Below are 122,140 nucleotides of genomic sequence, written 5' to 3'. Positions count from 1 at the left end.
CTAAGCCCAGTTTACAATTTATCTGCAAAAAAAATTTAATATTGGGATGAGTTACACTTTAAACCCATTATTCTGCATCACTTTTCTCTTTTTGGACATTTCTGGGTTGTTTTAATGTGTTGTGGAAAAACTGACCTCTATTGGCAAGATGCTGTTACTACACAGTAAAAAAAAAAAAAATCAACATTCACTACAGGAGGCTCCGTTTTAGCCACTTTATACACTATGCTTCTGCTTTATGACATGATATGCGTTTTTCAGGCTCTTGAGGGCCGGATAAATTGCCTTGACGGGCCGGATTCGGCCCGCGGGCCTTGAGTTTGACTCATCATAAGCAGTCATTTTACCTGTAGTAGACAACTTTCTTGGCTCATTCTAGTATAAATCACGACTAGTTGGTGTCCAGGAGCCACAGCCACAAAAACATGTATGCCAAGCTAAAAAGCCAAAAGAGGTTGCTTTCAAGATAGCAAATTCTAAGCAGGAAACCCCTAAATAACACAATTAAGGAAGTATGATATATAGTTTGTTTTGTAAATTATACAAATCAACTGCTGCTCTTGTACATCCTTGCTTCCAAACTTTACACCATCGCGTATTGCTGTTTTGACCCTTTCATAAATAGTTTACTAGTCACAAACTAACATAAATGATCCATAACTGGTGTAGAATAATTTATACCAGATTTGAACAGTCTTTATATTGTATTTAGTGCTTGCCTCAATCTGAAGTGACCCTAAATGCCAAAAAAAAAAGAATAAAAAAACAGATATAATGGTTTTAAATCGTTTTTGGACACCTCTGATAGGTGTAGGGCTGTCCTGTTCAGGCTTGACTTGTGCCAATCGTTTAGATCCATGTTTTGAGATAGAAAAGATTGCTGGAGCTCGAGATGATTGTATGCAATCCAGATATAATAAAAAAAACATCTAAATAAATGCTGAACGTAAAATCTTAACTGCAACTGTAGCAAGTAGTAGTCTTGCGCTGTTCACAAACCAAAACATTCTGCCTGTTCCACATTTGATATTTGTATGTGAGATGAAAGTTGTTTGGGGCGCCCCCAGGCCATGCCACCCTGGGGTTGAGCCCTTATACCCAATATCAAACACTACTACGTAAGGCAAGAGTTGTCTGCTTCAGGTCCAAACCCACATGGACCCTCCTTCCCAATTTTCCGAGCTATTCTTTCAGAAGTTTAGGACCGGAATGCATTTCATTGCTCAACTTAAAGAAAAACGTAGCACAGCTTTAAATAGATGTGTAGCTGGGGAATTGAAGCACTGTCTCATCAGGGCACTCGTAATGCCGGTAATCCTTTGGAGTTCACCGTCCTGCTGGGCGCACATGATTAATTTGAAGGTATTTATAGCAGACAATTTACCGAGATAAGTTAGACACCTTGTTCCATTTAAATAATTTCCACTTGGCTTCCAGGAGTCTTACCGCAGAACGCCACTTTGCGAGCATTTTGCATGCTAAGGCGTAAACGTTGACAGGAAAAAAGCCCAGCCTGGGAGCCGGCGGTGCTGAAGGGCTGCAGCCTGCACGCCACTGTTTCGTTTTGTTGCAATGCATCACTGTCTTGTCGCATAAAGGGAGAACATGGAAGTTCGGGCCACTGCATCTCTGCAGAGATTTTTTTTTTTTCTTTCTTCTTCTGCCCCCTGTTAAGTCCAACTGGAGGCACCGGCGCTGCTTTCTTGTTTATTTAGTTGTTATTGAAGATGCATTTTCATCTTAAGTGCTTCTGTATCGATGGTTTCCATTGACGCCGGAGCTCCGCTGGCCTCTCCTGGGCTTCACTGATTCCCTTCCTTTCTCCTCTCATCTCGGCAGCATGTCACCGTCTGTTCTCCCGGCTATTTGAAATCTTGAAGGAATTCATTGAAGCTGGCTATTTGTGCAGGTCACAGGACACAAATCCGGCTGCGGACTCCTTAAAACTCCCTCTTAAAGCATTGGTTGAGCTTAATCCAACCCTATCCTCCATTGTTCGGTTTAACCAACGTTCAAAACCGTAACACTGACGCAGGTTTCCAAGGGATCTCTGCAGAATAAGAAGTCTCAGTTAATTTCCTACATGTGAACTTTAATTCCTAACACCATGTGACTAGCACATTGTGCAGCTGCTCTCATGGCGGAGGCTCAATAACTGGGCCTGCACCTCAAGGGAAGGACGGTGGCTCGGAATAGAAATGCGAACGGAGGATGTGGCGCTTGGCTCCTCGTGTGATGACTGATGGTTAACTAATGTTAGAGCCTCGGCGATTGCGATGCGCCGCTTCCTTTGAATGCCCCGCAGATGGCCGCGGACCTATTTGTTCTCGCGCCTGCAGTATTATAAAGGCGGTAACCGTGCGCAAACATCATTACAACCCACCATTAGGCCTAATTTTAAAGATCTACAGGCAGCCCAGCAGCATAAAACAGATTGATGCTGAGCATTTAGCAGCCCAGTTTCCTCCTTTTGTGGATGGTTTCTGAAATCCCCGCACATCTCGTAAGACGGTTTGGGATAATTGTGTAATGAGGCAACTTCTCGACATCGATAATGCCATTAACAATGCGTTCGTGGCGCCCTGCTAACCCGGTTACATCTCCTCTATTTCACACGTTATCTTATCAAGTCATTCCAACACATTCAGAGGTGCTTTTTACAAGTGGCTGTATTAATTATTAGCTGCAAGTTACGCGAAGAAAAGCCGTGAGTCAGTGTGACGGGACGTGAAGATGAAACCACTTTAACAAAGACAGAAGCTGATGAAGCCAGACTGTCTCAGCGGATGAAAGTCGCCGGGGCAGGGCCTGTTTCCCTGAGCATATACTGATCTGGTCAGAGGTTTGCACACGTTGCTCACTGGGATGAATGTCTGATTGAGTTTAACGACGACCTTCTGTTCTTTTGTTCAGCGTTCAGTGAATCTATTCAACATACAACTTCTGACATAAAAACAAAACTGGAACAGGTACCACGGGTTTGAATTTGTTGATTGTTTGGGGGGGGAGTGGTGGCCTAGTGGTTAGAGCACAGAGCTTCGGTCCCTGAGGTTCTGAGTTCAACTCCCACAAGCTGCCATTCTGGGTCCCTGAGCAAGACCCTCAACCCCCAATTGCGCCACACAGTGGCAGCCCACTGCTCCCCAAGGGGATGGGTTAAGATGCAGAAGGGAATTTCTCATTGTGAGATCAATAAAGTTAAATTATTATTTATTATTTCTCCGATCCACTTGGAGACAGGATTACGATTACACCATTGCCGATGTTTGGATGCATTTTCCTTAGCAGGTTGCAGAGAACCCACAAGCTTCTTAAAACCATAAATGACGTTTTGACATAACTCTGACTGGATATGTGGCCGCTCCTCTTATTACACGTGGTAGTTTGTTTTAAATGGATGGTTTCCTGCCCTCTAACCCTACTTTTAAACAGTCTATGAACTTTTGATAAGGGTTAAACATCGGAGCTTTTCCAGGGGCTTTATCAATGCCAAAATCAGCTTTGATGGGTGTTTGGGAACATTGTCCAGTTGGAGCTCTGTACCAACATTCAACCAGCTACCTGCTAGGTGTTTGCGGTGAAGCTGAAGACTTTAGAAGTAATTCTCGTTCTCAAATTCCTCGTCTATGGAAGCCAGTAGATCCTCAGCACAACGCTGTCACCACCATGCTTGACAGTAGGTAGAGGAACGATGTACTCCGCTGTTCCACACATGCCTCCTTGTACCTAAAGCCACATAGCTTCGTTGTGTTGTCCACAAACCTTTCTCAAGAAGACACTTGAAAGTGTCAATTTTGAAGCTGGGGCTTCGTCTTTGATTACATTTATATTTTCAGGACATACTTTCAAGTCGTCTGAGGGTGAGGGTTCATGTCAAGGTGTTCAAATCTGGGCACAATTTGGGGTTCCAGCAGGACAACAGTCTCAAAACCTACATCAGAACAGATATAAATATTTGAGTAAATATGTGAGGCCATAAGTCTAATTTTTGACCTTATCCAAAAACTTGTGTGCCTCATTCTTCTTTTTTTTTAAGAATAAATAGAAAAAACAATAGTAACAGAAGTAACGAGATTCACGGTTACTTTGTGTAGTTTTCTGGCCAGACCCGCACACATCTTCTACCCTAGCTTGGTTCGGCTGTTTTCCATACTCTCTGGACAACTACAGTAGTAAGTTGGTATCTAACGGTTTAAATATGTTTGACAGGAGAGCTGGGCAAGAGGGGGGAAAAAAAAACAACATTTGATGCTGTTTGGTTTTTAAGGAATCAGCCGTCCTCACTGGTACCTGCTCTGCACGGATGGGAGCAGTCCACAGGAGCTCAGGCAGTCCGTCAGAGGCGTTTAGCAGCATCCTGACAGGATGACTGAGCCAATCCAGCTCGCTAATCACACTCCCCACACCTCTCCTGTCAAGAGCTGCCGTATTTAGAAGGATGAGAGCTCCCGCTTCCTCAAAAAGTGGCTCAAACATGAATTATGGAGGAGCTGAGGTTTTTTTTTCCGTCAGGAATATAAAAAATGGATGAATTAGTGAAAATGTTTCTGTGAAGGGAAAGGAAGAAATTGAGACAACAGGATGATGTATGTGGACAGTGATTTTTATGGCTTGATCATGTGATGGAGACTTCTCTGAGCAATGCTGCCATCTGCTGAGCAACCGCACTACTCGCTGCTCCACTGTAACAAGAGGAAAGACGTGTTTCTGTCAACGTTTAGAGAAAGAAAGAAAGAAAATGTTACTTGTGACCTGTCCTCCATTTTCAGTCTTTGCAGATTCACTGTTATCTTGTCTAATATTTGGGAAGGTGAGCTGGAGTATTCATGTTTAAGACCACATGACAGTTTTCTTTAAAATAGACATGGAAAAGAAGCCCCATATTATATACTATTGACATTTCAGAGGAGAATTAAGTCCTTATAGGATGGAGGGATCAGTCTCTGCTTCAAGGGGAGGAGTTCACATATCTTGTTCTGGAGTGATAGCAGGATGGAGGAGGAGATGGATAGTGCTGGTCGGCAGTGATGCGGGTGCCGCCATGGCCTGCTGGAGACACCCACTCCTGTATTCTGACCATCACCCATTGACCATGGCTGAAGGAAAGGGGTCCCTGGATCGAGTGGCTAAAATGAGCAGCACAGGCTGAAATGGGGGGGCTGCAAGGAGTAGAGACACCGCTCCTCCGCTTCAGAGGGAGTTAAGCAGAGTGGTCTTGGCATTGGATCCCCTCCAGGGATTTTCTGGGGAAGTCCCTCCCACTCGAGGGATAACCTGGGCCAGACCCAGCTTTCACCCCTATGCCCTGCTCTTAGATAATACTGCATGTATGAGTACAGTTTCTCGAAGAAGAGATAAATAAATGACAACGAGGTTGATAACAGAACATCCTTTGAAACACGAACCTTAACCTGATCAGATTTTTTTTCTAACTATATATTTATTCTGAACTGAAAACAAATGTAAAGAGAGTCATAGGCCCACCCCTAGAAGCTTTCTAAAAGCCCTCTGCAGAAGTACTCCATTATTACAAACGCTGCTGGGATTAGGAAAATCCACTGATGGTACTGAAGTCCGAAGCACTCGTCGTAAAGCGTCTCCCCTGCGACCATTAAGTGATTTCAAATCATATTGCTCGTGCATTACGTCGGAGGCAGCGTGTCACATTTGCAATATAACATTCATCGTGTTGTTCACCTTCACGAAACCTAACATGGTTTCCAGAGATTTTCATTAAACGTCTGCAACGAAACGTTTATTGAAATACTGCGTGATTATATTACAGCTGCACTCTAACTGAAAGCTTTTCTTTCCGCCCTATATAGACTGATTAAGAGCGCCAGGCATCACTCAAACACTATCCTCTCTGCTGGTGCATCCCTCTCAGTGTACAAATCACGCCGCGTCGTCCTTCATCAGCTGGACAGCATTAGGAGAGAGCATATAGTTCTCAGTACACATTAACATTAAAATGTTATGACTGGTAAATGAACTGTCAAATAATTGGTTCTACTGTAGAGGCAGCCATAAGGCCTGTAGTAACTTTTCCCACAAGCGGAAACAGCAAAACTGTGGAAAAAGATTCAAGAGCAGCGTCTGAAGTTTTGAATTGTGACTAGAAAAGCTGGACCTCGCCGAGCAACCCAAGAGTTTAATGGCCAGTATGGCTTCCACACAAACAAAAGTTGGTGGAAAGTTGGTGGTATACACTGCTAGCACTGCTGTAAAACATCTATTTGTGAAAGTGCCCCTTGACCGCTAGAACAGATTAAAAAAATAAATTAAATCTCACTGATTTCCAACATGCAACCAGAACGCTGTCGTTGCTACTACTGACTCAGAGGCCTGACTTCTCAGTCAGATCAAACTCCTCATGAATATGGGCCCATCCCAGAAGAGTAGACGGTACCAAACACAGACCAGGGCGGAGGTTTTCATCTCAGCGTTACAACCATAAACAGAGATGGTTTAAATTAAACCATTGTGTATATGTGATACAACGGCCCGGGTAAAGTCCATGTTTGGATCTAATTCAGAAACACCAGTGAAAGGTAGTTCTACAATGGCTTGATTCAGGGAGGTGGGGAATAAACACAAAACAGTGAAAGTCTTGCATCTCTAACAAATAGTATTAACACTTGTGGTTGTAATGTGATAAAAGCGAATGCATTATGAATCCCACTGATTGACTTTCCATTTGGTTTAGGTTTAATGTTCTCTGAAACCTTTTTCCATCGCTCCAGAGGCCGATCTTTACGCTCCTTAGCAAATCAAAACCCTTTTTTTTCTAATTAGTCTAATTAGTCTCTCCAAGAAAAAGTAAAAAACAAAGCAACTGGACTTGTTATCCGTAGTAGAAGACATTTCACTTCCTCTCTAGGAAGCTTTCTCAATTCAAAAAGTCTGGAGTAATGTGGAGTACCAAGCTTTATACCATTGCCAAACAAAGGCCTTGTAATGGCTTAGATAACATGCAAATTCAACAGAAACAGGTCCACCCCTTAGTAATGGGCGGTCGTTAAAGCCATTAAGACAGCAGATTGAACCGAAACTGGTCCACGTCTCTGTAACGAGGAGTTGTTAGGGTTGTTATTGGCTTGGCTTAAAGAAGCGATGTTTTGATCACCCGAATAAGGGTGAGAGTTAAGGTGAAGATTGGCCGGAATTAATCCTATAGCTGTGTTGTAAGTTTTTGAGAGTTGGAACCTAAGGCCTCCTCCTCTGTTCAAGTTTGGTTTTTCTCTCTTAATGTAGTCTCTCTTAATTAGTCTCACTTACTGGGACTAAACAGCGACACAGCAGTTCAGTCCCAGTCCCTCAAGCTCCCCTTGCGTTGAACGTGTAAAAAAAAAAAAAGCCCCCTTCAGCGGTCAGCATAGCCGATGTTTGCTTTGCGATACGATTTGAGCAAACCTTTAAAGACATCGCCGATGACGATCATTCAAGATTCTCTTCCCACCAAAAGCTCTGAAGATGACGGTCCCAACCACCCTGCCAAAATTTGAATAATGCAGTTTTGCTTGATGCATGCCAATAATTTGACCCTTCCGTGTCTTTTTCTACGACCACAGGACGTGTGCTCCAACATGGTCATGACAATACTAGTTATCTATATATTATATTCATAGGACAAATCTATCAGTAAAATTCTGTTTATAATAGTATTCATCTATATTTATTCAGTACATATCCATATCCTGTACTTATGGAACCATTGTTTATCCTGCACTTGCTGCTATTGCACTTCTGGTTAGACCTAAACTGCATTTCGTTGCCTTGTACCTGTACCTGTGTAATGACAATAAAGTTTAATCTAATCTAATCTAGAAACATACCTGTCCACCAAGCTTGTTCTTCAGCATTTAAACCCAGCAGGTGAAGTATTTTTTTATATATTTTTTTTTAGACAGTTTCACCTTTTGTCTGTTTGCTAGAAAGGTGCGGCAGCATTTTACAAAGCCAATAGTTTCAGAAAAATGAAGACACACAAATGGATGCGATGTTCTGTCAAAGTCGTTTTAATAGGCGTCACATAAAGGAAACAAAAAAAAAAAAAAAGGCTCCCACTGTTAAAATCCTCAGTCCTATGTGGGTGCGTGATAAATCCCCCCTCACCCTCATCTACACCACCTTCAAATGCTGACGTGTTTGTCAGCAGAAATTCTTCACAGTGTCGAAAAAGTTGATTCACGAGTTCGGCGTCAGTTCAGGAAAGAAAGAAATAAAAAAAAAATTGCCTCATTTGTCAGTCTTGTTGAGGTGAACTCGCGAGCGTGTTGCCAGGGTTGGACGAAGGCCTCTGAGTGAAGGGGGATTGTATCAGCAATAGTCTTCCTGTGGTTTACCTGAGCTCAGAGTGATGGTCGCGTCTGCTCCTACCTGTCGGTGTTGTAAAAGGGAACCTGCAGCGACAGGCTAGCAAGCGTACAGCACGACCTGTTAGACGAGAGGATTTCACAAAAAAAAAAAAAAAAAAAAACTTTTTCCAAATACCAAACGCTTCCTTAATAAAAAATACACCTGAATTCTCTTTCTGTACAAGAAAAAAAAACAAAAAAGAGGGGGGAAAAAAAAAAACATGTTCACTTGCATATTCAAGACTCGTTTTAATATTAGACTTTCTGTATAAGAAATATCACTATTTTTATGAAATGACAAATCTTTGAACTAGAGTATTAATGTTAATTTCACCCATAAATCATTGAAGTACAATATTTACATATAATACAGAGCCAGTTTAATCTGAAACAATAATAAAATAAATGTTCAATAGATACAAAGTTGTCTTTTTTTTTTTGTTTTATCTTAACCTTGTCAGAACTCTGACACACTCCAAAAAATGTAAAGCCATTCTCCTCTAATAAACTATTAAGTGCAAAGAATTTGTTTTCTATATATATATATATATATATATATATATATATATATATATATATATATATATATATATATATATATAAACTGATTGCAGCATCTAACTTTGAGACGGAGAACAACGGTAGGCCGTTGGGTTTTTTTCTTCCCCTCCAAGTGCTTCAGAAAGTTACGCTTGCGTTCTGCCGTCACAAATTTCAAAACAGGGACATTGTTGAATGAGTTCAAAAAGGGGGGGAGGGGAGGGGGAAATATGTGCAAAATTCTCCGAGTGCGATAGCTCAGATTTGAAGATTTCTAAAGGAGAGAACTGGTTTCAGGGATATGCTGCTGCCTCGTGGAAGTGATCCTGCACCTTATTCCCTTTTAGCTGGGGACACATCAAACGAACGAGGTCGTGAACTGAACCCACACGAAAAAGGTTTGGCGGGGTTGAGGCATCGTCACTTCACTGTGTCTAGTCTTTAAACATCTATAGGCACAAGAGATTTGGGTATTAAGAGTTTGTTAGTTTCAGACTAGACAACTTGATATAACCAAAGATGCGTCAGTCAAGCACTCTTTAACTGCCAATAAAAACCTTTCAACGCCAACCAGCGTCAGCTAGCATAAAGACAGCTCTGGGGTAACAGCAGTGATGAGAGGGACACAGACACAGGAGGTCAGGTGCTGCGTGACGGCGCGTGGGCTTGGACTTTCCACACCCCCCGTCTCAGCGGTTGGATCAGCCGTCGGCGGCACCGGCGCCGCGTCTATACTACGGTTCCGCTGGGGGAGTTGGCCGGGTTGTTCTGCGATAACAATCCCTGCAGAGAGACAAGACGAGGGTTACTCAGACGGAAAACAACGGTGTCCGACTCCAGGAGCCTGGTCTTGTTTGTTTTAAATGTCTGCTTGGTCCTGCGCCCTAAATGTGAATGAATGGGCCTCTGCAGAACCTGAAGAGGTTGTTCAGCCATCTGGGTCCGCCGTGTTTCTGCACGCATTGATCTGACACACAAATGGATGTGTGTGAATCTTAAACAAATGAACACATTTGTTTAAGATTGCCTTTAACTGTTCTAGTTAACTGAATCACCACTTTTTTTGTTCTTTTTTTCTATCTACATTTTATTCCTACTTGCTTTTATTCTGTTTTATTTTGCTATATTTTAATCATGTAAAGCACTTTGCATTGTCTTTGTACTGAATTGTGCTATATAAACAAATTTGCCTTGCCTTGCCTTGCCTGATACTTGCAGGTAACCCAGCTCTAGAGGACCGGAGCCGGACACCACTGAATAAAACCGTGAAATTTCCTGTCAGCCCACGGAGATAATCAGTTAGAAACAATAACTGTGCCAACTGCTAAAGTTTCAAATGTTTATCCTGTAATCGTTTTTGCCTTTTCTTCACGACTTTCACAAATCGTTTTTGCCTTTTCTTCACGACTTTCACAAATCACTGAGACACCTTGCCGTCGTCTTCATGTGCTTTTTATGACAGGATCAAGGCAGGGTGAGGGTGAAAGTCCACCTGACTCACCCGCTATGAGCTGAAAGTAGAGCTGGTCGATAAATTGATTTAATCGATTCGTTTGAATTTACAATTTATTAATATTCTTTTTTTTTTTTTTGGAAAATCCAGATTTAAGTTGCCAATGGACTCACTGAGCGTCCATGAAGAGAATAGCATGTAATGCTGAATATGCAGGTGCTGGTCAAAAAGTTGCTTTATTTCAGTAATTCCATTCAAAAAATGACACTTGTATATTATATTGATTCATTACACACATACTGACATATTTCAAGTGTTTATTTCTTTTAACTTTGATGATTATAACTGACAACTAATGAAAACCCCAAATTTAGCATCTGAAAATTAGAATATTGTGAAAAGGTCCAACGTTGAAGACACCTGGTGCTGCATTAATCAGCTAATTAACTTAAAACACCTACAAAGGCCTTTAAATGGTCTCAGTCTAGTTCTGTAGGCGACACAATCATGAGGAAGACTGCTGACCTGACTGTTGTCCAAAAGACCACTGACACCTTCACAAGGAGGGAAAGACACAGAAGGTCGTTGCTGCTCACAGCTCTGTGTCCAAGCACATTAACAGAGGCGAAGCAAAGGAAAGATGAGGTAGAAAAAAAGTTTATAAGCAACAGGGATGACCACAGCATGGAGAGGATTATGAAACAAGAACCGTTCAGAAATGTGGGGGAGATTCACAGAGTGGACTGCAGCGTCAAGAACCTCCATGCAGACGTATGACGAGCTTCCAGCTGTCGGTTTAGGCTTCCATGTCCTCTGCTGTGTTTTCTGAGGTCTAAGGTCAACGCAGCCGTCTACCAGGAAGCTTTAGAGCACTTCCTGCTGCTGACCAACTTTATGGAGAGGCAGATTTCATTTTCCAGCAGGACTTGGCACCTTCACACAGAGCCGGAGCTACCAGTACCTGGTTTAACCACCGTGTTCCTGATTGGTCAGCAAACTCACCTGAACTTAACCTCAGAGAAAATCTGTGAAGAGGAAGATGTGATACACCAGACCTTTCCATTTCTGGAAATCCTGTTTTGTAATTGTCTCAATTTTCTGAGATACTGAATTTGGAGTTTTCATTAATCGTTGGTCATAATCATCAAAATTAAAATAAATAAACTGTTGTGTAAAGTTACACATATGAAGTGAAGCCCGTTCTTTGCCCATTATGTAAAACCACTAGCTGCAAACATTTTGTTATATTTTCATAGTCTCCAACAGCTGCAAACATCTTGTTTTACAAGCATGTTTTAGACGAAATGCTAGAAATAAAAGCATGTTTTAAAAAAAAAAAAAAAAAAAAGATTGTGACATGAAAAGGAGGGCGGAAAAACTGATTAATCGGATTTGGGATAATAAAATTGCATTTTTAAGCCGTATTGCCCAGCCCTAGCTTAAATTAAAAGCAAAAAGGTGGATAAATAGATCTACTCTTTTAGACATTTTCCAATCCTCATTTTCTGTTGTTCTCTCTATATCTACCCTGCTGAGCACCTCTCCTCCTAAATTAAACTATCAATGACAGCCCCTTGGAAGATGGCTATTTGCTGCTGATTATAGCTAAAGAAAGGCCAGAAGTGGCTAAAATCATTAATAAATTTAATGAACTAAAGATCTGAAATGTGCACTGATCGCATTTATAGCCATACAAAATCTGCTGACTCAGTTAAAAATAAATAAACGTATATACCTAACTCGGACAGCAAGTTATTTAATAAAGCAACATGATGGTAGGTTTGTCAAGAGAAAATAGCCTCTAACGCCTGTAAACTCACCACTTTGCCCGGCCGCGCCCATGTGCAAATGAAACCCTCCTGACAGGCTGTGACCAGACAGTCCTCCAGGAAGATCAGCACGGTGAGCCGCTCGTGGGCGATCTTCTTGCACACCAGCGGCTCCAGGAGGGGCACCTCCTCCATGCGCGGGCACAGCGTGGTGCCCAGGGTCTTGGCCGCCTCGCCCTTGGCCGTGCGCGACGAGCTGAGCTGGTTGAGCTTGTCGCTGCTCTTGCTGCTGATGTGCCCCATGCTGTGGTTGCGCTTGTGGTCCTTCTCGTGGCGCTCCTTGCGCGAGTCGTGCAGCGACAGCGTGGCGAACTTGGTGGCCATGAAGGCGCTGTCGATGATGCTGTTGCCCTTGCTGCTGCTGCTGCTGCTGCAGCTGCTCCCCGTGTGGCTGTTGGGGGTACTGCCGCCGGCGGCCGGGTTGGCCGCCTGGGGCAGGCTGTTGGAGCGGGGCAGGCCGTCGGGCAGGGAGTTGGCCGGGTTGCCGCCGGCGCTGCTGTTGCTCACGTTGTCCTTGCCGTTGGGGCCGGCGGGGTTGGCGGCGGCGGTGATGGACACGGTGGTGACCGTCTGGCCGCCGGCCGTGGGGCTGGTGGCGCTCATCACGTTGGTGTGAGTTCTTGTGCGAGACAGAGGGAGGTGGGGGAACAGGATGTCCTCCGTCAGGTCCCACAGACACAGCTGAGTGTCCTGCCCCACCGAGCCGAACCTGTAGGTGACGCTGACGGGCCGGCTCTCCGTCGAGTTCCTCTTGGAGAGCCGGGAGTGGGAGCTGTTGGCCCGCTCTCGGCCCGCCTCGAAGTGGATCTGCTCGTGGAAGTCCTCGTCGCTCCCGCTGAACTCGGCCGGCTGCTCGCCGTCCTCCACGCTGGTGGTGCAGTGGTCGAACGCCACCACGCTCACCCACGACTTGTGGCCGTGGCCCCGCGCGATCACCCTGCAGTCCAGGAACGACCACACCGTCACCAGGTCGTCCTCGCCGCCCGCCACGATGTACCGCCCGTCGGGGCTCCAGCACACGCACAGCAAGCCGCCGAAGTAGCTCTTCATGGTGCCGTGGAGCTCCGCCGCGTCGAAGCCGAACACCCGCAGGAAGCCGTCCTGGCTGGCGCACGCCAGGAACTTGCCGTCCGGGGAGAAGGCGAACTCGTTCAGCGCCCCCTCGCCCACCGTCCAGCGCAGCAGCGGGTTGCGGGCCGACTTGCTCTTGCACGTGTGCACGGCGTAGTTGTCGCCCTGCTTGAGGAGCTGGTAGTGGGGGGCGGTGGTGCCGCAGGTGTTCTCCACGTTGTACAGGTACATGCTGCCGCTGGAGTGAGCCACCAGGAAGAGGCTCTCTGAGCCCGGAACCCACCGCACGCACGTCACTCTCGACTTGTCGATGAGTCTCTGGAAGCAGAGGGAGAAATAGAAGAACAGGTAGCCTCCTTCGTTCGTGCGTAGCGTCTCACAGGAGTGAGGGCACCCCTCACATTTCGGTAAATAGTTCATTACATCTCTCCTTTTCACCTGACAATACTGAAGATACGACTCAATGTAAGGTAGTCAGTGAACAACTTGCATAAGTGGAAATGGGGTCGCCAGACACTATGTGGGGGTCGCAAAATGATCCAAAGTTTCTGACTTTACATTATCAGAGATATATTTGTTTTAATATAGCAAATGTATGTCTTTAATCATAGAAGAAGATTTATGACTTTATGACATCAGAAAACAAACTTTTTTTTCTCACAAATATGTGAAATTAATCCCAATATTCCTGCACTGCAAAAAGAGAACTAAAAATAAGTGAAAATTTTCTTTAAATTAATGTATTTCTCCTTGATTTGAGCAGGTAAATAAGATTATTTGCCAATGGAATGAGTAATTCTACACCTAAAATAAGATATACTGCACTTGAAATGAGATGATGGAGATGAATTGTTTCTATTTTAAGTGTAAAAAAATCAAAGTCCATTGGCAAATAATCTTATTTACCTGCTCAAATCAAAAAAAAATACTCTCATTTCAAGAAATATTTTGTTATTTTTAGTTCTATTTTTGCAGTGTGAGTTTGTTTTTATGGAAATTTATTTCTCTGTGGCCAGTTATTTATTTTCTTTTAAAATCTACAATGACCATAATTAATTTTTTTTTTGATTTTTTTTAAATTACAAGAGTAAAGTCATAATATTAGTTGTACAAAAAGAAAGAACATTATTAGACTAACGTCACATATGAGAATAAAGTTACACTTTTGTTTGCATAATCATTTCAAAGTCCTGAATAAATTGATGCTGATTGGCTATCCTCAATTAAGAAACAAACACCAAATCAGAACTTTACGATTATTTATTTATTACTATATTCCTGTTCATTTCCAAAAAGAATCCCCCACGCCAGACGGCGGTCGCCGGTCTCTGGCGCTGTTATTTTGGGGGTCACAAACTGAGAAGTGTGGGAACCCCTGTTCTAGGCTATGAGAAGATTTCTAAAACCCCTGATAGTGAGCTGCAGCACGACAGCAAAGATAATACGGTGCTTTAACGGGACAGGACCCACTCAGAGGGAGCCTCAGCACGGTCCATCAAAGAACTTGAGTGCCCGTGCTCAGAGTGGCATCCAGAGGTTGTCTTCTGAAAATAGACGTGAGCGCTACCAGCAGAGGTTGAAGGGGTGGGTGGGGTCAGGCTGTCGCCGCCCAGACCAGATGCCGCAAGGAAGTCTCTTCTGAGGATGACGCACAAGAAAGGCTGCGACCAGTTTGCCGAGGATGGACAGACTGAGGACACGGATCACTGGAACCATGTTCTGATAAACGTATTTGGTTTCCGGTGGCGTCCAGTGGGTGTGGCGGCAACCAGGCGAGGAGTTTTGGTTTAGAAGTTGTCGCTTCTCTGTCATGCAGCACGACTGAATGGCGCTACAAAGGTGTCTTCATGTTTTAGAACTGAACAACATAAAAAGCATTTTGCATCTTTGTCCTTCAAGCGGAGCAAAAATAGTCCCACACAGGACTCCGTTTGGACCGCTTCTCGTTGCCGCCCTCTTCTGGATGGCGGTCATACCACAACACTGGAAGAAAGTCCGTAAACGGACGCCATCAGTTAAATTTTAATCTAATAAACCAATAATGGACGATTAATTGGAAGTCAGTTATTTGTTTGTGTATCCCAAATGCCCCCAAAACGCCGAAAATTTGGACACGCTCACTTAGGGGGGAGTACTTACTTTTTCTTGCCAGACATTAATGGCTTTGCGATGAGTTATTTTGAAATGATTATAGCTATGAAAAGATATAATCAAATATTTACAACAGTGTGAGAGGTGCGCTCACTTTTGGGGGGATACTATAGATGCTTAAACATCTCGGCGGTATTCAGGAGGGGAAAACCAGAACGCTGAATCAGAAAAAGGCCGTAACCCTACCTCCTCATTGAAGAGTTTGCTGGTCTCCTTCTTGATCGGGTCGATGAGCTGAACCTGGCCGGCTGAGAAGCCCACCAGCAGCGAGACGCTCTCGGCCGTCGCCGTCAGGGGGTTGAAGTCGTGACATGTCGGCTGCGTGCCTTTGTAGATCCTCTTGTCGATGGGTTTACTGAGATCAGCGGCCTGAGACCAGAACAAACGCACTCCGGTTACATAAACGTAATTTATTCAAGAACGAGCTCCGCGCAGAACGCTGCTTCCGCACGACGCTGCTTCCGCACGACGCTGGATGTGTCCCCACTTGTTATTTCAAAAGGCTCGGATCCCCACGTTGTGCAACACGCTGGCAGTGCGACTGTCTGTTTGGTCTGGATCCCCGCTCTGCGTTTTCACTCACACCGGTGCCAGAGCGGTTTTAGAAACTTGAAGGACGCATGAAGGAAGGAAACGCAATGTAAACGCTCTGTATATCTGAACTTGAAACTATTCTGCTGTCAAGAAGCCATCTCATAGGTTAGTCCACTGATTAATCACCTTAAACAGCCCTGTGGACGTATAAAACCTGACCTCAAACCTTCTACACTGCTCAATGAAGTTGCAATAAATTTGGGAAGATGATTGCTGTGAGATTTAGGGGTGAGTCTGAGGGTACAGGAAGTGCTAAAGGAAGATTTTCCTCTGTCCAAACATCCCCCACCTGACAGCCACGAAACGCAGCGGGGGAAGTAAACAACTATGGCGACCAAAACACACAAACACCTGAAACGATTCCAGTTTCAATGCATCTTTTACGAACTGTCACATTTCCAAACATTTCCAAGAACAAAACTAACTTTTAGAGCTATTTTGTAAAGCATTAACAATAAAGAGGCAAAGATCTGGTCATCTACTATAAAAAAAGTTAAAGAGGAGCGCATGAAAGGTTTTATTTGATATTCCTAGTTTTGTCAGAGGGTGAAAACATGAATAAAAATGTATAACTTCTACAATAACAACAATAATTCTGATTATTATTCTAAAACTTTCCCACCTGCTGGGGCCATATTGATAAGACCATATCTGACTAATAGAGTGGCCACATATGTGAAAGGTGCACCTCAAGGCGCTACACTGGGTCCTCTATTCTTTAATTTGAATACTGACGATTTCCCTGACAAAATCAATATAGAACGTTATATCAACGGGCTTTAAGATTCTAGATAGAAAGTCAAAGCAATATTCCATGGTAAAGTTTAAACTAAACCACTTGAATTTTGGGAAATGGCATAAAACAATTCATTATTTTACAAGTGCAGTGGCTGCACAGTGGCGCAGTGGGTAGCGCTGTTGCCTTGCAGCAAGAAGGTCCTGGGTTCGAGTACATCTTTGTACTGGATCTTTCTGCATGGAGTTTGCATGTTCTCCCTGTGCATGCGTGGGTTCTCTCTGGGTACTCCGGCTTCCTTCCACAGTCCAAAAACATGACTGTTAGGTTAATTGGCTTCTCCAAATTGTCCTTAGGTGTGAGTGTGTGCGTGAATGGTTGTTTGTCCTGTTTGTCTCTGTGTTGTCCTGCGACAGACTGGCGACCTGTCCAGGTGTACCCCGCCTCTTGCCCATTGAACGCTGGAGATAGGCACCAGAAACCCACGCGACCCCATGAGGGATAAAGCGGTTTGGAAAATGGATGGATGGATGGATATTTTACAAGTCTTTAACATTGCGAGTAGGCTGGGACCTTCACTGAATAATTAAATTAAACAAAACAAGACAAGTAAGCAGACCAGATCCAACGTAGGAAAGGAGCCTCTGTCAGCTTTCTCTTATCGGGCAAAGAACATTATACAGTTTAAGCAAATCTCTTAAAGTAATAAGCAATGAGTTAGATATTTACTGTAAAACCAGCCTAAATCATTCTCATTTGTCACCCAGGATAGAAGTAACGTTCCCTATAAACAGTTGTTTTTTTTCTCCTTTGAAACCTAGAAGTACGGTCTGGAACGACTTTGGTTCAGAGTGTAGCCCGTGTTTACTTCCTGGTTCCTGAGCCAATCATATGAGAGTTCTCAGGGTCCCAAAAGAGATTGCTACATTTGGTATTTTAATTTGGCAGAAGAGCAGCAGCCTGCAAACATGGAAGCCAGTAAGAGAACCGGACCAGAAATAGAACAGAATACATCATTATATACCTATTCTGTGGAAGTAAAAAAAAATCAGTGAAGTTTTACAGCCGCAGGACTGGCGGGTCTCCGTTAAAGGCATTGGGTATGTGTTGATCAGATTTTAACCACTAGGTGTCATCATTACTTATAGCTCCTTTAATCTACAAAACAGTAGTAATAACTAATGTGGTTAAGAGATTCCATACCGGGATTGGATATCGGCTCTCATACTGACAAATTAGCAGGATCGTATTTCGGATGAATGACACCGATCCAGTCATTACTTTTTATTATTAATATCATGCACAGCGATACAGTTACAGCGATCTGGTCACTTCAGTTTTACCTTTGCAACGTGGGTGACGTAATCACGCACATCAGCTAGTGATGAGCAACACGGCGCGAGCGGCAGACTGAGCCGAGTCTGCTATTTGGAAACATTTCAAACTTGATACGCCAACAAGTCCGACTGCAACGTGCCGTATCTGCAACGTGAAGATTGCGTCCTCACAACCTTAAGCACCTCCAAAAGTACCATGCTAAACCTCCCCCCCACCCCAACAGTTTTCATATCAAGCCTGATGCCTTCACTCACATGACAAGGTATACGGTTCATTCATTCAACAGTAGTATCGGATCAGTATCGGCCGATACGCTCAGCCCAGATATCGGTATGCAATCGGCTCGGAAAAAAAACGGATCGGTGCGTCTCTACTCTGTGATCACATTATATAAAAGTTAGTGAATGCTGTATATGGACCATGGCTTTTTTTAATTTCTTCTTGTGTAACGCGTCTATCCACTGCATAGCAAATAGCGATTTAAGGCGTTAACATGCCTCCATGGCTAAATCTGACACATTTAGATGACAGGTTGTGCGGATGTACAGTGACCCTACTTACACAGATACAGCCAAAACTAAAAAAATAAATAAAAAAGACAAACATGGCGGACCACTTGTACTTTCCATGTGTACAAAAGAGGCACCACAACAAAGCTCTTGCGGCCAGGACGCTGCATCAGAGACGAAACACATCATAGTCGCAGATACCCTCCCTGTTTAACGAGGCCAAGCACGACTGACTGCCTGCAACCAGCGGATCACTGTGCGTTGCGTTCAAAGCCCTGACAGCTAACCGTGTGAAACCATCGTTACAGCGAGAGCAACACACACTCTCCCCCCTTTCAGTCCCACGGCCTGGATCGGGATCACTTAACCGGTTCCCTCGCGGGATGGTAAACTTTTGCCTCCCATCGTGGGCACAGCTTGCCCCTCGTTTCTGTGTTTACCACGTAAAACACCGGACAGGCAAAGCGTCGCGTGACACCGCGAGCCGTTAACCCCCCGTGTAACTGAAACCTCGCGCGCGCCGCAGCTTGTCGCGGCGACATTAAGCAGCTGATGGATTCTTATCGAGGCATCAACAACTGTGACGACGTGAGCTTAGAATGCTAATTAGTCCCTAACCCTAGCCGGCTCGGCTACACGGCCTTGTTGTGGAGGATAACCTGCGCACGTCGCTGACAGCAGCCCGCAGAGCCGGACACCTGTTACAGGCGCCCCGGGCCGCCGGGGCTCCACGGGCACGGCGGCCGGGCGGCTCCGTCACCGCTGTTTACCTTTCTCACGCCTTTGTAGATGTAAAAGTAGAGTTCCCGGCCCACATTGAAACAGATCCTGTCGCCGTTGCCGGACTGGTCGTTCACGTTGACGAAGGAGACCTTGACGGGGTTGGAGCCCTGCGAGTTGAAGGGCACCCTGTTCGGGCGGCTGTATTCGGAGTGAGTGAGGAGCTTGTAGACGCCTTCCCGTGTGGTGAACTGTGTTTTAATTTCGTTCGTCTCCTTCCCTCCTCCCTCCGCCGCCATCTTGGAAATTGGCGTTCATCCTTGTCCCGGCCCCGGATGTTACACACGCACGCAGAGGGCCGTCCGTCAGTCATGCGTGCCGCCGGGAGAGACGAGACGGGGCTAGACAGAGAGCATAAAAACAAACAGCTGCCAAACTGGAAGGGCTATTTATTCAAAAATAAAATTAAAACGTTTTTAGTATAGAACAATTAATCGCTATAGTTCAGAATAAACGTATATGAATTACATATTTTATTAATGCCTAAAGTATCATAAATTTCCGACCTATATGCAATAAAAAATTAAAGTTAAAGCAATTCAATCTAAATATTTCAACCTACCTCTCCGTTGGCAAAATACACATTCAGCTTTATACAACACCTAATAAATACATTCTTACTTCTTAAGCTTTCAATTTGACAGTTACAAACACAAACAACGTAGCCTTTTGTTTTACGTGACAGACCAATACAAAGTATTGCTTCACTGTGAAGTGGAAGCAAAAGGTCGTTTTTAATTTCTTAAAATAAATAAATAAAAAATAAAACCTGAGAAGTGTAGCATTTGTATCCACCCCCTTTTTTTTTTTTTTTTTACCACTAAATAAAATCCAGTGCTACTAACTGTCTTCAGAAGTCACCTAACAGATTCTACCTGGGTGTATTCTAATTTTGATCAGTATTTAATATATACAGCTGCTCTCGGAAGGCCTCTGAGGTATGATAGGTATCATGAAGACCAAGGGGGAAAAAGCAGACACTTCTGGGCAAAAAAAAAAAAAAATGTGGAGAAGTTTAAACCAGGATAAGGGTAAAAAGTATCTCATGTCTTCAACATGCAGAGCACTGCTCTAAAGTGAGGGTCCAACTGCAAAACATTACCTGGCTGTTAGTGACCACTAAGAGTCTGATTTGCAGTAGTTCAGAAGGGCAAATTTGTTTTTATTTGACATGTGCTCCACAAAACAGGCCTTAATCAAAGAGTGACAAAAAGAAAGGCATAAGAAACCATATTTAATGTTCACCACATGCCATGAGCAAAATATGTTAAGTAAAACACTCTGTTTAGATGACACCAACATAAAACGTTGTCGCATGCATGCACAAATTTTACATGAAGAAAAAAACTAACTGTACACATACACAACTTCCTGAACAGACCAGCTCATAATTAACATACAACACCATCATGACATGGGAATGCTTGTCTTCAGCAGGGGTGAACCTGATCAGAGTTGGTGGGAAGCTGGTTGGAACTGCATAAAGGGCAACACTGGGAGACAGTCCGTTGCACAAATTTTGAGACTGGATCTGAAAACTGAAATGTTTTCATTCCACTTTAAAACTAGGTTGCATTTTGTTTTGGTCTGAATTGAAGTTTGACTAAATGTAAGCTTGTTCAAGAGACATGAAATGTCACTTTTCAAAACCCCTGTATTGGGAGTATGGCCTATAATTTCTTTAATCGTTGATAATATCCCCAGCTGCACGCAAATTTGACAAATCTACCAAGAGACGGCACCATAAGGATCGCTTAAATGACACAGCAACAGTATAGGACCATCTCCAGAATAAATACTCTTCATATTCCACAAACATGCATTACAGTTTTTTTGTCCCAAAACAGTTTATAATCTTCCAATACGATGCAATCTATAAAATTATTTCAGCATAGATCATTTATCTGTGATTGCAACATCAGAGGTACAAAGTCAGCTTCTAGTAGCGTCTAGGCTCAGCTGGAAGCATTTCGATTACATAACAAAGCTGACGCATGTGTGACACACTGCCACCTCCTGGCCAAGTCAAGATATTGCTGATTGAAGTGAACTAGACTATTCTGCGTTACACAATATTAACATTTTCACATAATAGAGCATTCCAATATTCACAAATGGTGACCGAGTATGCCTTCCACCCCCAACCCCGACGCTGACCCCCCCACACTAATGAATTCATATCATTATTCCATACATTATTCTATACATTATCTTATCTTACATACCATGATGTGTAAATGCATGATGTGTAAATGCAGACCCATATCAGATATTTTTTCAAGTCTGTTCAAAACGTAAAACATTGTAGGTAAAGAAATGTTCTAGGAAATTCTTTAGCAATCAATAAGATGAGTCTTAGCCTGCAGAAATAAGCAAAAGTGGCCCTTTTAAATGGGGTTTTCTGTCACTGTGTCAAAGTGATTCCATCTATAGTAATGAAATCTTTTCAGCTTTATAGTCAAACAGCCAGGTACAAAAATACATTTATAAACTATAGTTTTTTTTCAGTCTAAATCGATGCTGGTTTAATCTTAGCTGTGGTTCAAGGCCAAAAATGGTGCCCTGCCTAGCATGGAGGTCCACACATATTGTGCTTATTTCTGTCCAATCGGATTCATAGACAAATAGTAGGAAAACAATAACTGTAGTCTGTCTGTGTGTCTATAAAATTGTAATAAATGATAAAATTGCATTAGATCTTGCATGTATGACCAATAATCTGGGGTGCCATCTCTCAAACTATGTATCAACCTGTCTGAGAAACACACTAAGGACAAGTGTCCGTCCGTCCACAAAAACACCAAATTGTGCACACAAAAAGCGCATATAGGCACTTTGAAGTTCCTATGTTGGCAAATCCACGGAGATACCCAGGAGCAGGTGACAGAAAGAGCAATGCACAGCTGTGACAGGTTCAGGGGGGAGTATGGGGCCTACCGGCTCGACAAGCTATCAGGGAGGCACTCACTATGAGTGACAGGCACTCCTTGTGACTCTGCTGCCCTATAAGGGCACAGTAACTTTAGGGCTCTCACTCTCCTCGACTCCCCCTTCCTTCCCGGCCTTTCCTCAACACCTCTCCGCAACAGTTGTGAACGTGTTTTCCAGAAGCTTCCATCGGGGAGCTTCGAGAAACCACCCCGTAAAGTATAAAAAGACGTGAGCGTGGCCTGGTGGCCTGCATAGAGTCAAAGGACACTCACGCGAACGCACGACAGGACAGACTTGACTGCACAGAAGCGGCAGCGAAGCGCAGCCTTGAACCTCTTCGAGAAGAACACACGAGAAAAGAAAGGAAGCCTTTCCGACGATCCTACTAGAAAAGAATTCGAGATTTTAATCGAGGTAAGGCGCGAATAAATGTTTACAAAATTCGCGATTTTTGTGATACAAATTAAACTACTTTGAACTGGAAAGGGGTTGATAATATGCACATTTTTAGTATCATTTCCCTTTTAAATGGCAGAAGTAGTCTCTTTACCATCAGTATCTTTATGGAACTGCAGCACGTGGCTTACAGGGTGACCCTGACCCAGAGAGCAGCTGCTAGTCTGTGGGAAAGCTATTCACAAGAACCTGCATGCCTGGCACAAATAGTAAATGGGTTCATATTATTGCATAGCAGCATGATTTTCATTCAGTTGTTACTTTCTTCATCAAAATTATTTTAAATTATAAGATAAACCCACAGGAGGTTAGAAAAGCATTAGAACTCCACCCACATGCTAAACCTCTGAGTGACAGCTGGAGCATGTGTTCATCGACCGTCAGCCACTTTGTGCGAGCCATGTGGCCGTCCTGAGAAAAAAAAAAGAGTCAAATATTAAAATGGAGTTGTTTAAAAACAAGATATCTGCCCCAATTTAGATGCCTGAGAACGCTGGACACGTTATGGAGGAGGAAGTGGAGACCTTTGCCTTCCAGGCTGAGATCGCTCAGCTAATGTCTCTGATCATTAACACCTTCTACTCAAACAAAGAAATCTTCCTTCGTGAGCTCATCTCCAACTCTTCAGACGTAAGAAAAATGAAAGCTCTCATGCCATCTCTTTCCCACACTCCTTTTATATTTGTGAACCCCATAGTGATTTGAACATGATTTCCTCTTCTGGACAGGCCTTGGACAAAATCAGATATGAGAGCTTGACAGACCCCAGCAGACTCGAGTCTTGCAAAGAACTGAAGATTGAAATCCGGCCCGACCTGCACGCTCGCACCCTGACCATTATTGACACGGGCATCGGCATGACCAAGGCCGACCTGATCAACAACCTGGGCACCATCGCCAAGTCCGGCACCAAGGCTTTCATGGAGGCGCTGCAGGCGGGAGCCGACATCTCCATGATCGGTCAGTTCGGTGTGGGTTTCTACTCTGCGTACCTGGTAGCTGAGAGGGTCACCGTCATCACCAAGCACAACGATGATGAGCAGTACGTGTGGGAGTCTGCCGCTGGTGGCTCATTCACAGTCAAGCCTGACAATGGTATGATTCAATATCCTTCTAATTTTACTTTAGCTATTAATTAGCATAAACAAATACAGGCTAAGTCCTTACCGGTTGTTTAACATCAATTTGATTGGTGTTTTTAGGAGAGCCCCTGGGCAGAGGCACAAAAGTCATCCTTCACCTAAAAGAAGATCAGACAGAATACTGCGAGGAAAAGCGCGTCAAGGAAGTAGTCAAGAAGCACTCACAGTTCATTGGCTACCCTATTACGCTATTTGTAAGTTATAATTTCAGACTAGAAGCTGTTGAGAGCCATATGTGAACAATGAAAATGTTGAAATAAATGCAAGGCACATAAGTTATAAAACCTCTGATCTGCTAAAAGGTGGAGAAGACAAGAGAGAAGGAAGTGGACCTTGAAGAGGGGGAGAAGGAAGAGGAGGTTGAAAAAGATGCTGCAGAGAACAAGGACAAACCAAAGATTGAGGATGTGGGATCAGATGAAGATGAAGACACCAAGGATGGCAAGAACAAGAGGAAGAAGAAGGTCAAGGAGAAGTACATTGATGCTCAGGAGCTGAACAAGACCAAGCCCATCTGGACCCGCAACCCAGACGACATCACCAACGAAGAGTACGGAGAGTTTTACAAGAGCCTCACCAACGACTGGGAGGATCACTTGGCTGTTAAGGTAAGTTAATGACAATGGACAAAAATCATTCATTATTCATGATTACTAGTCTTTGGAGCTAAGGGAAATTTATATTCTACTTTAAAACTACAGCATTTCTCAGTGGAAGGTCAGCTGGAGTTCCGTGCTTTGCTCTTTGTACCGAGGAGAGCTGCCTTTGACCTCTTTGAAAACAAGAGAAAGAGAAACAACATCAAGCTTTATGTGCGGAGGGTCTTTATCATGGACAACTGTGAGGAGCTGATTCCAGAGTATCTCAGTAAGTTAACATGTACTGACACATCAACTACCAGTCTTATCTCTGTCTTTGAGGATGAAATTTAGTCCGCTTTTGGATGGCTGACTGAACGCTGTTTACCTTCTCCCCTTAGACTTTATCAAGGGTGTTGTGGACTCTGAAGATCTGCCCCTGAACATCTCCAGAGAGATGCTGCAGCAGAGCAAGATCCTGAAGGTGATCCGCAAGAACCTGGTCAAGAAGTGCCTAGAACTGTTCACGGAGCTGTCTGAAGACAAGGACAACTACAAGAAGTTCTACGAGCAGTTCTCCAAGAACATTAAGGTAAGTTCATTCTTCAGAGCTCTGAACCATCTCATATTAAAATGCTAGGCGTGATAGACATTGATGGATCATTGCATTTTTCAGCTTGGAATCCACGAGGACTCCCAGAATAGAAAGAAGCTGTCAGATCTGCTGCGCTTCTACACCTCAGCCTCTGGCGATGAGATGGTTTCCCTCAAAGACTATGTTTCTCGTATGAAGGACAACCAGAAGCACATCTACTACATCACTGGTGAGCTCTTCGTCATAGCGTTAATTTGGCTAACTAACTTGTTGAATAGTATATTGATTAAATGGATTCGTAACAACTTAAACAGGTGAGACCAAGGATCAGGTGGCCAACTCTGCCTTTGTGGAGCGCCTTCGCAAAGCTGGCCTGGAGGTCATCTACATGATCGAGCCCATCGACGAGTACTGCGTCCAGCAGCTGAAGGAGTATGATGGAAAGAATCTGGTCTCTGTGACCAAGGAAGGCCTGGAACTTCCAGAAGACGAAGAAGAGAAGAAGAAGCACGAGGACCTCAAGAATAAGTTTGAGAATCTATGCAAGATCATGAAAGATATCCTCGACAAAAAGATTGAAAAGGTAAAATTTTCTTGAAATGATGGAACTATTTTTTTTACTTATTTTTTGACCCCATAGCAACAATAAAGAAGCAGCTATAACTGACAATTGTAAATAATACTGTATTTCCTTATCCACAGGTTGTGGTTTCCAACCGCCTCGTTTCCTCGCCCTGCTGCATTGTCACCAGCACCTACGGCTGGACGGCCAACATGGAGAGGATCATGAAGTCTCAGGCACTGAGGGACAACTCCACCATGGGTTACATGACCGCCAAGAAACACCTTGAGGTTAACCCATTACATCCAATCATTGAGACACTGAGGGAGAAGGCAGAGGCAGACAAGAACGATAAGGCCGTGAAGGACCTGGTCATCCTCCTGTTCGAGACCGCCCTGCTGTCCTCAGGCTTCACACTGGAAGATCCCCAAACCCACGCCAACCGCATCTACAGAATGATCAAGCTTGGTCTTGGTATGTTTTATTTTTGACTGTTTGAACAAATACGATCAGATTATTCTTGAATTATATATCTACAAATTACATGGTTTCTTAACGACTGCGTTTTCATCCGTAGGAATCGATGATGACGATTCCGCAGTTGAGGACCTCATTCAGCCGGCCGACGAAGACATGCCAGTCCTGGAAGGAGATGATGACACATCAAGAATGGAGGAAGTTGATTAAAATACTTGCTAGACTTTTCTAAGGCTTAGGTTTCTATTTTTTTAAGTTCAGTTACTTTCTAAAAGGAATTTTTATTTGCCACTTTTAATTTTGAGAAATGTCAACTTGTCAAGTTTTTTTTATTTTAATTTTATTTATGCACACCATTACTGTTTTAGTTCTCAGTTTAAGTATATATTTATTTGGACGTTTTGAGAACACAGGAGTTATGTAAAGTCATTGGTATTTGACTTCTTCCTCGTTTTGTAACTGTTACATTTTGTATGTTAAGCTTTTAAATTTTTAATAAAAACACATGCAAACAAAACCTGAAGTTTTTCTTATATGGGGCTTGCATGCCAGATTTACTATTTTACCTGCTTTATTCAAACACAAAACTGGCTACAACGGGACATTGAGTGAAACGGGTGCCATTAAAAAATAAAGCAGGTTTGATTTTCCCCATCGACGTGCCTTTTTTCATTGAATGTTCTGGAATTTTCAGCGAACCCGGCGTGGTAAATTCTCGCTCCCGCTCCCACGTGGCTTCTTCCCTGGTCAGACCACTGTTGCGCTTCCACACCGCCTCCTTCTGCCAGAAAAGGAAAAAGGGGCGCGTGCCGCACGTTGACTGGCACTCCCACCGACCAATCAGCTTTAAGCATCTCGGAGGATTCCAGACGCTTCTGGAAGCTCTCGGTGAGGATTTTCTCGAATGCTCTGAAAGAGTACAAAAGCCGCTCAGACGCGCAGTGGCTTCAGATTCGTTTCACAGCTGAGGTGACAGCGAAAGCGAGAGACCAGAGCGCAACAGACCCCGGAGCTTTCCGCAACACATATTTGGGACCAAGGTAAATGGATAAAACGTTTATTCATCCTTTCGCCCATATACCTGTTACGTTATTTGTCAATGAACTGCACAGACGTTAGGGATTAACGGTTTCTTACGTTAATCTAATTGGAGCGTGATCATTTTTTTTGTATACGGCATAGAATATGGTATATTAGAAATTATGTCAACGAGTGAAGGTATCAGAGCTGAAAGATGAAATAAACGTCAAGCTTTAGACCCGCGACGTTTTTTTTCTATTAATTGAGATTTGTAACGGAGTAAAAGCTACTAAAAATAAAAGATCAAGTCTTGTATTTTAAGCTCTGCAGCCTCCTTGCACGGTGCAATCGCTGTACACTTTATTATTAAAGCCATCTTTTCTTTATTTGAAATATTTTCATTGACAGTGTTCATTTCTTATTTCACGCTGGAGACTTAACAGTCCAGCTTTGAGTTATCAACCTCTGAGTCTCCGCAGCGGTGAGGAGGGGCTTTTTTTTTTTTTTTTTTTTTTTGATTGTGGAAGCTGCGAGACTCCGCTTCTTGCATCTTTAGTAGCTTCTAGAAGGTTGCGTTTGCGCTATGAATCCTGCAGGGGGCGACGCCTCCACGTGCTGCTGACACAAGTCGTTCCCCCTTCACCACGGACAGGATGAAATACTACAGAAATCAAACCATTAAAGTGACCATTTAAAATAAATAAATAAATAAATATTCGCACACTCATGTTTCCCTTTTGTTAAATATGGTGATTTACATGAAATGGGAATACAGCAGGTAGAGTTAGGTAGTTACAGAGATTAACTGGATCATTTTAATCTATCAGACCAGCTGTCCCCACAAGTGTTACTGTTGTTCCTACCTAGATAATTAAATCAAAGTGGCTTTTTTTTTTTTTTTTTTTTTTTTTTTGCTTTGCCTTTCTTTTGCCTTTTTTAAATAAATCATTTTGAAAGTGTTACATAAAAAGAGTGCAGAATTTAAATTGTATCTTGCATGTTTTTTTTTTTTGTAAAACTCACCGTCTGTCACTTTTACCTAGATGCCTGAGCTACATGACCAACCAATGGAGGAGGAGACAGAGACCTTTGCATTCCAGGCTGAGATTGCTCAGCTGATGTCCCTGATTATCAACACCTTCTATTCCAACAAGGAGATCTTCCTTCGAGAGCTCATCTCCAACTCCTCGGATGTAAGTTTTCCACATACGAACAGAACGACGCGTTATCAGCCACTATTAAAGACATTATCCTACTAACCTCTCCTCCGTCCCTCAATAGGCCCTGGACAAAATCCGCTATGAAAGCCTCACCGACCCCTCCAAGCTTGAGTCCGGCAAAGAGCTCAAAATCGAAATCAGGCCCAACAAAGAGGAGCGCACCTTGACCCTGACCGACACGGGCATCGGCATGACCAAGGCCGACCTGATCAACAACCTGGGCACCATCGCCAAGTCCGGCACCAAGGCTTTCATGGAGGCGCTGCAAGCGGGCGCCGACATCTCCATGATCGGTCAGTTCGGCGTGGGTTTCTACTCTGCGTACCTGGTGGCTGAGAAGGTCACCGTCATCACCAAGCACAACGACGACGAGCAGTACGCCTGGGAGTCCTCTGCCGGCGGCTCCTTCACGGTTAGGCTGGACAACTGTAAGTAACTTCCAACACCGAGCGCAGGTGGTTATTTTTCGCGGCATTGTGGGCCACGCGACCTGACTTGTGTTTCTGCTGCGCAGCTGAACCACTGGGCCGTGGAACCAAGGTGATCCTACACCTGAAGGAGGACCAGACAGAATATCTAGAGGAGAGACGAGTCAAAGAGATCGTGAAGAAGCACTCGCAGTTCATCGGCTACCCTATCACACTCTTTGTAAGTGTCGGCGGTATTTGACCGTTTCTCGCTCATATGCATACATGTGTAGCAAGAACTCAGATGGAGTGTATTCTGCACCCGTCCAGGTGGAGAAGGAGCGGGACAAGGAGGTGAGTGACGATGAGGCGGAGGAGGAGGAGAAAGAGAAAGAGAAGGACAAGGAGAAGGAGGAAGAGAAGGAGAAGGACGAGGACAAGCCTGAGATTGAAGACGTGGGCTCAGACGAGGACGACGACCACGACAAATCTTCAGACAAGAAGAAGAAGAAGAAAAAGATCAAGGAGAAGTACATCGACGAGGAGGAGCTGAACAAGACGAAACCCCTCTGGACCCGCAACCCAGACGACATCACCAACGAGGAGTACGGCGAGTTCTACAAGAGCCTCACCAACGACTGGGAGGACCACCTGGCAGTCAAGGTTGGCCTCACATTCATTGTCTAAAATCGAGCAGGTCTGCGTCCATTCAATGATCTAAATGATTAAATGACGTTTCATCCCCCCCTGCACAGCATTTCTCAGTGGAGGGCCAGCTGGAGTTCCGCGCTCTGCTGTTCGTGCCTCGCCGGGCGCCCTTCGACCTGTTCGAAAACAAAAAGAAGAAGAACAACATCAAGCTCTACGTGCGCAGGGTGTTCATCATGGACAACTGCGACGAGCTCATCCCCGAGTATCTCAGTAGGTGTTGCCCCTTTACGGCGCAGGCTGCTTTGAGGTGCTGGAATAATGCAGACGTAAGAACACAAGTTGTCTTTCTCCTCAGATTTCATCAGAGGCGTGGTGGACTCTGAAGATCTGCCCCTGAACATCTCCAGAGAGATGCTGCAGCAGAGCAAGATCCTGAAGGTGATCCGCAAGAACCTGGTCAAGAAGTGCCTAGAGCTGTTCACAGAGCTGTCTGAAGACAAGGACAACTACAAGAAGTTCTACGAGCAGTTCTCCAAGAACATTAAGGTACATGTCCACGCGCCTGAGCTAAGTTTCGCCCCAGAGCCTTTAGCTACTCTCGCAGGAAGGATCTTGGCAAACATCATTTACTGGGACGTGTCAAAGTGCCTGAAGCTGACAGTTGGGCTGTCTTCCTGCAGCTTGGTATCCATGAAGACTCCCAGAACAGAAAGAAGCTCTCGGAGCTGCTGCGATATTACACCTCAGCCTCTGGAGACGAGATGGTTTCCCTCAAAGACTACGTCACGCGTATGAAGGACAACCAGAAGCACATCTACTACATCACAGGTGAGCATCTCCTCCTTATCTTGGTGCTTTCATAGATAAGAATTAAAGTCGTTTAGTTCAGAACGTTCTTACGAACACGGCTGTTTGTCTCGCAGGTGAGACCAAGGATCAGGTGGCCAACTCTGCCTTTGTGGAGCGCCTTCGCAAAGCTGGCCTGGAGGTCATCTACATGATCGAGCCCATCGACGAGTACTGTGTCCAGCAGCTGAAGGAGTTTGAGGGAAAGAACTTGGTTTCCGTAACAAAGGAGGGTCTGGAGCTGCCTGAGGATGAGGAGGAGAAGAAGAAGCAGGAGGAGAAGAAGGCTCAGTTTGAGAACCTGTGCAAGATCATGAAGGATATCTTGGAGAAGAAGGTGGAGAAGGTGAGAGCCTTAAGATGCCAAAAAAACAGAATTATCATGGTTCTGTTCGTCTCATGCTCTCAACTGAATGCTTAACAATATTTTTTGCATCACCGCCCAGGTCACGGTCTCCAACCGCCTCGTCTCCTCACCCTGCTGCATTGTCACCAGCACCTACGGCTGGACGGCCAACATGGAGAGGATCATGAAAGCTCAGGCCCTGAGGGACAACTCCACCATGGGTTACATGGCTGCCAAGAAACACCTGGAGATCAATCCGGACCATCCCATCATGGAGACCCTGCGGCAGAAGGCCGAGGCTGACAAGAACGACAAGTCGGTGAAGGACCTGGTCATCCTCCTGTTCGAGACCGCCCTGCTGTCCTCAGGGTTCACACTGGAAGACCCCCAGACACACGCCAACCGCATCTACAGAATGATCAAGCTTGGTCTTGGTAGGTGTCATTAAACGCCTCACCTACCTGCTCTGGATTAGATTAAATAATTTCCCAACATAAAAGTCTGTAGAGGTTTGGGTAACTTCACCGGCTAGCTTGACAAATGTCTGCCATTTCTTCCTCCTTCAGGCATCGACGAGGACGACGCGACATCAGACGAGGTCACCTCTGCTCCCGCTGAAGAGATGCCTCCTCTGGAAGGAGACGATGATGCATCCAGGATGGAAGAAGTGGACTAAGCTGTCCTGTTAACCCCACTAGTGTTTTGAAAAAGGTTTATTGTACAGTTCAGAGCTAAATGTTGTAAATGAGCTTGGGAATGTCTTCGGTTATCCTTCGTTTCTTGTTCATACTTGACCACTTTAAGTTCATATCATTCCTATTTTAGGAGTTCAGTTTCCTGTTAAAGTGTCAGGTTTTGTACCTCAAGTCGTTAAACTGCATTTGTGTTTTTTGTATTTATTGACATTCCAAAGTTTTGTTTTTTTTCTTACCTGTAAATATCTCCAAGTTGATACTGTTATTTCAACAGTTGGGCACATAAATAAAAGTTGAACATGCTAACAAGTTTGGCTCATTTAGCACACTTAAGCTATCTCACCCCTCTCAAATCCTGCAGCTTTTAATTCAATTCCACTTCATTTATATAGCGCCAATTCAAAACACATGACTTCTAAAGCCACTTTACAAAGTCAAATTTAATCAAATCATACAGATTAGTCAAAAAGTTTCCTATCTAAGGAGACCCAGTAGATTGCATCAAGTCTTGACAAGCAGCATTCACACCTGAAAGAGCATAGAGCCACAGGAACATTCATCTGCATTGTTGATGGCTTTGCAGCAAGCATGAAGCGACAGTGGAGAGGAAAACTCCCTTTTAACGGTAAGGAAAAACCTCCAGCAGAACCAGGCTCAGTGTGAACGGTCATCTGCCTTTAGATGACCAACTGGGGGTTAGAGAAGACAGAGCAGAGACACAAAAATACCTTTCTATGTTATATGATGTCACAATTAAGAGAACTTCAGCCCAGGTTTACCTACTATGAACATAAAGGCTGAAATAACAAGCAATGCCAATTGGAGAACAGAAGAAAAATAGGCCCTGATGTCCTCCAGCAGCCTAAACCTATAGCAGCATAACTATAGAGATAGCTCAGGGTATGAGCCACTCTAACTATAAGCTTTGTCAAAAAGGAAAGTTTTAAGCCTAGTCTTAAAAGTAGACGGGGTGTCTGCCTCACGGACCAAAACTGGGAGTTGGTTCCACAGGAGAGGAGCCTGATAGCTCTAAAAGTAGAATGGGAGGATCTGCCTCCCATTCTACTTTTAGAGACTCTAGGAACCACCAGCAGACCTGCAGTCTGAGAGCGAAGTGCTCTGTTAGGAACATTCGGGGTAATCAGAGCTCTGATATATGATGGAGCTTGATTATTAAGGGCTTTGTACGTTAGAAGAATTTTAAATTCTATTCTTGATTTTAACAGGAAGCCAATGAAGGGAAGCTAAAATTGGAGAAATATGATCCCTCTTGTTGATTTTCATCAGAACTCTTGCTGCAACATTTTGTGGAATTCCTGATAGTAAAGAATTACAGTAGTTCAGCCTTGAAGTAACAAATGCATGGACTAGTTTTTCAGCATAACCCCTGGACAAAATATTTGTAATTTTGGCGATATTCTAGAGGTGATAAAAGGAAATATAACTATATAATATATAATATTATATAATTGTATATTATATAATTATATTATATATAATATAATATATATAATTATATTATATAATTATATAAAATATAATTAAATATAATTCACGTTACTTTGTAATGTGAATTATATTAAATGCATCTGTTCCTTTTTTTCATTCTGCAATTGATCTTTCTGGAAACTATGGCAGGTACCTCGGTGTCTCAGGACCTTACAGGAACTACATTATTTATGTTTTTATATTGAAAACCTAAAAACTGAATGTTCGAATTTAACCTTAAACTTGACCTTTTTTTTCTTTTTTACATTTTAAATCTGGAACATGTGAAGAGGATTTCAAATGAATGAATGGAATTAAGTGCAAACATATAGATTGTTCATAGTTAAGAGTTACGTAAATAAAACATAAAAATGTGCTGGGAGAAATATGTTAAAGGTGTTTTGTTGTGTCATAAATTTGTTTTCTGAATCTTTTATTTCAAAGGACAATGTAAATGCAGAAATAAGGTAATCAGTCTGAAAAGGCTTTTGTTGTTTTCTGCTCAATTTGTTAACTTTTAACCCGCATTCATTAAAGCTTAGAATCTGAATTATTATAAATTCATACGCATGTTTAATAGATACAAATAGGACATTCAAAAGTAGAGAGAAATCTGGAGAGGAACCACTGCCGCACAATAAACCAATAACTGACTTTTTTTATGAAGCATGTTAAATACCACCATGAACAAACATGTACTTGTAGAGGAACTGGATGGTAATTATTTCTTCTTTCATTTTCCCATGTAGCAAACTGGGAGAGGAAAAACGTGACGTTATTAACCGTAAGCATAAATTTTTATTTCAGCTTTTTTTCTCCCTCTGGTGAGTCCAAAATGTGAGTCCCTCCTGTGTCATGTCCTGTAATAGCTTCACTTTGACCGGCAGGGGGCTCCCGCGAACTGTGTGCGCGACATGGGTGGAGTCAGCTGACAGTCAGCAGCCAATCACGGCGTGAGTACGGGCTGAACCGCCTTGCAGTGTGCTGCCTGCCCGGAGAGTTGTCAGGCTTTTGGTTGTGGAGTATCCGAGCGGGCAGCAAGGGCGGCTACGTCTGTACAATGCCGAATAAACCCAAAAAAGACAAGGTGAGTCTAGAAGCTAGTTATAGGCTGTGTCGTTAGGAAATAAAGCGCATATAAACCCATTATTAGTGTATGTAGTCATACGCTGGTCGCCATTTGGACGTTTAGTTTATCAGTGCAACGTCCCATCATCTTAGCCAAGCTCCAGTCATTACTAGCTAGCCGCTATCTTGCCAACATACTAGCACTGAGTGTGTCGCCTCGCTTTGTTCTAATAAAGTGTGTGTTTTTTTTTGTTGTTGCTGCGCTTTTAAACCGCTACGTTTCGTTTAAGCCATTTCTGTGCAGACTGCGGATTATTTCACGTCTCTCTCCCAGCCTGAGCGACGATAACTGTGAAGTAAGGCTAGCCAGCTAACTGGGGAGTAGGGGGGGGGGGGACGCAACAACAAAACAGTGCCCGGCTGGATGGTCATGTCTAGCTGTCTCTGCTCTCTCTGTGTGCTCCGCACGGTTCGCCAAAAACGGGGTTGAACTCAGCCTGATCTTTCTCCCGCAGGAGTCCGCTAAGTCCGGCAAAGTGGGGAAGGGCGGAGGACAGGAGAACATCGAGCATGAGGTAAATCAGAGCACACTCCCTTCTCTTTAAAGTCCTTCTGGAAAGAGATCATCACGTATTACATGTGTATCTACTGGGATTTCAAAGTGATATCCACCTGATAAAATTACAATTGTTTCGATCAGCTGAAAAAAAAAATAGTTTAAAGTCTCTGGAGGCAGGATCAGGCTCAGGGTTTTATGTGACCTTTTATTTATGATGTCAGGGTTTCTCCACATAGTTACACCGCGATCGGGTGTAAAGGTTTAATCTTATCAAAAGGTGTTGAAGCTTTCATGCAGCGACAACAGGAGGACTGGCATGAAGCTGGCAGTAAGATGACCCCGAGCAAAAAAAAACAACACAGCAGTTTCACAACATTGCAAGTAAAGCTTTGGCAGCTCTGAAATGTGTTATTTTGAAACGACAGGATAAGAAATCTGTGTTTCCTCTTTTGAACAGCTGGGTTGCTTTTCTTTTCTTTTTTTTTCTTTTTGGGAGGAAGGAGACTTCAGAGAGTGTCAATGTTATCTACCTTCGTAGGGTAGGTAACGTCAGCAGATGTTTATATCAAATTAAAACGTAGAATATTAACTTGTGAGAGTATTTTATGGTCAGTTGTAAAGTTAGGACAATGTATCATTAAATGATCTGGTGGACTTTCTCTCATTGGATGTTTTCGTTTAATATTCTCAACCAAATGCACCATTTTCGACATCACTTTCAGTAAATAATAACTTCAGAGTAGTAACAACGTGCATAGTTTTCATTTAGCTTACAGTAAGCGATCGAGGTTAGTTTTTATCATTTGATGGGGGATTGTTCCTAATTTCTTTTCCTAATCTTTGTGCTAATTAAACTCTATACCCACAAAACTTTATTTGTGATTTAACTGCACTTTTAGTTTGACTTTTTAATGCATCTTAAATATTTTAAGTAGATTTTATTTTATTGCTGTGGTCCGGTTTAAATGACATATCAAATTAAGTTTAATTGACAAAGTTTGATTAACAAAGTTATTTCTGACACCAGTTGTTGTGATGGTTATATTTTTAAATCGATGCTCCCTCGGATTTTTAAATCAAATTCAACGAGCTGTTAATGTTTAGCTAGCTGTTGCGAGGGGTGGCCATTGACATAAGCTTGGCTGCACCTGGATCTCATTGCTCTTTGAAGGCGCCGTTGTGCCGTTGTTAAAGGCATTACCCAATTAGACGCATCCACCAGTGATTCGCCTCTGCTCGGACTGTGACCTCGTCACTGACTGTAAAAGTACATGTCTAGAAATTAAAATATCAAGAGAGAAAGTTGTTTTGTTACTCAGTTCAGAAACTCAAATAGTCATTTTATAAAGTGAAGTCTTTCAAGTCATTGTTTCTTGAATATTTGATGGCTATGGCTCACAGATGATAAAAAAACCCGTCAAACTTGAGTTTCTCAGAAAATTGCAATGTTGTATAACAATAAAAAAATGTTTAATGTGTAAAAGTTATCTAATGCTGACATCGTCACATGACATCGTCACAAGACGGTCATTGGCACCGTCCTCCAGGAGGGTCAGCAATAAAAGGTCGTTGCTAAAGATGCCAAACATTCATAGAAAGTTGAGAGGAAGGACGAACTGTGGTAGGAAAAGTGGAACCACCAACAGGGATAACTTACTAAAAGCTGCTTGAGTGGCCATGGTGTTACTGTCAGAAAAGTGGGCTGACCTGAACCCCATAGAGAACCTGTAGTTTTGTCACGAGGAAGACGAGAGCTGCTGGTGTGTTTGGCTTCTTCTCTGGATGCATTCGCTCAGCGGAGCGTTGTGCAGGGCAGCTGGAAGGCAGTGTAATGGGTCGGTACGCTGAATGTTGTCAAAATTAGACCGACAGCGTAACGGCACGGATGTTTGACAACAGCATAGAACGCTCAATAAAGCTCTTGAACGTGACGGCTAACATCTCCACAGACCCCCCACATCCTGCGCACAAACTGTGATTTTACCTTCTGATCGACGCTATTCGCTGAAACCAGCCGCCTCAGGCTGAAGACTTAAAAGTCAGAGTATCCAGGTCGATAACATGCATGTTTGCACCAATCCAACCACGCCTTTCTGTTGTAAAAACGCTGTTAATATACATTTATTATACACAGAACAAATATTTCCCTTTTTATGTATTTGGATGTAAAATGTCTTCATTGAGAGGAAAGTGGAGCTGAAGTCAAATTCCTTGTTTTCATTCACAAACTTGGTGATTGAAGCTGATTCTGAGAAAGATACTTGCAAACTCATGAAAGTTAAAGGTTTACCTTCAGCATAAATGATACAAAACGTCGTCAGCATTACCGATCTGTCAGGATCTGCAGCCTGGACACACAGGGGCCCCCGGCATTTAGAGTTTAGTGTTTTTATGAGCAGAGAAGTGAGCGTTTTTTTTTTTTACCATTTGACTGCCCGGCCAGAAATAAACCCAATTTGTCAGATATATCAGGCCTGTAGCCTGATATATCTGACAAACCAGACCATTGTGAAGAGCCCTGACATCCAGCCAGATGCTGAATTACTTTACAGCGAGTCGCTGCCGGTAGAGAGGACAGTTCTTGTCCTTTCTTTTCCCTTGTTGTGAGGACAAAACATCTTTTTGAAAGCCTTCCTAGCCCAGTTATAAGGTCCTAAGTAGAGCTGCACTCAATACTTAATTGCTCAGTGGAGGCTAAAATATATCGCTGTATTTTGCCTGCAGTGACGCCTTTCAAAAAATGTCTGTGTTTATAAATACCAAGATAGCCGAATATGGCTTTATTAGTCATTTTAGCTGTATTAATAACATACCATCACTATGCTATTAATCACTATGTCATTAATCTCTCCAAAAATGCTGTCTTACAATAAATAATTCAGTTGTTGGATAACTAATTATTAAGCTGTTAACTAAAGATGCATTAAATAAGCCAGAAATATTGTAATATTGTAAATGCCAATTAAGCATGCAAATGATTTTAACCTTTTAATGAATACGATTTCTTTTCAGTAAACTGAAACATTTAAAGATGTTTCATTTATGTTTTTATTTATTTGGTACTGACATTTTTAAAGGCATGGCCTTTAAATTAAACGGTTTCAAGTTTCTTCAGGAAGCGCAGACACAGTTTGGTTTACAGCTGTATTATTCTTTTAGTGAAACATTTTCTGTTGACATAAAAATGGAAATAGCGAGCGAATAAGTACTGCGTTTTATTACCCTCCCAAAACGCTCATCTAATCATCCCAGAACAAAAACGTGGGCGCCCAGCCTCAGCTCCTGTTCTTGCACAGCCGATTTTTAGCCGGGTCTTAAGGAACGCCATGGATCTCCTTGTGATCAGGCGACAGACGGGTCCACAGCTGCATCAGCTGGATCCAGCGGCTCCTTCAGGAGCGCGTTGTTGGGACGGATCCCAGCAGGCAGACAGGAGCCGCGGGGACAAACGCTTCAGATTCAGGTGATCCCACATTAGGATCAGACCCGGCCCTACATGCAGTGTGTCTGTGTTGATACACTGAGCTCCTCCCCCCTCTGTGGGATTTGTTGAGCTACAACGCTCCGTTGGCGTCTATACGTTGGGCAAACGGTGGTCCGTCAGCTCCTGAGCTACTCCCCGTTGGGCGCGAGGCGACCTGATGGAGACCTGGCTACGTGCGAGAAACGTTCTAAGACTGCTGGTGAAGCTCTTGTCTCCCGCTCGGTTTGGCACGGCCCAGCGTCGTCCCGTGTGAATAATGTCGGGGCTTTGTCTTGTCTCTGCAGAGCTCCAACAGGAAGACCAGTAACAGTGTCCCTCCCACCACTCAGCTGCTGAAGGGGAAGCAGCCGGGTTCCCAGACGCCTGTCAAAAAGGACAAGAGGCAAAGCTCCTCCCGCTTCAGCCTGACCAACAGCAGGGAGCTGCAGAAACTCCCCGCTTTCAAAGGTATTTACCTCCGCTTCCCGCCCAGGTGTTCACACCATTCAGCTGCTTTAATCTTTCTTCCTTTGCCCGTGTGGTTTAGAGGAGTCCTAAATGAACGTATATGTGCTTATTTTCCTACAATTCCTGCAAAGGCCTCACCAACACGCAGACCTTGAGCTTCATGTTCATTTACTCGCTCTGTCCACGGACATCCCTCGATGCTCCCTCATCCGCATTTTGATACTAAGCTGGACACGGCGTTATGCAATACGTGGAAACAGAGGGCATACACGGCATGGATTTTGTGTTGGATTTAACCCAAGTGTCTATATTTAGTAGTAATCCCGAGATAACGCTTTAATTCCATGTTAGCGGTGATTCAGCGTCGCGGATGATATAGGGGATGAGACGCTTCCCAACAGCGCCACTCTTCCTTGTGTCTTACTCCTCTGAGGGGTTTAAACATTGAGATGTTTATTCCGATGTTAAAGGTCCTGGTGAGCTTCTGGTCGGCTGGGACGGTAAGAAGCCGACTCCGCCAACAGGCCCCTGGGCATGTTTCTGCTCATGAACGCATGAACACACACACACCAGTTCTGTCCCTGGACTTCAGCGCCGCTTTAGAAATAATCGAAAACATACAGATGGATAAAGCTGCCCTTCTGCAGATGCGCACTTAGCAGAGGATTAGTGTATTTGTTGCATTTAATGCAGCCCTAAAAGTCACGAGAAAAAGCGTTTTGAAATTCCTCACAGCATTTGGGGCTGTAAATGAATCACTGTACATGATCGGGACCTCCACCCATCCATCCATCCATCCATTGTAAATATGGAATATCCAGAGTTTGATTCTTATCCAGATCCAGGTTAAATTGTTGTAGACTTAGAAATTTAATAGAAACAATTTGCTCTCTAATAGTTTCCTGGTTTGTTGCGTTTTATAAATATGTCTCAGTTTAATAATATCTGAGAAAATCACAGCTTTTTGGTTTATTGTCAGTATTTAATACAGGTGGTATGATATACCAGCGTATGCATTAGTCGGCGATAAGATCAATCAATTTAAGATTAACTCATTGATAACTTACATCAGCAGGAACTCACACGTATTTCAGCCAATAGACTGAAGAATAGGGCTGTGCATAAAAATCGATATAAAGATTGATTTCGATATTTTTAAAAACGATTTAATATCGATATTCTGGCTTTCAATATCGATATACCTCCCAACCTCTAGGGGGCGTTATTACAGCGCAACCATTACATTTCACAGCGAAGGAGAGCAAATGAGACGAATTTGTGGAACGGCCGACAGGATTTTAGAAGCTCCTTTGTCCCTAAAATCAGATGTTTGGGCACATTTTTGGTTTCTGTGACACGTTAAATGCATTGAAGCAAATGCACTTTATTTTCCTGTTAATATGTCTGTGATCAATAAATAGAACATAAACATAATATTTGGCTGATTTTGGTGATTGAATCACTGAGCATTAATTCAAAGTAATAAATATCGATATTGGAATCAAAGCAAGCTGAGCCATGTATCGAGAATCGTATCGAATCGGCTCATCCTAGATGATACCCAGCCCTACTGAAGAACCTAGAAGTGTGTACTTTGGTGCCTTTTTATTTATTAAAGAGTATAACCCCTAAATTCCTCTTTCTTCAGTTCGGTTCACTGGTGTTGCCTCTTTCAAAGCATCTGCAGTAAATATTTTTCTCTCTTAGGGCAAAATCAGACTGGGCAGTTTAGACCTCGGGCGCCCCAGAAAAAGAAAAACAGACATCGGTATCAGCTAGGAAAATCCTGACTGGTGCATACATTGTGATTTTTTTTTTTTCTTTAATAGATGGATGAAACAAAGTTGGAACCTGAAAGAGAGGATTTATAAAACTGAGTGCGAATGATTGGGGCGAATTGTGCGTTTTCTCTCAAAGACGCATATTCTCTACATTTTTCGGGCGTTCTCGCCTGTAAAAGCTGATTGGTGTGTCTGAGGGACAGGATTTTTTTTGTTGTGCAGAGCCTGTCTTTACAGAGCTTGGAGCCTTTATTTTGTGTCCAATAAAACAGGACGGTGCAGCATGTTCAGTGGCACCAATTAAGTTCCTCTAGCTTCTGTTTTAACAAGGCAGAGCTTTCCATATGAGGTTTTGCAGGCAACCTGGTGCCCACCGAATTACATGTGCGGTCTTTTTAAATTTGATTTAATTCCTCTTCGTTCTAAGTCCGCTTTAAGAAAGCCTAGATTTCTTTAAAAAGTGTTTTTTGTGCGTGTTGCTCAATCGCCCCCAGAGATAAAAATTGTTACCCCAGTTCCAGAAGAACTTCAACACTTAGTTCTGCACAATTTAGTCTCCTTTCAGTCCCGTGGAAAGATCTGAATCTAACAGATAAACAGGCCATTAGAGCCCGTCGGTAGGGTTGAGCTCTTACATATGTGTTGTGCCAAGAAACCGACGAGTATAACTTAATTTGTGATCAACCTGCAAACTTCCCACAGCCCCAAAGTTAGCTCCGATAACGTTCTGCAAAAACATTATCCTGCTGTGGCCCAGTAGATGTTATCACTCGGTCCTGTCTAAACAGGCTCCTCGCTTGGCCTGTTTTCATTTCAGGCATGTTCACAACCTTGGGATGGAAACGCATGTCTGCAGGCCTGTCCTGTCTGCAGGGCCGCTCCGCTGCCGCCTGGCCAAAAGCGAGCAATTCCTGTGCGTTCATCCAAAAGCTGTGCGTGCTTTTTGTGATTATAGCATGCACAACCCCAGCTCTTTTATTATTATTATTATTATTTAAAAAAAAAAATAACATTTCAGTGTTTTGTTAGGTTGTAAGAACTGGAAATAAATCATTTCCATGTGTCACTTTCTTGCCTGTTGTGGAATCTATCTAAACAGTGTAGGAGAAAACTGTGTTTTCTGATGGGGTTTCACAGCCTGTCTGAGAGAGTTTGGTGCCCCCTGCTGGCCTAGAAGGTTACATGTTTGAATCATCACAGGATTTTTACTTTAATATATTAGTGTTGGATATATCTTTCTTTTTAAACAGTTGAAAGCCATCCATCAAATTTAGATACGTATGTGTTTTAAAAATAAGGGTTTTTAGATGAGACATGGAATAAAAGCACAAAAATAAAGATCTGTTAAGGTGTTGTACTCTGAGTCAAAAGCCAACGAGTTGAATAGAGCTCCAGCATTTATGTGGCGGGGACAGATCTGAGGCAGCAGCTGGAAGAATCCTGAACAGTTCTTTGAATCTTTACCTTAGAGAAACTTTCTGAATGTCAGCAGAGCTCTTAAAGTGTTTTGATTGGAAGATCGGTTAAATATTTTTTGGGGACAAGATTTAACAAAAAAATGAATGCATAAATAAAAATCGGTGTAGAAATACAGTCCAATGGAGAGAAGTTGTACCTGTTACAATTAGGAGGCTATGATTTTTATAAACTGCATCTGTCAAACTTTTAAAGTAAATGCAAAAACCTGTTAATGGACAAATGAAAGTGTAAAAAAAAAAAAAAAGCTAAAATATATATAATGTAAAATATGTGCATTCAATACATTGCTCATTTTATTAAGTTGATTGATCTGTATCTTTGTCTCTAGTTTGAACAATCCCTTTTATTTAGATTTTCATGGTATTGGGAATGCAAAACATTTTGTATAAACATATTAATTTAGATGATATTCATGACGATCAGCCCTCATATTCCATCTTTTTTCTCTGGTTTCCTTCATAACGAAGTAGCCAGCACGGTTAGCTGGATTTAGCTCCTCAGCTGTTAAATGTAAACATCGAGCATGGACATCAAGGGCAGTGAAAGGCCATCCAGGTATGTTTTCAGGCAGAATTTGCAGGCATATAATAATCTCCTAAACGTTATAACCAAGAAATCCTTAACTTATTGGAAATTGTACACTTTGATTTTTTTTTTTTCTTTATATTTTTGAGGATTTATTCTTTGGCGCCTGTAAGCTTGACATTGCAGTGCAGGCAAACTGAGTTTGTCAATGAATATAGGCCAGGAAAGGGATGAGTAGATGGATGAGAAACTTACTATGGGGTTATGGCGTCATCAGATTTAGCATTTACAACATTTCGATACATCCAACAAAAAAAGGGGGGAAAAATCCAACTCTATTATTGCTGCAGATAACCTGATTTGAACATAACCTTTTAATTTGAATCCACAGCTGTTGAGTTATGAGATAATTGCAGATAAATCTGGGATCCAGCCGGAGCTTTATTTGGGTCAGCGCCGAGCTGCTTCAGGGGGACAGGAAGTTCAGCGACTGTTTAAAAGAACCCGTGTTCGCAGCTCTGTTGATTGGTCTGTTTCTCGAAATAGATCGGAGCCTTAAGAACGTCGAGAGGACCGTGACATTGAAGATCAGCAGACCTGTAAAAGAGCCACTCATGATATTTTAGGATCCTCTGGATGTTATAAACGAGGAGTTATATCCTCTGTTATAACACGCCGTTGGTCCCATGGCGACCAGACTCATGATTTCTTCTAAATTCGCTCTGCTTGAGCTGCTAGAAATAGAGCAGGCCAGCGAATGCATGTGCCAGACACGCGTCTGGATGGATTAATATGTGGGCGTGTTCAGTATTGACTTCAGTTGTCGTGTTGCGCCATGACCAGGGAGCAGAACGGCGTGACTTGGCCTCTCTGTTATTAAATCTATTGTGTGTCGCCTTTAGATCCTGCTGCACCGAGTTTTGGACTTCTTAGCAACTACTTTATGCTATGATGCAGATGTTTACCACCCTAGGCAATTTTAATTGAGGGTAAAACCTTCAAATCTCTTCTTTTTTTTTTCTTTTTTACAAACCTGGATGTCAGGTTTAAACAACTGAGGATGAAACTGATACCCAGTACGTATCAGAATTTGTCACCAGGTTTAATATCTCCTATTTACCCAACCCAGTCACCTCCAGCCCCTCTAAAGCAGAAGGACAAACCCTCATAAGAGCTGCAACATGCTGTTAGTCATGTTTTTGTTGCTTCAAATGTTTACATAAAATTGAGAAATTCTGAAGCTGTTCTGAAGTTGTATTTGCTTTGATTAGGAGACACTAAGATTAATAACAGATTATTTCTGCACATACAAAGGTTGAGGATCATGAAATTGTTTTCATACTCCATAAAGTACAGCTGTGCTTGCTACGCTTTATTACTAACTGCATAGTTAGGATTTAGCTGTTGTTTGTGGCTTCATGGAGATTTGGTTTAAAACGAGCACCTAAAATGTTTATGGAAAGCCAGGGGTACTGTTTATTTAATTTGGTTTACTGAATGGGCCTTTCACCTTATAAACAGTTTCTTAATAGGTCCTTGTTGCATATTAAAAATAGAAGATTAGCAATAAGATTAGCTGTTCCTCATCTGACTGTTGAGAACCCACAATGGGAGTTTGATTAGCAGACTTGCTGACAACAAGCTGCACATTGCAGGCATGTGGAAGCGAGGCACCAGCGTTGCATCAAAACTGTTGTTGACCTTTTGCCACGTGTCATTTAATAGATTACATCTCAGGAGTTCTTGGAGGGGGCTTTATTTTGAAGAAAAAAAAAAAGAGTGCTGACTAGCCAGACGTGCTGAAGGTGGAACCGGTCCTGTCAAACTGCTGTCTGGTCTTGGCCACCGTGCAGCAGCTCAGTTTCAGAGTGTTGGTAATCTTCTTATAACCTAGGCCGTCCCTATTTGGAGCAACAGTTCTCTCTTTCAGATCCTCAGTGAGTCATTTGTAATGAGGTGCCACGTTGAACTTCCAGTAACCCGTATGAGCATAATAACACTAGATTTAACACGCCCGCTCCCCATGCACTCCATAACTTCACTTTAGGTGCTGAACTAATCGGAGGAAGGGCAAGCATGCACAATCGATCTGCACCTTCCTTCTGATTGACCAGTAGTAGCCGAGCTGACCCAACAAAGGACGGCCCTCCTTATTTGTATTGTAAGGCAGAAGTATATAAATAAAATGGGAAAAATGTAAAATGAATACGCGGAAATAAAAAAGGCTTGTAGGGGTAAGACATAACGCACCTATAAGTAAAAGAAAAACATGAAAAAAACACGATAAAATTAAAATAAAATGTTTAAATAATTTAAGGCTGGCTCACGCTGCAGGATTTTTAGCCCAATTTTCACCCTGATTTTAGGCGTGTCTCTTAAGATAAGAGGTTATCCTGCCATGTGTGGTGTGTTAAGGACGGTCTGATTCACTCCATAGAACCCCAAATCATATTCAACGTGTTGGATGGTTCTGCCCCAATACCCTAGCATGTGTGGTGTCTCTCGATGATAAACGAGCATGCAGATTGTTGCATTTGTTTCAAACCCTCTCCGGTTTTGAAAATAGGCCGACTATTTTAAAATCCTGCTGTGTGAACCAGCCTTAATGTGTCAGAAATGAAGAAAAAAATGTAAGGGTTCATTAAATTATACAATGTAAAGTAAATAACGGATATTTTACACAAAAACGTGAATAAATTAAGTTATTTCTCTCTTTTTTTAATTAATTATTGGTATTTAAGTGTATTGTTTATTTATTGGGCTAGTCAAATATTTCTGCGTTTGTTTTTGAAACTGTCTGGTTCTCCATAGCGGTCCGCACTTTGGTACATAACCCCTGCCTTTTGTGTATATCTCCTTACCCTTTCAACAATGTGAAAAAAAAACAACCACACCCCTGACATTGCTTCTGTGCTTCAGTGAAGCATCCCACAACCCTGCGCTGCATCATCATCATCATCATCATCATCATCATCATCATCATCACTGTCACTTCCCAAACAAATGCCGCTTGGCCAACCCCCTCCCCTCCAGAAATGCACAAACCACAACAACATGGAAATAAACGTTGAGTATTAATACCAGGCCAGTTTACCTATCAGACCGATAACAATATGATATTAATGTTGATATATCGTCGATCCTTACCTTGCTTACAAGAAAGCTAAATTGATCCATTTGGAAATATGCTTGGTTGTGAAAAACCACAGATATTCATGGTGTGGAAACATGAGGAGCATCACTCGTCGCTCTTGCTAAGCAAACTGCTTTGGAGCTACTGGCAGCACACGTCAAGCATCATGTCTGCTAAACAGCTGATTGCAGCCTCAACATGAGCAGATATGACCTCGGTTTGCTTCTGTTACTCTATTAGAAAGGAAGATTGGTGTAACTTAGAGTATTTTGTGCCACGGTTACCTAAAAACTACAGCTAAATTTAGTGGGTGTAAGTTCTGTATTAGAAAAGCACGACATGGAATAACATTAATATCACTGCAATCAATTTTTTTGAAGCAGTAGGAACTATTTATGCTCTAAACATATTTTCTAAAGGTGATTGTATATAATTATGTCCACATCAAGCATCCATACCAGTAAAGTTAAATTCTTAGTTTTAAACCCAGCATAATACGGTTTAATGTTTTTTTTTTTCTCAAATTGAAAGTAAAACTTGAAAAAAATAAAAAAAAATACGTTCCTCATAATATGAAGTCCCACTTATTAAATGCGTTTTACTTCTCTTCATTTAGTCAGTGCACTGCACTTTTCCTTGTTTTGTTTGTAGCACATGTTATATTTTGCATCATACTCTCATGCTGTGGAATAAAGATTCTCTTTTGGCGTCACGCATGGATATGTGTTTACGTGGTGTCCGTTTCAGTCGCTGTCTGCCTGTGGGAACTCTTTTGTCAGTCTGAGCCGTCCGCCTTCTCATCAGACCTGCCCTTTTCCTGCACAGCCTCGCAGCGCATGGGGTTTTGTCCTCGCCGCCGCCGCTGAGACAGAATGCGGGCTAAGTGTTGGTGCACATCCTGTGCTGCTTGAAACGAGACTTCCTGCCTTCCTGTTTCTCGGTCACATACACCTCGGCCTAGGCTGCGTTCCTGATGAGCTTCAATCACACAGGGGCAGAAAGACGCGTACAGGGGGCACTGCTTGAACAAAGAATGGCACAAACAGGGGAGGGATGCTGGCAAACGGCACGGCAGGTTCCAGATTTCAGCTAAACGGCATGCTCTGAAATTTGCTTCTTGTTTGTACTCAGTGAAGAAAAACCTCACATTTAAGGTTTTAAACTTCAAAATTAATCTTTTGAAGTTTAAGCACTCAAAACTTTTTTTTTAATCTTCATTTTTCTGCTCAAACCACTAAACAAGTTAAAATACTTTTTGTCCTTTTTTTAAAACTCCTGACAGTCGTAGCCGCTCCCACCACCATCACAATAACAGGCCTTCCCCCTTCGGCCCACCAGCCAATCCCTTCCCTTGTGTTTGTTTATGCCGACGGCCCGCCCACGTGACCGCAGCCAGCCAACCGGGGTGGCCGCTGCGGGAGCTGACGTCACTACCTAGCTGCTTTCCTCCCAGCAGCAGGGGAGCTTCATTTTCTGCTCAACGTTCGTGCTAAAATGGAGGCCGGCTGCTCGCCTTAGCCTTGGCCGCCCCGCTCTCCCCCCCTGCCTGCCTGCCTGCCGCCTCCGCTCGCTGATGTTGGCATGTACTAGCTCTGCCACCGGCATGGTTGTGGACACGCCGAGCTCCAATGGGCCTTTCCAGCCCACGGCCCTGATGCATTTTAGAGGTGAGGAAATGTGCGCTTTACGTGTTTTTTTTTTTTTTTTTGGGACTTCGAGAGGAGAGTTGCAAACATGCGGGCATACTATAACAAACTCCGCGTCAGTCATATGACTCTGCTTAAGGGGCTCTCGGCGTTCGCGGTCTGGGGGAGTTTGAGCTTTTTGTTGGCAGGAGAAGCCCCGCAGGAAGGAAGCCAGGTGACCGGGACGGAGGGGTTCGGCCGCGGCGTTAAATGTCTCGGTTCAGTCAGCGGGCGAAAAAGAGTGACAGTCCTGCGTCGTCGTCCTCCCCTCCCCCACCTTTTACTGTTGATGTCAGATGTAGGAAGTGAGGTGAAGGCTTGTTTTTTTTTTTTTTTTGACTGGGTCTGCGTTTGGTACACCTGTGGAAATCGCAGGTGTTTTTAGTGACGTTTGTCAGCAGAAGTTGTCTCTAACACAGAGACCCTTTACCTGCTGCAGCCCAGGTGTGTGTTTCATGACATTTATCCTCCCTTCTGCGTTAGATGGGTCAGCAACGGGGCTGGGTGGGACGCACAGCACAGCAGCTTTGTTAGCAGTTTAGTTTGATCCAACTTTCAGATGGCGACTCTTTCCTGCCTGCAAGCTGGAGTCTTCAGAAGAGGAAAGGTTATGTTCCTGTCCATGCAGCGATGCCTGCCTGTGAAGTCTGAAGTTGCACAGCGTGTCTCTTAATATTTTAGGACTGCTCAGAAACCCTAGTGCTTGTTGTGTAACAGGAGCTGATGGGACGAGGAGCCGATTAACCATTTATACACGCAAACATGAAGCTTTCGGACGCATCAGACCACGGATCATGGTCTGATGCGTTCCTCTTGCTTGAGTTAAACTCCTTTAATAAAAGTGTGAGCTGTATATTTACTGTTTTATTTACATAATTGATTGTTTATGCATCGAAGCGTGTATCCTTAACCTTATTGGATTTGCATTAATCAGAAAAAAGGGGGATAAAGTGACTTTGATGTATGTGTCTGAAACTTTGATACATTCTATGAAAAGGGGACATTTTTGATTAGCTGTTTCAGTCTGATCGTTGATCATGGACTTCATGCACGTGTGGGGAAAATACTACGGTTTTACTGTGTGTATATACATTGAGTATCCAGTATTATTGTTTTAAACTCCCCCTGAGGGTTTTCCGTTCCAGCAACCTGGGTGTGATGTTACAGCATACGTGATGTTTACCTTCAGTTTACAGGCTTAGAAATGTACGTCTCAGCGTGATTGGTCAGGGACAGGCCAGCTGAGAAGCAGCTGCTTGATATGTGTAATTCTTCTGTCTCTAATGTGACAAAGTTTGTCTTCAGGAGCCCGGTTCAAAACCCCAGCGGTTCTCTGCGAGTGTGGTTGCTCAAGCTGAGAAGTGATGCGCCCTCGAGCCTTTTTTCCTACGCTGCGGTTAGATGGATCCTGTTTGTTGCTTGTGACTGCGAGGCCGACCTGTTTCTAGATTTTTCTCTCCAGCGACTCGTTTATAATAACGGTGTTAGGATCTTGTCAGCTCCTTTTACCTTGTAATAAAAACATCTCACTTAAATTGACTGAAAGCCTTACTTGGCTGTAGCAAGTAAGCTAGTACTTGCAAATATTTGTAGGACAATTCTTAATATTCAAAATATTATTATATAATTGTTTGAACTCTTCGAATTGGGAGACTCAAGAAAGCTAAAGACGGTGCATCTTTTCTGTTTATGTTCCAGTATTAATTTTCGGTTAATTGTTGTCACTAGTTATAGGGGAAAAGGGTAAGCTGTGTCATCGTATGCTGCAATTTTAGCCATAGATAATTAAATTATGTTTATGTGCATTCATCTAGTGCCATATACCCAAATTAAATGGCTAATGTTGGTTTATGTTAGTCTTGTTTGCTACTTCTGGAAAACCACGCTGCATTTATTCGCTATATAGTAATTCATGAAGGGAAATTGTAAACTTTCGAGTCTGAACCTGTTAAAACTGACTTATCTGATCATTACCAGGTATTGTTTGTTTGTTTTGTGTGTGACTGGATTCACCTCGTAGCTCTGCTGTCCTCCATCTCTGCCGTTTGGATTTATTGATTTATTGAAATTTTAATCTTGCAAACATTGTTTTGAATCTACCCGACATTTTTCTTACCTCCTCGCATCTATTGACTGCACCTGACTCCGTCAGCGAGTCGGTGGCGTTGTGATCGTGGCGTAAGATAACCGTAGGTCTCTGATTGCACGTGGTCACCTATTGGGCGGCGGCGTCGGCTGTCTGCGGCCACCAAGGTGACGAATGACGCTCAGCCAGCTGTTTGAGGAGGAACTGAGTCACGGACGACGGGCTGTGATGACGTGATTATTGCTGCTTCATAGGCAGGTTTCATGCAGGGATCTTATCGCCATGTCGTAGGTGAACAGCGTGTCGTCTGGTTTGGTCCAGATCACTTTGTGACGGCACAGTCGTGTGTATCCTCCTGACTACTGGTGTAAAAAAGAAAGCAAAAAAACAAAAAAAACAGTGACTTTCCTGTTGAAGGTAATGTGCAACCATCACGGCTGTCTTGTGCCGATCGTCCGTTCCCTCCTGCGAGTTATTCCAGTTACTGCACAGGACTGTGAGTACAGCTGGAGGGGAGACGGTGCATTAGAGCTGCTTTGAGCACGGCTGAATGGCTGGACGCTGCCGCTGGCTCCATTTACCACCATTGAAACCCGGGGCTGGCTTTTTCCTCTTTTACGAGATGGCCGGGAAAGCCGTGTGAGACGGCCGGGAACAGAACAGACTGTCCCAGAACCTGTGTACGGACTGGAGCTCCGCTCTGTTCGAGCTTTTCTAAAAAAAAAAGTTTAGTTTTTGTTTTAAACTGGCAATTAATTAGGGCCGCCGTAATACATGGACAGGTGTAGTCCCATGAGTTAGATCCTCTGCATGAATGATGTAGCGGTGGCACAGGCTTTGAAATGCTAAATGTCTGATTTAGCATTTCCCATTTGATTTTTGGCGATAATTGCAGAGTGAGCATGCAAGTCATTTCCTCCTCAGCTGCAGCAGAGATCAAAAAACGTCTTCCCCAGCAAGACCGTTCCTCTGATAGGCTGTAAAGATCTTTACCGTTGCTCTTCTCTGCCTTCAAATATTCAGTGTTGTTCTGCAACTTTGTCACAAAATTAAAACCCGCGTACGGCTCGTTTCAGCTTCTCGTCTTTTTTTTTTTTTTCCTCCCATGTTTCCCAGACGTCCCCCCAGCAGAGCAGGAGAAGCTGTTCATCCAGAAGCTGCGTCAGTGCTGCGTGCTCTTTGATTTCGTCTCGGACCCCCTGAGCGACCTGAAATGGAAGGAGGTGAAACGAGCCGCTCTGAGCGAGATGGTGGAGTACATCACCCACAACAGGAACGTCATCACAGAGCCCATCTACCCAGAGGTGGTTCACATGGTCAGTGTCAAAGCAGTCGGCCGGCCATTCACATCTGTTGAATAATGTGGAGGATTTCCTGCGTTATAGACGAGCTCCACTGAAACAAGCTCACTCAGTCATTCAGTCCATGTAAAGAAAATACTTTGTTTTTTAACGCATGAACGTTTTTACTGTGAAGCAGCAAGTTATCGCTTTCACACCCGTTACATATGGATTCGTTTTCAGTTAAGTTTGGCCTTTAATTTGTCTCAAAACTGTAGATCTGAGCCCCTTATGTATATTTTTTTTTAAAGAACCTAACCTAGATTTGTTTTTATCACGATATAGAAACGTTTTTGCTGCATCATAATGGATGTTTCTCATCAGTCAATCCTCTGAGAGGTCTGACAATCACCAAACTTTTGCCCCGTCAAGTTCTCCGGTATATTCCCACATGTTTTTTTTTTTTTCTGATTAATTGCCTGCTAGCTCTGCTCTCGTTAATATATTTTTTGCTTTAGTGCCTAGCCCAGCTAGCCTTTTTTTTGGGGGGGGGAGTTGTTGGTGGTTCTTCCAACTAAAAGGAGTGGGACGGGAAAACAAAACCACTTGTTGCTCCACACATGAACATGCTGATAAAAGCAGGTTTTCTACTGTGAAGCAATCTCTCTATGGTCTGATGAGCTCAGATCTGTGGCTTCAGGTTTAAAGTGGTAAAAGTTTAAAACGTTGGATAGGATCCTTTTTTTTTTTTTTCGCAGAATGGCATAAAGTTATCGTCTAACACCCGTTTATCTGTGTTTCTGGCTGTGTTCAGTCCTAAGGCACAATAGTTGCTTGGCCCTTTCGCAGCTCAGCCAAATTCAAATGTTAAAACCCTTGTGATCAAAGATAGGTTGGTAATTAAGTATTTTCACATTTGCAATTATTCCTCTGTAGGCCTGATTCTGAGCATTTGTCCGGGTTCAGCCGTCAACACCCTCCTGATGACCCACAGCGTCTTCCTCCCAGCTTGTAGTCAGGACTCATCCTCATCGCCACATTTGTTTTCCCAAGCCAAATTAAAAACCCTTTGATGTTAATCAAAGCCCTGCCTCAGTGCCACATTATAAACCGCGCCTGATCAAGGTGCAAATATCCCCCCCCACCCCCCTCCCTTTGCTTGTTGAAGCTCTATTTGATCAGTGCAGCTGAAAATGCAACCGCAATGCTAAATCAGCATAGAAATGTTCTCTTATTCCGGCCTGGCTCCTTTTCCTGACCCCCCCTTAAAGACGAGGGCCTTTTGGAACCGTCTAATGGCTTTTATCATCAAAGTGGGGACAGACACGACCGACTCCTTCATGGTAATAAAGTGCGTATTCTTATGCTAACGCCGTACAAGTGGTTTTCACACAAGCTCTTGATTGTTGTTCAGGGACGTGTTTGAAACCGCGATGCTGGAAACGCAAAATGATCAGATTTGAAGGACTTACCCGTTTCAGCATTTAGGTTACTCCTTTCTCCCGCTTGCTTAAAAAGTTAATGTGCTGTTTGGAGAGGCCTGAAAACTATACGAGTGCTGCCGATCACATTCTTTATTTAGAAAGGTTAGATGGCAGAATGTGTATTAAGCAGCTGAGCGCAAGCTAACCTAAAAGCCTGTCTAATTACCTGGCTAACCTCTTGCAGTGTCTTTCTATATAGAGCTTGGACTTGCAGTTTGCACCCTTGAAACTTTCAGCTCCATAGTCTTAAAAGACTTCCCCCACAGTGTGCATCTGTTAAAAATACTAAATAAAAATGTTTTAAAGATAAAAAAAAAAACTTTTATTGATCTCACAATGGAGAAATTCACGTCACATCAGCTCTTATAATCAACAGAAGGTGCACAAAGGAGGAAAGGGTGCATGGAGTATATACACTGCAATCCAGATATAAAATGACCTGCTTTAGCTGAAATACATGTTAGATTTGTTATCTTGAACTTTTTCATATTATTTGGAGTTGCAATCACAAACACAACCATAATTGTATGTTTGTGGGGTATCAATTGGGAACATATTTATGTTTTAACATGGTGGTGGTAGCATCATTATGTGGGAATGCTTGTCTCTAACAGGGAGATGTTTAGAGCTAAATACACGGTGGTTGTGGGAGAAAACCAGTTAGATGGTTTTGATCGGCTTAAGATGTTAAAAGTTCGCCTTTCAGCGTGACAGTAACCCTAAACTTAGGCCCAGCGCTACTTTGGATTGGTTTATAGCAAAGAATGTGCAATGTTGGAATGGCCCAGTCAAAGCCCAGACCTCAGTCCAATTGAGAATCTGGGGTAAAGTTTGAACAGGAGAGCTCCTTCCAGTCTAATTGAGCTTGAGCTAGTTAGCAAATAGCTAAAATTTCCTTCCACTTCACTTATGTGTTTTCTTAATTGTATAAAATCCAACCAAAAGACACGGAAACGTCTTGTTTTTTATGTGAAATGTTTGAAGTGGTATTGATGCCTTTTTAAAGGGGGGGCGTGTGTAATCCGTCTGACACTAGGAAGCAAAGCCAACCCAGTTCTGTTCATCTCTTATGCAGTTAACAAATGCAACATTTAAGACGCATTTTCATTGATGCATCTGTCGAACATGGTTTTTGATCATCAAAGTCAAGATTTAAATCTCTTCACAACTCGCTGATCTGTAGAGGCGGCGTTGTGGAAGGAGAGTTTTGTAAATAGCTGCTGATATTTTAGCTGTTGTATTTTTATTTTTTTATTCTGTGCTGATTGCTTCACCTCTCAGATGGCGTTTAATGCTAACATTTAGCTACTGCTCGCAGAAAGAGCCGACGTTCTCCAGACACCGGTGTAGCGCGCATGTAGGGAATGTTGCTGTGGGTTAACGTGTGAGTGCGGTATTGGTTTCTCTTAAGGTCACTTTCTGCTGGGGTAACGGATCTAATAGGTCAGGTTTAGCCTTAGGTCTGATGACGCTTTTAGGAGACAGGAAAAAGGAGAAAAAGATGCTGAGCAGACGCTTTTCTCTTCGTTTCCCCAGTTCGCGGTGAACATGTTTAGGACGTTGCCGCCTTCATCCAACCCCACCGGCGCCGAGTTTGACCCGGAAGAGGATGAGCCCACGCTAGAGGCAGCATGGCCGCATCTACAGGTAAGAGGAGAACACAAAACACGACGACGCACAGGCAGAATAAGCATCCTAAGCCACTGTAATCTGCTTTTTTTCCGCAGCTTGTCTACGAATTTTTCCTACGCTTTCTGGAGTCACCAGACTTCCAACCCAACATTGCCAAAAAGTATATTGACCAGAAGTTTGTAATGCAGGTGAGCACCTAAGTTTCTCAATGTTTAAGCATCAAATAGAGGGTTTAAACATTTATATTACGGTGTAATAATTTTAATTATGCTCGTGAGGTTTCTCCCGTGACTTTAGTTATTTATTTAATTTTTTGTTTTCAGCTCTTAGAACTATTTGACAGTGAGGATCCCAGAGAACGAGATTTTTTAAAGACCACTCTGCATCGTATCTATGGCAAGTTCCTGGGTCTGCGAGCGTACATTAGGAAACAGATAAATAACATATTTTATACGTGAGTATGTTTCAGCTATCAAGCTTGATGGGAGGTGATGCGATCGATGGAGGTTTGATGGAAACATCTTTTCTTCTCTAGGTTCATTTATGAGACCGAGCGCCATAATGGAATAGCAGAACTACTGGAAATACTCGGGAGGTAAGTTGTTGCGCTAGACACTTTAATTACAGAACTTTAGGAAAAGTCAGAAAGTTTGAGTTTTATAATTATGCATTTTATAGGGGTCAAAGATTCAGTTTTGGAAAATTTGAGTTTCGAGGCTCTGCTGAGCAAAGAGATAAAAAGATCCATTGCTGATCCATTGCATATTGATGTATTTTTAACTGTCCTTTATCTCAGATTTTTTTTTTTGTATCAACATGTTACAGCTCATGTATCGTTTTGGTTTTTAAATTACAAAACATTCAAATAAATTAAGATTTTTAAAGTCAAAACAACCTTTTTTACTCCCTTCTTAGCATGTAAACCCATTTAGATCAAAGTTTTTAAGGAGTCCTGTAGCTCATTAGCTGGGTCCGGTCTGATTACCAAGCACATCACTGACAGTCCCCAGCATATATCAGTGATCACAAACCGGGCTTTCATCTATATTTAGTGTAGGATAATCCAGTCCACATTTGAGAAGGCTAAAGCGTCACACGTTTTTAAATCGAGCTGATCTAAGCTGGTCAGGATGCCAGAAAAGGTGTGCGGTAGCTCTTTATCACTTGGCTGAATCTAAAGCTAGCATCAGTATTGTACCGTTTCAGGAATTAGCTGTAAGTAGTTGAAAATGCTTTCAGTTTCTCTGCTCTCTCCAGTCTGGTCTAAAACCATCAGAACGGGTTTCACTGAAAGCGTTCTGCTCTATCTTCAGAAGCCCACAGCGGAAATCCTTTGAACAGTATTTTAAATACTAAATAGTTTCAGTTTTACGTTCCCACTGTGACAATAATTCCTGCGTTTTATTCCCCAGACTGCTCACAGTTTATACATTTTATGGGTTGTTTTGTTTTTATTGTTCTCCATGATGTGTGCTGCTGCCTTCCTTTTAAGTAACAAAACTTTTTTTTAACCTATCAGGAAAATAACTGCATTATGATAGGATTTTTTCTCCCCCTGTTTAGAACCAGAATTAGGTTTGAGCTGTTGTTTGTTTGGCCTGTCAATATAATCCTAGAGAGCAGCATCTAAATGTCCCCGCTTCCTTCTTGCAGCATCATCAACGGATTTGCTTTGCCTCTGAAAGAAGAGCACAAAATCTTTCTACTCAAAGTCCTTCTGCCTTTACACAAAGTCAAGTCTCTGAGTGTATATCACCCGCAGGTGAGTACTCCCAGTGTCGCCTGCTGACTGCAGCGCTTTAGCAGACGAGGAAACTAAACGGTGTCGTTTGTTTCACAGCTGGCCTACTGTGTGGTTCAGTTCTTGGAGAAGGATAGCACCCTGACGGAGCCGGTAAGGTTGAGCTCGTTAACGCTGTCTGCTCGTTGATGTTGCTGATTGAATTAGCCCTCGCCATCCTGTTTGCTCCGGATCATTAGGAAACCTCACAGCAGTCCGTAGACTGCAATGTTTCACGTTCATTAGCAAAGCTGGTTTGTCTTTAGTCCCCTTTCATTTCATTTTTTTTTTTACCATCTTTCAATACTTGTATGTTTTAACAGTTGTAAATATTTAAGAATTTTAATTATTTTTCCATATTTTTTTTTACCAGGAAAAAGGAAATCAAATTATTTATATATAAATACATAAAAAGCCTCATCAGAATGTGCTTTGTAAATACCGAGCTCCTAAAGACAACCTGAAAAGTAAATGTGTGGACAAAAAAAAACTTTTCTGAACAGAAACGTTTTTCACTTTCTGTCCATTAATATTACTATGAAACATTAAATGCTGGAAGTATTGAAATGGGCCGTTATGCTGATGAGATGCTGGTTTGTCTTCATGTATTTTATTAGCTTGTATTGCACCTTATCTTATTAATGTCTCATGCCTTCTGTCTGCTTTTAATCTCTCATTTTCTGTCTGTTAAATGCTAAATGAGACCTCAAAAATGTATTTGATTTGATAGGTGAATAATAATTGCTACAATTCTCAGGTAAAGTGCATTCTTGTTGTATAAAAAGCGAGTTTATGAAGCCAGAGGAAAAAATATAATATAAACCTGATGCAGCGATGGACAGAATGGGCCGTACCATTGACGGCATGATCTCTCTGCTTTGGTAGATTGTCATTATTTTCTAATCCTTCATTTTCTAATATCTATACATCAGCCACCCTTAACGATATGGCAAAAAGCTTCATTTATTACTTCATTGGATGGGGGGGGGGGTGTTAACATCTCAGTTCTCCTTGAGCATGATGGGAGTGTAAATCTGCTGCTACCTGCAGAAGCAGCTTTGTGCCGCGTGGATAGATCAGATGCAAGCATGAAGGTTTGTCACGGAGATTTTTTGCAAGAGTCTAAGACAACCGTCTAGCAAAATGATTACAGAGGAGAACATGTTCCTGTTTCTTTTTGTTTACTCTTAGAACGCGTGGTTAGCTGTTTGTTTCCTCCCCACGTGCTCTCTTCTTCTGGCCGGACTCTGCAGGGCTGTTTCCTTTAAACATTGACACAACACTGTTTTCTTATAAGGAACGGTCTGCTTGGACATTTTATGGGATTCAGGGGCTGGTGAAGGCCTGTGATTGTGTAGCCCAACCACTTTTCTCTTCTGAAAGGAGTATCAGGAGGCTCCTGGTGTTTCTTTTATTGCAATACGTGATTGCAGCTGAAAGGCCCGTGTAGCAATAGAGTCACGTTGTCGTCCTGCACACCCTGACCAGCAGGATCTGCAGGACGACACTCGGTAGGTAAGGGATTTTCCCTTTATCACATGAATTACATCTGCTGTTCAACTTAAGATAATGTGCTTTTCATTCAGTGCGTTGCTGCATTTTCCATCATGCCAATAGAGATTGGCAGTTGCTCTGAATGATGCTGTGCGTGCAACGTTACATTAATGCATAAATATGGCGTTATGACCCTTTTTCTCATCTGAAAGTAGAGGCGAGCGTTAATATTGTAGATGGTGAAGGATTAGAACATGTTGACTATCCTACACAGCAAAGAGAGCTTCATATTGTCTGTTTCATGATGTTTAGCCTAAACTTCTGGTTTTCCTCTTCTCAGTTAACGTTATAAAATAACACACAGCAAGAAGAGTGCTCTTTATTTGGTGGTGCTGCCGTTGTTTAGCTTTTGAAGTAAAAAGCCAGCTTGGAATTGGGCAAAGCTGTGTATCTAATGTAGGTTTAAGTCTTAAATATGTTCATTTATTTACTAAACTGTGTTAGACACAAGTTGACAAAACTTCCCAAATTGATTTAAGTTAAATTTCTGTTGTTCTCTGGACCAAATACCTCCAAATAAATGTGTTTTTACGGAGCAAAACTGTGATAAAATCATGGTTGTAGATGTTTGTCTTCTGATGGACCTGCCTGTGTGTGTGTGTGTGTGTGTGTGTGTGTGTGTGTGTGTGTGTGCAGACTGTTATGGCGTTGTTAAAATATTGGCCAAAGACCCACAGTCCAAAGGAGGTGATGTTCCTGAATGAGCTGGAGGAGATACTGGATGTAATCGAGCCCTCTGAGTTCGTCAAAGTCATGGAGCCACTTTTCAGACAGCTCGCCAAGTGTGTGTCCAGTCCACACTTCCAGGTCTGCGTCTCCATCTCGGCCAACTTGTTTTTCTTTTGGGCAGCTCCGGGTTAGTTTGTGGTTCTCCCTTTTTGTTTGTGCGCGTAACGTGACTGTGGGCCAAACTGCGTTGTTAGGTGGCCGAGCGCGCTCTGTACTACTGGAACAACGAGTACATCATGAGCCTGATCAGCGACAACGCCACCAAGATCCTGCCCATCATGTTTCCAGCCCTTTACCGCAACTCCAAGACCCACTGGAACAAGTGAGCCTGGGGGACAGTCTTCCTCCGTGGTGGAGCTGGGTGTGTTGTAGCCGCCTAATTGTTGTTGGTAGAACAAGCGAGCCACAGGAATCTTTTTGTGCCCACAGGACAATCCACGGTTTGATCTATAACGCTCTGAAACTCTTCATGGAGATGAATCAGAAGCTGTTTGACGACTGCACCCAGCAGTTCAAAGCGGAGAAGAGCAAGTAAGTCTGCATCGCGTCGATGGTTCCAGGGCGCTACATTCATTCTGGCTCTCATCACTCGGTTCCATAAATCACTGGGAATATAATTTAAACTTTAATCAGAGCTGGAAAATTACGAGCAGCCTGGATGTGTGCGCTGAAACGTCGCTTTGTCTGCTTTGTCGTAGAGAGAAAAGCAAATGGAAGGAGAGAGAAGATGCTTGGCTGAAGATAGAGAATCTTGCAAAGTCCAGCCCACAGGTGAGAGGAAACGCACTGCAGCAGATTAATGGCGCTCCGATTGAAGCGAGCCGCAGAGATCCTTCAGTTCCGACATCTAGAAAACGATCCTGAGAGGCTGATGTAGTCTCCTTTTTAGTCTTTAAAAGAAGGATCAGGTGTAGTTTAAGTCACGCCGTAGACCGTACCATAAAGATCTCTAGCATGCAGGTTTCAGCTGAGTTTCCACAGTGACGCTTTTTTATTTATTTATTTTTAATTGGTGTTTTGTGCCTGTGCAGTTTTTGGTGTACATTGACCCTCCAGGATCAGGCGGTCCGATGGAGATGGAGACAGATGTGCCTGTGATAGAAGATGTCAGTGTGTTAAAGAAAGCAGTAGAGGAGGGAGCCACACAGGTCAGTGTGGCGTTTAGCATTAAAGATGCTCATCTGATTTCAAACATACTGAGGGAAACTGATTCACACCTAAAATATTTGTCAATTGTTCTCCCTAAAGAAGACCTGGGTTCTCCGGTTAGCATTTAGCTTTTCCTGACTGTGTCGGGGACGACCAGTTAGTGCAGATTTCTGTCCGCTTCACTTCAAATTCTAATCGTTTCTTCTGCTGCCAAGTTGAGTGTTGGTAGATAATTCAGGGATCATTGCAGCCTCTCCCAGCCATTTTTCTTTTTCATAGCCTATAAATTGCTCCAGACTTTTAATTTTACTCATTCCACATGTCCAGGTGGAAATCAACATATTACCTGAGCTGCTTTCCAAACACCAAAGACGAGATAAATCAGTCTAGATGGCCTTGCGAAACCATTTACCTGTTCTGTCAAAACCATTAACTTTAATGAGTTTCATTGGGATTTTGTGTGATGTGTCGCCACCAAGCCGTGTGTGATTATAAAGTGAGAGGTTTCTTTTTCCATAAATGAAAATCTAAAATTGTGCTGTGCATTTGTATTCAGGCCCCTTTTTATTAGGACACTAACTGCCTTCTGAAATCACCCAAGTGGTAAACGGAGTCCATCTGGTTGGAACCAAATCTCAGCAATAATTCAGCTTTTATCCTGCAAGCCTCAAAAGCTTGTTGGGGAACATTGACGCTGAACACAGTAGATTTCAGGGATAAAACTGTGCAGGAGGTTAAAGCGAAGTTAAGTTGTGACTGTCTAGAGCAGCGCTGTCAAACTCATTTCTATATTGGGCTGCTTTGGCAACATATAGTCATTAAAAGGGCCGTTTGCACGTGTAAAGATGATACTTTTCACTTCATGATTTCAGTTCACATAGAAGTATAAAAAATGCACAGTAACATAAAAGTAGCACCCTTAGGCCCAGTTTATGCAATTTATCTGCAAAGAAAGTTGACATTGGGGTGAGTTACACTTTAAACGCATTATTCTGCATAATTTTTACTCTTTATGGACATTTCTGGGTTGTTTTAATGTGTTGTGGGAAAACTGACATCTAGTGGCAGGATGCCGTTACTACACAGTTAAAACATTTGCTACAGGAGGCACAGTTTTAGCCACTTTATACACTTTAAAAAGATGTACGTCTATACTTTATGACACGATATGCCTTTTTTGGCGCTTGAGGGCCAAATAAACTGCCTTGATGGCCCAGATTCGGCCCGCGGGCCTTAAGTTTGACACTTGTGGTCTAGAGGATGTGTTTTTAAAAAGGAAAGCGTATGGCGAGCACAGCATCATGCTGTGGGGGTGCTGTTCTTCAGCCGGGTCAGAGTTAGTGAGCGTATAGATGGAGATGAATACATTAAGGAAGAATCAATGGGGGGAAAATGCAGTTATTGTTTTAGGCCTACCCCGAAGACTGAAATGGCAACTAAAGATGGTGATGCCAAGTATTGACTCCTTATTCTTCTACTTCACTGCTTCTAAATTAACCTTTCATACAAAATCCCAATAAAATTCACACACAGCAAAAAGCTAAAGCAGTGAGAGTGCTTTGGTAATTCACTGTTAAATCAGGTTTCCTACACAAAATGTTTGCTTTCCTCTTTGATTTTAAGCCTGTTTCTCATTCTGTTGGTGCTCATTCTGTTGTGAAACGTGATCTGCTGTGCTGCGCGTCCTTTGTGCAGCTGCTGGTTGAGCTGCGTCATACAGGAAAGAAGAAGCGCCACGCGTTGGCAGAGACCGAAACATTCCAGTGATGGATGTCAGACTGTTGGACAACCTTCTGTGCAGCAGAGCTGCGCGTCTCTTTGGTTTCTGCGTCAGTGCTGGTGTTACTGACGCTCCTCTTTTTATGCGCAGGTCCTAAAAGAGCAGCGCAGAGAACGGCCTTTAGTGAGGAGGAAATCGGAGCTTCCAAAAGACATCTCCACCGTCACAGCGCTGGAGTTACACCGAAGAGCCGAGGAAATGTTGACGACGCACGACGCCCCCTAAGAGACCATCCTTTAAAACGAGAATTTTGTCTAAGAAAAACGAACAAACAAAAAAAACCGCACCACAGCAGCATCCACAGAGGAACCACAGGCCCACGGAGGGCCAGCACAACAACAGAACTCTGGTATCTCAGTGCACAGCGCAGAACAGAACAGAACAGGCCAGGGAAAAAACGTCTAAAGTCAAAGCTACACGTTTAAGGAAGCTTTTTAAGGACAAGTGGTGCTCGTCCTCCCTCACTTCCCAAACTCCTCCGTCTCCTGGTATCAGAGACGGCTGCAGTGCTGGACGCATGGCCACCAAGTCCTGATATTTACCTACTTTTCCCCCAGAAACGAAACAAACAAAAGAGCGTAAGGTGTCCTCCTCCCTAGTTTTTCTGTCCCACCAGCTTGTTTTTTCGGGGTACTGTGCTGCCCTCTTCTGGTCATTCTTCTCAGGTGTTCCATTCAGCGTGTGACCTGTCTGATCTTCTTGCCTCTTATCTATAGATGTCAGGTGCTTGTTAAAACAATACGAGCTTTTAGCTGTGTTAGGTCAAAAAAAAAAAGGAGGGGGAAAAAAAACAATTTGGTGAAGCAAGTCAGCTGTTTCTACATATATATTTAATATTAGCTATTTTTCTCATGACATTTAAACAAAGCAGCTGTTTATATTTCTCCTTACATAGTATGAGGAGCTTGTCTCTAATGAAAAAAAAAAAAGGAAACACTTCTTTAAAGCGCGGCCATTTTGTCGGTTGCCATGGTGTTTTTCATGCTATCAATCGTTTTTTCACGACAAAGACCCCCAGACCGACCTGGGCTCAGTCATTACGCCACAGTTGAATTTGTCCAGATTAAATTTTTTAATTTTTCCTATTTCACATGCGAATGAAGAAGTCCATTTCGGTGCCAACTTCTTCCATTCCCCACTTCTCCTGAAGGTGAAGTTAGCACGGGGCGAGGCTCAGACAGCCCAGCCCGGTCTGCTGCACCCGTTACTGGAGAGGAGGGTTTCATTTTAGGTCGTCCATTTGCACCCATTCCGAACAAGTCTTCGTCATCGTGGCGAGGCTTTTATGAGAGGCCGAGGAGATGGCGCGTTTATGCGGCATCGACGCATCGAATCAAGCGGAAACTTTGCAGATCGGCTGGATTTCTGCTACAAAACTCTCGCCAGAAGCTGGCAGAGGTATGATTTGGTTCCAAGCCTTTCTTTTCACAGTGCCTTTTGTCATCGAATGGGATGTTCGCTGCAGACGGAGCGTCGACGCGTAGCTGACATGCTAGCTCACTGGAGAATTTGCACCATTAGGTTTCTAAAAGAGGATCCGACGTGTTCCAGCGGAGCACCTTCACGCTGCTTGGCCCCCCAGCACCTGCCCTGCTGAAGCCCCGTAGCCGAGAACGCAGGTGGTGCGCTCTTCCCTCCCCCTCCCCTCCCCAAACAAGCCACTTCAGCGAATTAAGCACTTCCTGATAAAACTTGAAAGAAAATGGAAACATAAAAAAAAAAAAGTAGTGCAGAGCCGAAATCCGTAATGCTGTCCGTCTTGGCGTGAAGGGGGCCCCGGGCCCCGCGGTGCCTGTCACGAAGAGCTCGCCTCCCATCACAACTCTTCCTTTACCGTCCCATTCCACCTCGGATCTGTTAGTATCATTTCCGCTCAGACCTGCGCTCCCCTTCCTCAGCAAGGAAACAAACAAACAAAAAAAAAAAAAAGAAAAGAGAGAAACGAACAGGAGGATGTGCTTCTGGATGCTCGCCGGTTCATTTTGTTGTGGTTTTACTCCTCCTTTGCCTGCGGAACCGTGTCAGTGTTTCAACTGAATGTGCAAACTGTAAATTATACTGAAAGTCACACTGTTCTGTTTCTTTCCACGTTTGTCCTGAACAGCAGTCGCCACAGGGCGCGCGCCGACGCCTCTCCAGCACCGTCCGCTCCGACTCTAGCGCTGGGTTCACGGAGCGCAGGGCGATCGGTCTGGTTGTGCTGCCGCAGCGCAGCGTCGCCGCCCTGCTGGTGACTTGTGGTCTTAAAATGGCTTTAATACCGGCTTCTTTGGAGCTCTTTTCATTTTACCATAAGCTTTGTTTTTTTTCTCTCTCTCTCTCTCTTTAAAAAGATTTTTTTATTGCAAGTGTCCTTTAGTATTTGTTATACTAAATGGCTTCATTGTACATATAATGTACTTTTATGTTATATCTATTATTAGATGGTAGATTTCATATTTTGTACAAACTACCCTGTGTACAGAATTCAGAGGTTCTTAGCAACTGCAGACGGTTGGTATGTGGCACAAAGTTCAACACGTTTAACTACTTTCAGCTAGAAAGCAACTAGAGTTGGAAAAGTTTTATCTTTGTAACTCAACATCTTTTCCGTTTTGATTTATATACCGGTATATTTTTTTTTCTTTCCACATCCAGACATGTTTTGCTCTTTGCATAAATTAGTTTTTTTTTTTTTGTGCTTACTTTTCTGCAAAAACTGCAGTGGTGTATGTCTATCTATATACAGCAAATAAAGAGAACGTGAGTTTTATATTTTCATCCTAGACGTGGTCCTGCGGCTCAATCTTTTTGTGCTTAGCCTTTGATAATTTATTCCTGAATCCTGCTCCGATTATGGATGGTTTAACTCTTTATTCTTCAGTTTAAATCAGTTATATCAAGATAGATGAGCTAGATAATTACTTTATTGATCTCCGGTAGGGGAAATTCTTCTGCCCGATAGCATAGATAAAAACATGTGAAATAGGAAAAAACAAAACGTAGAAATTGGGTTAAAAAAAGTAAATACACAAATGAAATAAAAACACAGTCCTTCTAGAGGCTTTAAACTGTCTAATTGCGACCGGGACAAAAGATCTTCTGTACCTTTCTGTCAAGAGTATCAAAGTACTCTTTTTGTTCCTATGCAATCAGGAATAGTTTGAGGTCTGGATGAAAAGGTTGCTTTTCATCCAGACTTTTTTCCCCCATATCCTGCTGTAGAAAAGTTGTTCTATCAGTTTATCTGTCCTTCTGTTTGATAGAAATGCCCATCTATCACTCTTCTGTTAGTCTATCCTATCCATCCATTCAACCATCTCTGTTCATTTATCCATCCATTTTTCCACCCATTTCATTGTCCACCTATTAAGCTCTCTATCCATCTAAGCATCCCATCCATTTCTTGGTTGTCCAGTCATCCCTCTCCATCCTGCTATCCAGCCTTTGGTCCTTCCTTCATTATTCCACCCATCATTCATCCATCAATAACCTTTCTGTCCAATCATCCCTCCATTTGTTCATCATCCATCTAACCACTGTCCTCCATCCTTATGCAGCTGGCATCTGATCTTGCCAGTTTTATCAATCCATTTCCAATGATCCGTTTTTAAAGATTCCTGTAAATAAGCAAAGATAATTGGCTGAAGTATCTGTAAACTAGGTAATATCTTGAATTTTGACAATAAAAAGAAAAAAATGTTTAGGTATAGTATTATTTAATATGAAGTATGCTACAAAAAAAGCTAATTAAAGTTGACTCAAAAAGCTCGTACTAAACTAGAAGTGTTGTTTTAAAATGAGCCAATATTATAACAAATACATTTTTTATGTATTTATTGCAACTTTCTTGATTACAAATGAAAAAAGTGACAGAATAGTTGAAGAGATTAAAAGCTTGTACCAAGACGGTTTGTAGACCTAACAGTCCTCACCAGAGACATTTAGCAAAAGGTGGTATTTGCTGCCACCTGCTGGACATGAAGCGCGAAGAATTGCAATCTGAGTTGGCTTCCAGCAAGAGGGTTTTTGCATTCCCATAGATTTCTCTAAACTTTGGTTCTTTTCCTCCATCCATCTATCAATCTTTTCCACTTCTGGTCATCTCACCATTACTTGATTCTTTACAACACCCCAGAAAAGTTAATACCCCATTTAGTTTTTCAATTTATTTTATTGGAATTATGTGACAGAGCAACACAAAGTACTGAGAAAGTGTAAAGTATAGTAAAAAGATACGTGATTTTCAAAATTGTGGACTAAAATCTAAAAAGTGTACTGTGCATTTGTTAAAACTTTCTCGATCTAGCTTTATTTGTAGTTGCTTGGCATATGTCTCTCCATGCTTTGCACATCTGGAGACATGAGAAGTTAATGGAGATACATTTTTGTCTCTTCACAGTTTCTTAATTGGGCTTGCTGCCGGCCTTTGACTAGGCCATTCTAAATCTTGAATAAGGTTGATGAAAAACATTTGACTGTTGCTCTAAATGCGTGTTTAGAGTCGTCCTACTGAAAGGTGAACTTCAAGCAGTAGCTGGTGTTTTGCATGCGGCCTAAAACCAGCACCTTCTTCTACATGTCTGCTGTTAAAGTCTGTGGCAAACTGCAAATTTAAGTACTTGACTTTCTGTAAAAAGTTTTTCTTTCTTTTTCTTGACACTTCCATAAAGGCCAGATTTTTGGATTACACAGCTAAAGTTTGCCCCGTGGAAAGATTCTTCCAGCAGAGCTGCAGCTTACTGCAGCTCCTCCAGAGTTACTCAAAACTGTCCCGTTTATTAAGGGCAACCAGATCAAAGAGGGCTGATCATAATTGTGCACCTCACATTTTACACTTATTAGTAAGAAAGTAAAATAAAACGTAAAAGAAAAGAAAACCTTATACTATTTTCCGTTAACTTCCCAGCTGTGCGCTACCATGAGGTGGGTTTCTCATCTAAGCCCTGTGTGAAGCGCCTAAATCAATGTTTGTGGTTTTAATCTGAATAAATGGAGGGGAAAAAAGGTTCAAGGGTGATGGATAGTTTTGCTAAACGAGATATTTAGCTTCTCCCTCAGAGGTATCTGGGTTGTGTCTGTTTCTCTCACTAAATGATAAAACTAACTCCTGGTGTTGACGCTTACTGAATTATTGCTCTAACGCGACACGATATCCTGATTTTCGCCTTAGCACATACATTTTCTGTGAAGTGCTATCTGTTGGACACTTTTTATTTATTTTTATTTCCAGAAGACGTGTCCTGGTGCCACCATACGCCTTTAACATTTGCACACTCTCCAAACCGTCTCCGCCGAGGTCATCCGAGTTCCTCTTTTTATCTGAAAGCAGCTGTGAGATTAGCGCCCTCCCACCTTTTTTAGCGTCTAGCACCCCTGCTGGCATCTGCGCTGAACCTAAGTGAACCTGTAGAGTGATTTAGGAAACAAACAGGCTTCAATCCCCCACCCTTGTTTTTTTTTTGTTTTTTTTGCCTAGTGATAGAGATATGATGATGCATTGGGAAGGGGGGGGGGGGGGGGGGGGGCACTGCGTCAGCAACTGATTTAATCTTTGATCATGCAAATTTCTGCCTGCCTCATGTTTCTGTCGCCACATTTGTGCTTATTGTTGTGTTGAGAACCTGTTTCTATATTTACTGGCGAGAGGACCGGACCGTGTGGCATAATAGCCCCCTGCTCCTAAAGGCCCTCTCTAATGAGGATGCACCGCTGCCCCCCCCCCCTCCCTCATCACAGATAAAACCGAGTTGCCTCATTATCGACACATTGTACTCCAATTATCTAAGAGGAAATATTCCTCCAGGCCGGGTGAATCGCTGGAGATCAAAACTACGTCAGTGGTGGTTAAAAGGCTCGGCGTATCCCTCCCTCTCTGCTCGGACGAGGTCACATGGGTTCACTGGATTCGCCTGCAGTCAGAAGAGCTGAACGCTGCCTCGCCAACTCAGATGTGATGGTTCTGCGTTTTTATATTTTTATTTTTTTTCCTTCCTTGTTTGATCTAGATGTTCTGATGGCCTTCCTTGACTTTTCAGTGTGCTGCAACCTCCCCTCCCCTCCACCCCTTTCTGCTGGTCCTTTTGCAAGCAAAAAAAAAAAAAAAAAAGAAACCTCACAACGACAGGAGATGTCAGAACCCATTGCCATGGAAACAGCACTCAAAAGTTTGGAGCATCGACCCCCATTGTATCTACATCCAATCAGGTTTTTAGGAAAGCTTTTTGAGTGCTGCGTGACTTTGGTCTGAAGTCTGCTGAGTGTGAGTACATCTGTGTGTGTGTGTGTGTGTGTGTGTGTGTGTGTGTGTGTGTGTGTGTGTGTGTGGTAGATCATGAGGAAAACGGTAGCCAGGAAGTGACTCATCACTCCTTGGGGTGGGGTGGGGGGGGTGTCTGGGATCCAGCTCTGGTATCTGCTTCTTTATCCTTTCTCATGCTCAAACACTCTAGCACCTTAAGTCATGGCCAGTGAAGCGACGAGTCACACCTTCCTTCTTAAAACCCGTCTCCCCCCCTTTGGGGAGGTGGACCACGGTGCAGGGCTGTCCTGCTTGATGCCAGACACTCTGCATCAAATCCTCTGCATCAAAGCAGAAGACTTGGAATCAGCAGCAGCACAGCGTCCAGTCTCTCTCGCTCTTTTATTTATATATATATATATATATATATATATATATATATATATATATATATATATATATATATATATATATTTATATATATATTTATATATATACTCACAGCTTACGATTTACCCAGTTTTGAGGCCCAACTTTCTTACAGGGCATGAAACACAGGACTAAGGTGGTGAAATGTATCTCAGGAGAGAAGCCTGCGCAGTTCCTGAACGTCCGACCATCTCTATGTATTGATCTGATTCTAAAATGCTCAAACAATCATGTTTTTTTTTTTTTCCCCCTTGCCAAACTGAAACTGCTTCTCTCATTTGTTTACATTTTGTCAAGTTACAGCCACAGAGTCCACCTGTGATTCGTTCCCGACATTCTCTGGTCAGATGTCGGCAATATTAAACTTGTTGAGCTGTATGCAGGGGGGAAAAAAGCTGGAAATCACCCTGAGGCATGGTAAGCATGGCAATGGCAGAATAATGCTGTGGGGAGGGTTTTCTGTAGAAGGGACAAGGAAGCTGCTCAGAGTTTTTGGGAAGATAGATGAAACAATGTAGTGTGGAATCTGGGAAGAAAACCCAGGCAGCACAAGACTTTTTTTTTTTTTTTTGAGTGATGTATCCTGAATGCAAATGTTCTTGAAGCTATTTAAATATTATGCAAGCAAAACTAATTGTCTAAGAGTGCTTTGACTCCCTTAAATATCCAATCACAGAGTGCCTCACGTCCAAGATCAGACATCTGATTCTGGGCTGCATGGTGGAGCAGTGCGTAGGTTTGAATCCTGGACTGCATGGTCTCCCTGTGCATGTCTGGGTTCTTTCCAGATATTCTGTAAAACGATGTAAGGGTTAATTGGTTCCACTAAATTGCCTTAGAGGTATGTCTGTGCAAGCAAGGCTGGACATCCTTTTTTCTCTGTCTCTGCGTTAGACTGTCCTGTCCATAGTGTCATCCCCCCTGCAAGGATCAGGCAGGATGAGGTGCTGTTTTCCTTCAAATCTGTCTTTCTGGGTCAGTTCACGATGAAAAAAATGAAACCTTTTATTTCTATAAAACACATTATATACATTTTTTTAACCTGATCAGAGAACTTGTACCCAATTCCAACGCTGAAAGACCAGTTGACTCTAACACTGACAATGACAACCTGTAGCATAAGTTTAGAATAAATGCAATTATGCAAATAAAATTTCAACTTTTCTTTTGGCAGTTTCAGCACAAAAAAGACATTAGAAATGCGAACGGCGTTCTGTTCAAATGGAGATATCACGGAGGGCCTATAACTCAGCAGTTTCTGTAAGGCAGCAGAGCGCTGACTACCCAAATGAGTTTCCGAATCAAAATCCGACAGTGGGCACGGGTTAAAAACTCAGAAAACTAAATGACGCAGAGTGGTAGCATGACCGTGTCAGCAGTTTGAGCTGAACTTTAGTTGGAACAGCTTGTGAGGCTTTAGAAAATTGAGCATGTTGGCTTTCTAATTTAGATAATTTACTGGTTCTTGCTGATGGCTTATTGATAAAAAAGGACTCCTGGTACATTTTAAGCATGTCAGGGGGAAGGAAACAACTAGTTCTGCATTTGTGTTTTGGGTTGTTGATGAAGCTGAAAGGCGCACACCACCCCTTTTCCACATTTTGTCACGTTTAAAACCACAAACCACAACATGTTTCACTGAGATTTATGTGACAGAGTGGGACAAAAAAAAAAAAAAAAAACAGTGAATGGAAAATAATTGTTTTAAAATCTTATTTTAACGCTGCCTGGATTATGTCTGTCAACTTAGCTCATCTAGAGACTGACCTTTTTGGAAAAAATCTCTGAAACCCAGTCAGATGTGATGGCTGAGCATCTGTGGACATTAATTGTTGAAGCCTATTGTGGCAGATCCTCAGCTGGATGCAGGTCTGACCTTGCACATGGGGGACATTCCTAAACAGGTACACTTCTGTGAACATCATTTCTGAAGCTCCATCACAACACAAGCCTTCATCACTGACTGAGCAACCCTCTCTGACACCGTAAAGCCAATTAATATCAGCTAATGAATATCCAGAGGGCGCTCAGTCGCTACTGAAACCTTGACGCTGATATGAACAGCCTGGGTCTTTAAAGGCATTAACCCAGCCCAACTCCCCCTCCTTAATCAGAAAGGCTGGGAGCTGGGAAGTGTCGACATAATTGGTTTGTTCCCCGACAAAGCGATTTCTGTGTTTGTGTTAGCGGTGGGCGGGGAGGGGAGGGGATGGAGAAGGAGAAGGAAAAAGTCATGGCAGGACGGTTTTCCTCTGTGACTGTCTGGAACATGTGCGCTGCGAAGCGTTATTATCTCGCGGTTTGTGGGGCATCTGGGGACAACCTCGCCGTCTGCAGACAGCAAACACACACAGCGATGGAGGGAGGGGGGGGGGGCTTGCTTCGCACTTAAGACGCAGGTAATTGTCTGAGTGTATGCGGGGAAGATGAACCTGAGCAGCACGGCCGTCTGGAGGCTCTGCGCTCTCGGGGTGAGGTCATGCAGGAGGGACGGGAGGCGCAGGAGACGCTGAGAGCAGAGCGAGAAGGATGGAGGAGCGCGGAATGGAGAGATGCAAACAAGCAAGGCAACACACACACACACACACACACACACACACACACACACACACACACACACACACACACACACACACACACACACACTGCTTGGTGGCAGGTGTGTGCGCAGGAAGGGATGGAGGCAAGTGGAGCAGATTTATTTTAATAACTCGATGTTTTTTCTCCTCATATACCTCCAAGCTGCTGGTTTTTACTCATGTTGCATAGTTAAAGTAAAGGACGCATGTCTGCTATTTAGTATGGCGCAGGGGGTGTACTGGCATGTCTATTGACCCCCCCCCCCCCAGTGTTGGACCCATTGACCATTACATTTACACTGATTACATTAATAGCTGTATCAGCCAGAAATATAGAGATGGTGGCATCCTGCATACGTAAAGCACAATTTTCTCCCGTTTTTACAATAAGTGATTAAAGTGCAAAAGCTAGTTAAGTTTATTTACTCCCAAAAATGATTGCAGAAGGCTTTCAGTCATGCCTACAACATGCATGACATAATTTGCTTGCCAATTTTTATGGATCTTCCAAAGTTCAGCATCGAACATTTAAAGAGCTTAAATTAAGGTGCTTTTAATGGATCGATTTATCACGGATATACCGCAGTTTTTTTAATATATAGTTGAGCCCAGTTGAGCCCAACGTCATTCATGCCTCTGGCTGATTCAGGTTTAAAAAAACAAAGTGTTTTGACAGGGAAGAGAGATGTATCGCTCAAAAACTAAAGCAATGGTACTAAAGGAGTATAATTAAAAAAAGTTATTTCAGTTTAGATTTTTATTTAAAATGGCATTTTAAATATAGCTTTTTTTTTTTTTTTTTTTTTTTTTTTTTTTTTTTTTTTTTTTTTACCCTTCTCAATAATCAGTGACATCTTAATTGGTATACCGGCGATCATACCGTTCCCGTAATTGCTAAGCGTTTTCTATTCATGATTTAATGGGTATTTTGAAGATTTATCTTCAATAATGAGCTCCAAGTCCTTGAGGTCAGAAGGCCTCCTTGCCAGCACCCTAATCTTTAGCTGCCCACAGATTCTCTATTAGATCCAGTCAGAAGAATCTGTAATTCTAGACCCTAAATGCTGTGCCCTGTTGAAAGTTATATTTAAAAGTACTCAATAAATACATGAAGCACAAATTTATTCAACAACATTTTCAATTCCAAGATTTATGTTTGATAATTTTCAAGTTAGCTATTGTGTTTTTTTCTGTTTTTATCTAAATTTTTTTTTGCAGGTGGTTGTTTTTTTCCTTCACTGTGCACATTTCCCTAGCAGCTCTATGTATTAGATGGATTTATATGTACAAGTTTTTTTTATTATAACTAATTAAATGAAATGTTAATGCATCAGTTCTTTTAACCAAATGGCAGACAAATGTTTAGGGGTAGTTTTCCACCTAAAGTCTGCATTTATTTATTTTAAAATATGTGCCAGTGTTCATTTAAACTTTCAGTGACGCGCTCCCCAAGTTTTTTTTTTAAGTTCGAACTTGTTGCTCATACTGTTCCTCTTACTCTGAAGAAAGGAAGCTGAAATGTCCTGACTGAAATGGATGCCATCATTGAGCTAAGCTGGAGGGATTTCAACACAATCCACCAAGGTGAGTTGGCTGGCTTGCCATAAATCTGGATTTAAACGCAGGAAACTAGTGAGTATCTTTTTTTTTCTGGTTGTTTTGTGCAGGTACCTGGGGAAAATGTGAAAGAAAAGTATTCCAGACGATTTTTATTCCTCTTATTAACAAGAGCAACAACAGTTAGGTCGAAGTTGACCATGGATGAGAAAGTAACCATGAGTTGCTACATTGTGCAACCTGAGCGTTAACAGATGAGAGATTGGAGAATGTGAGGCTAAAACCTGAGAGTCCTTTCTGCTCACTGTCTGCAGGCCCTTTGGAAATGAGTGACGCTCCTTCACAAAACTGGATGAATTCATCCAGCGCTGAATTCAAGGGACCAGGGGGCCTGTGGTCCTTTTTGCATGGAGCGTACGCTCGCCTGAAGGTTGTGGTCGTGCCGTTGACACATTTTAGGTCAGTTGTAGCCCTGTTGAGACGAAACAGCGACTTTTGGACCAGAAGTCTAATTTGGCGACGAAAGAACTGTTATGCAACTTCTGTAATGAAAATGATTTGCTTGTTTTGGTCCACGCACACAATGCCTGATTATTACCAAAATGGACTTCTTCATATTTTATCACATTTCAAGTTTCAGTGTGTTTTATTAGCGTTATACGAAATGGATCAAGACCAAATAGCACAAAACTGTGGAGAGAAAGGTAAAAACGTAAATTTTTCGCAGGTGGGGAAAAATCTGAAAAGTGTGGCATGCCTTTACTTTGCTCAACAATAATTTCCTGCCATTACAGGTGTTTTGGGGTTTGCCTCAGCCAGTCTGCCAGATCCATCTGCTCTCATCATTTGCCCTGTCTTTGTATAGAAAGATGCACAATGTGGCCAGTTTCCCTCTCCCTGCTGATGAAAAGCATCCCCACAGCATGATTCTGCCACCTCCATGCTTCACCATAAGAATGGTATGCTTGTTGTCTGCCACAAAGGTAAAAAGTTCACTCTGGGTCTGATCAGAGCACCTTCTTGCATGCTTGGTGTGCCCCCTACAGGTTAGCAAAGGCACTGTATGTGCTTCAGGAGTCCACTGACATTTTTTGAATGGAGATACTGAATCAAACTGTACCACATAATAAAAACTTTGTGTTCAGTAAGATATGAGTTGTAGAGAGCAAACGCATGATTTTATGTTTTCTTTTAAAATAGATAATTATCAGATGTTTTTAAAGTCAGTGTTCTACCACAACTTACGTCTCAGTCTTTAGCTTTGGTTTTGAAACACACAGTTTGTGCTATGAGCTAGAAGAGCCTTAACTAAAAAAAATAATACATTATACTCAATTAAACATGCTAGCATTCCTGATATTTTCAAATGATAGCTTGCATGCAGGCACTGTACTTTAACAAACTCCTACAAATAAAATCTTTGACTTTCTAAAACATCTTCGGACAAAGGCAACCTTTTTTGAGTTTTTAGCCACAGATGAAGACAATCTCTTGATTCGGCTGTCAAAAGAACAGCCATTAAAAGTGCCTGTAATCAGTTATTGCATCCTAAAATGCGTTTGGTAGGTCTGGCTTTGGAAACATTTAGGATGTTTCAAAAGGACAGTTTTTAAACAATGACGAAAAACATCTTTCTGTTAGAGAGTTGAAAAAGATAGATTCACTAAGCCAGTGGTGTCCAAACTTTTTGTCATATGGGCCAAGAGCTATCATTTCAAAAAAATAATGTGAATTAGTTTTATTTTCTCAACAATAAACTATGTAAACAAGAAAAGGGTAGTGCAGTAACACACAAATTTGCATCGCTCCAAATGGGTCGCAAATTACCTCCAGGCCGCACTTTGGAGATCCCAGGTCTAAGCTGACCTCAACACGAAGTAACTAAAATTGGAAAAAATTCTCCAAAGGACTCAGATTCATAGTTTGGCAGTGAGGCAAAATACAAGCCTTTAAAGCCTCAGCTATAATTGCTTTGGGTGCATCATGCTGAATCACTTTCCCTCCCCTCCGACTCTGGTGATGCATTCAGAAAGCATCTGAACCCTGAGACACTTCTCACATGCCACTCAGGGATTTTAACAGCAGAAAATAAGCAGGTGGATGATCTTCCTTCTGATCAAATCCGCACGTGAAAGCTGCAGACACACGTTTCCTTGTGTGTGTGTGTGTGTGTGTGTGTGTGTGTGTGTGTGTGTGTGTGCAGCGGGGCTTTGTGCTCTGACGTAAAACACAGTAAGAGATCAGTTGGGCTGAGGCAAAGTTGCCGTCTTCTAGTATTTATCTGATTTCAGAATACTTATTAGTGTGCAGCTAAGTCATTGTATTTATTGAGAAACGAGAAAAGAGAACCGCCTTGCAGTAATTGTGTGTTTACTTTGTCGTTGGAACCTGAACGGCCCTCTAAAATCCTCTCTTACCCGGGTGGAGACTGTGAAAAGACTTCACTGTTTGAAATTTGACTAGGGTTATATTATGGAGAGCAGCACCCAGTGACATCTGCAACCAACAGATCTCCAGATAAATTGATCTCATAGCAACCACATCCCCATGACAACCAGGATGCAGATGCCACGCTGAGGTGATGTGCAGAGCAACTGGCTGCCCGACTGATATAAGAAAGAAACTTAACTGCATGATTCATCGAGTTTCCATCCCGAAAAATTAGTGTTTGCATCATTGGCCTCCTACGCCATCCTGCCTGTTCTTCTCGCTCTAATTGCTTTCTCCCCTTTTCTCCAAGGCAGCCTCTTTTCACTGTGATTGTGATCACAATTTTTAGATGTCAGGCCTTCATAAAAATGTATTTTGGTGCACGTATTACGGAAGGCAACACTTTTCCAAGGATGGCTGTAGGGATAAACTTATTTCAATCTCCAAACACGGAGAGCTTCCCTCTTTGCCAGAAACTTTTGCCACAATGGCTTTAACTGCTCATATTAAAGTGAAATTTCATCAATTGTTGATGCCTGACTAATATCAATAAACAGTTCATAAACAGTCCCATGACTTTGGATGCAAAGACCCAATGGACTCTGAACTCCTACTTTTCCAACTTCCTGTAGACGCTAGCTGTGCTGTATGGTTAATGCTAGCTTTTACATAAACAAGAGCAAGTGTGAAATCATTTTCGGCCGTTCAGTTTTTAGTTCTGTCCACCAACTTTAAAGTGCTGCTATTTAAAGCAGGTTTTGGCATCGCAACCATGAACAAATACTGTCTGTTATTCTGCTGTTTGTGTTGCCATTATTTTAGCCCACAATGTCAATGTTAAAGCAACATCTTCAACCGAATGGCATGACAAACTCACTGCCGTATTCATCTAAATTCCCGCTACTTTTCTAACTTCCCATGGCAGTGAGCTATGCTGCATTGCTAATGCTCACTTTTACGAAAGCAGGGAGAATTGAGGTTTCAGTTTATTTTTCTCTCCTTGTTACTTAGAAGGCTTTTTTCTGTTTTTGCACGAGTACATTTTTTTTTCTATGTGTAATGTTTATTATTAGAGAACTTGCAGTGACCTTTATGAACCAAGAGCGGGAGCAGCAGCCCCCACATACAGTGTTAAGAAAGCAAAAATGAAAAACATTGTTTCAGCATAAAGGGTCCAATGCATTTAGAGATGATAAATAATGACATCCTCTGGTTCTTTAAATCCAATTTGTGCTTTTGTGTACTAGTACGTGCTTACAACATGGACGACACTCGTATACACATTTTTCTGTTGTTTGATCAGAAAACTTTTAGTGGCTTATGTCCTTGCTGGTCTGCTCCAATTAAATCGCAGCACAGACTGGAAATAAAATACAACTGAGCATCTGATGTTCTTCATCCAGAGTCAGATCAGCAAAATTGCATATTTCCTGTCTTTTCTATCTACAAATCTGCTCTATTCTGCTATCATAGTTTATGTGTGTGTGTGTGTGTATTTTCCTCTGGTTTAATAGTGAAAGAGCATCCAGACAAGTCTGAACTTCCCAGGCTTTGCTGAATATCAAGCACCTCAGGGTCTTGTTGCTGCAGTCTAAACATAGAACAGGAGGATTATAAATACAGTTAACGCTGCTTCCGTCTCGCTTCCTTTTTACAAAAATGATTGTTGCCAAACAAATACAAAGTTAAGCTGGTGGCAAATGCCATCAGTTCTGGATTTTATACTAAACAAAGAAGAACATGTTTTAATTTATTTGACCTTAGTAGAGCTTACTGAATATAAATGGCATCATCTCTTCTTTTTTCTGTTACGTCACTTTACACAAATATCTTTTTACATTTTACAAAAATCTTTTGAAATTTTATCAATGAAAAACAAAATCATTGGATCAATGAAAACGTGATCTAGCAATCAAAGAATGAACACCGATCACATGGTTGTGATGTTACTCTTTGCATTTCAATAAAACTCTGTTACACTTACATAAATATTACATAAATATTCAAACCCCTTGAACTTTTCCACATTTTGTCACATTACAACCAAACACTCCAACGTATTATATTGGGATTTTATGTAATAGACCAAAACAAATCGCATAAAATAATGAAATGGTGAATTTTTGTTATTTCTCAGAAATGATTTGAAGAGCGTGGCATGGACTGGTTTGTTGCGCTCGTCAGATGAGACCAGATCTGAACCCAGCATGCTTCTGTGGCAAAAGAATAAAAAATGAACATGGCACATCACCCTGAACACAACATTTTGAGTTGTGCAGTAGCGGTGGCATCATGCTGTGGGGGTGCTTTTGTTCAGTGAGGAACGCTGGCTGAAGTGTATGAGATATTCTGCTTGTACCACAATGAACTAGAATCACACCTATTGCTGTTAAATATTTAATTGTGAACATGTTTCTTTGTTTGTATGTCTGCAAACACCAAGTAAAAATCTTTTTGCTATTGGCTTGTATTGTTAAAAGTAGCTAGCACCAGGATAAATCGGTGTCTAAAACACAGCTACAGTGTATTGAGCTCTCTCAACTTGGGTGTGACGTCAGCCCGGCTTACAGCTACGACTTCCAAGAAAAATTTAATGCGGCATACAACCGGAACGATTCTGGAAAAACGAATGTTAGAGGCTTTAAAAGACTGAGACTCCCCACCCACAGAGTCAGTGCCTCGTAAAACCTCCTTTAATTGCAAGTATAACTTCAAGCTTTTTGTTTGGGTTCTGTACTTTGCTCGTCTAGAAACAACCCGTTTTTACCCGTTCTTCGTAAAGTAGTCCAAGCTCTGTCAGATTTAGTGGAAAGTGTCTTTAAACTTCAGCTTCCAACTCTTATCAGAATCTCTTAATTGGATGTTTGTCTGAACTTTGAATAGGCCATTCTGAGGTGAAGGATGAATTGCCCCGTAGATCTACTCCAGCAACACAGACCAAGTTTCCTGTCTCTGTCAAAGTAAAGCATCCCCACAGCATGATGCTGCCACTGCAATGTTTCATGCGGCTGGTGTGTTCAGGGTAAAAGTCACACTGGTCTGAACACTTTGGAGAGGTATGCAACCTGTATTCACCTACTCTTAACATTATTGCAAATATTCTTTACTCTTGGTATTCTTGTTAAACTTGTTAAGAAATGTTGCCTGTCAACAGCAGCGTGACACGTGAAGTCCCTGCTTCAGACGCCACAGGTTCCATTTGCTTTATCAAAAATCGACCTTATTAATCGAGCAGGTGTGCTTTAGGACCAGTGCAAACATCTGCCTATTGAACACCAGCTTATCTGCTCAGAGTCAGATCCTATTTACCCAGAAGTTGCCTAAGGTCAGGTCCAAATTGCAAAAATAAAGTTTCATGGAGTATCTTTCCCTGGGCTACACTGTCCCATGGTTACAAACCTTGTTTTCCACATCATATGACTTGAAGCGCTTGCAGCTAACTGGAAAGTCATGGGATTGGCCAGATAAAGAGATGCAATTTCCACAGGGCACTTTATGTTCTGCCAAGTGGTACCTTGTCTTAAATAGTATCAGGATCTTTGTATCGGTCAAAGATCCTGATACATGATGAGCTATTGTCTTGTCTAAACAACAATAAAGGCAGGGATTGAGTAACATCAATGACTGTATTTTATTATCTCATTCCTATTCTACAGCTTATATTTAAACGTTTACTTTCTGTGATTAATAGGGCTTAGCAGTAATTACATAAAGTGTTGACCATATTTCAATGCTATGTTGCTGTCAGTTACTTATAAGGGTTGCAGTAACTAACAATTTTTTTTTTCAGTTTTATAGTTGGTATCATTCCTTGATTCATTTTTTTAATTTAAAAGATGGATCAGCGCAGCTCTTTAACTCACCCTGAAGCAGGCACATGCTGTATGTTGTTATCAAAGATATATCAAGAACTGCAGCTGGGGTTTCAATTCAAGTCTGGATTAAAAGATGTTATCACAGCCCTCGCATCTTGTCATAATTGATCATTTCAGGTTGGCTGTTTATTGGAACTTCCGAGAACGCTGAAATAAAACATTTGCTGTGACAAAAACTGTTTCACGTGCTGTTTAATGACTGATAACTTGACCCAACAAGAAAGAAGCCTCGCTGAAATCAAACATCTTCCGTGTGCAGGTCAGAGCGGCAGAAACGTTGATTGGTTTAAATCATATTAGGTTTTAATAAAATATTCAATGTCTAAATCAGGACATTCTTCTGAATTCTGTTTGGTGCCTGCTTGTCTGGGAGTGAAGCAATAAATTTCTGAAATAGACTTAGAGCAGAAGAAAATCCCATCTGTGAGAGAAATACTGCAAGAGAAGTTTTCATTTAGAAAGATCATAGTTAATCTGCAAGTGGGTGTCGCAGTAGCTGTCCATATGTGTTCCAGCGGCGCTGATCCGTGAGGCTGACCAAACTGTTGTGACGGGGTCTTTCAACGTGCAGCTGTGACGTTGGCAAACAAGGATGCAATCTGGAACCAGAAGCCAGCTCTCTAGACCTGGTTCTGGAAAAACAAACAACAAAAAAAACCCAAAAAAAAAAAAAAACGTATGCTGCATTTGTTTTGGTGAAAAACATTGAAAATGTCAGAAAGATGTTGAAGTCAGAGGAAAACAAGTTAATTCTGCAAGACAGTTGTTGTGCAATTATACACTGTCTAAAGTTATTTAATGTTAAATAAATAACTCTCTGTCTGTTAGGTATTGTCCTAATATCAGCCCAGGAGCTGATATTAGGACAATAGTTGAAAGGGATGATTCGAGCACTGGTGATTTATTTATTTTTTTTTAACTGCAAACTCTGCACACATGTAGAATAGGGAGTGACAAGTTCTCTTCAAGTTCAAGAAATTAACAGAAATAAAATGAACATCTAGAGAACATCACTATATAATGCTGTTTATCTGAATTAACACTATATTTCAATTAACAAACCCTCTCTACCAGGCAAGTGAAACTTCTAAACTAAAACTACTAAGCAAAATGAAGATAAAAGAAGCTAAGCTAAGGAACTATGTACATGCAAAAGAAACAAAAGACAAAATAAAAGCGGTGACCATCATCAGAATAATTCAGTGAATCCTGGTTCACTGCAGATCTGGGTTAAAGAACCAAAGTTAAGGAACATGAAATTATCTTAAATTAGCTTAACTAATTCAGAACATTTGGTATGTGTTTCAAGCCATTCACAATGCAAATCCCGAGTTACACAAAACATTATTTTAGGAAATAACATTTTAAAGAATGATTTGCTCAGTAAAATCATTAACTTTAGGTACGTTCGATTTTATTAGTGCAATTATTCCTCCGGGAGGCTAGGGGTCGATGTTTGCGATCGGTTGCTAAAATCAGCGATTCCTAAAGCTAAACAGACTCCTTTAAATCGACATTAATATTACATATTAATGCGGCAATAACACTCATATAGCACTATCGAACGATGGTGGAGCGAAATGAAACAAACCTTATGTTTGAAATGATCTGTAGTTGTATCCGGAAAGACGGATGTTACCGGAAGCTAATAGCATTTAGGCTAGCTGGCCTTTGGCGCTAACTTTAAGAAGCTTCAGCTTTATTTAGTCGTAATGAGTACACTGGATAACACAAACATCAATATTCCATCAGTTTATAAAACTCTGGTGGAGATATCGTTTGTTATAACCATAAAAAACACACTAATTACATCAGGAATGACATGACTCGAAAAATGCTAGCGGGAGCTACGTCGGTTAGCTCCTTGTGTTTAAAAACACAATGTAACCGCATCACACAGACCTTCCACACAACCATTTAACTTTCCCTGTTTGTTCCTCTGCCAAACCTGTTGGTGCCACGTGTGAGTTCGGTTCACTTTGACCATCCAAGGAAGAGCAATGGAAAGCAGGGGATACATTGGTTCTTTCCTGCAACAGCTGACAAAAGTAAACAAAGCTGTTCCGGCATTCTTTACTTCAGCGGCTGGTTGCGCAGAAGTGAGACTGCAAACTTAGCTTCCTTCGATCTAAGTTTTCCGAACTCAGTCGGGTCCTCCTCTCTGCAGAGAGCGAGAATTTCACCCTTTGTCGCTCCATTGAAGCGAGGGGAAATGAGTTTCACAGAAGGCACATTTACTCAGCTTGTGGGCCTCTGAGTCCCATGAGGCCCCCATGCATGGCTGGCTGGTCCAGGGGAACTCTCTCCTTCAGAGTACCAGGAAGAAGTACGCAAAGAAAGAGGTGTAGTCTGCTTTTACAGCAGGGCACCCTGCTGAGAGAGGCTGTCTCTGCTTGGGTGTGAAATTTCTCTGCTCACAACCCCCTTTTGATTTGTCCTCTGGTTACATGTTGCCAATTCAATCTGATATTATTTTTCTCACCATGGCTTTAATGGCACAACACAGTTGTTCAGGCATCTGGATGGAAAGGTGAAAACACTTTTACTTCAGGGCGCCGCTCGTATTTTTAAACAGGTATTTTTTTCACTTTTTTTTTAAAACCTAATTAACAAATTTTGAATTTTACATGATCCCCAGAGTGAAAGAGTGATGACAGGATCATGCCTGAGGTTTGCTTTGGTTCAGCACAGGCAGAGTAAATCATGTAACATTTTTCTTTCCACTTTGCAATGTTGTGCCACTTTGTATTGATCTATTACATACAAGTGAAATGTAATATACGGCCATTTCTGATTGTATGGAAAAGTTTGAAAAGTATATAAATACTTTATTTATATAAAAAGGCAAAACAAGTGGACAGGATTCAGGGACTGTGATGAAACAAACAAGTCTAAAAAAAACCAAGTTATTTAAAATGATGTGTATTACACAGAGGGGCCCATTGTGAAAAAGGAGACACATCACTCTGCCTTGACCGGACAGCAAAATAAGTTGTTACACAAAGCCACAGCTTCCAAAATGGCAACCCATCCATCTTTCTTTGCTACATCCCTGCTACGTCCACCTATACAGGTACAGTACATCTAAAAAAAAAAAATCAATATTGGGTAAAAGTGCTAATTGTTTTTGCCAGACGATTCAGAAAGTCAAGCGGCTATTTTATTGACTCTGTATAATATGTAATTTTCACTCCTTGTGAAGACTGGCAAAAATATTGCACTGTTTCACAGTATTAATTTTTTTTTAGATGTACCTGTACATTCTTTCAGGCCCCACCTTATTAATTCAAATTTGCCTGGTTACATCATGCTTTAAGGGGGGAAAAGAAAAAAAGGATTAAATTTCAGGTTAATTATGTAAACATTATTCATTATCTGTCAATAATGAAATTTGAAGTATGCATGTGCGTATGTATATATACACACAATTTGTAAATCATCTCATGCTTATCTTAATAAATCACAATTTCTGCATGTGGTCAACCAATCAAACTCCTGCTCTTCCCAGCTCACATCCAATAAATGAATTGGATTTGTGGTGGGCTCTCACTTGACCTGCAAGATGGCTGCCACAGAGGATACAAACAATCAATACAGCGACAACAGGATGTTCTGCACTCATCTTACAACATTTAAAGACCATTCTAAAGAAGCTGGGGGAGAACCCGGTGATTTCCAAACAAGTCACCAACGCTTTGAGAGAAAAAGACCCGACAATCATCTCGAGATGAGCAGTCGCCGACTGAGGATTACTGGATGAAAGTACGACAGCGATGACTCAGTGTTAACCAGGCAAGGAGATGACACAGGAACCGGTCTGATTAAAGAAAGCGAGCACAAATCCACAGCCAGTGTTAACGAGGGGTCGTGCGTCATGTAAAGGAGCAGCAGAGATGGCGGCCATCGCCTCTATGGCAAGTGCTCCAGTAGATAGGCATGTGGGCACTTTGTAAATTATCTTTAATTGAAATTTGGCTTGGTTATGATACACTTTTGATATGATGATACATCTTCAGATTAAGGTTTATTTCAGATGTATTCCATTTATTTTATTTTTGGAAGAAATAAGTGTTTTCAGAAATTTAAAGGATGTTCACATAGTATCTCATAATTTTGGCCAAACAATAGTTATAATAAATAAAAAAAAAACAGTTGGGGGGTGGAAAATATGTTAGAAAAAACATGTTATTTCAAAAATATAAAAACTGTTGGAAAAAGAGAGCATTGGAGACATTCTTTGAATTTAGGAATGCACTGTGAACATTTAACAGGAACTTCAACGTGATGAATAGAAAGTTTTTTAAGTGAGTTATGATACCATTAGGCTAAAACTGTGTGATTGAGTGAGATTTAAAATCAGTGAGAGTCAAAGCCTTGGACATTTCTGCCACACTCAGATCAGGAGATGCTTGACAAATGAGATGTGGTAATATCTTGCATTGTCTGGTGGATTATTGCGAAAATAGAAAGAAAAAAGGTAGATGTCTGTTTGATGAGCCTGAAACTGCAAGCGTTATAGACTCCTCTAACAAAGTAACTGTTATTAAATATTGTTATTAAAACTGTCTTTTTTTAACTTTAATATTTTAAAAAAAGATAGAAATATGATTTAAAAAAAATGTACGTTTGGATTTTTTTTTGACAGTTTAGACGGATTCATGCTAGATCATAAGGATAGCTTTAATGATAACTGACTTTGTATTAAAACGAGTTAAATTGTTTGGGTTAATCAAAAGTATAATGACTTAGTTAAATTGTATTAAATTGAAAAAATCTAGGGTTGCAAATACATGTACTGCTTTGCTCTGGAACTGGAATTATCGTAAAATAGGCATGTAGTAATTGCAGGATGCATATTATACTGGATTTTGTCAAACTAATGCATTAAAATTGTTTGCCCTTAAAAAAAAGAGACCTATATAAAATGTCATGAAAAGGTTTTTGGCCTGGTACAGATTTTGTTGTTTTGTCACATTTCATTTTAGCTCACTAAAATCATTTTAATACTGGACAGATATAATACCATCTAAATTGAGTAAGTATAAAAAAATTGCATGTTTTTAAATGATTTAATCTATTAAGGGATATAAAGTGTCCAAGGCAGTCTGCCCTATCTGTGGAGAAGTAGCCCCAAAATCCAAATAACTGGTTTGTGATAAGTGGCAACTCTTTATTTTGTTGCATACATGACCATGGATCAATTTTGGCTCACATTGTTTTTAAACATGGCTCATCAAAAATGGCTCTTCAAAATCCTGCTACAGCATCTAAATCGGATCTACGTCCAGACTTTTAGAATGCAGATCCAAAGCTTTCCCTCTTTTCACATTTTATTTAGTCATTCAGAGGTGCACTAACTGGTGTGCTTTGGATCATTTGTCTTGTCGGTCCACAGAGTATTTCCCACCACATTTTGTTTTTGATGGCAAATGTGAGACAGACATTTGTGTTTTGCCTTTGGACCTCTCCATTACAGGCCGTTTTTGCCGAGTTTCTTTCTTATTGTTGAATCATGAACGCTGACCTTAACTAAGGCAAGTGAGGCCTGCAGGGCTTTGGTTGTTCTGGGTTTTTTGTGACAACCCCCCCGGATGAGTCACTCGTGCTCTTGGAGTAATTTTGGTAGATTTGTCACTCCTGGGAAAGTTTAGTTCAGCTCAATATTTTCTCCATTTGTGGATGATGTCTCTCGCTGGAGTTGCAAAGTCTAAGAAATGACTTTTTAATCCTTTCCAGATGGATGTCAACGCCTTTGTTTCTCATCTGTTCTTGGACTCCTTTAGATTCGGGCATCATGGGTTGCTTTTCTTTTTTTTTAGATCCCTTTGCCCACTTAATGCTGTCATACAGGTTCTGCTCTGTCTTCTCTAACCCTCAGTAGGTTGAGGCAGATAACCATTCATACTTAGCCTGGTTCTGCTGGAGGGTTTTCCTTCCCGTTAAAGGGGAGTTTTTCTTTCCACTGTCGCTTCATGCTTGCTCAGTATGAGGGATTGCAGCAAAGCCATGTACAATGCAGATAACTCTCCCTGTAACTCTACACTTCTCCAGGATTTAATGCTGCTTGTCAAAACTTTGATGCAATCAACTGGTTCCCTTATATAGGATGTTTTTGACCAATCTGTATAATCTGACCAAATCTGTATAATATGATTGAACTTGACTTTGTAAAGTGCCTTGAAATGACATGTTTCATGAATTGGCGCTATATAAATAAAATTGAATAAAATTATATTGAATTCTTTTCAAAAGAGAATCCTGCAGAGGATAGTGAGGGGAGTGGAAAAAGTCACCAGAACGTCTCCGTCCACTGTCTAGGATCTGGTTTATATTGCTGTGCTTATTGTTTTGGTTTATCTAGTTGGTGTTTTATCTATATGAAAACAGGTCTTTGCACAAATCTCTTTAAAGTCTCCAGAAAAACTTTTTTTTTTCCCCTGTATCATTTGATTTAGAATGAAATTAGAATACATTAATTGATATGTTAAGTTTTTTTTTTTGCCAAGGGTTGAATTTATTTCTCAAAATCTCCAATAAAAAAAGAAAAAAAAGGGAGAATAAATAAGCAGTTGTCTGTTTGTATTGCTAAAGGCAGAATGATATTTCAGAGATGCAGGGTGCCTCAGACCAAATTAGCAGACAGCGCCGGTCACTTTTAGTGACTCACACGTTGTTGCTGAAGCACAATCAGGGAAACAATGCTTTCATAACCGAGTTCAGAACGATAAACACCATCAAGCTTCTCTGGCACACGGATCGTTTCAAGATTCCTCTTTCTTCAGACATACGACGCTAACATTGTCACCATCTGTCATCTGGTCAAGAGCAGACAGTCTGAATGCCAATATGAACATCCTCTGCACCATCTCCACCGTCAGAGATGAACTTGGACCAACAACCTCCCCCCCCCCCCTCCTCCCTTTTCAATATTTTAGCTGCCTGGATGCAAATGTTCACCGAACACATTAATTTGAAGCGTTATGTTTTCAACGTGAAAAGAGAGTCACGTTTAGAGCCCAGGTTTGTTCAGCGCATAGTTATGAATAAGTACCTCTGGGAGGTTATAAAGCGATCATAAAAATAATGATAAGAACTACCAGTAGGTTATAAAGCTGTTAATCTATAGGTGCCACTTATTTTCCATGTCTCCACGAACCTGTCTTTGTTTATCACAGCTGATACTTTATTGCTATCATGAGAATTTGAGTTATTGTTCTGGAGAACCAATTATTCAGCTCCTTAATACGGTGGAAAGCAAAGAAGTTCTGAGGCAGCTGAACTTTAACTAGTTATTTTATAAAATCTTCCAACTTGCCTAAAATGGAATGCGCTAAACAATACTTTAAGTACAATCTTTTTGGCATTTTGTTTTTCCTGTCCTGTTTGGGCATTTCTTTTTATGTTCATTCAACGACTCTAACACCGGCACATGTAAAGTGGTTTAAACTGCTTTGACCTTCAGCCTCAGCGCTGACCTATTTTTACTTTAGGTAATTTGGAGCCTTGCAAACATATTCACATTCCTGGAGGCTTTTAACACTGTGTTCTTTTGCAGCCACGCACGTCGCTGCAGTTGAGTTGGCTTTTATGTGACAGAAAAACACCAATGTTGTATGATTGGAAAGTCGAAGGAAAATGGTCATCGCATTTTTTTTTCTTCCAAATATAAATCTAAAAATTCAAGTAAAAAAAAAAATCTTCAGATTGTCTGTCAGAACTTTCAAGTCTTGCCACAAATTCTCGATTTGATTCAACTCTGGACATTGACTTGGCCGTTCTAAATGCGGATTCTGCTTTCATTGAAACCGTTCATTTTAAAGCGTCACTGTCCTGCTGGATAGCAAAACCCAGTCTCAAGTCTTCTGCATCCTCTAACAGGCTTTCCTCCAATATTGTCATGCATTTAGCTTCATCCAGCTCCCCATTAACCCTACCTAGATTACCAGTTCTTGCTGAAACGAAGCATTTCTGTTTTATTTACGCGACGTTTATTTAGCCAGGCGACACTATTGAGGACTAGCTTTCGTTTACAACGCTGACCTGGGATGATGGGATCCCCAAAGCATGATGGGATGGTATGTTGAAAAATAAAATGTAAATGCCACGCATCATTTTCCTTTCCCCATTCACAAAGATGGGCTACTTCTGTTGATCTGTCAAACACGACCCCAACAGAAAAGAATTGAAATGTCTAAACTCTCTTGACCCTGGATTGTATGCTGTGGTATCTGCTCGTGTGTTTCAGCAGTGTTGCCCAAATACCTCTTCCAGTGCTGGCCTCTGATGTTTGTCACTCAGCGGCAGAACAGAACAGCAGTGTTTGTCCACGCGCCGCTTGGCCAGATAAAGCAAATCTAATCTCCTTAGGGACACAAAGTTCTCCAGAATCATGTGGCATTTTCTCTTATTCTTGTTCATTTTATTAAAGGCTGCATCTGTGATGATATATTTACGGCAGGTAAACAAGATTTGTAATCCTTAATCCTCCGACCTCCTTGGATGACCTATCAGCACAAGGAGGTGCTGGAAGGCTGAGACTGACAGTCTGTCTGCTTCCTCCGAGGCGTCAGTCGGCCTCATGTCATCTTTGGTCAGAGATTGTTGATTGACTGACCTTCTTTAATCACTTTATCACTTTCAAAGAGCTGTAACCTGGCTAAAAGACACACACTCCGAGGGTAGCCAAAAAAAAAAGCAGCCCTTCCGAGAGTGCATGTCAGCTCCACATGCTCTCAGCTCAGCCCCACGCACTGCAGGCCGCGCTGATCCTCCGGGGCCCACACGCAAACGAAAACTGGCCAAATTATAACCACACAGTAGCAAGTCGGGCCACATGGGCTCAACGGCATTCACATTGCTCCCTAATCCAAATTGCATTTGTCAGTGTGTGTTTGTAAGCAGCTGAAAGCGAGCTTGCAGGGATAAAAAGAAAAAGGGGAGAAGACGGACTGATGAAAGAGGTTTCAAGACGTCACCCATACAGCTCTAGCTTTTTTTTTTTTGTGGTCGTCCGAGACAATGCAAGCTTTGCAAAGTTAATATAAATACGCAAGTTTTATTAAACGCCATAGAGCTACGAAACGTGTCAACCGTATATCAGTTTTCAGCACAGCAGGAGTTGAAAATATTAGTTTGATAGATGCGTTGGACTTTTTTCTGCATTGGCATAATTTTAGTCATCACCTCACACTTCTGATTGTTAGTCACCCTCATAGTTTCCTTCCCCACGTGCAAAAAATGTCTTTAATTCAGAAAAGGCAAGTTTAAGCATAGTGAAACTGATATGAGTAATAAAAACTGCAAAGATCCACGGCTAAGGTGGGAAAATGTGTCAGCTAGTAGTACCTAAGAGTCAAAAGAAGGCTGTTGCTGAAAGAATTGGAACACAATTTGCAGTTTGCCACAAGCTGTGTAGGGTAGACAGGTACAAAACAATCATGTGGATGAAGGTGCTCTGGTCAGAGGTGAAACAATAGGTGTGGGAGAAAATGTACACTGGATATCCCCCTGAACGCATCATTACCTCAGTGAAACATAGCAATGGCAGCCTTATGCTGTGGGGATGCTTTAGTAATAGCATGGACAGGAAAGTGTGTCATACATTGAGTTAAACACTAAAAGGGGGAATAAACAGTTAAAGACTGTCGTCTTTCCTTTTGTCTGCTAAAAGCAAAGCATCCCCACAGCATCATTCTGCTTCCACCACATCTTACCCTTAGTGTTTAGGTTGGTATTTGGGATTAGTTTTTGGCCAAACATTGTATTTTTCTATGTATCCCTGTAAAATTAATGTTTCTTTTGTTTTCTTCATCTAACTACCCAGCATTAGAATGATACTAAACATGTTCACACTACACCACGCATGTTTAATGCAGTTGTAGGCCACACAAATGCAAATTTGTTTTTATTAAAAACTGGTATTATGTATTTTCATTTAGGCCTGATATGTTCTGTAATTCATTATAGTTTCAACCACATAGAAAGGGTCTCTCCTACATTGTGTTATTAAGTCAAAGGCATGTATGTAGTGGTGTACATTTTTTATGTAGATTTTTTTTTCCTTGCTTTAGAAGAGTTGAGCCCTTCTACAGCAACAAGAAAGAACCGCTGGTCTTGCTGTATTTTGCATTTATTTATTTTTAGTTTATTGAATGGGTGCATCAAAGTTTGCTTTGGAATTATTTTTTTGTATATGTGTGGTCCTAGTTACTGTTAAATTAAAAAGAAAGCAAAAAAATGTAATAAAAAGTGGTAAATAAGATGAATTCTTTGTGATGCTACTGAACATTTTCCATTTAATATTTAAATTTGTCTATAGAGCTTTTCCGAAAGGCCTCCAATTAATGAAAATCTTGCTCTATAGATAATTAAAAATATATAATATAAATTGCGGGCTGCACAAATGCCCCATTGGTCGCACCACTATTTTAAGGCAAAGCACTTATAAAATGATCAAAACAAATAACTTTAAGGTGTTTTTCTCTCTCCCTTCAGCTGATCTGAATTTTATTAAAAAAACAAACAAACAAACAAACAACACATTTGTTCAGTTACATCGTTTTCAACATCACATCGTTTGGCAGTGGACCACAGAAGGAGAGAGCATCCAGCTAATATGGCCCTGCTTCTAGTGTCAGAAACATCAGTACCGGTTTTCTGGATGTGCCTTTTAAAAACCGAACTTCACACAGACGCCAGAGTGAGATATATTAGGCTGAACGCGCGCTCCCTCGCGTGCACGCGCGCGCACATACACACGCTTACATACACACAAACACGCAGTAGAAAAATAGAGTGATCACCAACTGAACTCGACTTCAATTGATTCAAATACTTTTTCCTTGCAAAAAAAAAATAAAGAAAATCGCTATGAGGAATTAATTTAAAGTCATGACAACACAGTTTAACAGCCTACAATCTATAGGCTAAAGGCGTCAACTTAAAACTGAACCTCTATCTGTCAGTCCTTAACATTTGAATGCAAGAGAAACAACAAATATAATATAATATATATATATATAATGTGCCATGTGTGAACGTTTGATAGCAGCATCTGGATATTTTGCACTGTGGATTGGACACTAAAGCGGAGGGCAGAGCAGCAGGACGGTTCGGCTACACACACAGCACCGCTGTCTGGGGGTCCACCACCTCCTTCCTGTATTGCTCCAGCCAGTTTTTCAGTTCGGAGATCCGGTAGCCCTCCGGACCCCTTCCCCCCTGGTACACCACCCTCTCATCCATCACGATGTAAAGTCTCTCAAAGTAGGCTCCGTACGCGGCGTTGGACGAGTTGTCCATGTTGTCCACCACCACCTTGCTCTCTGGCACCTCGGTGAGCATCAGCTGCGCGGCTCTCAGCCGGTCCTCCAGGCAGCGGTGCTTGGGAATCTGGTAAGGCGCGTCGGAGCTCACCCAGCCGTCCGACGGGTGCGCCTCCTCGATGTACACAACCAAGAAGTCTGCGATGTCCGTGTACTGGCGGACGACGCGCTGAAACGCCGCCAGGCGCGTCATGAACGGCGGTCAGGAGCAGCTGCCAAAGTTGAGGACGAGCGGTCTCTTCCCTTTCGTGCAGTCCAGGATCCGGACCTGCCGCCGCTCCTGGACCAGCACCACCTCGGTGTTGGGCGCAGCCTCGCCGAGGTGCGCCGATTTGAGAAAGTCCAGCTTCTGGCCGTGCCACACGGCTCTGAGGGACTCCCAGGTGAACATCTTGTTGGAGTCGGAGACGCACACCGGCGGGTCGTCCGGGCTGTCCTGGCGCTCGCCCATTTTCAGCAGCACTTTTCTCCTGATGCACAAGAAATCCAGGAGCCACAGCATGACGGCGGCCAGGAGGAACCGGGGCAGCAGCATCAGGCACAGGGCTGCGTGCTTCAGCGCCCTCGCCATTTGGACACCGCCGGAGTCGTCCATCATCTCTTCCCCTAGGACGACACTGAGAACTAATATTTAGTCACCTTTAGCCATTGGAGAAAACTATCTGACGCAGGCAAAGGCCTCTTTTTATAGGTACAGCAGCATTTGAATAATAGAAGGAGAAAAAAAAAAAAAAAAAAAAAAAAAACACGCCTCCGGTACCCGCACCGCCCACTCACATGGAGGGGATTACCTCCCGTCAACTCTGGGCTTCAGAGACACAGAGGTAGGGAGGAGGGGAGGCGGGGGGGGGTGCCCAGCGCAGCCTGGATGGCTGTCAGTCCAGATGTCTGTAAAACATGACGCTGCTTGTGAGCGTCTTCAACTGAGTGGGTTGTCTTGCACAATGTTCACTATTTCCTCGGAATGGGACAAACTCGCGCGTTCGCTTCCCGTACGCGCGCCGCAGGTCCTGAAAGTCGGGAAACGATTTTGCCTCCTCTTCATTCTGCCTGGAAAAACTAAAATCACTTTGTCACGATGCAGCCCAGCGGCCGCCAGACGGCGCTGCAGTGACACAGACAGAGGCCCGTGGTGTAGAGAGCACCCCTGAGAGCCTGGTGAGGGCCAGAAAGATGGCACACTGGGCTCCATAGAAATGTTTTTTTTATTTTTTATTTTTTATGAGGATTTCCAGCCAGCTGAAGTATTGGTTCTACGTGACCCGTTTTGAAAAAATAAAAAAATATAAATAAAAACTGTTCTGGTCATATGACAGTTAAATTTTTGGCCATGGCGGTGACGTCATCATGCTGAGGTCCAAACATGACCCAAATTAACAATCGGTGGCAAAACCTCAAAACTGCTATTGATGGACACTCCGTCGTGATTTCGAGATTTTTTTTTTCTATAAAGAAAATTAACTGGATGTGCAAACTTGGTGGATCTACAAAGTATGGCCTTAAAGGTGCTGAAAGTTTGTTTGTTAGAATGCCTTAAGAGATCCCAAATGAAGGTTAGGAAAGGAGGCAAAAGACATGATGAGCTTTTAAATCATTTTAAATGCTAGAACAGGGATCACCAACCTTTTTGAAACTCAGAGCTACTTCCTCAGTACTGTCATACGAAGGGCTACCTTTACTGACCTTTGAGCTATGAGTCCAAGCCCACCTGAACTTTATGTAATATACATTTTTAGTGCTTTTGTCATTTTTAAATCTATGTTAACACAAGCATGATTAAAAATGAAGAGCAACTGAATAAAATAACATTTTGAATGCATCTCCCTGGAGGGTTGGGTTATTGTTTTTTTAACAGGCTTGAAGGCCCCACATATGGTTTTTGGGGGCTACCCGGTGCCCGCGGACTCCATGTTGGTGACCCCTTCAAAATACTTCCACCAAGGCAGCCATAATAAAGATCCAGCCAGGACTACAATGGCCTAGTCAAAGTCAAAAGTTGAAACCAATTGAGAATCTGAGGCAAGACTTAGTGGTTCTACAAAGTAATAGCTCAGGGGTGGTTTTTTTTAATTTTTTTTATTAAATTGGTGTGTTAGAAAATAGGACAAAAAGGCATCATAACCATTTAGATTAGCCTAGATTTCTTTTGGATAAAAAGAAATCTTTAGAATTTTCTAGCTAATTGCGAATGAAAGTCACAGCATCGTGCTCATTATTATGAAGTGACACCAAATAAGTCTTTCCCAGCACATTCACAGTTAGGTTTTAATTATGTTTTAATTCAATTAGTCAAAGCATTGTGTTTTTCCAAGCTATTTTATCTGGTCAGCTAAATTTCTCTTGTTCTGTTGTCCACATTTTTCCCCTCAGCGGCGCTTGTTTGGTAAACAGAACTTTAATTAAGTCTAACATGGAATTATTGAATCCATTCTGTTAGGTCCATCTATAAAACAATACCGGTCCGATCTTCGCTTCAACCCCTAGATCCTGTTACCTCACCCTGAAACTTTTTCCACCACCTCACAGGTGTTAATGAGATGGAAACCATGTGATTGCTGGGCTCTGTTTCTCCGACTTAACAATACCAGCATGTGTCCAATCATCTCTCCCATCCCATGCTCTGTCCTCCTCCTCCTCCTTTTCTCTTCTGTTCCCTTCCCCGCTTATTTGCCTCTCTTTTTCCGGCTGTGTTGGAGGACCTCGACTGTTCTGGGTTTTAGAAACTTCCTGAATAAGCAGAAATACACAGTTTTTAGTTTCTAATAAAGAAATTGCAAATTGCAGAAATAAGAATTAACACGTGAAAAGGGAATTAATACAAATATTAATTCCCAGTGTTATTACCGCATCATATTAAGTGTCTTTGACAGTTCTCAAAAGATGATTTCCTTTACTAAGTGGAAACAAGCAATTCAATCCACCCTGGTCTGATATTGACATGTAACCGCCCCCTTCTTCTTCTTCTTCTTCTTCTTTTGGCTTTTCTCTTTCAGGGGGCGCCAAAACAACTTCTTCTCCATTTAATCCTATATTTTGCATCTTCTCTCTCTTCATGCCCTTTTTCTCTCCATCCATAAATCTCCTCTTTGGTCTTCCTCTAGGCCTCCTGCCTGGTAGTTCCAACTTCAGCGTCCTTCTACTGATGTACTCACCATCCCTCAGTACATGTTTAATAAAGACATAATTTGCCCATTCCTATTTCTTTTTGTATTTTTATTCTTATTTTTCTCTTTTTCTTTGATCCACTGTATATAACTGATGTACCTTTCCTACTTTTGCACCTTCTCTCGTGAGCCGATATGGCATGTGAATTTCTCCAATGTAACATCAATAAAGCCTATCTTATCTTATCTTATCTTATCTTATCTTATCTTATCTTATACATCTCATTCTGATCTCTCCTAAACATGCAAGCATGAGCCGTCCCTCTGCTGTACTCATTCCTGATTCCACTTCCACCTTGAACTTCTCAGTCACACCTACAGCACACCTCACCACTGTCTTACAGTTCTCACTTGTCCTACACCACTCTAGCATACTTATCTGCTCCTCTAGGCTCCCTCATTCAATACCACCACTTCTCTCTCTCAGCATCTTGTCATATCCTCTCTCCAAGTCTACAAAAAAAAAAAAAAAAACAGAACACAGCTCCCTCTGAACCTTCTCTGTACTTCTCCATCGACATCCTCAAAGCAAATACTGCATCTGTAGTACTTTTTGTACAACATTGCCGCTCACAGGTGGTCCCTTCTGACCCCAGTCTAACTTCCACTACTTGTTCCCTTACTTTCGTTGTATGATTCATCAACTCTATTCCTCTGTAGTTGCCACAACTGCGCACATCTTCCTTGTTCCTAAAAATTTAGTACCAGGGCTACTTCTCCTTCATTATTCTGGCATCTTCTCGCTTTCTTAGATCTCATTGAACATCCTAGTCAAAACTCTACTGGCTTCTCTTAGACACTTCATTTCCTCCACAGACATATCATCAGTAGCAACCGCCATTCCACTCTTCATCCTTTTGAATGCCTTCCGTACTTCAACTGTACAAATTTTTGCTACTTCCTGATCTACAACTCCTTCTGTTTCTGTATCTTCCCATCACACTCGTTGCACCTGTTCGAACATTTCCATAACCTGCTGAACATCCTTTCCATCTTTGTCCCTCTGCCTCGTCAACCTCTATAAGTCCTTCTCTCCCTCCTTACTGTCCAACCTATCAAACAAGTCACTGTATGCCCGTTCTTTGACCTTAGCTACCGCTAGCTTCACTTTAAGCTACATCACCCCCGACGACTCCTCTGTCCTCACTGTGTCCCTCTTCTTCTTAGCTGATCTCTTTCTCTAAACACACTCATGTACTTCCTCATTCCACCATCAAGTCTCCTTAATCAACTTTTCCTTCCAGAAGAAATACCTAGAACTCTCCTACCTGTGTCCCTGATAGCATTAGCTGTCAAGAAACACCTCAGGTATAACTATCTCTGTTCAGGACATTCCCCTCTCTACAGCAGTCACCAATCCTGGTGTAAGACTCGATCCAAAAACCACCTTTGAAGCCCACATCAAAAACCTCTGCAAGATCTCCATCATCTCAGAAATATTGCAAAACTCCGTTCTACACTCACTTTAGCTTACAGAAGAAATACCTAGAACTCTCCTTTCTATCTGTCTGTCTGTCTGTCTGTCTGTCTGTCTGTCTGTCTGTCTGTCTGTCTGTCTGTCTGTCTGTCTGTCTGTCTGTCTGTCTGTCTGTCTGTCTGTCTGTCTGTCTGTCTGTCTATCTATCTATCTATCTATCTATCTATCTATCTATCTATCTATCTATCTATCTATCTATCTATTCCCATCATCTCTGCAAAGTCTGCCACCATCTGTCCTTCTGCATTCCAGCTCCAACTGCTCTCCTCACCTCTGGGGATATTCTACATCACTTTATCTAACTCACTCCAGGCTTTCGTCTTCTTCTCAAAGTTACACCCTACCTGTGGGGCATAACAATTAACAATGTTGAACATTACACCTTCAACTCATCACCCTGGACACTCTTTTCTCCTCCAGAACATTCCTGAAAAGCTTCTCCTTCCCCTTCCATGCCATGGCGGAACAGCTTCAATCGTGCTACTAAGCTTCTAGCTTTGTTACCTTTCCAGTTGCACACACAGCATGCCCCGCTTCCTTCTCTGCATCACGTCAGCCAAGTTAAGCTTTTCCAGTCAACCCAACATTCAAAGTCTCCACTCTCAGTCTTAGAACTCTTGTCTTTCCTCTTCTCTCTCCGCCTACGGACATGTCTTCCTCTTCTTATTCCTCGTCTTCTTTGCTGATCAATAGTAGCCCAATTTTGTTGTTAACCAGGGCCTCGACTGATCCGGTATGGAGATTATGTTCTTAACTTGCATGGTACATTTGGCAAAAGTGTCCTTCCAGTTCATTATTTTACATCAAGAAGGAGAGCTAAACTGGCATCTGCAGAAGAGCTCCAATGACAAAACCCGTGTTACTTAGAAACAACAACAAAGCCCCCCACACATTTCCCAAAGAGCATCTTGATGGTCTCCAAAATGTTTGTTAGAAAGAAAAGTGACCTTGTTTCTGCACTGGTGTGTACCTAGTTTCTGAAGGGCCTAAAGTTAGATCTTACTGAGATGCTTTGGTGTAATCTCAAGCACACGGTTTGTGCTCAGAAACACGTCAACATGGCTGAAATTAACTGTACCGACATCAACAAAAGCAAATGAGACATACAGAACTTTAGATGCTGTTCTGTGTTCATTAGTGATTCCTGGATGAGTTGTAGGTGTGCTCTCACAGTGTATTTGTAGGCTGGACACTCTTGGAAAAATGTTCCACTGCTCCATTTTTTCCCCCTCCGTTTTAGGATAGTGACTCTCACCCTGGTTCACTGGAGTCCCAATGACTTAGAAAAGGTTTTGTAGCCTGACAGACCTATTGATGTTGTTGAATTTCTTCAGATTAGGATGTTGTGTGTTGCTTTTTGGGATCTTTTTGCCCAATCCATGTAAGCAGGCTCTATTTTCAGAAGTTCTTAAATCTACAGGTCAGGCAGTAATCAAGCGGGGATGTGGTTCATTAAAATGTAACAATAAATATGGTTAATTGTTACATGATTGCAATCTTTTCCTGCAGAGTCACTATAAACATTCTTTTCCTTTATAAATAAAATCCTAATTTGAAAAATGCATATTTGAAATACTCGGGTTATCTCTATCTTACATGAATACATTTTTCATAATCTGAAACATTTAAGTGTGACAAGAAAACAGAAACAAAGCAAAATAGAAAGGATTTGTAGGAGAAGAATTATATTTTTTTCGCAGGTCTAATAAAGGTTTGTAGCGCAAACATACACACTGACTGGCCCTCACTTTACATTTTTACTAAGTGTGTTGAAAAATCAAAAGTAGAAGACGTACATTTAGTTGGGCTGTGCTACTGTGACTAAAAACGGCAATCGGATGGCATTTCCAGAGCAATAAGTAAGGAAATCCACATAATTCCAGAGGGATAACAACTTTATCTTATACCAATGTGTTATGCGTTTAAAGTTCATTTTTACGCATTCTAAAAGGCTTATCTGGAGACAGTTTCTAGCTACTGCTTGTGAACACAGCTGCAAGTGCTCTGCTCCCTGGATGAATTTACTGCTCAGACGTCTGCTTCTGATGCTGCGCTACAGTATTTGGTGCTGTGGGTGAGTCCAGCTGCCGCTGCTTTAACTTTAAACAGAGCGACGATGACAGCTGGGCCAACCCTGTCTGTCTCCGCAGCTACTGAGTAATCTCCTCCAGTTTTCCTGCTAAATCAGGCTATTCAGACCAATGTCTTGGCGACTGAGGGCGCGATGACCCGCTCTGCTCACAACCGGCAGCGGTCTTCAACATAAAGCACGATACTGTGTTCTGATCCAGCCTGACCCTGTCTTATTGATCAAAGAGAAAAAAAATCGTCTTTATATCTCATTAATGCAGAAATGGTTCACAAGGTATTTTCTGCTTTGAGATCGGTGTCCCGTGGGATCTGACACAGATCTTGCGGAAGAGAGAGGTTTTTTTTAACAGTGTTGTGCCCAAAAGCGGTCAGAGAATAAACAGAAACACTACAGCTAAAGGCCTTAGCTAGCTTTAACCACAGTGATGGGTGAACGAATAAAGACGACAGCCAGCACAAAGCAGAATTTGTAAGCGCAAATACAAAGGAAGATGAGAACAATTATCGCTGCAGCAATTATTTTTCACATGGTTTCTTTGACACACAATAAATATCCCACTATCCCAGCAAAACTATAGTTTTTACATTTTTTTCTTCTTCTGAATAACAAAATACATTATTGCTTTTGTTTTTGAGCTCTCTGTGTGGGTAAGATGCAATAATCAATGAGTCTAATCTTCCAGCCAGGTCGATTTTTTTTCACTTTTGTTGTTGTTCGGACTAATTAATGCTCAGGCTTTTTCCTGAGCTGTCAGCTGAAACAAAATAATGGATGCATCTGATTTATCCAGATTGCTGAGCGAAGCAAAAGTGATAACATGGTCACTATAAAGGTATTGGTAGTTTCGGTAGTTCGGGCAGACGCCTGCTAGAAAAGAAAGTCAGCTTCTCCATAAAACTTGTCAGCAGAGGGAGGCATTAAGTGCTCTAAAGTTTCATGGCAGATGGCTGCACTGACTGGCATGCCTCGATAAAACCTATGGTGCACCAACACCAGAAGATGACATGGCTTTCCAATTCATTCCTGGCTGTGGAAACTTCAAACTAAATTTCATGGAATTTAGAAAATGTGCCTTTACGCCTTATTAATCTCCCCCAAACTCTCAAACTAGCTTTGCCTCACAATCCTCCCACGTCTGCAGTTATCCTTGTTGTGCAACTTTTTCCATCAGACTTTTTCCTTCCACTCAACTTTCCGTTCATGTGCTTTGATGCAACACTCTGCAAACGTACAGCATCTTTAAGAAGGAGCTTTACTGACTCGCCCTTTTTCTGAAGCGTCTCAAATAGACCATGACAAAACCAATTCTGCATTTAAAATACGTTTTTTTAATTATTGTGATGTAATTTTAAGTTTTCTTAGTGACATCCTTCACCATTTTCTTCCAGTTGATGTTGATCAATATAGCTTACAACTAAAAAACAAACAAACAATTTAGTCAGTCTAATTATCCAAGTTAATATGATTTTTTTTATTGAACTACTGAAATGAACACATCTTTAATGGCATTTCAATTTATTGAGCTGCACATTTATGTGCAGTCTCTCAGAAGACCCCCTGTTTTTTTGGACCAGAACAATCTTGTGAGCTCAGTTGTTTTTCCAATACAAATACTATAACTCATGATGCTAATGAAGACAAGATAATGAAGGTGTTTCATCTCGGGACAACAGCATATTTTCTTGTTTTGTTCACAAGACTCCATGAAAAAAAAATAATGACTGCATTTGCTGGTCTGCTCTTCTGTACAAATGCGTTAAATGAGTCTAACATCTGATCTGCTCTGATAATTTAAGGAGAGACTGATGCAGACACAAGATCACAGGAACTATGGAGCAGTGTTCGACTATGTGGAAGTGGGGAGTAATGGTCAGAAATCAAGAAGAACAAGGTTGGTTTGATCCGGACTAAAACAAGAAAACAGCTGCTTTCATAATGCACTTTATCCCTATGGCAAGAAAAACGTTTGCACAAAACCTTACGAGCAGCTATCTCACTTCATAAGGTTTTATATACAAATCCAAATATCTAAGAACACAACTGAGGTGAAGTTAGCAGCTTTATTTTAGGCCTGCCAATTATGTTCCTGCTCAAAGCTATAAAAAAGAATCGTGATGAACAAATCAAATTTCTTTCGATAAATTCTTATGGGTTGTTGGCAGCTCAAATACTGATATATTAAATCTTTTTGTGTTCATGAAATGCAAGGAAACTGAACACACCCATGTTTTATTTGGTCTGTAAACACGCCAGCAGGTTCTTTGAGACCATTTTGGTTTGGAGTTCAGTAAAAATCAGGTAAAGGACTGGGAAGCTGATCATAATCTGTTGGATTCAGAACCAACAACGTCCGTACGTCCACTGCAGGACATGTACTTCCACGTTCTGGAGCTGCTCCAGGATTTTGGATCAGTCACAACGGTTCTAAATAAAAGGTGCTGACTGAACCACCTCTAAGTTTTAAAAAAAACAAAACAAGAAAAAAAAAACTTAATGTCTACATGCATGCACCCCTAAAACATGTATTACTTCTCGGCATAGAGCAAAGCTTAAATCCAGGGATTTTTTTTTTATTTAAATTTTGGATAAGGCCCTTGTAAGAATGCTGTTTAGCTTAGCAGTGTTTAGTATTTGACATTTTATTGATGTTATTGTCGTTTTTTTATTTTTTTTATTTTTTTTAGTTCATGTTATTGTCAACGGGTCTTTTTCTACAAGCTGGGGAGCATGCTTTATTTTTGTGGGGAACGTTTGGAGGATAGCAGGTTTTCAGCCCTATTACGGTGACAGTTTGTGCTGCCATTCTGTGCGTGGCTCATATAAAGTTATGAGAACAAGCTGAAGAGTCTACATGTTCTCTCTCTGGCACTATTTAACACTCCCAAGATGCTAATATACTTGAAGCGACCCGTTGGATCCACAATGTTCCACATAATGATGTATCAATTTGAGCAAATTGAGGACACACAAATCTGCCTTGTAGATGAGCTCATAGTTCACTGAGCCACTATGTGGTGGATCACAAAAAAAACCCAAACACCCCCCCAAAACAGAAAATGTGTGTCATAGGCAAGTTGGTTCTGATGTTGCTTCTTTCCAAGTGCTCTTTCATCTGCTAACGCTGAAATAATTTAACTTGATACCCTCTAGACAAGAGAAATACAGATTCAATCCTTTGTACAAGTGCTTTGAATTAGATAATATTGCCTTCATGCCATACCAAACTGATATAGTAATGCAGGCAAAAACAACCCCCAAGCATATACTATACATTATATATACACACTTTTCCGTAATTCACCGATTCCAGTTTACAATCCCCTAAAGGTTGTTGTTATCTCTGTTTTGCCCATATTTCTATCACACTTTTTCCTTCCACTCAACTTTCCACTCATTCAAATATTTGCGCTTAAAACTTTATTAACAGCTGGTTTCTAAGCATAACATTTTATGGCTTACTCTTCTGGTGGATGGTGTCAATGACTGTCTGCTGGACAACTGTCACCTGAACAGTTTTATCCCATGAGTTTCACTTTTTCAGCTAAATATGCTAAAAAATAAAACAGCATTTTAATCACATTCCCATTTATTGAGATGCACCGGTGGTATTTTGAAGGTCTTAGAGAGTATTCTCCTTAATCAGAACTGCTAAAACACAGCGATGGACCAAAGAAAGCCCTTGAAGTCTGTAATGGTGTTTTGTAAAAAGAAGAGCAAAAAAAGAAGAGCAAACAACCTGCCGAGAGGTGGCCATAACAAACCAGATGTACATCTGTGACGTTTGTTTCTGTTAAAACATCTACAGAAAACGAGGTCAACTCCCTCTGTAAACACTGGGGAAGAAATTATTACCAGTTTCCATACACAATCAAGAGTTGTGCAATAGTATAACGACCTATAGTTGCTTCCACAACCTCTACAAAGACTATTACTGAATGCCTAGTTACATATTGTCTCAGTAAAATTTTTGTTATATATGAAATAAACCATAACATAAGCAGATTTAACAGCCTACTGGATTTTGTTTTTTTCCGCGAATGGTTCAAAAAGCAATAATCCCATTTCTGTGACCAAATAAGAAAATACATCACATCTGCTGATTTGATTGCTTTGTGTGAGACACTTTGTGAAAATATGGAAAATCAACACATTTTTCTTAAACTTGCACAATAAAGCGCCAGTTCTGTGGATCGTTTTCTGAAAAACGTTACTGAGCAGTAAACACTTACTGAAATCCAAGTAAACCCAGACATGAGTCAGACATTTATCTCTATGCATCCTCTTTCAGTTTCAGAGTGATAATAATAAAAAAAGGGCGCTCATGGCTTCCCGAGAACTGGCTCCCATCAGATGGTGTAAGTAACACCGCTGCTCTTTTACGCCTTGCAGCTTTTAGGCATCTAACTGTATGAGGGGGTTTACCATGAAGAGAAGCATCCTCGCTCAACTTCAACTTCAAGGAATGTCTGATCTTTGACTGCCAAACAGAAAGCGTCGCCCGGTTATAGCTCTGTAATCAGGGATTCCTGTGTAGTTGGTTTTGGTTTAACCGACGCTGTGATCTGGATTAGGCCGTTTGCCACCTTTTGGTTGTTTGCATGCAAGCTGAAGGAAGAAAGGAGAGCATCTGCGTTGGCTTGCGATGAACTCCCTGCTTGTGTTTCTTATTCGGGGTGAATCTGATTTTCCTGGAATGATAAGAGCTTCAGAGATCAGCCCGAGTTTAGCCCCGTGTAACCCGGCAGCTTGAGGGGCCGTCGCAGAAACACGGAGTCGCCTAAGCTTATTAACTCTGTAAAGATCGTCAACATACGAACCCTCGCGCTTTTATCACAGAGGTTGTCCTTCGCGCGCACAGACACACAGCCTCTGCTAAGGTGCCTAATAACATGATTGGATGAGCAGGGCTTCGACTTACCTTCACTTTCACTTCCTAGATTGCACTCACCGCACTCACGGTGGGTGTTTGTCCCTCCGACACTAATCTAATCACTTTCACCCTTGGGGGATCTTTCGTTGGGTCACGCCAGTATATTAGGGATCTTTAATCGTGGAGTTCTTGGTAGGCCGGGCTATAAATAATCATTTTTCCTGGGTGTCCATAAATTGCTCGGGAATGTCGCAGCAGGCTAAACGTCGCCGGCCCAAGACGGAGGAGAAAATCTTTAATTCTTCAGCTACACCAACTGGAAAACAGGAGATAACCCTCTTACTGTGTGGCTAAACTGCAAAGTACGTCACCCCCCCATGGCGCCCTGATACAAAATAATTGCACTTATCACGCTATATCAAGCCAGAATAGGCAAATGAAATGATTAAATGCAACGTTTAAGACGAAGATGACTTTTTTTTTTTTCCCTACCTTGTTATTTTTCTGCTTGCCAGGCCTTGGGTATTTTTGTATAAAATCGTAACATTTCAGAAAATTATTCGGTTCAAAAGAATTTATTGCATCTTCTCCGTTCAGCGTTAAAAGAATTCTCCTTATATCTGCAAAGATCAAGGCCTGAGCCTGCTGGAAGCCTGCATTCATTAGACACAGTCTGGTTCTTGGCATCAGAGCTCGGGTCATGCAAGGACATCCCAGAATAGGAAAAACAGCCCTGACAGCGCCTGCAGCAAAGCACCGAGAGTGGCAGGCATCCAGCTTAAACCACTATTCGTACTAGGGCTACTGGGAAGTCAATGAACGCACACAACCTAGGAATGATGCGCATGTTTAGTGTGTATACCTGTTATTAAAACACGAAGCTCAAGTGTTTTAAAGGGGATTTAACTCATACATTTCTTGTCAAATGTATTGATTCAAAGCCCGGGTGGGGTTACAAATAAATATATTTTGAATATCAATGGGGGAAATAGAGACGTGTCCCTTTTATGTTCCTTAAAGGTTGGAGCCGGAGTTACTAAGCAACCATCACATAGTCTCTCTAAAGCTAATCTGACTGGGCCAAAGTGGCTGCTGATATGACCTCAGATCACCAGCATCTTGCACCCAAAAGCATCCTTTGATAAACCTGCTGCCCTTCCTTTATAGTTACTCGCTCTTTTTAAGTTTTTGCATGTGGGTCGTTTGGCTCAGAAATCTCTGCAGGGGTTACAAAGAGCTCGAAAGATCTCTTCCAGGGCGCGCCTCGCCGCAAGTTTATCAGCCTGCTCCGAAATGGGTCGTGCTGCTCCTTTTGACTTTTCATGCACCATCACCAAAAGTTAGCAGATAAAAGTGGAGCGAAGTGCGTCAGCTGAGGTTCAAAGACTGCTTTTAAAATTTCAGAGAACAGATTTATCTCAAAGAGATTTCCAACACGGCTACTTGTTTGATTTTTGCCTTGTTGGACAGGAACTTCGCTCTTGTTTTGTGTGTTTCCACCTCATTCTCTGAGACTGTCTCTGGAGCAGATTAAAGATTGCTTGTCATTTGGAAATTGTAACAAGGCCTTTCTTGGGCTAAGTCTTTCTGGAAATAATGTGTTATTTGACCTACTTGGAAATGAATAGAAGTATTTATAAAAACTAAAATCTGTCAGATTTTCTTTTGGACATCAGGTTTCAATGAACAGGATTTTAACATGGTCTTAAAAACAGTTAAATATAAATATTTTCATTTGTGGTCTTAAAAAGTTTTGAATATGCGTAGTGATCTCATAAGCATTCATGCTTGCTTCTTAGTTCCTTCCTCAATCAGCTTCCTTTTTCATTTTTTTCAGGATGTGCTGGTGGTATTAATTCACTCTGTCAGAAGGCATTAAGTACCAGACATTCACTCTTCTGCTCCTAAAACGGAGTTATTCTAGCTTCTTTAGGGAACTAAAATGAAAACATCCCGTCTTTACTTATACTGTACTGCCAGCTCTATTACTATAGAAATGTGTTGTCTGTGAAAAAGTAATTGCCCCTTGAAAGTTTTCGTTCTTTTTCTTATCATCTTATCTTACATGCAATTTTTAAATGGTGATTTCACCATTTTAAAAACAGCAACAACGGTTATTAAATGTTAGAATAACTGGTGGTGACTGTTTAACATTGCTGTGGAGGAATTCTGGCAGAATTTATTTTAATTGATACAATAGAAACAAGTCACATTAGCCACGTTTCCATCAGTGTTTTATTTATGCACATTTTGAAGTATTGCATCAGAAAAAGGTTGGTGGAAACAGCAACATTCGAAGAAAAAAAAAAAAAAAAAAGTTCACATGCAAAATTTCCTGACGTAGCAAACATTTACCCCACATGACTGATCAAGCTTTTTCCACTGTTGCTGTCTTCCCGGACATTCCCATAGAGAACATAGAATTGCATTTCTTTCTCTACGTCTCCAGACAGCATGTAACATCCCCAATGCTAGCTGACATGACAGAACAACTACAACTTGCCCGAAAGCAACACGTTGCTGAAAACTTCTCTATTTTTCTCAGATGTTTGGTCCATGCTAGATTGCAACCTCTGCTTCCTGTTTATTAAAGCCACGCCCAACATCAAATTCTGATGAAATTATGCTTTGCAAAGCCTAGTTCATTCACTTCAAACCAGTGAAGGGGAAACATGCCTACTTTCTATTTTCTTTTTCACAACATTTTAAAAGTTCACTCAAAGTTTGCATGACAATTGGACGAAAACTGAGCCAGTGAAGGGTTTTTGAGCATAAACTCATTGTTTAAGGCCACACCAAAATCTTTACTTTGTTTTTGAGACATACATATGTGGACTTGCTTCAGAACCCTCTTCTGCTACAATGACTCAAACGCACTTGAGCTTGAAGTCAAGAACAGATAGCTGTCCCTTGTCCTTCATAATGTTCGTGTAGAGAGCAGAATTTATGATTCCATCAGTATGGCAGCTTATCTAAGCTTGTCTCTCATTTCCCTCTGTCCCTCAAGTTCCAGTGGTTTCGCCTTATCTATCGGTTGTTCGCCAAGCCAATCATTCTGACGCACTCACCACGTTCACGCGAATAAGCGTTAGCTTAGCGGCTAGGTTAGTGGTTAGCTTCGGTGTTAGCCATTGATTGTTGTTCCATTGCTGTCACTGTATACTTTGAACATGGCTGAGAGTAGCAAGTAGCAAACTACGTTCATGTTTATGAGAAGAAGAGGAAGGCCTCAGTTTAAAGAAATAAGACCAGAGTTTTGATTTGGGAGATTTTTGTTACACGATCCCCCTGAGGGGCGAAAGAGCAAGGTAAGACGGTCTTGCGCATGCACAGGTATTCAAAAAGGGACTTGGGGAAACTTCCGGAAAAACCGCTGACCCTAGCTTTAATGTTTGTGTTTTCTGATCCACTCACTGGAGCAAAATATAGCTTAAAAGTCTTTTTAAGTGAGTGCAGAATTACCACTAGCATCAGCTAGTTAGCCTCCCTTAATAACTCAATACTGTACGATTTCTTTTTGCCCTTTTTGGGCCGAGTCGTGCGAGAATTATTTTGGATTGGGCCGATTTTCAGCTGCATCATGAGTCGTTTAGTAAACAGGGAGTAACGAGGGGCAATTAGCCTCTCACGACCACCTCCCAAACAGGAACGTACAGTCGGATGAAAACCAAACATGTTTGAAATGTGAACGGCCCTCATGAGGTGATCGTTAGCGCGTCCTGTTGTTGAAGCAGAGCTACGAGTGTCTACAAGCCGATTTCCCCCTATTTTGTGCATGTGCAAACAAGGGAATTCTTCTTCTTCTCAGACGAAAACATTGGAGTGGAGAGAGAAGCATGGCAGCGGTACGTGTGACATGGAGTCAAACTACGGAGGAGCAACTCGTAGAACTGCCAAGGCAGCGCGTTTCGTTCTAGTGAGCCTCATATTTAACAGTGAGCATTGACACTTCCGCCTTTTTCTTCTTCTACTGTTAACATTTGGCTTCCCGGTAGATGAGTCCGAGTAGCACCATCTCTCTACAGGGCTGAGTATGAACAAATCTAGGTTTTGGACGTACAATGTGAGCAGTCAGATCATATCCGAGCATCGGGCTGTACAGCGTAAGAACAGATATTGTGAGCTGTGAACTATTAAACCCTGCAGTTTCATCGTACAGTTTGAGCTGTATATGAGTACAACGATTGAAAATATTGTACAGTGTATGCCTGCCTTAAGTTACCAATTTGAGTCTTAATTATTTCCAGGAGAAGTAATTACATTAATAAATTCAAGTGTTCTAAAGGTCATTTATTTTTATTTAGCAAGCCATTCTTTAAAAAGTTACTTCCTCAAATAATGTTTTATCTAACTTGGATTGCATTGTAAACGTATTGAACACATACCAAACGTTCTAAATTATTTAAGATAATTTAACCCCATTCCATATGCTTAGAGAACCTTGGTACTCTAACTTGAACCCAAGATTCACTGAATCATTCTGATGATGATGGTTTTCAACGATCTTTATTCTTCCTTTTGATCTTTTGTGTGTACACAGCACCTTAGTTTCTTTAATCTTAATTGTGCTTAGCAGTTTAGTCAAGTTTCACTAGCTAGTGAACTGAACAGTAAAGCATGAACTAATATTTCAAGACCTAAATGAACATAAGTAAACAGCAAGTTATTACTGAAAACAAAAACACCTGGAACGACAGCCGGAGGCTAAAAACCAATGGCGCCACCAGGGGGTGGCCAGGGGTGGCCACGGACCCTGTGCCATGTCCTACCCCACTCGCCAGTGTAAATTGTAGTAGCATCAGTTTAGCATTTCATCAGGCACAGCCAGCAAGGCAGCCGCTCTTCTTGACCTTCTATTACACTTTTATTTGTATCTGTGAGTATCTACTTTCCCCTAGTAATTGTTTTGTTTTTCAATAAATGCACCTTAAGGAATTGTTGTTCAACTAAAAATGTTAACTGTACTGTTATTGGTCTATGCACATTAGATCATTAGTAACATTAAAAATCAAACAATAAACCAAAAGATATCAGTAGGCATTTACTTAAGTCTTTAAGATTTCTACATGCAACTTTACTACAACAGTGGAATAAAATATTGAAATTATAGCTTTTAGTTTCAGTGTGCCACCCTAAGAGTTTAAGTGGCCCCATCTGACCCCCCCCCCCCCCCCCTCCCCCCCCTCCATTAAACATTTCTGGAGGCGCCACTGCAAAAAACACAACTTTAAGTCCAACAAGGTATATTTTAAACATACCTTGTTGGACTCAAGGTTGTGAAGTTATTATCTAGTTAAGTTATTAATTCAACCCAAGTTTCATGTAGGTCCTAAACATGATTCATAATGGTCTTAAAAAGCTTAAACTAAAACTTAGCTAGCAGAGACCGCTAAAATCAAATCCAAGGCTCTTATTTTTGGTGTCATTGTGGAGAAATATGAAGCAGCCATGTTACACCATTTAATACGGACAGTGTGATCTCTAGTGTTGGAAGCAGACACACAACACAAATGACAAGTATATTGTTTCTATGCCAAACTAAAGACATAGAAGCACATCAGTGTTTAAAGCATGATCAAACACAGTGGTAAATATAACTACGCGCCCTGTAATCCTGCTGACAAGATTGTGGCTCTGAAATACCACAACAGTAGACGAAGCAGAACAAAATCTCAGCTACTGATTTAATGAAATTACACAACCCCATTTAGCAGAAAAAGAAACTGTTGTTCAGAAAACACAATACCATGGAAAACAAGTCATTTGAGGCAACATAATTCCAAAAAATAGAGTTGCACAATAAGGGAAAAACATGTTCTAAGACACACCACAGAAAACACATTTCACAGAACACAAGTTTGTAGAAAACAACATTTCACACAATTACAGGTCTTAGACATTTACATAACTGTAACATTTGCTGTAACACACCAGTAAAAAAACATGGGTTCACAGAAAAGATAAAACACTTTACCGTATCATAAAAATAACTATGGTTTGGTATAATGTGGTTGCAATTTGCACTATTGCAACACCATATTTGTGGTGGAAATCAACTTTAGTAAAAATCAAGCTTTAGCCAGAACTGGGCGATCTTTAAACATCCCACCGTTCTTCCAAAGTTAACATCACTATTAACAATTCCTCCATGATTCAGTTGCATAATGATGAGGAAAGAACAGACACGGAAAACACATTTCACAAAGGATGGCTGTTTAAAAAAAAGGCATTTTTTAGCAGTGATTGGTCAGAGGATTCATCCTGCCCACGCCCCCTCCATCCCTTGAGTTGAGGAGGGATGAACTTATCTACGGGTAGTCCCACATGCCAATCATTGGGACATTCTCATGTCACGCCAATGTGTGTGCACCAAGGGTGTAACCATCCTCTCAGAAGTGAAGGGGGCATTTTTTTCAGAATCCTATTGAGTGATTTATCATCCTCAAGGAACCACATAATCAACAACAGCAACAGTGCAGCACCGGGTGACCAACTTTAGTTCGTTAACTTAACAAAATCTAAAGTTTTAGCTCCCAACCTCAGGTTGATTTGACAGAATGACCATCTGACATCTACGTACACGACAAGTAGCCAGATCATAAAGGTGCCTAATGAAAACACTGAACATGAGATGTTTGGTAAACATTCCTGTAACCAAATTATTACTTATCACATGATATGGAATGGAAGTGACAAGGTAACAGGGTTGTAAGCCTGATAATTTAATTTATTGGCATGGAAATGGAAAGTCACCCAACATTAAACAAATCTGCATTTTAGTCAAATGTAACAGATGTGCAAAATTAATAAAGATCAAGAAAAATGGCATGACATGTCCCTGCTTCTTTTATGAATGCAAATAATGCAGAAGTCAAATAATATCTGAAAATAAACATTTAACCAATAAATCAAACCAGGAATCCATCCCCTGCTCTGTCACTGTCTGCAGGCTCTACCTTTGAGCGCTACAACCTGGTCTCTGCCCTGGCCCATGACCTTCTCTCTGGGCTACCTTTCACAATACAAATTCAAGTATTTTAGAGTATGAATGAGAGTTACTCTGAAATATCCGTAAAAACCCTCTCCTGATAATTGCTTGGTTTCTCCTTGCTGACAGATATATTTTACTCAGCAAGTTGAAGCCTCTCCTTACCTGTGAAGACCCAGCAATGTTGTCCACTGCTGCTGGCTTCTGCTTTCCCTGCTTCTGCTCTTCTAATAAAGATTTATTTTAAATATGTGGAAAGCCACCATGAGCACAAGTTCTACACAGAAATTTAAGAGGTTTGTGTTTATTCTCGCCATGAACTAACTAGCAAGGGATGTAACATAGAGGTAACAAGCAAGCAAGTATTCTTGCTAAGTAGTTTAACATGATATACTGACATGAATTAAGGAGTCATCATTTAGCTAACATTATCTGCAATAGCATTACTCAATTTACATGGTTTATTTGAAAAAAAAAAATGTTCAAACGTTTTTTTTTTTCTGCCTTTTTCAGCGCGTGCCTCACACACCACGAAGAACTGCTGCAGCACGCCTTCCGTCTGTGATCCACGGAGCACGTTTATGGTGCATTTAAAGATTGGAAAACACGTTATCACATGTAAATAATGGATTAAACAGACGTGGAGGCTGAAAAAAGTGTGTGTGTTGTGTGTGTGTGTGTGTGTGTGTGTGTGTGTGTGTGTGTGTGTGTGTGTGTGGGGCGGGGTGACAGAGGGCACCAATTAGAAAGGTGAGGTGTCTGCTTTAATAGTAAAATTTTATCCATCTATGCATTCTTCTACACTCCCAATTAACCCAAAGATCAAATGTCTGTGTGTCTCCAAATTAAATTTTCATTTTGATAACTACTATTTTAGCGAAACAAAATCTAGTTCCATATTTTTTTCTCAGTTAGCAACAACATTTGTACTTTGACTATTTTAAACTCATATCTGTTAATTCTTTTTTCCCCTTAACGTTAAGCTCATAAATTTAAAACATAAGCATAACATATGAAGAATTGTTAGATAAGTTCTTGATTTTTGTTTTGTTTTTGACAATATCATGAACTTTGCTACCTAAATGGCTAAGCAAACATTTGTATATACGTTACCCCATTTGCACTGTTTTCTTTGAAGTAATCAAGTCAAATAGTAACCTAAAACATAAACCTGATGCTCCCTGAAACCTTTGCACCGAACTGATTGATAAGAATTTTAAGAAGTTGTGCAAAGTATTGTTGACATCATTTAGAGGTCGCTATCTCGTGAGCTGCTTTCACCTGACATGACTTGGAAACTGGTTCAATAAGGTGAAGGTCTTTAAACTCCCATAGCACTGACGGTAAGTCACAGGGCAAATCTATCGAGCAAACCAAAAGCCTCAGTTATCAATAAAATGCTCACAGACACTTAATCAAAATCCCATTTGTCTTCAGTCATTTAAATCTCGGCCTCCTTCAACTGTAAAGTATAAATCATTCTTCTTTTTTTTGGGAGGGATTTTTTGCAGCTCTAGTGGCTTGCTTTTTCTGAAAGTAGGCTGACAGGAATGGGGGTGGAAGAGGGGAAGGCACATGCGGCAAAGGACTGCAGGTCAGATTCGAACCCGGGTTGACCACTTCAAGGACTAAGGCCTCTGTATATGGGTTGCGCTACCTGCTGCGCCACAAGCTAGCCCATAAATCATTCTTAAAGTATAGTTTGTGTTAGTTTGCATTTAATATCTGGTTGCAGAATTATTGAAAATAAAGTGGATTTGTATTGTTTTAAAACCACTAACAAAAAGTGTTATTTATAGGGATATTTAAACTTTTTTTTTTTTTTTTAGAAACCTTTAATCTTACTCAATGTTGGTAAGATTGAGTTTTTTGGCAGCAAATGCTCCAGATACGTTTGGTGTGAAAATAAAGATGAATATGAGGAAATGGTCTGACGTCCACTGTTTAGGCATGGTGCAGGATCTGTGGAGCTGCGGGCCTGTTTTGTGAATAGAAATCTGGTGGTCTCTTTGAGGAAACTGAAAATGAATCATAACTTGGTCTAAAAATGATCCAAAACACTTGGCCAAATGTCCTTCCTTAAGCCTTTGCTTTAAAATCATCATTAAGGTGCAATGCAGCCTCATCTAGGTACTACTTGCTGCTAGATACCACATTTACTGATGTATATTATTAACGTGAAATTACTATGCATATATTCCTTTCTTTTTCGCTATTCAACACATTTCCTTGTTGGCTTCCTCCCCCCATGAACTCACCTCACAGAGATAATGATGTTACGTGACAAGGCCATGTTAACTGCAGAGGTATGGCTTGGTTCATTTTGGGATTTCCCCCCAGAAAATAAAGCATTAAAAACTCATTAATATCAACCAGCTAACCCCAGGTCTTTTCACCAGCTCAGACGACAAGAGTGTGCGACTATGAGCAAAATAAACAAGAGCTTGTTGAGATGTGTAATTAGGTTGTAGACGATAAACCCATGTAACTGTAATCTTAGAGACAAGCTTGACCTGCTAATGTTAGCTCATTGCTGTGTTTAAGAACAATGCCAGAGAGTGATTAGGAAGGTTTACAAAATGGGATCCTGATTCGAAAATCCCTCTTGGGGTTTGCCTTGCAATATGACAAATAGAGAGAATCTCCTCCCTTATTTTAAGACAACAAAACCGAAACAAGTGCACACAAGTGTATTGCTTTGTCCCAAGATGACGAAAGAGAAATAAGGTCAAAGGGTGTCCCTAAAGTTCATTATTCCTTTGTGCCGACATAACTTTACTGAGTAAGTGGCATCCTGCACGTAGGACTTTTTTCAGTGCTACCTGACTTTCCAGTTGTGGGATTGCAGTGGACAGGAGAGCATAATTCACACAAATCTCCCCATGGGCGATTTGTTTGAATAATGGCACAGATGGATTAGGACGGGGACTGAGAAATCTGCACTTTACTTCTTCTAAGACAATCTTTTGTTTTTCCAATAAAAGAAAAACAGAGGTTGAGCACCAGGTGACAGATGTAGTCCAAATAATGGGATATAATTAATCAAAACTGCCTTCCACACCAGTTTCAAATGATTACCCACTAATGAATCAGGCTTATGCATGTGCGAATGCTGAGTCATTGCACAGTGTGTACACCTCATTTATTTCTCATTCGTTTTTTCAGTCCTTTGGAAAGGCAAGTTTATTGCATGTGTGTAATGAAGCTTTTTTATTTTGATGATATCAACACAACAGCATCACTGCACATCTAATATGCAGATATGAGTGCTGTTTTCAAATGGGAAATCTAGCTGACTGATTCAAATAGACATCCTGTAATGGACATGCGTTTCTTTTTCAATTAGTTCACAAATTAAAAAAAAAATAAACACAAAGATAATATTCCAACAATTGGTAAAAATGCAGTTGCAATAAACGAAAACGAAACAAAAAAAAAACAAACTAATACATTTGAATCATGTAACATATTTCTTGTGATGTTATCAAGCACTCCCGTTTGTCGGGTTGCTTTGTGCTGCTTGTTTAGGTTTGCTTCCAAGAGCAAAAGCTGCTACGTAACACAGACACACACATGGCAGAGCTCTCTATTATGTTGGGTTTCGCTTCCTCTTATTGGGTCATTTTTAACTGAGCTATTCTGCTTATCTATTTTTCACCTAGATGCTCCCAGCCAGGTCTCCTGTTTGGTACTTTTAGAAAACAAGAGGGGGGTGACTGACTAGCTTACCCGCATCACCTTAGACAACACCAGACCAGAGGATGACCATAGTGTTACTAGGGCTGGGCAATATTTCGAGATAAAAAATAAAAAAATAAAAAAATCGAGATAAAAAAGAGAAATACGATAAGACTATATTGTTCATATCAAGATGGTTTATGTTGTGTTCTAATTATACTTTTATGAATTCCAGTAGGTTATTTTCAGCTGTTTCTCATGTTTATCTACAGCTGTTTGCTAAAAAAGGTGCCTGTGAGACATCTGGGAAAAAGCTTTGATTCAGAGGTGCTTTTTTTATAATTACTATATGAAAAGAAAAACATTTCCAGATAAATATCATATTTCAGCATTCAGCCTAAAAATAGTGTTACCGTCAGGACATCATTAGGCCAACCTCAAATGTGAGCTCACACAACAAAGATGTATATGGGGGTTTCTCCAGTGATGAAAAGGAAGTCATAAAAAAAATGTCTGAAAGCATTAGTTTGGAGACAGATCGACCTGGGGATTTAAAAGTACTCTGCCGTGAGCCCGTTGTGGCGGTCGTTTAACATAGTTTTAAAGGATTGTTTGTAAGAAATATTGTAAAAGAAAACCCCAAAATACTATATATTAGTGAGCCATCCGGTGTGTCAGGGTGCAGATTTTTCCTGCTGCACCCTGAACGTTTTTCAGCACCTTCCTCCTCCCATACAGCCCCATCTGCACTCTCCACTGATCACCTACACCTGTCATGCCCAATCAAACCCGGACTCATTCCACCTGCCAACACTCCTACATAAACCTCCCTCAGTCTACTCTTTTTCCCGCCGGATCGTCTGCACATGTACATCATTCTTCACCTCGTCCTTACCTTGCCTAGTGCCTGCCTGCCTGCTTGCCTGCCTGCTTGCCTGTCTGTGTTCCCTACTTCCGCCTGTGCTTCCTTCATCCTCCTGTCTGCCCTCGCCTCACACCTACCTGCCTGTGTTCCTCACGTCCGCCTGCTCCAGCTTCACCCCCTCCAGCTCCAGCCATCTACATCATCCCTCCGCTGCTGTCTGGTACAGTCTTCCGGTCTCTATCTCCACAACTCATCATCTTCAATAAAAGCTCTTAAAAGTGGCTCTGTGTGTGGCTGAATTCAGGGTCAACAACCAACTCCTGACATGGTGGTTGTGTAGTAAAAAAAACAAAAAAACTGGAAGTCTTGTTTCTTTTTTCCCACACATACTTGTTGTTATAGTCAGTGTTTTAGTTTTAATGGTTTTTGTGGAATACAATTGTTACTCCACTTTGTCTAGAGCAGGGGTTACCAACCTTTTTGAAACTGAGAGCTACTTCGTCAGTACTGTGTCACACGAAGGGCTGCCAGAACTGACATTTGAACTAGAGGAGTCATTTTTTTATATTTGAATTTTTAATCTATATAAATGCAACTGTGATTACAAAAGTAGAGCAACAGACTAACATAATATTTTAGATGTAGCTCACTGGAGGCTTGTGCTAGTTTTAGAATGGGCTTGAGGCCACCACTTGTGGTCCTTGGTGGCTACCTGGGACCACCGTGTTGGTGACCCTGGGTCTAGAGTGATAGCAGGCGGAAAACCCGTTAGGGAACTCTACTACAGTTGCAGCTGATTTATGAATTTCTTGCAGTAAGACAACATCTGCCTTTAATCTTTTAAGCTGGTTAAAAAATGTCAACATTTTCTCTCTGGTGCCAACTCCATGCAGATTCCATGTCACAAACCTTAGATTCACCATGGATGTGAGTGAGAAGCTGAAGTGCATGTCCCTATAGAAATAGATATACATAGAGCCAGGTGGCACCATATAAAGTGCTTGTGGTCGTCTGATCAACAGGAAAGAAGCAGAGGAATAAGATAAAGAAAGACAGAGAATTAAGATGGTGCCGAGAGTGTGAAAGGGTGAAAGAAAAAGGAGTATAACCAATAACACAGAAATCATAATACCCAGCCATTACTTAACCCACATACCGTGCAAACATCCTGCTGAGCTGTACATACATTTAATTTATCAGCGTGTCCAGCTCTATTCTCTTTTAACAAGTGTCACATGCTTTAAATTCACATGCAGCGCTGCTAATAAAGCCACGGAGTGACCTCCTGATCCCTAAACAGTGACCATTAACATAGAGTTTGTCTACAGCCACTGTAACCCTGGTGCCCTCTGCCATGTATTTCTTCCTGATTGGGAATAATACTCACCGTCGATCAAGGATTTCCTTTGAAAACTGGTCATTGACGCTGATAATTGTTCTTTGCAGCTCTCTGCCCCGACTCCTGACCTGCTCCTTTTGCTTGTAATGCTCAAATTCATCTACAATCAGCAGATGCCGGTTTCTATCGGGCTTCTTACCTCCGAGCCGGTGACGCGATGGAAGGTGATGTCTTTTACCTCATCACCTGGGAGCTTCTGCTTCTGCCGAAGGAACTCACGGGTTGTTTTCCTCGGCATCCTCATCTTGTTGCTCTGGGATGCCAAAAGTTATCTCTCATGCTTAGGGCTTGAATATCCAGAATGGACTCCTTCATCTTCCTATTATCACCGGACAGCTAAATCATCCCATTGGTGTGCTTCCTGACTTCCTCCTTCAGCGATTCATTCTCGGCTGTGACGGAAGCTAGCCGTTCTGGCTGTATTCCAGCGACTCCGTCAGAGCTTGAAATTCCTCGTGTAGAACTTCTACCAAGGCAACACGGGCATCCAGACTAGTTAGCTTCTTGTCTATGGTTTGCATAACGTCGCTGTAGCTCCTCTCCTGAGATGTAGAGAAAGCGGCGCTGGTTGAACTTGAATTGGAGCGTTTTGACGATGGTGAGTTTGTGGCTGTGGGATTTTTAGGCTTCCCCATTACGATGCTGTCAAAACACTTGTCTGCCTAGCTATCCTGGTAGCTTGTTCTTACCTTGGTAGATCAGATTGTTATTGTGAGTATACCACCATCTTTAGTTACGCACAGCTCTCGCGAGAGCTCAGCCGCTCATCTTTCCCTGCGGAGTGCCTGTTTTCGGCGTTTTGAGTTAATTATAAACTGTTTTACCACAGTGTGTGTGTGCGCAGAGATATTCCTTATTTCCAAAAGTCTGAAAGTAATCAGTATTCATGGCAGAAAACCTTTTGACATAGAGCCAGGGGAGTTTGTCTGGCTCTTTTGATTGAAAGAGAAAAAAAATCAGCTGTCGAGTGTATGCAAGTTATTGTTGATGCCAACATTAGTTTCATGATCTGACAAAATAAAGCATGACAGAAAAGCAACAGATATGTAAGATATGTACAAATGCCTTTTCATTGCACTGTACAACTATTGGAGGAAAGAAAGCAACAAAGATCTTTTCTTCTTTTTTAACGATAAGGTGTAAGCAAATTTATTATAATTGCTGGTGCAAATGATGATTTTAAAGAGCTCAAATTAAGCCAATTTCCTGGTAAAAAAAAATACTTGTTTGTTTCAAAATGACAACTGGCAATTGCATTGCCATTATTACCCTCTTTTGGACTGGAACACAAAGTGCACTGACCCATAAAGTGACTGGGATTGCCAACCCATAGCTAGATGAAAAACGGACGCTTGTGTGACAGCAAAATCGTTTTGGCTGTTAATGTGAATAAGGAGAAGAATAACACAAATCAGTCCAAGCAACAAGAGTACAGGCATAAAACTGGTTGAGTGAGCAGAACTAATCACTACTGCAGAAAATCAACCTGAATGGAGGACAACAGATTAAATCTGGAGCACATTACATCAGTGCATGTAGCAGCGGGCACGTCTTTATAATTGTTGCATTCGCAAAGACATTGGTTTAAAAATATTTCCCAACTGAATGTGTTTTCATCCTAATCCCCACAGCCGTGACTGCAGCTGACTCATTGTACATATATTTCTTTTTCTGTGCTTGACTATCACAATATCATTTTATTAGTGTGGTCGTATGAATTACAGTACGTCACCATGTGCTTTCACGCACAATCTAACACGCATTTTCACATTTCATAGAGTGGACATAACTGAATGGTGTCATTTAAAAAAATCCCGAGCAAACATTCCAATGGTGGAGAACTTTTTGGTGCATTACATAATAAATCATTGATTCACACCATTTTCTCTCAGAAACATAATCTGCAAAAAGGAAGATAAAATAGATGCATAAAGCTTGTGTCCTTTACACTAACTCCAGGAGTTAAAGCCTCACTGCTCAGCTGTGGGAATAATGTTATACAGCGAGGTGGAAACACGGAGCCATTTTACCTAACAGCAGGACGAGGCCGTGATACTCAGGACAGAAGGAGCATTGAGCCAGAAAGAGCGCAGAAGGACTGGGGTCATGCGAGGTGCGGGTGTCTCAGAGGAGCGGTGGCAATCTTCATGACACAGCAGCATCGTGGCAATTGTGACTGGAAAGACGTTAAAAGGAAGGAGAGCAGGCAAGACGACATGAGTCACAGAATCGGTTATTAGCCCGTAATGGGGCCAAAAGGAAGAGCGCTGCGATTTATGAACTCAGATCTTATCAGAGGAAATGCTCCAACTGTGCCGCCAGCCGCACTGACAAAGTAATTAATACGGCTTTACAGCGTGTTGCAGTGGGAAAGGAGCATTGGACACAGAGAAACACAAAACCTGATGCAGAAAGCAGAATATAGAAGCGTTGGAATGATGCCTTATCTGTGTTTATTTGACAATACTGATAAGGGTAGAGCCTCGGGAGCCAGATTAATCTGTTCGGTCAGTTCCATGACTTTAGATCGCCGTGTTATATAAGATTAAAGTAGTGATTATAAATGGCATGAACAAAGTGAGACAAGGGATACGGAGATAAATACTGGATAAGGACATATTTTCTGTGTATATTAAGCAGGAAACCAACAGTCACAATAGCTAAATAAATTATAAAACACTGTTTGACCCTCTGGCACAGGTGAGCACACCTGTGTTGAAATGTAAGGTTTTAATGATGCACAAAAAAGAGCATTTGTAAGTAACCTTAAAACCTCTCCATATATAATTTGGTAAACTAAGGCATTAGAAGGAAAAATATAACACTTTATTAAACTTGTATTACAACCACTAACTTTTGAGTTAGTGGTTGTAATTCAAATATATGTATATATATATTGAGTAGATTTCTGGAGGTTTCCTTAGGACAGAGATTAGTGTCTACCCAATAAAATTGAGTGCAGAAATGAAACCAAAAGGTGTGTATTGAAGAATTTAATTTCAGGGTGTGCACACTTTAGGAACCAGGTTCCTTTTTCATTATTTACGTTTCTTTTCTGTATGTACTCGTTTGTTTTTCACTTGAGCTATACGGGATGAATCACATATCAATGGCGATAAAGGCTAGAGTTTATATATTTGGTCTTGTTTTTTTAAATGAAAACCTGACATTTAACAAGGTGTAAGCATTTTGATGGAAAAAAAAAAGATTTTTTTTTTAATTCTGGTGCAGAAAACAAAAAATGAGCAGCATTTTTGTTTTCTGCACCACGCATTTTGCATGTTCACATACACACTCATGCTCATGTTTCAAGCGTTATGATCTCGCATTTTTCATGCTAATGGGATGTTTAGCAAGTTGGAAAGATTCTTATAGCAGCAGAAGCTCATATCAGACACAAATAACATCACCCAAGGTGTAAAAGGTCACAAAGTGATGGAAGTACAGATGAGAAAGACAGGGAAAAAAGAAAATATGGATATCGCAATGATTAATTTTATCCCTGTTAAGGCAAACCTATGGCCTCCATGGACAGACCGGGGGAAGGCAACCACAGACACCTGCAAAGGGACAAAATTAACTAATAAGAGAGACTGTATGGACACCAGCGTCAAGACTGTGTAACAAAACTGTTGATACTAATGGAGAAAACTACGAAGTATTAATGTTTACAACTTAAAACACAAAATTATTTTTATGGTGAATTGTTTTCTTTTAACTTGCCTTGAAATGAAATTAAACATGCAATATTTCAACAAAACCAATGAGTCTTAATTGTATGCAGTAAAGAACTAATTGTTAAAGTTCCCAAAAAAAAAAAGGTGTCTCAGATGTTTGCCTCAATAAACAAACTTTGCAACACACCTGCTCAAAGGGCCGCACGCATGAGGCGGAGAAACATCCACGCTGGTGTAAGCTTCAGATGACCCAAAATGTTGATTTGGTTGCCATGGCGATGTTGTCTGATGGGCTAGCCTTTGGTAACTCTCCGCATCAAGAGCAAAGTAATCTCATTTAAAGCCACGTAAAGCAAACAACTGAAGCAACATTTGAGTTTAGGTGATGCAGGGTGGGAATTGTCATGACAGGTAAGAAATAAGAACTGCTTTATGTTGGCAGCATTTTTGCTCCTTTTTGTACCAATCTGCAGATAAAGCCACAGCTACAAACATTTAAGCGTATATCTCCACCAGCTTTACACCATCTGTTTTTGGAAAAGTAGATTAAGCTAAATCAGATTGGATGGAGGAGCATCTGTGATCATCCATTTTCAAATCTCGCTATCAATGACTGGGTTATGCCAACACATGAATATGGGTTTAAATAAACGATTCCATAATAGCTCTGACTTTATGTTCAGCATCCTGCTGAAAGGTGAACCCCCACCCCAGTCTCTAGTATTTTTTTTTACTTCTAGCAGGTTTTCTTCCAGGATAGCCTGCATTTAGCTCCATCCAGTGGTGGTTCTAGACCAAATTTAGCAGGGGGGCCAGGGTGGGGCCAGTGTTTTTTCACCGGGGCACAGAACAGAAGATTGGGGGAAAAAACCCAAACATGTCAACATTTCAACATTTAATATATTAAGTAAGCCAAAGAGCCAATTGTGGCTCTGGAACTGCAGGTTGCAGACCCCTGATCTTTTCTAGATACAGCGAGAGCTTAATGTGGAGCAGCTTAATTTTTTTAATTATAGTTATTTTTTTTACATTTTTTTTTTATTTATTTTATTATTGGGTAAAACCATAAACGTAAAAAAATACAACTGATCCAAATGACCAGTCAGTCACGGTATCTTTTTATCATTTATCATCCTAAGAAATTTAATATCATGTCTTTAGTACAGGGGCCATAACAGGGGCCAGGAACAGTTCTACAGGGGCACAGGCCCCTGTTGGCCCCTGTCTAGAACCGCCCCTGGCTCCATCCATCTTCCCATCAACTCGGACCATTTTCCTTCTTTCCACTGAAGAAAATAATCCCCACACCATAATGGTGCCATCACCATTTTGCACCATAGTGGGTATGTAGAGGGTGACGATCAGTAGTGTTAGATTTCAGCCCCACCTAGCATTTTTCGTACTGGCCAGAGTCCAATTTTGGCCTTATCACACCAGAGCCCCTTCATCAATAGCGGCAGTGATTGGTGTTAAGCTTATGCCGGAATCCAGACAGACATCCGCGCTATCAGGCCCCAACATCTATGCCACGATCAAAGACATTAAAATCCACTTTCTTTGCCGTTGTGGTGCTTGGTCTGCCCTGTGGCTGCCTGAGTTGCTGTTTCTCTTGACAAGAAATTAAACAGATGTGTCTTATAAAGTGGCCGGTAAGTGTAGTAACTGATGTTAATATTTGGGTATTATACTTCTAAACTGTTGAGAAACAATAATACATAAACTACATGTTTTTTTGTGTGTGTGTGCGTGTGAGAACATTAACGATCTAAGAGCTGCCCTCCAGCCTGGATTGTTAAACTGCTTAACTGTTAATCAGTCACCTTTGCCCAAAAGGGATCGCACAACTGGGACATAATGTGTACCATACATAGGGAAAAAGAGCAAGGCAAGGAACGTCTTTATGTAGAACATTACTTCACGGACCCATTTGTGTCGCTTTTTGTGTCATACAATCGTAAACTAGGTCAGTATAAATAATCATCGGGGCCATGGATATCAGACGCAAAGAGTAAACGGAACCATGGCATGATAAAGGGTGAAGCAAACGCACTTGTGTATCAATCCAACTAACTTTTTATCGTATTAAATCCTTCCCCGGCTAACTGAAACAAATTGGATTAAGCCCGCAAGCAAGGTAAACATGGTGTGCAAGAGTAGTATACAACTGTAATCCTGATCAACTCAGCAGAAATAGCCCAGGAAATCCTGTCACCTTGCAAGCTTTTACTAGAAAACACATAATACTGCAAGGATTTGCAGCTGACCAGCTTAGCGACACGGAAACAGGTCAAAATGTTAGATTTGTGCCGTGGATCAGGAGCATAAAGAGGTTACGTCTCTACTGTGTTTTTATCTGCCATATGTAGGTCCTCTGACCCCGAGTTGAGGACACGTTTTCACCCAACAAGCTTCTGAAGATAACGTAACATGTGACCGAGAAGGTTTAGTATTGATTTGGCCCGGGTCAGGGAAACTGAGCTCAAATGCACAGACTTGTTTGTGTCAAGTTATCTTTGCAACCTTTTAAGAGATAGCCAATCAGGAAAAAGGAAGAGCTCCAAAAGTCAAGACAGTAGTTTGAATTGTCAATGCTTATTATTCAAGTTACCTAACTTTCCCCAAATCTTTATAAATCTAAAGGATTTTAAAAGATTCCGCGAACCACGAGCAGAACACAAACCTATTCTAACCAATTATTAAACCATTCAACCTCTACGGTTGGCTGAAAGTGAAAGAGCCAGGAAATCTCAGTTCAGATGTGAGTAAAACTCTTATATGCTGACTGTCAGCAAATTAATACCCGCAGCATACACTTCCTAAATTCTTCCTTGTCCATTTCATACAGTGCAAAAGGCAATCTAAGTATGAAACAGAGTCTCAAGATTAAACACGGAGAAGCAGCATTTAGTTCATATGCTCCACTTATCTGGAACAAACTTCCAGAAAACTGTAAAAGTGCGGAAAGCCTGAGTTTCTTAAAATCAAGTTAAAAGCTTTTAGTTTCTATTTATCCATGTTCTATTTTGTGTCTACATTTTATTCCTGCTTGCTTTTATTCTGTTTTACTGTCCTATATTTTAATAATGTAAAGCACTTTGCATTGTCTCTGTACTGGAATGTCCTATATAAATAAATCTGCCTTGCCTTAAGAATTGCTATCATTGCAGCATTTATCTTCTGTTGCAAAGCTTGTATATTTTGGGTTGTTATAACGAGCATTGTGCATTCACATTAGCATATTTGTCTGCCGGGTTAACATTTTCTAAGAACCTTGAACTAAGTGAGGCTTTTTTTAAAAAAAACTGATTATCTTTTACACAACATTTAAGAAAAAATAAGATTCTGTCCACACTAACACTTTTTCTAAAACTGGGATTTTCTGCTGTTTGCAACTTTCCAATGCAATCTAAGTTTTTTTTTGTAGACAAACCCCCCCCCAAAAAAAAAAAAAAAAAACTAGATTAATAAGTATTGTTTAGGAGGGGAGATTTCTAAAAAAAAAAAAAAGAAAAGAAATGGCTACTGGTCATTTGGCTCCATTTGATATGCCTTCAGTTTTAGTCTTTTTATATCTAACCTTTCTATGCATGAAAAAAAAATAGTTCTACACAAGACTTTTTGGAAATTCAAAACCACTAGGCAGTGGTTAAAATAAGCTGCTCATAGTCATATGTAAGAAAATGTAGGTATGTGAGTCTAGTAAATAAAGGAGGTGGTTCAGTTCTTTGGGTTTGATCAGAGGTTAGGGCTCATAAATTCCTCAGAAAAAGCCTGGAGTGAGACATTTCACTCTCTGACATCAGTCTGTGGAAAGGTTTCTTCACTCCCCACTTTCAGCTCTGATGATTCAGGGCTCTCTTGCAGAAATCATTTCATGTCACCCCACTGCATCTCAATGAGACTACTTTGACTAGGCCCAGGACTTTCCTCCTCGGGTTTAATATTATTTTAATGATAGCAGCCTGAGAGACGTATGGAGGATAGAATAATGCAACACTAACAGTGATACTGTGGCTATCAGTCAAGGTATTCATATATTTAGAATCCAATACCAGGCTATGCATACTTCCAAATAAACCATCTTAACAAGTCTCTCTTTAGTTCAAAATTGACATTTTTCTTTCTTATAATAAAAATAGCAATGGGAAAACATTATCTATGAGCCCAGAGAATACTAATGAAAATAATAATCTAACAGGAGGAGAAATATATTGCAATATTGCCTAATGACTCTACTAATGCTTCAATTTAAAGGTGTTTTTTTTTATAGAAAAAGGTTTGTGTGAACTACTTGGCCTCACAATGTTAAGTGTGAATGTAAGGCGTGCAGGTTTATTATGTGGGAGTTGAACCTTGAACTAGTTCTTGGGAAGGGTTGCACAACACAGGTAATGACACTTGAGACTGAGTTCTGAGTTCAGTTGCAGCTTTATTGTCTTGATAGTATGGATGCTGAGGTAAAACATGCTGGTCACCAATTAACAGGCTTTAGGGAACTTTCTGGAGAGAGTTTCTGTCTTTTTCAGTTGAAGCTCAAAATATAATGACATATGCCGCGGTTAGTCAGTAGGTGTTTCTGTCAGGTTTGCATATCTGACAAATGGAACAAGCAAGAGAAAATGCTCTCAGAAGAAATGTTTGCATGAAATATTCACATACATTCCCTTTCTGACATCCTCTTTTGAATTATTATTATTTTTTTTGTCATCTTCCATTTATGCGTACATGTGAGACATCGTCTTAACTGCTACGTGCCAGAAGAACAGGTTTCAGAGAACGGAGTAACGTTTCACCATAAGGTCAACTGAGATCACTGTTAAATATTTCCATGAAAGCAGTTTTACCCAAAGTCCTCCGGATTTCCCTGTTGAAAAGTTGCCAGCCTTTTAGACTTGTGTGTCACTTCGAATTGCACAAACTGGAATGTAGCTACGTGTTTGAGCGCGTGTGCAGTTTTTTTTTTTTTTTTTTTAAACAGATGTTCCAAGCGGTTTGTTTCATCCCCCTGTGTGTGAATCGGTGGCCCTGTCCTTTTGCTTTCGACATGAGTGTTTGCCGGTTCTAACTGCCCACCCCCTCTCCTCTCACGGGGATTGTTATGACCTCAGC

At 41.6% G+C, this 122,140-nt stretch overlaps 5 protein-coding genes across 8 annotated transcripts; 3 read left to right on the top strand and 2 right to left on the bottom strand.

Annotated features, from left to right (window-relative positions):
* Positions 1-8,002: 8,002 nt before the first annotated feature.
* Positions 8,003-19,704, bottom strand: wdr20b (WD repeat domain 20b). The gene is made up of 4 exons (XM_012854501.3): positions 19,349-19,704; positions 15,588-15,770; positions 12,171-13,568; positions 8,003-9,680 (listed from the first exon to the last, which is right to left on the bottom strand). Exons 1-4 carry the CDS (start codon positions 19,595-19,597, stop codon positions 9,627-9,629), a joined length of 1,884 nt encoding a protein of 627 aa, XP_012709955.2. The 5' UTR covers positions 19,598-19,704; the 3' UTR covers positions 8,003-9,626.
* A 2,711-nt stretch (positions 19,705-22,415) lies between these two features.
* hsp90aa1.1 (heat shock protein 90, alpha (cytosolic), class A member 1, tandem duplicate 1) lies at positions 22,416-26,616 on the top strand. The gene is made up of 11 exons (XM_036147597.1): positions 22,416-22,703; positions 23,226-23,375; positions 23,474-23,840; positions 23,948-24,081; positions 24,190-24,495; positions 24,589-24,754; positions 24,867-25,057; positions 25,142-25,289; positions 25,375-25,643; positions 25,763-26,096; positions 26,200-26,616. The coding sequence occupies exons 2-11, from the start codon at positions 23,226-23,228 to the stop codon at positions 26,307-26,309; spliced, it is 2,175 nt and encodes a 724-aa protein (XP_036003490.1). The 5' UTR covers positions 22,416-22,703; the 3' UTR covers positions 26,310-26,616.
* A 368-nt stretch (positions 26,617-26,984) lies between these two features.
* hsp90aa1.2 (heat shock protein 90, alpha (cytosolic), class A member 1, tandem duplicate 2) lies at positions 26,985-31,594 on the top strand. The gene is made up of 11 exons (XM_012854506.3): positions 26,985-27,139; positions 28,163-28,312; positions 28,401-28,767; positions 28,854-28,987; positions 29,077-29,409; positions 29,502-29,667; positions 29,753-29,943; positions 30,078-30,225; positions 30,321-30,589; positions 30,690-31,023; positions 31,156-31,594. The coding sequence occupies exons 2-11, from the start codon at positions 28,163-28,165 to the stop codon at positions 31,263-31,265; spliced, it is 2,202 nt and encodes a 733-aa protein (XP_012709960.2). The 5' UTR covers positions 26,985-27,139; the 3' UTR covers positions 31,266-31,594.
* A 2,157-nt stretch (positions 31,595-33,751) lies between these two features.
* On the top strand, positions 33,752-63,172 carry ppp2r5cb (protein phosphatase 2, regulatory subunit B', gamma b). 4 transcript variants are annotated; one of them, XM_012854509.3, is made up of 16 exons: positions 33,753-33,859; positions 34,356-34,415; positions 38,168-38,330; positions 50,136-50,335; positions 53,320-53,430; positions 53,511-53,603; positions 53,739-53,869; positions 53,951-54,010; positions 55,069-55,177; positions 55,256-55,309; positions 57,386-57,556; positions 57,673-57,800; positions 57,908-58,009; positions 58,177-58,249; positions 58,510-58,626; positions 60,498-63,172. In XM_012854509.3, exons 1-16 carry the CDS (start codon positions 33,833-33,835, stop codon positions 60,630-60,632), a joined length of 1,734 nt encoding a protein of 577 aa, XP_012709963.2. In that variant the 5' UTR covers positions 33,753-33,832; the 3' UTR covers positions 60,633-63,172. The 4 variants fall into 4 exon arrangements, with proteins under 4 accessions (XP_012709964.2, XP_012709963.2, XP_012709966.2 ...); XM_012854510.3 differs by lacking the exon at positions 58,510-58,626 and having other exon boundaries at positions 33,752-33,859; XM_012854511.3 differs by lacking the exons at positions 33,753-33,859; positions 34,356-34,415; positions 38,168-38,330 and adding an exon at positions 46,685-46,915.
* Positions 63,173-87,736: 24,564 nt separating this feature from the next.
* LOC105919230 (thyroxine 5-deiodinase-like) lies at positions 87,737-89,450 on the bottom strand. Its single transcript, XM_012854513.3, has one exon. The coding sequence runs from the start codon at positions 89,417-89,419 to the stop codon at positions 88,613-88,615; it is 807 nt and encodes a 268-aa protein (XP_012709967.1). The 5' UTR covers positions 89,420-89,450; the 3' UTR covers positions 87,737-88,612.
* Positions 89,451-122,140: the final 32,690 nt, after the last annotated feature.

The sequence above is a fragment of the Fundulus heteroclitus genome, chromosome 15 (genome assembly GCF_011125445.2).
Source record: "Fundulus heteroclitus isolate FHET01 chromosome 15, MU-UCD_Fhet_4.1, whole genome shotgun sequence".
NCBI classification, from domain to species: domain Eukaryota; kingdom Metazoa; phylum Chordata; class Actinopteri; order Cyprinodontiformes; family Fundulidae; genus Fundulus; species Fundulus heteroclitus.
Note: the sequence above shows the minus strand (reverse complement) of the source record. Positions and strands in the feature narration are given on the sequence as shown.

Coding starts and splice junctions, on each gene's coding strand:
- hsp90aa1.2 (XM_012854506.3), top strand. CDS start 28,163: ATGCCTGAGCTACATGACCAACCAATGGAGGAGGAGACAGAGACCTTT. Junction 29,668..29,752: donor GCTCATCCCCGAGTATCTCA/GTAGGTGTTGCC, acceptor CTTTCTCCTCAG/ATTTCATCAGAGGCGTGGTG. Junction 29,944..30,077: donor AGTTCTCCAAGAACATTAAG/GTACATGTCCAC, acceptor GTCTTCCTGCAG/CTTGGTATCCATGAAGACTC.
- hsp90aa1.1 (XM_036147597.1), top strand. CDS start 23,226: ATGCCTGAGAACGCTGGACACGTTATGGAGGAGGAAGTGGAGACCTTT. Junction 23,841..23,947: donor CACAGTCAAGCCTGACAATG/GTATGATTCAAT, acceptor TGGTGTTTTTAG/GAGAGCCCCTGGGCAGAGGC. Junction 24,082..24,189: donor GCTACCCTATTACGCTATTT/GTAAGTTATAAT, acceptor ATCTGCTAAAAG/GTGGAGAAGACAAGAGAGAA.
- wdr20b (XM_012854501.3), bottom strand. CDS start 19,597: ATGGCGGCGGAGGGAGGAGGGAAGGAGACGAACGAAATTAAAACACAG. Junction 15,771..19,348: donor TCTACAAAGGCGTGAGAAAG/GTAAACAGCGGT, acceptor TTCTGGTCTCAG/GCCGCTGATCTCAGTAAACC. Junction 9,681..12,170: donor GGGCGCGGCCGGGCAAAGTG/GTGAGTTTACAG, acceptor GTCTCTCTGCAG/GGATTGTTATCGCAGAACAA.
- ppp2r5cb (XM_012854509.3), top strand. CDS start 33,833: ATGCCGAATAAACCCAAAAAAGACAAG. Junction 55,178..55,255: donor TGAGTGTATATCACCCGCAG/GTGAGTACTCCC, acceptor TTTGTTTCACAG/CTGGCCTACTGTGTGGTTCA. Junction 57,801..57,907: donor TCCAAGACCCACTGGAACAA/GTGAGCCTGGGG, acceptor TTGTGCCCACAG/GACAATCCACGGTTTGATCT.